Genomic DNA, 144,179 nt, shown 5'->3' on the forward strand with positions numbered 1-144,179 from the left:
TTTATAGTCCAATGGAGAGCAAAGTGATACAAATTTATGTAGTTGTTGTCAACATTAGAGAGAAAGACAATTTTGAAAGACTTTAACATTCTACTCTATGCACTGATAAACCACCAGTTCAAAAGACAAAAGATGGAACATACCATTCTCTGCCTGCCATTAAAATGCAGAAAGAGGGATATGTTTTTAGACATAACCAATATAAGAATTTATCTTGCTAAACTATGTATGTTTGCAACAAGGGTTTCCTTTTTCTTTTTCCCTTGTTTAAAAAGTTGTCCAGGGGCAGCTAGGTGCACAGTGGATGGAGTACCAGCCCTGGAGTCAGGAGTACTTGAGTTCAAATATGGCCTCAGACACTTAACACTTACTAGCTGTGTGACCCTGGGCAAGTCACTTAACCTCAGTTGCCTCACTTAAAAAAAAAAAAAGTTGTCCATTTGAGTGAAAGGTACAGTGGGAGAAACATAAATGTTTATAAGAAATAAATACATTGGAGAGGGGGAAGGAGCGGAGGGAGGGAGAAAAATTTGAAACTAGAAATCTTATAAAAACAAATGTTGAAAATTATCTCTACATGTAACTAGAAAATAATAAAATACTTTTATTATTTAAAAAAAGAAAAAATATATTTTAATAAAGAAAAAATGCTTAATTATTTTTTTTAATTTTAAAAGAAAGAACCAAAAAGATGGACTTTCAAAGGAGACTGATGATATTGGCTAGCTATCTTATTTATAGGACTGAATGAATATGTTTTATCCACTATATAACTTTGAGTGAGTTTGTTATTTTATTGTGAGGTCTCTGGGTTTTCATGGAATCGACTGGTTCTAGGGCGTGTCAGTGATGTCATTGTGCATGATTTATACTCTGTGGTCTGGGAATGTATCCCTCTGAATTATAGTCATGGGGATATCTTCCTTTAATGATCCCCCAAGGACGGGTATGTTTTCAGAAGTCTGCATATGAATTCCTCAGTTTTTGCCTCCATATTTGTATGTCTGTCCCTTGGACATGTAATGATTGGAATGAGGCCACCTGCTGGAGAGCTACTGTAGGAAAGCTCAGCCATGAGGAGAAGGCACCTGAGGGCAAGCCATGTGGCTTTTCTTTGGCGTCAGGAAGTGACGTTTGCTTGTGGGAGGAAGAGGGGGCGAGGCTGGCACTCTTGCTCTCTTCCATTAGGACTCTGGTGGAGAGTGGAGCTAGAAATGCACTCTCCCATTGATAGATAGAAGAATCTAGGCCTTTCTCTCTCTTCACCAAATTCTTATTCTCCTTCATAAATGCTTAAAAGTCTAAACTCTTGCTAAAGCTTATAATTTATTGGTGACCACTTATTAGATATTTTAGACAGTATAGCTAGAATTTTAGCCCCTTACAGACAGTTTACATTTACAGCCATTGTTTCTTTTTGTATACATATGCATTTGCCTATCCATCACAGTGTTTATGTGAGTACTGGGCTCTTGATTTTTGGTGAATCTGGTCATTTTGGTGGAGCTATGAAATCTGAGTGCCCCTGTGTGTCTACTCAAAGGAGGGCCCATTGAACAGCATTCAGAACCTGATGCAGCATAGGACTTACCCTGGAGATGGCAAGGTTTTTGTTTGTTTTTATAATGGAAATGATGAGGCTAAATATGCCATTGGGAAACTTCAGTTGACACAGTTACTCTGGTCCCTTGCTAAAGTAAGTGCTTGATAAGAGGTTCCTAGTTGATCCCTATTGTCCTTATCAGCAGAAGCTGTGTCAAAGATGTTTGGCAAAAAAAAGGAGCCCTATTCAGTAGGCCTGAAAGAAAAGAAAAGAAAAGAAAACTTCACTTCTGTCAGTACATTTCAAAATACGTTGCTGAAAACTCTGAGAACTCTTTGCCTTCGGCTTCTGGCAGGGGAAGGGAGAAGAGACTTGAATGCATTCTCAGCTCCATCACTCCTATAACATTTCAGCACTAGAGCAGGTATAATAACTAAAATTCATAAGTTTATGGAGTGTTTTTTCTTAAGTTCAAGACCATTTTAGTAACTGAATTTATGCAGCCCTGAATCTTGGAACATTTATTAGTGAGATACTTTTTCCTATCTATGACTAATGAGTTCTATAATAGTTTCCATGCTGGTACAATAATCTAAAATTTATGTCTTTTGGAGAATCACTCCTGGGGATATAGAAAGGGAGTTGTACAGCCATGTGGGAAAATAGGCTGCTCGAATTAATTTTGTACATGTGTAGTTATTTGATTATGAAAAATGTTATGCAGTTTTGGCATAATTCTAAAAAATTAAAAATATTGAAGTTTTTTAAGTGACTTTGTAACATGAAAACATTGTATCTGGTATTCAGTTTAGAAAAAGCAAAGCATACTTTCTCTCTACCTAATTGAGAAATAAACACCCTCTGTAATAATTTCTTGCTTTGTATTAAATTAACCTTAAAAAAAGGTGTTTGTTTTTTTTTAATTCTATGTTCAGGGGCAAACCAAGTCAGATTGGAAAAATGGAGCTGGGTCAAGCTTCCAGTGCTGGGACTGGGCATGTGAGTGGTTGTTATACTACCAGCCTGGGAGAGAGGGAGATCTAGTCTTAATAAATAAATAAGGGCTAAGTAATTAAATAAATAGTGATAGAAAAATTTTAAAGTCTTATTTTGAGGGAATATGGAAAATTTCAGATGCCATCCAAAACTAATTCACTTTCAAAATTAGCAAAATTCAATTAGTCATATTATGTATTGTAAAGAATTAATTGTTATTTGAGGTTTTTATGACCCCATCTTTTGGCTAGAATTTTTTTTAAAAAACCTCGGTGCTTGCACTGGCCTTTGGGGCTCCGCAAACCGCATGGTGCTCCACCCACTGGTTGTAGCTGTCGCCATGGCACTGGCACCTCACATCATCACCACTTGCCATGGGCCTGGCAAAATTATAATGATTGGAAGCCCAGTAAGGGCAGTCATGTGACTGTCAGAGTGGCCAGCCAATTGGTTGAGGGCTGTGTTGTGGTCAGCCTGGGGTCTGCTGGGAAGAAAGGAGGTTTTTCTGCCATTCTAGCTAGAAGCTGGAAGGCAACAGCACACTGCTGTGTGTTCTCAGGTGATTCCTGGGTGGTGGTGGTGTTCAGGTTGTATAATTTCCCTTTCCCCATTTTATTTCCTTTCCCTTGATCCTACTGATCCTATTTGTGTTTTTTTAAGTTCATTCTTGTTAAATAAATCCTGTTCTGTTTTGAGGGAGGCTATCTGTCCCCTTCCTTGTCCCAATATTGCGGCGAGCTGCTTAGCTAACACTCCCCAATTAAAAATTGGTCCCCATAGTATCATGTGATATATGAATATTTGTACAAAAATATATTTCAAAGAATGATATAATTCGATATACCAAAACTCCAGAATAATATACTAAGAGATACTGATGTACTCTAATTATATGTTAAATACTGTATTTGAAATCTGTAAAGTGCTCAAGAAACATTCATTAATTTCTGTCTCTCTAAAGGAGACGGAAGGCGAATGCTTTACACTTACTCTACTCAGACAGCTAGGTGAACCAGTGGATACAGCACTGGACCTGGAATCCAGAAGACTTGATTTCAAATCCTGCTTCAGATGCTTACTAACTGTATGACCCTGGGTAAGTCACTTAACCCCTATGTGTATCAGTTTCCCCATCTATAAAATGGGTCTTATAATAGCACAGCAAACACTCCCAGGGTTGTTGTGAGGATAAAATGAGATATTTGTAAAATCCTTTGCAAACCTTATTACTCATCAAGTAAATAGTCTTGATTGGTTGCAGTAGTTAAGTGGGTCAGCTTGAATAAGAAGAGAGGGTGCTCGCCCCCTGGGAAATCCCCCTGATGCAGGCTAGGACTGACTCACACTGGTCCTCTGGTGTCTCAGATCTGATATTGGAATGAAATATTGAACACGTCTAAGTCATTCAGTAGTCAACATAAGGAGGTTCACTTTGCCAAAGGATAGAAAAAATACTCAGCAAGGATACAGAACTCTGTTTGAGTAGATCTGGGTTCCCCTCAAGTTCATATGACATGGTACCTGCCTACTAGGAAGGGTCTTGATTCCGTAAGGATGAGCCTTTCTATGCCTTTAGGTGACCTGGAAGCCATGTCTGTACCTCCAAGGCTACCAGGAAACTGCATTAACAGTAGTGTGGCAGTGGTGGTTATTCACTTCGTCTGACTCTTCATGACCCTGTGGACTGTCTATGGAGTTTTCTTGACATAGATACTGGAGTGGTTTGCCATTTCTTTTTCCAGTGGATTAAGGCAAACAGAAATTAAGTGACTTGCCCAGGGTCACACAGCTAATAAGTATCTAAGGCCAGATTTGAACTCAGATCTTCCAGGCCCAGCACTCTTTTGAGCCACCTAGCTGCCAGTAGTAGTAGAAGCTTGAGTTTTAGTCCCTTGGGACAATTGAATCTTGGGGGCAACTTCCTTGTGTTTTAGGGAATAGCTAGCTTACCCTTCAAGGCAGAAGTTGGGTGGAGAGGAAGGAGTAATAGAATCTTATGGATATTAACCATTGACTCATGGCCTATTCTCCACCACCCCCCCCAAATATTTGGCCCATCCAAGTGACATAAAACCTGACATTCCCAACAAAAGCACAGAAGCAGGAGAGTACAGCATGTTCAGAGGACAGAATGTAGTCTAATTTGCTTGAAACACAGAGTGCATAAAGGGAAATATGACATAAGACTAGAAGAAAGCTCAAAGGCCACCCAATTTAACCCTCTCATTTTACAGATGAAGAAACTGAGGCCCAGGGACCTCACAGGTCCTTATCATATATGTATATGCCTCTATAGGATACATGGCTATAGATACTTTTGTGGGACTATTTATACATATTTATTCCACATGCATGCAAGACATTATTGTTCTTTGACCTACCATAACTGCTGCTTCCCATACCTTTTTCCCTCAGAGTTAAAACTGTAGAGAACGACTAAGGGAAATTACCTGTTGTGACCTACAAAGTTGATTCAATTCACTAGTTGTGAAACAGCCTCTCTGGCTTTTCCCCTATGTTTGCTGCTCCGTCTGTCTCATAGTGGGCCATAACATGTCTGACCAGTTGTGAATATAGTTCAATTAACTGAAATGTAATAGTGAATTATTAATGCCTTTTTTATTTTAAAGGCACGATCCCTTGAAGTTCTGTGCTCTGAGTTAAAAAGAATATTTATAAGAGAAACTCTAGAAGCCCCCAGGAAACTGAAAAATGTTGCTTTAATGCCCACTGGATTTGGCAATCACTCTTGCTACTAAGGAATATGTAGCTCAAAGTATTTGGAAGATAATTGCTCTTTTTGCCACAGCCTTAATGATAGTCATTTCTGGCATGTGAATTCCTACGTTGCTTGTTTTAGAGTTAATGATCTTTCTGAATTCTCATTCGGACTGCCCTAGAAACCCTATTTTTATGTTAGCACCTTAGGGAACATGACAGAAAAGAAATATGGGATCATTTGTTTGTGATATTCTGTTTCTGACAATCTTCAACAGTCTCTTTCTCTGAGGGTGAGCCTCATATTTTCAAAAAGAATGAAAAAGTGAGCTGAAGTTCTGAATGTTGTATTTAAAGAGTAATGCTTTTGAATCAATTGTTAGTGCTTCCTTCAAACCATCCTCCAAATTATTTTTGTATATATATTCTTTTCTTTATCTGTTTACATATTGTTCCCACTGATTAGAATGTAAGCTCCATGAAGAAAAAGAAATTAAAGGAATTAGAATAGGTAATGAGGGGGGCAGCTAGGTGGCACAGTGGATAAAGCACCAGCCCTGGATTCAGGAGGACCTGAATTCAAATCTGGCCTTAAACACTTGATACTCACTAGCTGTGTGACCCTGGGCAAGTCACTTAACCCCCATTCCCCCCCCCCAAAAAAAGAATAAGTAATGAGGAAACAAAACTATCACTCTTTGCAGATGATATGTTATACTTAGAAAATCCTAAAGAATCAACTAAAAAGCTACTTGAAATTATTAACAACCTCAGCAAAGTTACAGGATACAAAATAAACTCACATAAATCATCAGCATATCTATATGTTATCAAAAAAGTCCAGCAACAACAGATAGAAAGAGAAATTCCATTTAAAATAACTGTGGACAATATAAAATACTTGGGAGTCTACCTGCCAAGACAAACCCAGGAACTATATGACCAGAACTATAAAACACTTTTCACACAAATAAAGTCAGATATAAATAATTGGAAAAATATTAATTGTTCACAGGTAGGCAGAGTCAATTTAATAAAAATGACAATCCTACCTAAGGTAATTTATTTACTTAGTGCTATACCGATCAAACCATCAGAAATATTTTATAGAACTAGAAAAGATAATAACAAAATTCATCTAGAAAAACAAAAGCTCAAGGATATCACAGGAATCAATGAAAAACAATACGAAAGAAGGTGATCTAGCAGTACCAGATCTCAAACTGTATTATAAAATGGTAATTGTCAAAACAATCTGGTACTGGCTAAAAAATAGAGAGGTGGATCAGTGGAATAGAATAGGTACAAATAACACTATAGTAAATTACTATAGTAGTAGTAGTAGTAGTAGTAGCAGGCCTCCATCATTGCTGACGACCATGGATCAGCACCTTGAAGAGCCACAGGCCACAGTGTGGCTGTGCAGTCCAATACGGGAGCCACCATCCAGCGGGAGCTCTTGAGTGACTTATAACCGGTAACTGCCACATCCTGTGTTGTATCTACCCCATGAGGAGTAGCTGGAGTGTCCTCTCCAGGGCGCTGGCCTGGGCGGATCAAACAAGGTATTGCCCATGCAGCACATTTTCCCTCTCTTCGACATTGGTGGATCCAAAGGAGAGATAGAGCCAATACAGTTTGGCACCAGTGCCGCCCAGGAGTTGCCAGAGGGATGTGATGTCCAACATCCAACTGCCTAAGGGACTCCAACTCCTGATTTTTCCTCGGGGTTAACTCCAGAAGCCTTTCCCATATATGGGTATAGCTACAAGGCAGCGGAGGTTTAAAATCAGGGTCTCCTTCCCCTAGGCAGGTTGCCTGCCAAGGCTAATGAGCCCCACCTGCCCGAAGCGACTTGTTTTTAAGGCACCAATGATTCACCTTCGCCCCTTCTCCTGTTAGTGGAAACAGTTCCGCCACGAGAAGGCCAGGAGTTGGGCTTCGGTTGTCAGAGGCTATTTGAGATACACGCTATTGGAGCATTTTATAGAGAGTGGGAGCTTATCCTCACTCCCACACCGGCATGACAAACCTTTGGAACCAAATAGTAATCTAGTATCCCAAAGATCCAAGCTTTTGGAACAAAAACTCATTATTTGACAAAAAATGCTGGGAAAACTGGAAAACACTATGACAGAAACTAGGTATAGACCAATATCTCACACTGTATGCTAAAATAAGGTCAAAATGGGTACATGATTTACACATAAAGGATAATACTATAAGCAAATTAAGAGTGCATGGAATCATTTATCTGTCAGATTTATGGCCAGAGGAAGAATTTAAGACCAAAGAAGATCTAGAGAGCAAAACAAAATGCAAAATTAAAAAGATTTTGCCCAAACAAAAATAACATAACCAAGATTACAAGGGAAGAAGAAAACTGGGAAAGAATTTTTGAAACAAGTATCTCTGATAAAGGCCTCATTTCTCAATTATATAGAGAATTGAGTCAAATTTATAAAAATACAAGTCATTCCCCAATTGATAACTGATCAAAGGATATGAACAGGCAGTTTTCAGACAAAGAAATCAAAGCTATCATATGAAAAAATGCTCTAGATAACTATTGATCAGAGAAATACAAATTAAAACAATTCTGAGGTATCACTTCACACCTATCAGAGCAGCAAATGTAACAAAAATAGGAAAATATTGGACGTTGGAGGGGATGTGGGAAAGTTGGGATGCTAATCCACTATTGGAGTTGTGAAAAGATCCAACCATTATGGAGAGAAATTTGGAACTATGCCCAAAGGGTTACAGAACTGTGCATACCCTTTGATCCAGCAATACTACTGCTAGGTTTATATCCCAGAGACATTCCTCAAAAGAGAAAAAGACCCATTTGTACAAAAATATTTATAGCAGCTCTTTCTGTGGTGGCCAGAATCATGTTTTTGCCTTTCTTTATATCCCTAGCACTTAGCTCAATGATTGAGCACATAGTAAGCACCTAAAAAATGTTTGTTGACTTCATACCTGACTGCCTGAACATTTAATAAATACTTGTGAATTTAATTGAATAAATTGTAGATGTATAGTTGTAGATTGTTAGAGCTGGAAGGAACTTTAAGGAATATTTAATCATAACTTCTCCAAAACAAAAAAAAATTTAAAAAGCAAAAAACAAAAAAAATCATAACTTCTCATTTTACATATGGCTGGAGGGAGTTGGTCATTCACTCCTCTCCTCCCCCATAGTCTATTGATATAATTATAGGAAGCAAGGCAACTGAGGTAATGAGGTATTAACATGTTAAAGAGGTATGTCTATGCCCTTTACTAAGTTTGAAGAAGTTTTCCAAATGGAGTTAAAAGGGCAGTTTGCCCTTGATTAGCCAAAGACTGATCATGTCCTTAGTGGTTTTTAGAAAGCTATGCTTGGGGCGGCTAGGTGGCGCAGTGGATAGAGCACCGGCCCTGGAGTCAGGAGTACCTGAGCTCAAATCCGGCCTCAGACACTTAACACTTACTAGCCGTGTGACCCTGGGCAAGTCACTTAACCCCAATTGCCTCGCTAAAAAAAAAAAAAAAAAAAAAAAAAAAAGAAAGCTATGCTTGTCATCTCTCAGGAGAGTTGCCAACAGTTGAGACAGAAGAGCTTTGTAGAGAATGCTGGCTTCCAAAGAGCTGAAGTAAGGAAGAAGATTTATCTTCTCTACTATATTCCTCACCCCCATAAACCATTGTATCTTACAAAAGAGATACTTGAGAAACAGGATATACCACATCCAGCAGGGAGCAGAAATAGTCCAGGTAGAGAGTAGCTTCAAGGAGTGTGGCACTGGGCAGCCTAGAGAAGAGCTAACTCTTTTTTTTTTTTTTTTTTGCAGGGCAACGGGGGTTAAGTGATTTGCCCAGGGTGATACAGCTAGTAAGTGTCAAATGTCTGAGGCTGGATTTGAACTCAGGCACTCCTGAATCTAGGGCCAGTGCTTTATCCACTGCGCCACCTAGCTGCCCCCTAGAAGAGCTAACTCTTGAGAGAGGATCAGTCTTTGCTTTTACCCTTGCTCCTCAACCAGAAAACAGTGGGTAGGGGACAGGAGGGAAATTAAAGTCTCTTTCCTCTCCTTCTCCATCAGCCATACAACTGAACTATTTGCTCTGCAGAAGACATCATGGCAAACTCTGGAATAGGAGAGATAGAGAGATAGTCAGAGAAGGAAGGGCCTTGAAAGAATAATCAGTGGAAGAGCCTTTGTGTGACCTTTGGAAGCTGCAAAGTGAGCCAATTATGGATTCAAATGAAAATAAAACCTAGAAATATATGACTATAGGAAAAGAAAATGAAATTTTAATAGAGTGTTTAAAAATAGTTTTGCGTCTAAAAAGTACTGTTTCATTTTACTTTTATTTTCCATGGGGATATCTGCAGTACCCACAATGGAGGTTTTTTTTTGGGGGGGGCAGGGCAGTGAGGGTTAAATGACTCACCCAGGGTCATACAGCTAGTAAGTGTCAAGTGTCTGAGGCCAGATTTGAACTCAGGTCCTCCTGAATCCAGGGCCAGTGCTTTATCCACTGTGCCACGTAGCTGCCCCCAATACGCACTATGTTAATAACATTTTATCCATCTTAGTTCATCTTCAATAGAATGTAAGGTCCTTAAGGGTAGGAATTGTTTTGTCTTTATATCTCTAATGCCTACCTCAGTGTTTTGCACATAGAAGGCACTTTAAAAGTGACTTCTGGATTGAATTGAATTGTATAGAAAGGTTTTTTTCTGCTTCAGCAATATGCTGAGTGAATTTTAACTATATAGAGCTTTATAGAATTAAAGTAAGAAAATAAAGTTATATGTAACTATCTTTTAATGTTAGGTTCAGGCAGGCTATAGCATACACATTACTAAGGATAACTTGTACATGAAAAGGCATAAGAGATCATCGAGGACATATACTATAATGAAAAGAGGTAGATTTGCAGCAAGAGCAAAGTCTAACTATAGATATACAGCCTGAAAGTTGCACTGTCAATCTTTTAAACAAATACCCACAAATATTAAAGGAGCCAGAGGAAACTCTCCAGAATGATAGATTGGATTCACTAGAGAGGATTTGTGAAAAGACATGGGTGAGAATACCACATATGAATAGCATGCAATCTGCATAGATTGAAGGAGTATTCACATTAGGTAGACTGTGCATAAATTGATGTGCAAAAGTATCATTAGGAGGTCCATTGTGAACAATAATCATGTAATATTTTTGCATTGTTTTAAGTACCAACAGAATTTCCACTTAGATAACTATTTGTTCAATCAAGGTTTCCTTTCCTATCTTTTTAGACAGCTTTATTTAAGGGAAGTTTCTTTGAAAGGCTATTTACTCTTTTAGTTTTATTAAATGTTCACAAAGGAACAAAAATTTGAGTGCTTGAATTGACCAGGAGCATAGAAAAAGATTCTGAATATTATAATATCTCTGAAGCAGTGGGCTTTGTGAAATCATGATCACCTGTGATCTTCCTTTACAATAAAGGCTTTTTAAAAGTCTAATCAAAGCACAAGAAAGAAAGATGATATTGTAAGTTGGGCTATTCAATTATGGATCAGTTCTGGACTTTTTTTCTCTCTCTGATCTTGCTTCCTTAGAATAGAACTGCTTCTTATTTTTCTCAGGTCTTCATATAGACTACTTATTTAAATATTCCCTTTGAGGGGTCTTTTCTTTCCTCTCTACTTGGCTACTTTATTGTCCCTTAACTATGATATGGGGAGAAAGCACGTGGGTCCTTAGGATTTCTCTGTAAAGAATTACACTCTCGCCCAAGTGCTATTTAGGAATAAAAGAACAGGTTTATTGGGGTACAAGAGAAACTGGCCAGGAGGAAGGTTTTAGAGAAAAAAATGCTTTCCTCCCCAACTAGCTTGGGGAGCACCCTTTTATAGGGCTAAGATGGCGTGAGTAAAAATGTCCCTTATTGGGTGATGGGTTGGGGGTCATCTGGTGGTGGGCTGGACTAGTTTGATGATCGGTCCTTAGCAATGTGGTGATGGGTGTTAACTCCATCCTGGTGGGTCCCAGCAGTCTGCTGGTGGGCAGTTCCTGGGTCTTCTCCTGGTGTAGTCATGCCCAACAGGATTACCTCATCCAGGTGGTGTGGAGGGCTGGAATGTAGGGTGGTGGTCCTGGAGTTTGCTCAGTTCCATCCAGTGCTGCTTATCTCTTTTGAGTGTGTATGTCCTTGGTTGAGCTCAAGGAGAGGCCTACTTGATTTCAAGGGAAAACTCCTGGGGTTTCAAGGAAAAAATTCCTTGACCTCCCCTGATAACTTCTGGGGTAACTGGGGCCCATAATCCTGCCATAACAACTATATGAAGTTATCCCTTTCAGATTACATTTTAGATCTTTTTAACCACCCTTGTATCCACACTGAATGCTAACACAAGCCAATTAATGGTTGGTTTTTCATCCTATAATTTCCAGAAATAAGACTGAAATTTTTTTTTTTTTGGCGGGGCGGTGGGGGTTAAGTGACTTGCCCAGGGTCACACAGCTAGTAAGTGTCAAGTGTCTGAGGCTGGATTTGAACTCAGATCCTCCTGAATCCAGGGCTGGTGCTTTATCCACTGTGCCACCTAGCTGCCCCCTGAAAAAATATTTAAAAAAAAAGATCTCTGAATACAATTATTTGAGTGCATTCCAATGTGTTTAACTATAAATAATATAATGATTGGAATGATACTACCTGTTGGAGACTTACTGTAGGAAAGTTCTACCATGAGGAGAAGGCCTCTGAGGGCAAGGCCATGTGGTTTTTCTTTGGCGTCAGGAAGTGACATTTGCTCATGGGTACTGTCTATCAAGGCTACCAGCCAATCAACTGGAGGAGCCTCCCATTTCTGGGAGGAACACACATGAAGTAGGAAGCAGACTCTGGTGGAGGAGTTCCTGCTCTTTTGGTTCCTGACCTGGCCATGGTGGAGGCGAGACTCCAGAGGACTTCACAGGGGAGTGGAGGAAAGTTAGGATTGCCAGGTTGTAGGAATTCTGTTCTCAATCTTTTTCTTTCTCTTACTATCTTTCAATAAACCCTTAACAACCTAAACTTGTTTATCAGTGATTTTAGTCAGTTTCCCCCCAAAACTGGGGGGACAGATTAGAACCTACATTTAAAAATTTAAATTACACAATTAGTATACTTCTTACTGCTGTGGTATTCGTCTTTCTTCCAGAATATACAACTCTAATCCAAATATAGTTGTTATTAGTCCCAAGCTAGGAATTCAAAATAAGGGTACATGCCCCTTCTGCCCACTAAACCTGAATCTGTATAGCCGACAGCTAAAGCACTTTCCATATTACCTTTTTTTTGTTTGTTTGTTTGTTTGTTGGTTTTTTTAGTGAGGCAATTGGGGTTAAGTGACTTTCCCAGGGTCACACAACTAGTAAGTGTTAAGTGTCTGAGGCCGGATTTGAACTCAGGTACTCCTGACTCCAGGGCCGGCACTCTATCCACTGCGCCATCTAGCTGCCCCTCCATATTACCTTTTAATCTGTTCCTTATACCTTATTCCTTGGAGAAATTCTGACTAGTACCTTTAACTCTAGAACAATTCACTTATTTAACAAGCCTGTAATATACCAGGTACTTTGCTAGGAGTACAAAGAAAAAACCAAAAAATTGCCCGTCCTCTAGGAACTTAGGTCTTATATAATTATCTCCCAAAAGCAGGTGTGTAAATATTGGAGCTGCTCTGGTTGTTTCAAAAATCAGAGCTAAAGCTACATTAGATACAATTAAAATCACAAAACTAGTCCTAATAAGAAAGAAGGGAGGAGGAGATACACAAAAAGATATTTATTTGTTTACATGGGGAACTCATGGCTGAGTTCATGATAAAAACCATATATAAAAGCAGTAATGAAGAACTTATAATTGATGAAGAATATGAAAGAGTGGCAGGTCTTCTGGTAAGAATAGTGTGAGGAAGACAAAAAAATAAAACAAGCTGGAACTGACGATAAATGCAAAGAACAAAAAGAAAAGGATTTCTTAAAGCTGTATTGGAGCAAGAAGAAGGAAAAAAGAAGAGAACACCACTACCTAGTTTACTTGGAAAGATGATTATGTATGACAGAAGATAATTTATGCGTTCAAAGGATTAAGGCAGGGCTCATGCTCAAGGAATTAGTCTAAAAGTAATCTATTAATAGTATTAAAAATAGCATAATGAGTACAATGAGCACACATAGCAATTTACCTTGTAGTTGCCTAGTTTTCTAATCACATTCTGACTCTGGTATGGGTAGCAGCAGCACCCATAATGTCCAACGAAGAGCTAACCAACTCCCAGCCCTGCACAATGGACACAAATGGCTCCATGATACCCCTAATGGGTACATTTCTTTAAACTTATATGAAAATAACCTACTCAGGTTATGGCCCATTATGAAGAAAAACCAATGAATTTATAAATATTCCAATTAAGAAAGTTAATTATAAGCATATACAGCTAGGCAGGTATAATTTATTTGGTGCATAGTGGTTATACCTATGTATCACTTTGGTTTTTTTTTTTATGTTTGCTAATATGTTTTCCCCTCCCCTTCCAATTTGGGCAAGAATTAGTAAGGGAACAAACTTGACTAGCCTGTGTCAGAGATAGAAGGTAGAACTACTCAGTCCATATTTTCTTTTTTTTCTCTACTAAGAAGAATGGCAGAAGAAAAATGGCCAGAAGTGAAGTAAGATGCTAAGAAAAAGCTTAGATACTTTTCTTTTCTTTTTCTTTTTCTTTTTTTGGTGAGGCAATTGGGGTTAAGTGACTTGCCCAGGGTCACACAGCTAGTAAGTGTTAAGTGTCTGAGGCCGGATTTGAACTCAGGTACTCCTGAATTCAGGGCCGGTGCTCTATCTACTACACCACCTAGCTGCCCCTTAGATACTTTTAATATGCCTGAGTTAGAGTTACTTAGCCTAGATTACTATATCCCATGATCCTGAAAAAATGCCCATATGTGATTTATTAAGCCACTGTCAGTGATCTTTGGAAAATCATGCATATGGGAGAAGCACATTAGTATTGGTATATTATTTAAACCAAAGCTTCTTAAACTGTGGGTCACAACACCATATGGGATTGCATGACTGAAAGTGAGAGTCACAAAAAATTAGGTAATAGTAAAAAGTTATGTATACCTATTTTATATAACTGTATACCCAGGGTCACGTAAAAATTTCCTGAGTAAAAAGGAGTCATGAGTGGAAAAAGTTTGAGAAGCCCTGCTTTAAGCTATAGGCCAGTGACCTTGATGTCAATTGCTGACAGTATTTTAGAATACATTTTTAACCTGCAGCCCAGAGTCAAAGCTCTGGGTTCACACAGACTAGTATCAAAGCTAGAAGCATCCTACACAATTCTCTTTGACTCAGGACCCATGCAGAGTATTCCTTGGACACATCAGAGTGATTTGTGTTTGCCTCTTCAAGGAACATTAGAAACACAAACTCTTTATTTTGTTGACATTGTTCATTTCCTTGATCATTTATCTCCACCCTCTGACAACCAACTTATTTTTCCAACCTTATTTCACTATATGCCCCATGTTTCATCCCAGCTGGATTACTATAATATATAAAATCTGTTCTAGATAAAGCTCTTGGACTTCATCAGATAATCTTTTCCTGCCTTTGTTACCACCTCACTCTCATTCTGTTTTCTGTTGCCTCTGTGCCTGGAACATTCTCCTTCTTATCTCTACTTACTGGAATTTTTCTTTTCTCTCAATACCTATCTCAAATTCAGCTTCTTCAAATCGTTCTTGATCATCTGAAAATAGATTCTATTTCCTTAATTTTTCTATTACTTTATCTATATCCTTTTTCACATTATTCTTTGTATCATTCTTATTTGTATATTTGTCTTAACGGCATCTCACTCCCAAACTCATTAGATAGCAAGGTCCTTGAAGGCAGGCACCGTTTTTTTTCATCTTTCTATCCCCATTAACTTAGTTGAATACCTTGCATGTAATACTTTTTTTTTAATTGAACTGAAAGACATTGAAGGGATTCACCCAGAAGGGAACCATGAAACTGAGGGGACTCAAAATGGTATTAGAAGATGTGTTAAAAGAACTCAAGGTGATTAACCTAGAAAAATAAAGATTTAGGGGAAGTAAAGTCAAAGGGCATAAGATGTCTTAAAATATTTGAAGGACCATCATATAGAATGGGGATTAGGCTTGCTTCAGCCCTATAGCAGAGAGAATTTGTAGAAGAGTTTATAAGTTTATAAGATTGGGTAAATCAATTCACTTTTGTGAGGCTTTAGCTACTCAGGAATTAGACTGCATGATTTCTTTCTTTCTTTTCTTTCTTTCTTTTTTTTTTTTTGCAGGGAAATGGGGGTTAAGTGACTTGCCCAGGGTCACATAGCTAGTAAGAGTCAAGTTTCTGAGGCCGGATGTGAACTCAGGTCCTCCTGAATCCAGGACTGGTGCTTTATCCACTGCACCATCTAGCTGCCCCCTAGACTACAACATTTTCTTCTGAATCTATTTCCTTTGCACTTCTTTTCCCTGAGTATCTTCATAAGTTTATAGCAGCCAGCCTTTCAGGTCACAGAGTCAATGTCACTCATGAACTGAAAATTGGGCTATTCGGGTTAACAACTGCCAAAACTTACCTTGGTCATGGTTGGTTTAGTAGCAATAAGCAAATCGTCAAATAGCTTTTATTTTGATAAACTTGGATGTATTCTGGTCTCAAAATGATAAAGAAACTGATACCCTAAGAATATAAATATACTACCCTGTTAATATTTAATATTTTAATAAAAGGAGTCTTAAAATATTAATCTCATTTCCTTTGTTCACAAATTTACATCACAGGAATCCCAAGGGCAAGAAAAACCAACACTTGAGAAGTTTTGCTTTAGAACTCAGGTCTATAATAGTTTCTGTAAAACAGTGGTCAGTAAACTAGAAAGTCATCTTTTCTGCTTGACTCAGTCCACTCCCCACTTTCTTCTCCCTCATTACTGAATATTATTTTTTTCCTCTTTTTCCATAGACATAACATGTTTCTATCATATGAAAATCCTGGAAGGGAAATTTATTTCTTTGCTTGTCTTTTAAGTAGATTGGAATTATGCCTATACGGGGCAGCTAGGTGGCGCAGTGGATAAAGCACCGGCCCTGGATTCAGGAGGACCTGAGTTTAACTGACCTCAGACACTTGACACTAACTGTGTGACCTTGGGCAAGTCACTTAATCCTTATTGCCCCCCCCCCCTCAAAAAAGGAATTATGCCTATAAACCCTACTTAAAATTGGTCATGTAGGAAAAGTTTATTTTCAGGACTCCCAGCGCTTCTTTTTCTTAACTCCTTTTCTTTAACACTGGGGCGTTCCAATGGCAACTCACATTACCCTATTCTTCAAACTTTTCTCTTCATCCTTTCTGTCATCATACTTGTACTCAATCATCATATCATCTGTCTTGTAACCTATTCCCTAGAAATCCTTATCTTTTATAAATAATGTGGGTGCTGTTCGATTTTTCAAATTAAATAATTCTAGGCTGGTGTATTACACTCTGGGGTGTACATACTGCGTTGATATGATGAAAGATTGAATTTGAAATCAAAAGAGGACTTGGGATTCAAATCCCAGCTTTACCACTTATATTTATTGCCTCTGCAACCCTAGCATTTTGGTTTGGGGTGTGTGTGTGTGTGTGTGTGTGTGTGTGTGTGTGTGTGTGTGTGTGTGTGTGTGTGTGCATGCTCACATTTTTTTTGTGCTTCAGTTTCCTCATCTGTAAAATGAAGGGGTTGAATTAGATAATCTCTGAGCCCTCTTCTAATTCTTAAATCCTATAATGTCCTAAATGCAGTTAAAATGTCTATCTCCAGGGCAGCTAGTTAGCATTGTGGAAGGGCAGCTAGGTGGCACAGTGGATAAAGCACTGGTCCTGCATTCAAGAGAACCTGAATTCAAATCCAGCCTCAGACACTTGACATTTATTAGCTGCGTGACCCTGGGCACATCACTTTAACCCCAATTGCCTCACCAAAAAAAAAAAATGGGGGTAGCTAGGTGGCTTAGTGGATACAACACCAGCCCAGGATTCAGGAGGACCTGAGTTCAAATGCAGCCTCACACACTTTACACTTACTAGTTGTGTGACCCCAGGCAAGTCATTTAACCTCAATTGCCTCAACAACAACAACAACAACAACAACAACAACAAAAGTATGTCTCCAAAAAGCCCCTTAGTCAATCAATAAGCATTTATTAAGTGACTACTATGTGATACTTAGTGCCAGGCACTGTGCTAGGCATTGGGGATACAAAGAAATTATCCCAGCCTTTAAGAAGTATACATTCAATCAGGGAATACAAATATGCATAGATATATTACAAAATTGAACATACAGTAATTGGGGGAGGACAAAAAAGGTAGTTGGTATCAGAAAAGGCTAAATGTGGAAGGTAGCATTTCAATTTAGTTTTAAAGGAAGCAAAGGATTCTAAGAGGCAAAAATGAAGGAGTATGTTCCAGGCATGGGGACAGCCAACACAAAGGGAGGGAGATGGAGATTAGAGAGGGAGATAGATAGCATCTGGTGGTACAATGGCTAAAGCACTAGGATTGGAGTTAGGACATCCTGAGTTCAAATCTGGTCTCAGATACTTGCTGGCTTTGTGACCCTGGGCAAGTCACTTAACCTCTTTTCCCTAAGTTTCCTCAACTGCAAAGTAGAAATAATAATAGCACATACTGCACAGGGTTGTTGGTGGTGGTCCTTCATTCTTTTTTTTTTTTTTTTTGTGGGGCAATGGGGGTTAAGTGACTTGTCCAGGGTCACTCAGCTAGTAAGTGTCAAGTGTCTGAGGCTGGGTTTGAACTCAAGTCCTCCTGAATCCAGGGCCAGTGCTTTATCCACTGTGCCACCTAGCTGCTCCTGGTCCTTCATTCTTGAAAAAGACCGTGACATTGGGTGAAGGAGGGCTATGCAAAGTCACCAACCCCACTCTCTCCTCCAGAGCCATCTGGTTTCAGTGGCAAGATATATATCAGAACGACTGGAGATGGCCCCAGATGTTTAAAGCAATTGGGTTTAAGTGACTTGCCTAGGGTCACCCAGCTGGTAAGTGTCTGTCACTGAGGTGAGATTTGAACTCAGGTCCTCCCAACTCCAGGGCCAGTGCTCTATCCACTGCGCCACCTAACTGCCACAGGGTTGTTGTAAGCATCAGATGAAATAATATTTGTAAAAGTGCTTAGCACATAGTAGGTGCTTTAAAAATGTTTATTCCTTTCCCCACCACCACCCACCACCTTCTTTCTTAGAATGACACAATGGTGAGAATTTCAGGCAGGCTGTTGAGAGATTTGCAGTCATACAGACTTCTCATATAAATTTACATAGTTCACTAACAACTTTACTCCTTCCCACAAATGAGAAATATATAATCAATCTCATAATGCCCAATTTTATTTATAGGAGTACAGGAAAACTGTCTTTGAACTTGTGAAGGGCAGTTATTTGGAAGAGGTCCTTCTTCTGCTTGGCACCAAAAAGCAGAACTAGAGTAAGTAGGTGGAAATTGTAGAAAGGCAAATTTTCCTTTTAATGACAGGAAATAAATGAATGGATGAATAAATGAATGAATGAATAAAATAAAATAACGTAACAATTAAAATGATTCTAGTAATCAAAGTAGAATGGATTGCACCACTTACTAGGAATGTATTAAAGGGAATTTCTATTGAGATTTGGGGTTGGACCAGATGCCCTCTAAGGTAATTTACAACTTAAAATTTGGGGGATTTAAGGCTCTTGTAAGTGTAACCCTCAAGCAAGCCACATAAGGACCATATATATCTATGTAGCCACATGTTTTATATATATATAATATATATGTTATATATATATGTGTGTATATATATATAAAACATGTGGCTGCATAGATATATGTGTTTAAAAGTAATTTATTTTTCTGTTAAAAGAACTGAGCTCCAGCTATGTAGGGTCATTAGATTTTTATTACTTTATTAAAAAAATAAGAAATCATTTCACCTGTTTAATTTGTACCAAAGAAGTCTTGAATATGGAAGTTAAACTTTAATGAAAACTCTGGTGGTACATTGGGATCTATAATCATTAGAACTCAGCAATGTGCTGTAGGCTAGAATATTAAAATATTTAAGCCAGCAAATGAAGATCCTTCTAATATGGTTTGACTAAAATGCTGAAACTTTAAAACTGTTGCCAAATTTCTTAAAACAATTTAGAACTTTTTCAGATGGAAAGACATTTTTACTTTACGGATAATTCTCACAATAATTTAAAATAATGTCTTTTAGTGAATGAGCAATATTAGATATATGAGGTTTTTTTGTTTTTTTTTTTAAAGGTTAGTTTATTTATCTTTTTCCCCCCTTTGGTGAGGCAATTGGGGTTAAGTGACTTGCCCAGGGTCACACAGCTAGTAAGTGTCAAGTGTCTGAGGCCGGATTTGAACTCAGGTCCTCCTGATTCCAGGGCTGGTGCTCTATCCACTGCACTACCCAGCTGCCCCAAATATATGTTTTTAAGTCTATATACATATATTTTTAAAATTCTATGCTCCTTAAACTCAGTTGAAATGAAGAGATGGGAATGGTTTCCCATAGGACTGAAATATCCATTTTAATATTAATCAAAATCCCTGGAAATAAATTGTATTTATAGCTGAATGAGAAGCCAAAATTGTATATATGAAAGGAAATAGTTATTGAAATTTAGAGCTCAGAGTTTTTATTTTTATTCTCCTCTTCATTCTGTATTCCTTTCTTTTCCTTGTTCAAAACCATTTTTCTGTGCCCTTATTTTCTACCCTAGTCTCCTTCTTAGGCTTCTTTCCTTATCTCATTGCTCTCCCAGTTGCTCTAGACACGGCTTGAGCTGGGAGACAAAGGATTAAGAAACAAGAGATGAATGGCCCAGATGTTTTGCAGAGTGTGATGCTATTTTCTTCCTGACCAGTACCTAAGTGGCTTAGAATCAAGTTACCTTTTCTGTTGACTTTGCATTGTAGCTCCAATAGCTGTGACTTCTTGTCTTGTTCTAACAATAAGCTCCCTGATATCCCAAACTCTTCTCCTCTGTCCTTTTCACATGGCTTCCAAAGAATTTTTCTTAAAGCACAAATCTGACCATAATACGCACTCGGTAAACTCCAGGGGCTTCCTATTCCTTCTGTGATCAACCATAAACTCCTCTTCTTGGCAATTTAAAGCCCTTGCCGTCTGAGCTCCAGCCTCTCTTTGCAGCCTTGTTATGCACGACTTACTGCCTTTTACACACATCATGGTCCAGCCAGGCTAGCCATCTTACTTTTCCTCCTAGCCAGTACTCCATCACCTATCTCCATGCCTTTGCAATGGTTCTTCTCTATGCCTGGAGTGTACTTCTTCCTCACCTCTGCCTTTCATAATCCCTACTTTCTGTCAAAGTTCAGCTTAAACAGCACCATCTACAGAAAGCCTTTCTGGGTTCCCCTGCAGCTGATACCTTCATAGATTTAATATATGCCTAGACTTCCTTCCTTCCTTCCTTCCTTCCTTCCTTCCTTCCTTCCTTCCTTCCTTCCTTCCTTCCTTCCTTCCTTCCTTCCTTCCTTCCTTCCTTCCTTCCTTCCTTCCTTCCTTCCTTCCCTCCCTCCCTCCCTCCCTCCTTCCTTCCTTCCTTCCAATAACCTTTTGACTGGTGTCTCTGACTCAAATCTCTGCTCTCACCAATCCACCTTCCACACAGCTGCCAAAATGAAATTCCTAAAGCCTAGTTCTAAAGTACAAAGTTACTCCCCTATTCACTGAAATACAGCAGTTCCCTTTTTTTTTTCCCCAGGGCAATGAGGGTTAAGTGACTTGCCCAGGGCCACACAGCTAGTAAGTTTCAAGTGTTTGAGTCTGGATTTGAACTCAGGTCCTCCTGAATCCAAGGCCAGTGCTTTATCCACTGCGCCACCTAGTTGCTCCAGCAGTTCCCTTTTAACTCTAGGAGCAGATATAAACTCCTCTGGCATTTAAAGTCTTTCACGCTTTGGCCCTTCCTGTCTTTCCAGTGTTCTTAAACATTGCTCCGGTCCAAGCACTCTGCAGTCCAGCTACATTTGCTTCTTCCCTTGGATGACTATATACGTCTCTATCTGGGGCTGTCTCAGTCCGTACTCCCACTGGATGCAGTGTCTCCTCCAGGTGGAGTAGTTCCTCTTTAGAGGTAGATGGTTGCCGGGGGAGGCAAAGAAAAGAGAGATTACCTCCCCTCTCCCTAGGATTCTCCTTCACAAGCAGTTCAGGGCTGGTAAGGGCTTCAGCTCTCAACATCCAACTGCTACAATCTGCTGCAGTTTAGGGTTTAGCTATTTAAAGCCCTTGGAGACCAGGCTAATTTGTTTGCTCTGGTAATTGCTTTGTTCCCTTCTTGACTGATCACAGAGGTGTTACCATTTCATAAAGGGATCTGATCAGGCTATAGAAGTATTTTTATACTTAGTTTAATACCGCCTTAACACCTTGTGATTAAATTCTGGGTCTTCTGTGATTATTTCAACCGAGTTATACATTTTGCTTACTAGAGCTCATTGACAGCGAATGGATCATGTCACCAAATTCAGCTGAAAAATTATTTAGCAACAGACTATTCATAGGGCCCCGTTAAACTGCACTTTTGAAATCTAGCAATTGAATAGAAGAAGAGGGAGGCAATCAATTAAAATGAACTAGCTGGAGATGTCTTTTTTTTTTTTTTTTGTGAGTCAATTGGGGTTAAGTGACTTGCCCGGGATCACACAGCTAGTAAGTGATAAGTGTCTGAGGTCAGATTTGAACTCAGGTCCACCTGAATCCAGGGCCAGTGCTCTATCCACTGTGCCACCTAGCTACCCCTTGGAGATGAGTCTTAAGAAAGCCTTAATCTGGCCCTGGATTCAGGAAGACCTGAGTTCAAATCCGGCCGCAGACACTTGACACTTACTAGCTGTGTGACCCTAGGCAAGTCACTTAACCTTCATTGCCCCACCCCAAAATAAAGATTAATTAGAGATAAAGTTTAAACTTCAAGGAAAACAAATAAGATGATACTGTCTAAAAGTGAAATGGGCTACCTTGAGAGAGGTCTTCAAGCAGAGGTTGGATTAACCACTTGCTAGGTGTGGTAGGTCTGGAATTCTTTTTGTATATCAGTTGGACTAAATGGCTGCTGAGGTCCTTTGCAATTTTCAAATTATGTGACTCTATGGTAAAAGAGTAATGACTCAAAACAAAACCCAATTTAGAAATATAGCAAATAATTGCCTCAGGAAGTTCAATTTAAGATTTAAACCCTTTTAGCTTTCATCAGTCAATAAATCTTTATACCTATTTTGTATATTTGTGTATACATACATAAACATATATGTATATACATATACATCTCTATATATACATATACACATGTGTATATAAGTGCATGTGTATGTGTTATCCCAAAAGTCTTAGTGGAGTTTTAAGTTTTAGTAGCTTAAAATTATACTAGCACTTTGGGGGTATCACATATTATATGATAAATACATATATTACATAATACATATATACCTTATATAATATGAGTCTCATTTCTGGTGTGGTCAGAGGATCACATGATTTTGAGTAGGAAGTGTTCTTACATATCATGTATATCATATATATGGAAGAGTGAGGGACAGACAGTAACAGAGAAATGGAGATGAGAAAGGGAGAACAGCAAGCTACTGCAAGAAAGTTAGTGAAAGAGCTACATTTTGGCACTTATCCTAGAATACATTATCTTAGAAACCAATCTATAAAACCAACATTTGGAAGAGGGAAGGGCTCTTACTGTACCACAAAGAGATTGATAAAACATGTCCTAAATGAGATCTAATGTTGAAGGAATGGCATTCCTCAATCAGTTAATCAGCAAACGTTTACTAAGTGCCAACTATGTGCCAGCCACATAGATGCTGGGAATCCAAATGCAAGAATAAAATAATTCCTGCTCTCAAGGAGCTGAATTCTCATGTTTCACTAGAACCATATTTCTAGAAGCTTGTCAATGATTTGATTATAATAATCTTGTCTACCTAGAACTTTTTTTTAAAGAATCATTCCAACTACTATAATAGGAAAAGTAATTATTGTGGAAAATATCTTTTGCAACACTCTAGGTGGAGTTTAGGACAAAGAAACAAGAGTATTCCACCTTAAGAAAATCTGATAGATGAAATTTGCTTTTGCTTTGATAAATATAAATATAAACCATGGGTGACTATTTGCTTTACAAAATAATTCATTTAAAATAATTATTCAACAGGGCCATGATTGGAGTGAGACAAATGGAAGTTAGAAGGCTCTGACAGCACTTAGACTCCTTCACCCCTGTAGAAGAAAGAACTAGCTAACAAGTAAAATTAGAACAAATGACAACTTTCCTTCTGGTAGCCACTCCTGGCTGATTTCCTTCTTGCTCCAGTCCTGCCCTAAGGACTAGTGTCCCAAGGACTCTACCCAATTTCCACTCCCTAATGAATTTGTTTTTAAAAGGTGATTTGAGGGCAAATTTTTATGAAGACTGCTCTTTGTGCTAATGGATAGTTAGGGCTCTATTATTCACAAAACATTCCTTTAAGTGACAAGCTCCTTTAATCGATTTAATTTACTATTTTATTTCAAAACTTTGATTTATACTCACTTTTTATGGAATCATTGATATACTAGTTCTTATACTAGGTCATAATGGAAAAAACATTGGACTTAAATTGCCTATATTACAGGATTGTAATAAAGTTCTATAAAAATCTTAAAGAATGGTATAAATGTGAATTTTTATCATTGAAATTCTCATCCCATCAATCTGGCCCCGATATAACTTTTGAACTTTCCTGTGACTTCCCAACCCAAACCCTTCACTCTGGCCAAACTAATCTTTTCCCTACTCTCCTAAACGTGTCCAGCAATTTACAGAATCAGGAATTCATAGAGTTGGAAGGAACCTCAGTGGTCATATAATCTACTCCTTTCCTGAAAAATGAATTTGCTCTGCACCATACCAGGTAAGTGGTCATCCAGCCTTCAATTGAAGACTTTCAATAATGGAGAACCTGGGGTCTGAAGCAATGGCCCGTCACATTTTGCCTCCATGTCTACGATCACTCTGCTCCCTGTATGAAAAACACTGACACTGGGGAAGGTTTGAACAAATCCTGTAAATTCCCCCCTGGACCATTTCCCTCTCGCTGTGACACCAAGTGGATTGAGGTTATCAGAGAAGTATGAAATAGTGCTTCAGTCTGGGCAGCTAAGACCTACCTCCAAAGTACAGAATCTAAGCCCCAGCTCTGCAAACTGCTTGGGCAATTCACTCAACCTCTGTGAAATGATATCCAAGATACCTTCCTACTTTAAATCACATGATTCCATTGCCACCCTAGAAATGAGACTCCTATGTATGTTAGTATAAGTTGCATTTGTTGTTTTGTTCAGTCATTTCAGTTCTGTCTGGCTCTTCATGACCCTATTTGGGGTTTGGCAAAGGTACTGGAGTGGTTTGCCTTCTCCTCTCCGGCTCATATTACACATGAAGAAACAGAGGCAAACAGGGTTAAGTGACTTATCTAGGATCATACAGTTACTAAGTGTCTGAGGCCAGATTTGAACTCAGGAAGATGATCCAAACCTAACACTACTCCATTTACCTGCCTCTGTAAGTTGTATATGTGTGTGTACATATTATATCATATCTATACATAAATATATAAATCATGAGTATGATATATAGATGGAGGTTCATACAATAACAAAACAAACACCAAGTAGTTTACTCACTTTATTGGTCATAAATAAATAGGTAGTAAAATTGATAGGCAAGCATGATGTAGAAGATAGATTACAAGACATGAAGATTGGATAGGTGAGGTTGAACATTGTTTTGGACACTTAACTGTATGTTTATGGGCAGATCACTTAACATCTCAGAGCTTGTTTTCTCACCTGTAAAGTGGGAATAATAATACTTGCATTGACTACTTCAGAAGGTTGTTATGTTTACACACTTTAAAGTGATATACAAACAGGAGTCATCATGATTAAATCCTGCCTCTACCACTGAATATCTGTGTGACTTTGGGCAAGTCTTGGGAATTCATTTTCCTCATGAAGAACTCTGACCATGCCCCCACAGTTCAGCGTCACTCCACCCTGAATATCTCTCTTCCCAAAGAATACTTTACTTGGGGAAGAGAGGACAAGAAAGATTCTGGCCAACTTTGGTCAAATGAAATAACACAGGAAAGATTGCTCTGTCAACTGTAAAACACCCTGCAAACAAAGGGTATTGTTAGAGTAATGAGCATAATTAATATGAAAACCCCTAAAAGAAGAATGAGAATAGAATATGGTTTTTCCTTCCTCCCAGCTCCAGTTTCAGATGTTTGAAGGTTGTCACCAAGTCATAGAATGGGAAAAATGATTTTGAGAATCATAAACTAGTAGAGACAGAAAGGATTTTAAGAGTCATTGAATCTAGCTCCCTCTTTTTTACAGACAAGGAAATCGAGGCTCAAAGAGAATCAGTGACTTGCTCAAAGTCACACGTCCAGTTTGGGGTAGGACTGACACAAGAACTGAGCTCTCCTAATTACTAGTCAAGCCACTTAACCTTTGTCAGCCTCAATTTTCTCAATTGTAAAATTGTATATAATAACAGCTACTTCGGGGTTGTTGGGAGGAACAAATGAATTTGTTTCTTTCTATCAATCTATCAATCTATCTGTTTTTGCGGGGCAGTGAGGGTTAAGTGACTTGCCCAGGGTCACACAGCTAGTAAGTGTCAAGTGTCTGAGGCTGGATTTGAACTCAGGTCCTCCTGAATCCAGGGCTGGTGCTTTAACCACTGTGCCACCTAGCTGCCCATGAGTTACTGTTTATAAAGCACTTAGCACAGTGCTTGACGCCTAATAGATGCCTAATAAATATTTGTTCCCTCCCCTTTGAAATTAGTTACACCACCACATATGAACGATTGTAAGAATTGATTAAAATTTGTTCAACACTATTGGTTCCTTAGATAAACAGATTTACTTCAGTAATAAAGAAATAATAATAAAGGGCAGAAGGAATTTATAGTGAAATTACTGCAGATAGAAAGTGAACTGGCTTTCACAGGGATATTAGCCCTAGTCTAACAGAATACTGGAGCTAGCTCTTATTGGGAGAATGGATTGTTAAATTTTCATCTTGAGTATCTATACCTCAAAATTGGCAAATGCTACATAACAGGGTTCAATTTACTATTCTGTCAATTGTCCAGACTTAAGAAAGTTATGGAGAAAATGTTTATAGTACAGATAATGCTTAAAACAATATCATGAAAAAAAAACACAAAAAAATCATGCTTTTCAGAGAGTCAGTAGTTAAACATTTATCAGTGCAACTCTGCCTTAGACCCATATGGGAAGAAGGAAGGAAGTTAATAAGCATTTATTAAGCCCCTACTACATACCAGGCACTATGCTAAAATAATATGCTAAAATCATTTGATCCTCACAACTCTGTGCCATAGTTGCCAATATTATCCCCATTTTTACAGTTGAGGAAACAAGCATAGAGGGGTTAAGTGACTTGCCTAGTGTCACTGGGAAATGAGTGGTGGGGGTCCTTAGGTATTCCTCTTTAAAGAATTACAACTCTAACACACAATCCAATTAGAATAAAATGGTCTTTTATTTGGGCACTGGAGAAAGTGACCAAGAGGGATGTCAAAGACTTCACCTGGAGGAGAGGAGATGGCTTAGAGACCTCTTTTTCCTCGAATGGAAAAAAGGCCAAAGCCTGATTATAGAAAGTTCCCTTTGGGGGTGGGGAAAGGCTTGATTGAGGGGTAGTGGTTCTGGCTTCTGGAGGTATCTTTGTCCAGGGTGGCCACTTATTTCCCCTTACTTCTTAGGTGTGTCTGGCCTTGAGATCTGAGTTAGGCCAGACCCATATCACTAGGGTCACATATCTATTAAGTGTCTGGGACTGTATTTTATTTCCAGCCTTCCTAACTCCAGGACCAGTTCTGTGCTACCTAAATATGGGTTTAGCTTTCATTCAATTCAAGAAGCACTTATAAAGGTCCTTTGCTACTCAGGCAGCTAAGAACCTTCCAAAAATACCAGAGCACTGGATTTGTACTCAGATAACCTGGGTCAAAAGCTCAGCTCTGCTATTGACCACCTGTTTGAACTTAAGCAATTCATTCTAGGTCTCAGTTTCCTCATCTCTAAAATAAAGGAGTTTAGTTACATGATTTTTAAGATCTCTTCCAATTCTAAACAATATTATCCAATGATTATAGCACTGAGCACTGGAAATTATAAAAGGTAGACATGAGGAGCAGCTAAGTGGCACAGTGGATAGGACACCGGGCCTAGAGTCAGGAAGACCTGAGTTCAAATCCAGCCTCAGACTTTTACTGACTATGTGATCCTAGACAAGTAACTTTTACCCCTTTTGCTTCTCTTTCCTCATCTGTAAAATGAGCTAAAGAAAGAAATGGCAAACCACTCCAGCATCTTTACCAAGAAAACCCCAAATGGAGGTCACAAAGAGTCAGACACAACTGAACAACAACAAAGATATGCCTCCTCTCTTACTTTTCTCTGATCTTTTCCTCAGCTGTAGTACAGATGGCAAAATCAGGAAAGAGGAAAAAAACTCCATGTATCTAAGATGGCTTTATTATCATTGTTATTAATTTTTATTTAATTTTTATTTTTATTATTACTCATATTTTTCCATATCCCTGTAGAATGTTAGAATCTGAAAGAACTTTAGACACTAACTAGTGCAATCCCATTATTTTGGAGACAATGAAAACCTCAGACCAAGAGATATGAAATGACTTATCCAAAGTAATTTGCCTAGTTAATGGCAAAACTAGGACTGAAGGCCTTCTGACTCCCATGTCCTTTCTCTTATATCACACTACTTTCTTAGCTCAGCTATTTTCTATTTATTTAAATCAGGAGTTCTTAACATGGCATCCATTGACCCAGGGCTTATGAACTAGGATTGGGGGGAAATATACCTTTATTTCATTAATTTTGATTTCTTTCATGATCCTATGCATTTTGTTTTATGCGTTTAGAGGCATTATTCTGAGAAGGGATCCATAAACATCACCAGACTGCTAAAGGGGTCCAAGACACACACAAAATTAAAAGCCTCTGACCTAAACAGATCAACTGAAAGGTAATGTTGCAAAAAGCTATCAAATAGCTCAAAATATTCAATTTCAACAGTAGCAGATAGATGCCAAATAAGCTTTTGTCTCTCCCACATTATTTGATATTCTGAATGAGAGCATTAGCTAGCTGGATTATGTTTGCTTATTTGACAATTTCTTCTTAAGTGCTTGCATTACATGAATTGTTTTTGCTCCTCTTCTCATCGCCCATCTCTGACAGATTTCCTTTATAGTTCACATTTTCCATGCAGCTAAAATGATAGATTTCTTTTCTTTTTTTTTTTTAGTGAGGCAATTGGGGTTAAGTGACTTGCCCAGGGTCACACAGCTATTAAGTGTTAAGTGTCTGAGGCCAGATTTGAACTCAGGTACTCCTGAATCAGGATTTAATGTATTGTTTTGTTGATTATTTAGACTTAAGAATGTGTTAATAATACAGATTAAGACAAGTATATATACATTTTTTTTTCAGAAAGCCTGGTTGTTAAACATTTATCATAACATCTGCATCTTCCATGATACTAATCATGGTTGGAGGTTTAGTAATTAACCCAAGATTATACAGCCAGTAGGATTTGAACCCAGGTCTTCCTGAATCTAAGGCTGGCTCTTCAACTATTAGACCATGCTGCTCTCTTTGAAAAGATAAAAGAGATAAAATATGAAGTGTTTATTACTTCTCTACAGGTGATCACATCCAAGGTACTAGTGATTAATCAATCAATCGATAAGTATTTTTTAAGCACTGTGCTAAGTGCTAGGGATACAAAGAATGGTAAAGACAGTCCCTATTTTCAAGGAGTTCACAGCCTATTGGGGGAGGCAGCATGATAATAACTATATACAAATAAGCTACATCCAGGATAAATTGGAAATAATCCATAGTCAGAAGACACTAACATTAAGGGGGATCAGGAAAGGCTTTTCACAAAAGGTAGGATTTTAACTGAGACTTGAAGGCGGGGACAGCTAGGTGGCGCAGTGGTTAAAGCACCGGCTCTGGATTCAGGAGGACCTGAGTTCAAATCCGGCCTCAGACACTTGACACTCACTAGCTGTGTGACCCTGGGCAAGTCACTTAACCCTCATGGACCTGCCAAAAGAGAGAGAGAGAGAGACTTGAAGGAAGCCCAGGAATCTAGGAAGCAGAGATGAGGAGGGATTGTATCTCGGGCATGGCGAATAGCCAGCAAAAATCCCAGGAGTCAGAATATGGAAGAATAGCAAGGAGGCCAGTTTCACTGTATCACAGAGACTTGAAGGAGGAATAAGGTATAAGAAGACTAGAAAGTTAGGAGGGGGCAAGGTTGCAAAAGGCTTTGGATACTAAACAGAAGATTTTCTATTTGATCCTGAAGGTGAAAGAAAGCCATTGGAGTTGTTTTGAATAGGGATGGGGTAGGAGGGGCGACATGGTCAGATCTGTGTCTTAGAATGACTGATTTGCAGTACAGCAGAGGAGAAACTCGAATGGGGAGATACTTGAGGTAGGAGACCAAGCAGCACGCGATTACAATAATCCATGGATGAGGTGATGAGGACCTGCACTAGATTGGTGACAGTATCAGAGGAGAGCAGGAAGTGGTTATGAGAAATGTTACAAAGGGGGAAGTCAACAGGCCCAGGCAACAGATTGGATATAAGGGATAAAAGGGAGTGAGGATGGAAGAATGACATCTAGTTTTCGCAACTGGGTACTGGGGGACTGGAATGATGGTGGCACCCTTATCAGTAACAGGGTAATTTGGAAGGGGAAAAGCTTGGGGCATGATGGGGAATTGGGGGCGGGAGAATAAAATGAGTTCGGCTTTAGACATGTTGATTTTAAAATGCCAATGGGACATCCAGTTTGATATGCTTAAAAGGCCATTGGTGATATAAGTGGGGAGGTTAGAAGAGAGGCTAGGGCTGATAAATTGATCAAAGATTTATTAGCATAGAGAAACCAATAGGAGCTGGTAAAAAGGAATATACAGTTCAATATTTATTAAGTATTGTGATTTGAAAATTTTGCACTATCATTATTCATCTTATATCCAATCAATAAGCATTTATTAAGCACCTACATATCCTTAATTAGATGCATACCATAACACATCTCTGTGATGGGGTAGCATTTCTACCAATTTTCTGACAAAAAGGCATAAAGAAGCTAATTTTATTGGCCAGAGTCTTAGAGTAAGTTAATCTATCTCTGGACTCAGTATGGCAGTTTATAGTCTAGACTTAATAGTTTCTAACCACTGAGGTTCCTTTCCCCAGCTGAAATATTTTATATATATATGTGTGTGTGTGTGTGTGTGTGTGTTTATACACACACACGCATATATATATATATATATATATATCCATATATGTAATCCTGTCAACACTAAATTTAGCCACTTCTCTTGGATCTTTCTTTTCTAAAGGATCACATCTTTCTTTTTTTTTTTGCTTTTCCCTGATGTTTCTAGTATCAGCATAATATCCTATGATCCTCTTAACACATACATGTATATGGAAACACACATGTATGTGTTGTGGTATTTACATATGCATGTGTGTATGTTGTGTTTAATATATTAAGGATGTATATGTGCATATTGTGTATACATACATATTTCCATATACATATGTGTGTTGAGGATCATAGGATATTATGCTGATACTAGAAACATCAGGGAGAAGCAAAAAAAAAATGATGTGATCCTTTAGAAAAGAAATATCCAAGAGAAGTGGTTAAATTTGGTGTTGAAGGGATTATTTATATGCAAGGAAATTAGTGCAACTGAACTACTGTCAGAAATATTCAGGGAACTAATTATACTTTATTATATCAGATTTTAAATCTGTGTTCTTACCCCTAACTCACCACATTACTGATAATGGCTTGCCCCGTCATTATTGACATGTTTATATTCTAGATAAATTCTAATATTAGCACATGTAACATTGTCCTTTTCCATAGTTAGGTCATGTCTACCTAATCAAATTGTTAAAAGACCAAGATGGTCAATTCCTTGTTAAAGTCATTTGAACATGGTCACATCTGTCCATCACCACAAAGAGTCCCTGGTTCCTATGAAAGTTGATGAGGGCAGTTAGAGCAATGGGAGTTCTCCAGATGAAGAAAACTAGATAAAGTTGAAGAGTATGGCCTAGCCATATAAGAAAGAATTTTAAAAACTCAGATGTTTCTGCATATAAGAAAGTATGGTAAAGCTGGCATATACTGCCCCGGCACCAAACTCTCAACTCCTAGACCCCAAATTGTAAACCTTTTTGGATTTACTTGGTTTTGATTGTGGTTTTAGCCAGGTTTCAGTTTGAGATTCTGCTGTTGTCCCTGCCCGTTTTATTTCCATCTATCAATCAGTAAGCATATATGCTACATGCCAGACACTGGACTAGATGCTGGAGACACAAAGACAAAAGTGAAATAACCCCTATCGCCAAAGAAGTTGACATTTTCCTTGACAGAGTTAAGTACATTAGGTTGTGAACTGTCCATTAGATTGTGGGCTCTGAATGCAAAGATTATCTTTTTGTTGTCTCCATTACTTAGCACATATATATATACACATGTATATATACATATACATATACATATATATATACATATATATATATATGTCTGGCACATAGTAATTACTTAATAAATGTATTTTGACTGTACAGTACAATGTACAATGTGAATATACAATTCAAGGTTATTATGAATTGGGTGTTAGGAAGTACTAGCAGTTATGAGAAAATTCCATGATTTATTTTATGTCTGCTATGGAAACTGGCTTCTGTTTCAGATAGATGTGGCTTCTGTCCCTTTCAGTTTGAAGACCAGGTTTCCCTGATGAGGGGAGGAGGGGGAAAGGCCATTTACACCTCTATGTATTTATATTATAGTTCGACCAGACCCATGCCTTTCCCCTTCCATCTGAGTAGTCCAATAAGGGTTGGCAGTGGGGCTGGCACTGGATTTGGATTCAGGAGGAACCAAGTTTAGATCCCCACCTCTGAAATGTACGGCCCATGTTGACAAATCAATAACTCTCTCTAGGCCTCAGCTTCATCATTTGTAAAATGGGAATAACGCCTACAGCTCACGGCGCTTCTGTGATGTTCAGATATGATAATGCATGAAAAGCACTTTGTAAACCATAAAGTATCACATCAATATTTGCTATTACTATTGCTAATCTAGTACATTATTTAAAAGGAAGAATGTTTAGGCTTTCTAACACAATTGCTCCTCAAGATGCTTGTGCTCGGGGTAGAAATAATCCCATAGAAGTCATTTTCAAGTTTAATATGCACAGATAATTAGTTTCAGTTACAGTGATTCTAATTTTAAGTATATAAAAAAAAGTTCCATGACATTTTGCATATTTTAAGAATCAGATGACAGTTCCGGTATCTGGATTTTCAGTATTTCCAGTTAAAGAAACTATGAGTAAGTACATTGGATTCTCACTAATATATATAATATTATACCCAGATCCCACATTTAGGCTCATCTTATAGGTGGAAGTGTCTTAAGATGATATCCTGGGGCAGCTAAGTGGCGTAGTGGATAAAGCACCAGCCCTGGATTCAGAAGGACCTGAGTTCAAATCCGGCCTCAGACACTTGACACTTACTAGCTGTGTGACCCTGGGCAAGTCACTTAATCCCAATTGCCCTACAAAAACAAAACAATTAAAAAAAAAAAAAGAGGAGATCTTTCTGCTACTTCAATAATTAAACTTTCTTAAATAAGATGCTCGTACAACATTTCATGCCATAGCAAAATTTTATGGCAATAAACTGTTTTATTTATTAACATGGGGGAGAGGAATGGGAAATACCGCCCTGACTCAGGTAAAAAACTGAGCCAAAACATCCGTTGCTAGACTGTCATGTTTAATTCTACAACATGATGCTGGGATCTCCTTGAAAAGGTCTCATTAGTTCTCCCTTCACTTTCATGTGGGCCCTAAAACAAGAGAGAGGTCAGATAGTTAACCTATATCTCTAATTTATGACCCATTTAAAAATGTTTCAATTACTACAGTTAGGTGGCACAGCTGCTAAACTGCTGGACCTAGAGTCAGGAAAACCTGAGTTCAAATGAGGCCTCAGTAGATACTTACTAGCTGTATGATTCTGACAGTCATTTAACCTCTGTCTTCCTCATTTTCCTCATTTGTGAAATGAGCATAAGAATAACACCTAGCTCCCAGGGTTGTTGAGAAGATAAAATGAGTTTGTATTTGCTAAGTGCTTTGCAGACCTTAAAGTGCTATCTTTTATGATGTGTTTATCACCATTTCCCTCCAAAGTTTTGACATTTGTGCTGTGTGTGTGTGTGTTCATGGTCCAGTTATAATAACAATATTATTCCATTTATATAGATTCTAAAGATTTATAAAGCCCTCCCTCATGACACCCTACAAAACTGTTTGAAAAAGAAGTGGTTGGCAGCTAGGTGGCACAGTGGATAAAGCACTGGCCCTGAATTCAGGAAGACCTGAGTTCAAATCCAGCCTCAGACACTTGACACTTACTAGCTGTGTGACCTTGGACAAGTCACTTAATCTTCATTGCCCCCCCCAAAAAAAACCAGAAATCCATCTCCCTCCCTCACTCCCTTTCTGAAAAAGTAAGTGGTATCCCAAAGAGCCAACATAGTCTAATTACGAACAGGTCTTGCCAGAGTAACTCTATTTCCTTTTGTCGCAGGATTTCTAGAGTGGTAGATCAGGGAGATGATATTGATATAGTTCAGCTGGATTTTAGGAAAGGATTTGATTCTTTCTTTCTTGCTACTGTTATTGGGAAATGAAGAGGTGTGGGTTGGAAGATAGTACAATCAGCTGGATTTAGAACTGGTAGAGTGGCCAGACCTAACTAAAGAGTTGTCACTAATAGTTTAGCATCATCTGGGAAGGACATCATCAGTCAAGTGCCTGACAGATCTGTGCAATTTCACATTTTTAGCACTGTCTTGGATGGAGGCACAAATGGCACATTCATCAAACTGACAAAAGACTGAAAAGTAACATGTTAAGTGAGAATCTGGATCCTGAAAAATCTCAGCAGGCCTAGACTAAATGGACTGAATCTAGTAAGATGAAATCTATTAGAGTTAAAGTTAAAGTCTTCAAAAACTGAACTTCACAAGTACAAGATTAGGGAGGTGTATATAGCTAGTCAATGGCTCATCTGAAATAGATCTGGAAATTTTAGTGGACTGCCAGCTTAATATGAGCCAGAGTGATATAGGAGTCAAAAAAAAACAACCGAATGGGGCCTTATGCTTCCCATAGAGATTGTGTCCAAGACTAAGGAGATGTTAGTCCTTCTGTAGTCTGCCCTGGACAGACTATCATTGGGAGCACCATGTTCATTTCCAGCACCATATATTGGGAAGGCCATTGATAAGCTGGGGAGTATCTAGAAGAGAAAGACCAGGATAATGGCCGACTTCAAAAGCATGCCATATGAGGATTAGTTGATGTCAACTATAGGTATTTAGCCTGGAGAAGAGAAAACTTAGGGGGACAAGATAATAAATGTATTTCTTCAAGTCTTCAAAGGGCCATCTTGTAGAAAATGGATTAGATTTATTCTACTTGGCCCCTGAAGGCAGAATGGGAGCATTACATAGAAATTGCAAGTTTATAGCAATTGCAAATTGATATAAAGAGAAACTTCCTTACGGAACAGTCCAAAAGTAGACGAGCTAGTCTTTTTTTTTTTTTTTTTAAAGCAGGGCAATGAGGGTTAAGTGACTTACCGAGGGTCACACACCTAGTAAGTGTTAAGTGTCTGAGGCCAGATTTGAACTCAGGTCCTCCTGAATCCAGGACTGGTGCTTTATCCACTGCGCTACCTAGCTGCCCAACGAGGTAATCTTATGAAATAGTAGGTTCCCCCATCAATCAATGGAGGTTAGATAACTTCTTTGTCCTGAATGTTGCAGAGAGGATTCCATTTCAGGTATAGGTTTGACTGGATGGTGTCTGAGGTCCCTCCCACCTCTGAGATACTATTATTCTGTGAAGGTTAAATAGCAAATTCTCCTAATTTTACAGATGAAGCACAAAGAGCTTCAGTAAGCTAGTAAATGTCAGAGATACATTTCAAACGTGGAACTTTTTTGTCCAAACTCATTGCTTTCACTAAACTACACTCCCTCTTCAGGCTTCCTCCCAGATATAGGCTTTTCTAGGGAAGAAAAATGTCACAGTACAACGGATTAAAGGAATATCTGAAATGAAGAAGAAATTTCTTGATATATTCAACCACAGGGGAAAGGAAAAAATAATTAATAGCACACATTTATCTGAACTTTATTAGGTCTTTTATCTGACATAAAATATTGACACTCATAATGTGATTAAATACTATATCATTTATTTAACATAATTAAAGAATCATACTCCTCAAGAGGTATTTCACATTTATTAACATAATAATATAAAATTCTTTTGGTATAAGTCCTCCATAGCAACAACAACCAAAAAAAAATTATACAGAAGTAGCATTGTCTTCAGGTCCTTTTTCACCAAGATTAATGCTACCTGTCACAACAGATTGTTCTCGGACAGAAATCTTTTCAGGCTGCATTTTTTTGCAGAATGGAATATGTCCACAGAAATACATATATATCCAGGGATTGGCACAACTGTTTAGATTCCCAAGGAGCATGATGATGGTGAATATTCCTCCTATAATGAGGCAAACAGCAATACATGTGTAAAAATAGACAAGTAGGGGATACCGAAAAGAACCTCAGTTTTGAACACCAATACCTGTTCTTGTTTACCAGTCTTCACTATTGATAAAATAACAATTGGCCCTTTGGGGGAATTCTAAGAAAAATCAATAGGTTAAGCTTTCCAAATTTCAGTACTAAATTTTATGTAATGTGAGGAGCTAGTTATTTATTCAGTGAAGAATATCCTCGTTTGGCCACTTTAATGTTTCAATTAATAATGAGGTTCACTTTTAGTTTTGCTGGTTGTTGACAACTGTTAGTCATGAGAACAAACCCACAAATCTGAAATTGTTTTAGAAAGAAATTTGTTGTGTTATTTGGTAGGGAGAGAGCTGAGAAGAAGGCTTGACTCCCTCTTCAGTTGTTGTGAGGTTACATTATTTAGAGTCCAGACAAGGTCATGAGACAGTTGGCTGATTGGCCTCATGTAAGTAATAGGTAGTCTCCAGGAGAAGGGAAGTTTGAGAAGTAGATTGGCAGGTAGTCAATATAATCTGGGGAACCCAAAACACAGCCTTTGAGTAGGCTCAAAATAAGAACGGAGTGGGCCTCAAACAAGCACTGGGTGGGAACCAAACATTCCTTACAGCCATCTGGCCTCCCTGGTGTCTATGAGGACAGCCTGACCTCTAGAGTAAGCTTTTGGATTAGACAATTTTCTAGCCACGTTAAGATAAGTTCAACAATGTTAAAAACAAAAGATTAAATGGTAAATATTTTCTCCACATAACTTAGGACCTGAGTTCAAATACCAGCCCTGAGAGTGAATACTTGCGTAAATTTGCACCAATGATTAAATTTCTTTGGGTCCAATAACCCATCTAAAAAATGAGAGGGTTTAACTACAGAAACTCTAAGATCTCTTTTAGTGCTAAATCTGATACTATGATCCTAAATTGATTTACTGTAGAACAGGGATCTTTAACTTAGGATCTATGAACTTGATTTATGCTTTTAATATTTTAATAACTATTTCAGTATAATTGTTTTTCATAATCCCATGCATTCTGTTTTATGCATTTTGAAATATTATTGTGAGAAAGGGTACACAGGCTTCTCCATATTGTCAAAAGGGTCCATGACATGAAAAAGTTTATGAACCCTTACTAAGGATTAATTCTTAGAACCAAAAGATGACTCAACCTTAGAACTTGCCAGAATGCATACTACTACTTTTCTCTAATTACTAATTAATATAGCATCTGTCCATTTGGCGTACCAACTAAAGAAGTCATGCACAGATTGAATTTCTCAAGAGCAACAACTCATTTATTAAATGCCTGATGCTATAAGATGTATTGTCTCATGTATCTCTTAAGTAGCAGTTTACATAGTCAATTTTATTTTTCTTTCAAAGTGCAAAATATTCATAATTATTACAAACTGATGAGACAAACTGGCAATAGTTTGAAAGCTTTAACATATACAAATGAATTTTAAATGTTTAATATAACAAAAGTAATTTTTATCCACAATGATTAACCAAAAACAGATCAGTGTTCTTTGTTTAAAACAAAATGGAATGGTGTTTAATGAAAAAAACAGATTCTTGGCATAGCTAGTTAATGGTCAGTGCCCATAAAAGGACACCGTGGCCACATAATGCAAAAATCATTAGTTTAACATAATGAGCTTTAACTGGAGCAATTTTATTATGTTCTCAAATTTATGAAAAAGACTTTATTATCAAATTTATTAATAAGACAAATGATTTTTTCCCAAAGTGATGGAATTAAGTATCGTAGTTTGAACAAATCAGTGTCAGCATGAATTAGAGTTAAAAGCAAAGTAAATTATCTTTCTTACCTTCTGTAACAGTGCTGGGATGCCACACAGACCACATCTGCACTGTGAAGAAAGGTGCCCAGCACAGAATATAAGCAACGATTGTCACTGCTGTCATTTTCACAGTCTTGATCATTGCCTTTGAAATACTATTAATGCTGCTTGCTTGAGATGGCACGATTTGCTTCTGCCTTCTGATTTCCAGCTTGCTGTGTTTTTCTGCATTTCTGTTCCTTTGGATGATCCTACAGATCTTACCCTGACATATCATTAAAATCAACATAGGAATGAAGAAAATAGCTACAAAAATCCAGGTTACATAGGCCCTGGGCCCCCAGGGTTGGATGAATTCAGCCCAGCATTCAAAAACCCCAGGAGCTATTTCAGCCTTGGAAAAGACGAATACTTGGGGAAGACTGAAGATCAGGGCTACTAACCAGCTGATACCAACTGAGGCATTCCAGAGAGACATTTCCTTCTGGAATGTGACCCCAGGGTTACAGATGGCTTGGCACCGATCTATGGTCATCACCACTATCATGTAAGTGGAAGCAAACATACCTACCAATTGTAAATATTTGATGGCTTTGCATAAGACATCTGGCCCTATGAAGACATCTGTGATATCCCAGATTAGTTGGGGAAGTATTTGGAAAAATGCTGCTACCAGGTCTGCTAGGCTGAGGTGAAGCATGGATATGCACATTCGAGGTAGCTTCTTTCTTTTCCTCCACAGTATCAGGATGAGACAAAAATTCCCCAACGATGCCATTATAAATACTATCGCCAACACAGCAATCTCCAGGTGAGCTAAATGCTCGTTTCTCTCTGGTCTTCTGAGGGATTCAGACTTATTTATCAAGCTCAAGAGTCCATGATGAAAGGGACTTTCACCTTGATGGGTGTTATCTTGAAGAGGAAATGAAAAATTTTTCATTGTGAAGCAATATCTAGTCTCAGTAAACCTTACTTGAGTCTCAAGAGAATTGGAGTAACCTTTCCAGTAAATAGACTAAGAATGGCTCAGGTTTCAGAATACCCTCAAATAAATTTCTTCATGAATGAATGGATCCAAAGCAGAGGACTTAGCCACTGACTGATTCTGTCTAACAGACTATAAAAATGGCTTTTTATTGGCTTAATATGCATCCTTATGTAACTTGTAAAGCATTCTGTGGGTTGCTGATGTTTTTAACCAATGGGAAGGTAAGCAACACAAGAGGGAGGAACAAAAAAATAAGAATACTGTTAAATTTAATCAGTTCTCTTGTTTGGTTTTTTTGTTTGTTTAATCAATATCCTTTGTCACAAATGATTTTTGGCAAAACCTTCCAAATCAGTTTGATTTTTGGAGAAGCCTTTCACTAATGAATGTCACATAAATCAAGATAATACAATGCAGACATGGCTATTAAGCTATGCTGTGGCAGATTGTTTAACCTTACCTTTTTTGTTCCCCTTGGTACAGTCAGTACACCTTTCCAGGGACAGAAAACAGTGTGAGTAGCTACAATTACTGATCTCTTTCCCTCTTAAGGATCTTTTACTTAAAAAAAAAAAGTACCACTGTATCTTCCATTAACAGTTCATCTTGGCACATTATTGATTCAGTTATAAATAACTGAATCAAATCAGTATAATGCATTTTCTAAAAGGAAGCCCTTTGTATTTAAGCTTTAGAGTGAACCTGTCAAAATTTCCATGTCAAAAGGAATGTGGAGGCAGCTAAGTGTCAAAGTAGATATAGCACCAGCCATGGATTCAGGAGGAACTGAGTTCAAATCCAGCCTCAGATACTTGACATTTACTAGCTGTGTGACTTTGGACAAGTCACTTAATCATTCCCCGCCAAAAAAAAAAAAAGAATGTAAACTATATATGGAGCCTAAAGCCTTGCATTAAAACACTCTCTCACACACACACACACACACACACACACACACACACACACACACACACACACACACACAAAGCTTTCTAGCCACCTCCTCACAATGTTGCTTATACTCCAACCTTCATCCTCTTTCCCAAAAATCTTGGACTCTGCCCCAGAGACCCTAGGTCCTTATAGGTGAGCTTTAAATGTATCTTGCCCCAAAGCAGGCCTCAATATCACTTCCTGAGGAATAGACAGGAGGCATCATGTACCAGGTAAATCAAACTAGCACCAGCACCTTCATCACCATCTACCCGCAGACCCTGATGGAGACATTCCAGGAACCTGTGCCCAAGAGCCTTGGGAATAACAATGCTTGAGCCCAGTGGCCTCTAGCCCATCATCTTGGGAAGCAGCCCCTATAGAGATGCAGCCCAGCACTCCTACAGGTGCTACAAGCACAGCTACTAAAGACAAAGAAAAGAAAGTTCTTGTCACCAAAGTCCTTGACATTGCCAAATGGTTCGACATCAGAAACTGATGGGATTTTATCAGTGGAAATGGAATTTAAGAAGAAGCTTTACCATCTGATTGGCTGCTGCATCCTAAGGACCACAGAGCTTTCCATGAGACTTGGAGCTGAAACCTTCGCTGTGTCTTATTTCCCCTATGAGAAAGGCAGGCACTGTCTTACCTTTCTATTTGTATCCTCAGTATTTAGCACAGTTCTTTGCACACTGTAAGCACTTGATAAATGCTTCATTCATTCATTTATTCATATCCATACAGTGTCCTCTCCTTCTGCTTTCCAGTTCCCTTTTATGGGTGGCCTTCCCCAATTAGAGTGTAAGCCCCTTGAGGGCAGGGACTGTTGTACTTGCTTGCTTTTGTATGCTCAGCATTTAGCACAGAGTCTGACACAAAGTGCTTAATAAATGCTCTATCTCTATCCATCTGTCTGTCGTCCCTGTGTGTGTTTATGTCTTTCTCACTGTCTCTTTGTCTCTCTTACTATGATCTTTTTCACTCTTTGTTTTTCTCTCTTACTTTCTTTCTCCCTTTTCTCTCCCTTTATGTCTCACTTTTTCCTCTCACTTTTTTCTCTCACTCTCTTCTCTCACTTTCTCTCTCACTCTTTGTGTCTGTCTCTCTCTTTCACTGTCTGTCTCATTCTCTCTCTCAGTTTTTTCTTTGTCATTTTTTCTTTTTCTCTCTTTTTCTTTGTCTCTCACTCTCAGTCCCTGTCTTTACCTCTATCTGTCTCTCTCCCCACAAAAAAAAAAAAGTGTCCTTCTGACATGGGACTGAGGATAAATCAGAAGAAATTTCTCCTGTGAGAAGCAAAACCAAAGCTGACCAGATAACAGGACAGACTTACCGAGGAATCAAGGGACTTTTAAAGTTTAGATTGACCAACTAGATATCAGGACAGACATACCTAAGAAGTGAGGTGAGATGAAATTCTATAGCAAGAAAGTCAATTAGGTGTGGCTACTACCTGACCAGAGCCAGGAGACAGAGATAATCCCAAACATCAGGACCATCATTAAAAAAAAAAATCCCCCTTGACGCTCAGGAATATGACAAGTATCCAAGCTTTCCCCACCCCACCCCACCCCAAAAGGGGACACTTTCCAGATTTCAAGTGGACACCCCATCTATCCTCTATAAAATCTTTTGTCTCCCCTCTGTTCTAGGAGGATAATGTTTCTAAGCTCTCCTCCCCAAGGGGTGAACTCTTTGACTTCCCACTTGGTAACTTTCCTAGTGCCAAATAAAAGACTATTGTTATTCTAATTGGATTTGTGTGAGAGTGTAATTCTTTACTGAGGAATACTTAAGGATCACCACTCTCCCCCCCTCCCCAACACATGACACTTCCAAACATAGTTCAGATGCCACCACAGACCTTTTTATTTGTTTGTTTGTTTTTTGTTTTTTGTTTTTTGGGGTGAGGCAATTGGGGTTAAGTGACTTGCCCAGGGTCACACAGCTAGTACATGTCAAGGCTGGATTTGAACTCAGGTCCTCCCGAATCCAGGGCCAGTGCTCTACCCACTGTGCCGTCTAGCTGCCCCAGACCTTTTCTTATTCTTCCCAACTATAAAGCACTGGAATCTTGCATATGTTACAGATGCCAACAAATAAAGATGAAAAAAGAAATAGGATCCTATTTCCTTCAAGTATAAGGAATGGAATGAGGAAAGGCAGATAAATGGAAGAATATAGGGTATGTAAAGGGGAAAACAAGTAATATAGTTTGGCTAGAGTGAAGGGTATTTGGGAAATGGAGTGAGATAAGACTGGAAAGGTAGAGCAAACCCTGGTTCTAGAAGGCTTTACATGCTGGACCAGTGAGTCATAAACTTTTTGGTCTAAGGATTCCTTTACACTCTTAAAAACTGGAGACTCCCCAAAGAGCTTTTGTTTATGTGGGTTATATTTATTGATATTTACCATGTTAGAAATTAAAATATTCTATTATGAAAAACATTTTATTATAAAAATAATTTTGACCTTGTAGGAGACTCCCTTAAAGGGTCTCAGGTGCCTTCAGGAGTCCCTGGACCAAATTTTGAGAACTGCTTTGCTAGACTAAGTAGTTTGGATTTATTTAGAAAACAATAGGTAGGGGACAGCTAGGTGGCACAGTGGATAAAGCACTGGCCCTGGATTCAGGAGGACCTGAGTTCAAATCTAACCTCAGACACTTGACACTTACTAGCTGTGTAACCCTGGGTAAGTCCCTTAACCCTCATTGCCCTGCAAAACCAAAAGCAAAACAAACAAACAAAAAGAGAAAGCAATAGGGAATGCCCAAAGGGCTATAAAATTGTCTATACCCTTTGATCCAATAATACCACTCCTAGGCTTATATCCCAAAGACATCCAAAAAAGAGAGGAAAGGACTTATTTGCCCCAAAATATGTCTAGCATCTCTTTTGTGTGGTGGCTAAGAATCAGAAATCAAAGGGATACCCATCAATTGGGGAATGGCTTAACAAACTGTGGTATATGATTGTAATGGAATATTAATGTGCTATAAGAAATGACAAGCAGGGGGCAGTTAGGTGGCACAGTGGATAGAGAACCAGCCCTGGAATCAGGAGGACCTGACTTCAAATACGGCCTCAGACATTTGACACTTACTAGCTGTGTGTCCCTTGGCAAGTCACTTAACCCCAATTGCCTCACCAAAAAGAAAGGAAGGAAGGAAGGAAGGAAGGAAGGAAGGAAGGAAGGAAGGAAGGAAGGAAGGAAGGAAGGAAGGAAGGAAGGAAGGAAGGAAGGAAGGAAGGAAGGAAGGAAGGAAGGAAGGAAGGAAGGGAGGAAAGAAAGAAGGAAGAGAAAGAAACAAAAAAACAAAGAAAGAAACAAAGAGAAAAGAAGGAAAGAAAGAAATGACAAGCAGGATGATTTCAGAAAGACCTGAAAAGGCATATCAACTGATGTAGAGAGAAGTTAATAGAACCTGGAGAACATTATACACAGTAACAGCAATATTGTTTGATGAAGAACTGTGAATGACTTAACTATTCTCAGCAACACAATGATCCAAGACAATCCCAAAGGACTAATGATGAAGCTATCTGCCTCCAGAGAAAGAACTGATATTGACTGAACACAGACTGAAAAGTCTGTGTTCAATCAATATCAGTACTTTCTTTGGAGGTGGATAGTATGTTTCATCATTAGACCTTTGGGATTGGATCATTGGATCATAAGCCCCTGTCTTACCCACTTGGATGGGAACTCTAGCCCACGAACATGTCATTTAAAGTTGTGGAATGAAAAGGGCAGATGGGAGCTAAGAGGTTGAACTTAAACCAAGCCCTGTTGAGATTTGTGTTGTGTTTAGTGCACTGCCTTGCCCTTCTCTTCCCATACTGAAGATCAAGATGTGACTGAGAGGAACTGTTGTGATTGATATAAGCACTAGTTCCATAATCCCCCAATAAGTCACTATACTGATCTGACTTTATAAACCGGTTATTTAATAAAACAGCTTAAAAAAACAATTGAAAGGGCTGACTTTTGCAACACAGCAGCAATAATATAGTCACTGCTGGAACTAGGTCAAGCTTCGGTTTAGAGATTGAGTATATTTTGTACTAATTTATATAATCTCTCAGAAAATAGAAGTAAGAATACAGAGGATGTGGAGGGGAGTACATTTCCCTCACTTATGGTGTTGTGAAGCTTTCCTGCATGTAGGCTAACAAAAATGATTTACATATTTGCTGATATTTTGGGAGATAATCCTATTGCTCTTCTAGCTCCCCTAGGTGCCTGGGATCTAATGAAGAGTAATACATCAAGAAGGCTAATCATGGAGCCACACTGAAACAAGCAAGAAAAAGCATGGACTGCATACCTTTCCTTCTTGGCAAGATGTTGGGCACTGATGTACAGTGCCCTGCCTGGCAGTCCCTTTCACCTTTCCTACACAGGCAATATTGGACATGTATTGGAGTTCTAGAACTTTTATCTAATTATCCCCATTTTATAGGTGAGGAAATTGAGGAATATAGAGATTAGATGAATTGTCCAGGATCCCATAGCTAGTAAATGTCTGTGAAAGAATTCAAACCTAGGTCTGTCTGATTCCAAGTCTTTAACCACTACAAACCACGCTGTTGTTAGCCAAAGGTTACAAACAAGTATAGAACGTATACGGAACTGAGAAAAGACCTGCTTTTCTGAGGTAGAGGAGTAATGGAGGTTAACGCTGGATACAGATTGTGGAAGGATACTGTGGAAAATGAAGGTAATGCAAAACCACAAAGATCAAATATTAAAAAAATAAAATAAAATAAACAAGACAATAAAAAGAGGCTATTGCAAAAATAGCAGTGGAAATAGAATGGAAGATCATGGAAGGACTGAGGAGAAGGATGGATTGATAGGATTTGATGACAGATTAAATAAGAGTTAAAAGGGCTAGCTAGAGTTGTGATTGTGATGTAAAATGGGGTTGCATTTTATAAATTGTCTTCTTGAAGAAAAATACCGCAATCAAGAGTATTTCACTAAAAAGCCTTTTTGAAGAATGAATTATCATTTACTAAGGAAATTCTCTATTGAGCCTTTTTTTTTTTCTGGGAAGAAGTAGCAGCTTCATAAAAAAGATTAAGATGGCAGATTAAAGGAAATTGCTAAAACCTGAAAGAAATAATAAAACTTATTCAAATATTTTAATGAAGTTACCCAAGTAAATTATCTTCTCTTTAGTAATAGAACTTATACTTTAAAGATGATCAGTGTAAGTGAAATGATCTTAAAGAAAACGTTTTGGTTTTGTCTGTGTGTGTGTGTGTGTGTGTGTGTGTGTGTATTGCATTTTATTTTGTTTTTCTGCCACACAAGGCAATTAATTTGGATTTTACCTATCTTTGATTCAACAGCAATATCTGTATATATGAATGTATGTATGTATATACACATATATGTGCCTGTGTGTGTGTGTGGGGAAAGATAGATATAGATGTATATATAAATATATCTTTGTTTTTTGGATAAGTTGTTTTCCCTTATGTTTATTAGTATAGATGAGAGTCAGGCTTCTTCCAGTCCCATTTAGAGATCTTGTGGTAATATCTGTTCCCTAAGGTCTATTCCAGCTCTAAATTCTATTATCTTATAAGACATCTCTAGCTTTCCTGAGGCTAGTAAAGCTCTGATGAGAAGAGGCTTCTTTATTTTAGCTTAAAATTCTGACTCTGTAGGAATCTTGGACTCATCCTGTGTATGGTCTAAGTTGTAATAGTGAAGGGTAACCAGGCTTCTGTAAGCTGAGTATTCACAGCTGCCCTAACTGTGAACAATTACTGCCATTTCCTATCCCCACCTGCCTTCTTCCCCACCTCCCTCCACAGGGCAGCTATGGGGCATCTAGGTGGCATAGTGATTAGAGCACTGGCCTTGAAGCTGGGAGGACATAAGTTCAAATCTGACACTAGCTATGTGACCCTGGGAAAGTCACTTAACCCCAATTGCCTTAAACATTTGGGGCCATCTCCAGTTATCCTAATAATATATCTTGCCACTGGAACCAGAGGAGGAAGTGAGGCTGGTGACTTTGCATAGCCCTTCCTCATTTCAGTTCAATTTACTGCAAGTCAGGACATCTGTCATGGTCTTCTTTGAGAAAGAAGGACAAATGCCACCTACCTCCATATACGTATTGTCCTGACTTCTAATTATTTCATGGTGGTGAAAGTAGCTGGCAAACTGGACCCCAGGTGGTTGCTGAGAAAAATAGAAGGAACATATATTGGTAATACTTGGACTGGATTACAACATGAGAACAAAAGAGATGGATTAGAACAGGGATTCTCAAAGGGTGGTCTTGGGAGTGAGACCCTCTTAGGAGGTCTGAGACATCAAAACTAGTTTTATGATAATACTGAGATGTTTTGATTTCCAATATCACAAATATCAATAGCCATAACTCACATATACAAAAGCTCTTTGGGGATGGCTGTTGATGGCATAATTTTTATGCCTCGATAATTTTTAAAAGTGTAAAGAAGGTCCTAAAACCAAAAAGTTTGTTCTTAGAGAACAACTAGATTAGAAAATGAGAACTGTGTGAGTATAGGCCAGAAGCATCTCTGAATAGAGAACTAAGAAGCCACTTTTGTGCTCAGAGTGAGATCAGTTGATCAATTAACAAGTATTTATTAAGCACCTACTATGTGCCAGGCACTGTGCTAACCAGTGGAGTTGTGAGTCAGAGAGAGGAGTGAATCAGGGTTTTTGGTTTTTTTGTTGTTGTTTGTTTGTTTTTTTCTTTTGGGGCAATGAGGGTTAAGTGACTTGCCCAAGGTCACACAGCTAGTAAGTGTCAAGTGTCTGAGGCCGGATTTGAAACTCGGGACCTCCTGAATCCAGGGCCAGTGCTTTATCCACTGCACCACCTAGCTGCCCCCATGAATCAGGTTTGAATCAGAATGGGGCAAAATCCAAGTATAAATATTTGGCCAAATAAGCTTTGAACAGTATGTAAGGGTCCCCTCTCCTCCTATCCACAGGAGGCTCTCTCTCTCTCTCTCTCTCTCTCTCTCTCTCTCTCTCTCTCTCTCTCTCTCTCTCTCTCTCTCTCTCTCTGTCTGTCTCTGTCTCTGTCTCTGTCTCAGCCTGGGATGCTGAAGGAGGCAGCCATGGGTCCCCCCTCGCTCTCCTCTCTATCTAGGTAATTTAGGCTTCTGAACTCTAATCCAGAGCCATGTGCTTTCTCTTTACTAACATTTAATATGACTAATAAATGCTTAATGCCAATAAATAAACAGACAAACAAATAAATAAATAAATGCTTGGCCAGTAGTGTGTATATTTCAATCCCCCAAATATGGACTTCTGAGGGAGTTAGAAATGTGGAGAGAGTAAGTACTAGGAGTAGGTGAAGGGTAGCACTCTGCTGATAGTTGGAGCCGGCAGATTATAGATGTGCCAAGTCTGAGTGCCAACTACCCACAAAGTGAATCAGCATTCTGGTAGGTAGTGATAGAAGATAGGGAATTGACAAATTTTATATTTGACTAGTACAGTTCTGAGGCTCCCCAAATCCACACATGGTAGTATGTCTGGTTCCTTTATATCTCCATCCATATATACATGGTCTTGCATGTATATAATAACATGGGAGAGGTAGAGAATATCTCCCAATATATGCCCAGGTTCTACACTGTGATGTAGCATGGTCCCAGATGTTTGTCAAAGCCTCATGGGTATACCATTCAGTGTAAGTAAAGGTTGCTTACATCTTGTGGCATGCTTTTAGTTTCCTTGGTCTTTGCATGGCTGTTCTCTCCTGTGTGCTACCATATAACAACCACCCACAGTGTTGATTTCAGTTATGAAAACAATGCCATCAACAGTCACTAAAAGGAAAGGATTGTGATTTGCAACAAGACCACAAAAATGACAATGGGCAAGACTATTCTGGGTACTGGGGAGACAAAGAAGAAAAAGATACATAGCTCTTGCCATCAGGGAATTAATACTCTAATGGAGGGGAATAATATGTCTACGAATATTTTTTTTTTTTGGCAGGGGCAATGGGGGTTAAGTGACTTGCCCAGAGTCACACAGCTAGTAAGTGTCAAGTGTCTGAGGACAGATTTGAACTCGGGTACTCCTGAATCCAGGACCAGTGCTTTATCCACTGCGCCACCTAGCTGCCCCTCTACAAATAAATATAACGCAAAGAAGACTATGTTAAAGACAACAGAGGGGTCCAAAGTCTTTTTTTTTTTTTTTAGTGAGGTAATTGGGGTTAAGTGACTTGCCCAGGGTCACGCAGCTAGTAAGTGTTAAGTGTCTGAGGCCGGATCAGACAAAGTCTTTTGAGAAAAATTTAGGAGGGAGATATTACCTTCATTTGATGGTATCAAGTAGGCTTCATAGAGGTGGTTGCAATTAAGCTTTACCTTGAAGTAAAACAGAGGTCTTAATAGGTGGAGATGAGGAGGAAGTAAATTCCAAGCACCAGGGATGACTCCTGTAACTAGTGTTAGGCACTGGAGATGGAGATACTAAGACAAGGCAGAGATAAGGAAGGAGTGCCTTTCAGACTAAGGAAGAGATTATATGAGCACCCATAATAAGGAAAATAGAATGCTGAATTTGTCTTGAATCTAAAGGAGGGTAATATGAAATAATGCTGGAGGGGGTTGGATTGCATGTTGTCTAAATTCCAGATCTATGTTCTAAATCTAAATCTAAATCTAGATCTAGATTGAAATCTGTGATCCTATGATTCTGTGAAAGCTAAGTTGGAGCCAAGGTTTTGTGTTGTTTTTTTTTTTTGGGGGGGGGCTTAAATACCAGGCTGAGGAGTTGTCTATTTTATCCTAGAATCAATAAACTAAAAAACTAAACAACTGAAACTGTGTGCTAATAGACTTCAGCATTTTAAAAACTGGATGATCTCATTCCCATTCTTCTAGAAACTCTGCTGAAGGATTCCCAAAATACCTGCATGGGGGGCAGCTAGGTGGCGCAGTGGATAAAGCACTGGCCCTGGATTCAGGAGTACCTGAGTTCAAATCCGGCCTCAGACACTTGACACTTACTAGCTGTGTGACCCTGGGCAAGTCACTTAACCCTCATTGCCTGCAAAAAAAAAAAAAAAGACAAAATACCTGCATGTATCTATTTAGTTTGGGTTTAAAAAGTAATTGTATATAAGGTAAAACTTACTGTTGTATTATGCAATACAGATGAGAACTGGGGAAGGTACTTAAATATTACCATAAAATTGCCATAAAGAAACTATTATTGAGATAAAGCATGGAATCTCTTCCTTCAGATGTTGACTAAGTAGTTATGCTGAACATAATTTATTTTCAGAATTATCTGTACTAGTATAGCTATAGGGACTTAATTTTAATGATGGTTTTCTCAGCAGATTTGCCTCAGGAAATCACAGATAGTATGGAAATATTCTCGTTAGTTTAGAAAAAAAAAAAGGAGCTCGATCCCAGAAAGCAGTGCTGAGTTCAAAGAACTTAAAAGGAATGTTATATTATTATAGTCACTCCAATCTTAAAAGATTTTTAATAAATTTTGCATATAAAACTCAACTGTTTTAAGCAACACAAGATGATTTGCTTCAAAAAGCAAATACTATCTGCCGCTTTTGGCTGCCATCTAGTGTTAGAATGTAAAATCCATTTTCCTTGCCAAATGAAGATTCAACAAACGTTGACCAAGCATCTACAAACTGTACGTCTCTAAGCTTTGTGCTGATAAAGATACAAAAATATGTAAGATGCAGTACCTGCACTTAAGGAGCTTATGGCTGTGCAGGGAAGAAAAGAGTTAGATGAATGAATGAGAGAGGGCGAAAGAGAGGAGGAGAGAGAGATTCCATAGGTGGGAGCAGGCATGGGCAAAAAGGAGAAAAGGTTCAGGAAAAACTTCTTTTATTTAAAATTTAAAAAATTTTTATTTTCAATTTCAAATTCTCTCCCTCTACCCCTTCCCCACTCACCAAGACAAGAAATATAATACACATTAAATATATGGGTCATGCACAACTTTTCCACGTTAATCATGTTGCAAAAAGCAAGAAACATAACTAAATAATCATAGTAATTAACATTTATACAGTATCTACTATATGCCAGGCACTGTGTCGAGTGCTTTATAATTATTATTTAATTAGAGCTTCACAACAATTCTGAAAGTAGGTTCTATTCCCCTTTTACAGATGAGGAAATTGAGGCAAAAATAATATATACTGTATTCCACAGGAGAAAATTTGTATCAATTCCGAAGAGATGGGGAGTAGAAATTTTTTTTTATTGAAAGTGACACTAATTATCCTAGAAGCAAAATCGAGTTTTGAGCTTTGAAGTGGATTGTCACTGAAAGGGGTTCTGAGACTATGTATATGGAGCTTAATTTTAAATATGGAATGACAGTAAACAAACAATTATTTAGTGTTCACTATGTACCAGTTAATGTGCTAAGTGCTGAAAATTTTTTAAAAGGCAAAAAACAATCTCTGCCCTCAGAGAGCATACAATCTAACAGGGAGATAACATGTAAATAGCTGGGTACAGGAATCTACTGACAATTGAAATGGTGCCTACCAGAGATAGGTAGCAACGTTAGTTAACTATGAGTTCCACATGGACAATGAGGCAGAGATAACTGACATAAACTGTAGATTTCATTTCCTATAAGTCATGGCATGAGACTAAAACCATTTTGATACCCAGGGAAAGGGTTAAGGTGATCTGAAACACTCAGGGAGCTTTGTTGTTGTTCGGTTGTGTCTGAATCTTCGTGACCCTATTTGGGGTTTTTTTGGCAAAGATGCTAGGCCTCTTCCAGCTCATTTTACAGATGAGGAAACTGAGGCAAACAGAGTGAAGTAATTTGTCTAGGGTCACACAGCTAATAAGCATCTGAGGCCAGATTTGAACTCTTCCTGACTCCATGCCCAGCACTCTATCCACTGCTGCTACCTAGATGCCCAGGTTGCTAATCTCTATCAAATGAAAGTGAAGCTGACTCAGCATCACAGAGTACACCAATTATGGATACTTGCTTTGTTGCATTGAACCAATATCCTTACTTTCATTAGAACTTGGATAGAGCATGATGGAAAGTTACCAGAATTGATAGGTCAGTAAGTCAGGGTGTGACATTCAAAAACTTCCTCTAGAGGGCACTCTGTTCTTGAAGAGAATGGAAAATTCTCTTTTTAAAGCAATGCAATGGAATTCCAGACTAATCCCAGAAGTAGAATCAAGAAGCAGTTAGTGCTTCCCAAAGCATTTTGTTTGTAATAGCCATAAAAGTAGTGCATGATGATTTTGTATGCTTGGGTTAAGATAAAACCCCAGAGAAGATATGAAGCCGAATCTATGAAGATTCTTTACAAGTAGATTTGTGCCTGTGTTTAAAGGAAAGTACTATGAACTCATATTGCATACATATGAGTACCACTAAGCCACGGAAACTTCTGTGTATACATTTTTCTTTTTATCCTTTTAAGGTGATCTGAAGAATATCCCATGGTGGTACCAAACCAGTTCATCTGGAATACAAGGGTTTACCCAACAAAAAACCTATGCTTCTATGGTTGCTAAAGGGTTATAGAAGTATTTCTGCATATCTGTCTTCCCTGCCAGGACCCACTCTTACCAAGGAAAGAGAATTTTTTAGGCAACTACCTAAGGGAGTGTTGATTTAAGAAGGAATTAAGGGGCAGCTAGATGGCGCAGTGGATAAAGCACCGGCCCTGGATTCAGGAGTACCTGAGTTCAAATCCGGCCTCAGACACTTTACACTTACTAGCTGTGTGACCCTGGGCAAGTCACTTAACCCTCATTGCCCCACAAAAAAAAAAAAAAGAAAAAGAAAAAAGAAGGAATTAAGAAGCCTAGAACAACACAGAACAGAAACAGCTCAGTCTCCCTCCACAACACCCCCCTCCCCCAGCATCTTCCACCCCTTCAGGCCCATTTCTCAGAGCTGGGGTAAAAGAGAGATAAGCAGCAGAAAGCAAGTCTCACCTGTGTCACTAATTCAGCCAAAGAAATCACTGAAAAAAGCACGATTTTAAAGATTCAGGCATCCAATCAAAGGAACTACCCCCACCCACATGTTTGGGGAGGGCTCCAAATTAAGAATGGGTATGCTCTGAAGCCACTTATTGCCCACTGGAGAGTCTGTCAGATTCCCTGCCCAAGTAGGAAGAAGGATGGAGAGTTAGCTAAGTAGTCTTCAAGAATAAGATACTACCCACCAGATGAAAGTAAATGAACTAAAACAGGTTGTGAAAATCTAAATAGTAACTTTAATGAGAACACTACTCACTGGAGGGTCAGGAAGTCACTCAAGTATATGCTGACCCTAAAGTCACTTTGTACTTAAGATAAAAGAGCAGGCTGAACTAAGAGACTACACCTTTCCTGCCTAATACTACAACTGTGGAAAGCCAAAGGTAACTGAAGCTATTTATAGTGACTAGAATAGTGATAACCAGCTTGGTCCCTCCACCAGCCCAGGATGGGGATTCTGGGGAAGTAGGTGTAGAGACATCAAGTATGTAGATATAACAACAGGTAAAGGTAGAAATGCCTGGATAAATCAGCCAAGTGGCAAAACTAATGTATGATATGAAGGTGCTATGGGGTAGAGGGGAAGCTACCTGCATAGCTTAACAATGCTCACTTTTAGAGTTCGTGTAATGTGTGCAGTTTATGTAACTTCAATTTATGATGTAAGGTATTAATATTGGTATGGTAGCTAGGTAGTGCAATGAAGCTGGAGAAGGAAATGGCAAACCACTCCAGTATCTTTGCCAAGAAAACCCCAAATGGGGTCATGAAGAGTTGGACACAACTGAACAACAATTGTATTCTTGTGATTATATTCATTGTTATATATGTTGTTTTTATTAATGCTATTCATTCATGAGACACTCATATAATTCTATATATTATATATTGCATTAAACTTATATTGCTGCTCTATTCAATGCTATCACCTATTATAAGGATTTTTAACCTGTAATCTATGAACTTGTTTAAAAAAATACTTTGATAACTGAATTTCAATTTAATTGCTTTCCTTTGTAGTTCTATGTATTTTATTTTATGCATTTAAAAACATTATATTGAGAAAGGGTTCATAGGCTTCACAAGACTGCTAATGGATCCAAAGCACAAAAAAAGGTAAAGAGCCCTTGGCCTAATGTTTTATTTATGTGTAATAGAGATGTAGCAGTGGGGTAGAATGCTAATTGATTAACAGCTCTTGGTCCCAGAATTCTCACTGTTTACAAGAACCAAACAGTTGATTATTGTTGTTGTTGTTCACTTTTTTCAGTGGTGTCCAACTTTTCATGACCCCATTTGGGGTTTTCTTGGCAAAAATACTGGAATGGTTTGCCATTTCCTTCTGTTGCTCATTTTACAGATAAGGAAACTGAGATAAACAAGGTTAAGTGACTTGCCCAGGGTCACATAACTAGTAAGTATCCAAGACCAGATTTGAACTCAGGAAAATAAGTCTTCCTCACTCCAAGCTTGGCACTCTATCCACTGCCCTATCTAGCTGCCCTACCAGACAGTTATGAATTTATAAGATTATATATGCAAAGCAATATCAGAAATAATAATTTCATTTCCAGCTCATTAGTATTTCAAATCACCTATATTCCTGTCTTTCTAAAGTGTTCAAGTGATTTCATGCTTGAGCTCCCCGATTATCCATGTAACTGAGAAGAGCTATATGAGGATTGGATATATTAACTAATACACAGTGAGTGGCTTGACATACCAACAATCCTTTACAGTGACCAAGAGTAAACCCAGCTGGAAGGTCATACTGTTATGGGAATGCAGTGGGACCCCAAGAAACCTAAGATCCTACCCCCCCAAGGAATCCTAGAACTCTCCCAGGGGAGGGATAGCTCTGTCTCCCACCTTAGGAGTGGGTGTTGCAGACCATGACACCATGACCCTGGTACACTGATAAGCAATACCAAGGTCTGCAAGATGATATGCAAGATATGGATGTGTGCTGCATATCTTACTGATGCCCCATTATTCCCAAATCCCCTCCCTGTTGCATTTCCCTCCTAGTTCTTTGTAATGCCCTTCCCATTTCACCTTGGTGATGTGTTCTCCAGCTATATATCCCTCTCTCCTAATAAATCTCTTTTTGTTTTACAAGATTCACGATGAGCCTCCAATTCTTTGGGTGTGTTAGCCCCTCCCCCCACCCCATCCAGGTTGTAAGTCCCCCCCAAACAATACCAGCTTTGAAGCAGACCCTGAGCTATTTGGTAGTTTATGGACCTTCAAGAGACTTCTACATCTTCAAAGACTTTTCTGCCTGTAGGTTATGAGACTCTTGGACACGTACTGTTTTATGGTTTTGGGAGACAACCTTAACCCCCCAAACTTTGGTTTTGGGGCTCTTAGTGTTATGGAGAAATAGTGTGGGTCCTTAGTGTGGGAATTTATTGTGATTTGGGGACCCTGCCTTTGGGCTGAGATTAAAAAGCCTTAGGCCCTCAGGGTTTTTCTCTGTGTGAGAGGGACTGGTGTCCCTCCCCCTCGGCTTCAGCGGCCAAGCTGAGAAGCCCCGTGAGCCTTAGGGGATGTCAGATGGCTGGGGAAGCCACAGCTCCCTCCGCCCTGAGGGAAGCTGCCCGGGAGATCCCAGGCTAGTCCTGCCAGGCCCTGGGCGCAACATACGGAGGTCCTGGGCGCGCAGCAAGGGGCATGGCCCCTCAAGCCCTGGGTGTGGTGTGCACCGCTCACTTGAGCCCCCTGGCCGTGTCACTAGCCAGCAAATTAGCTTGGCATGTGTGTATGAGTGTGTGTGGGGGGGGGGGTGCAGGGAGCCTGAGGTTTGAGGGGAGAGAAAGGAGATATATAGCCTGGGAGGTAGAGGTGGGGGGTCGGTGAGAGCAGAGATGTTGGGGGTTCTCAACAGGACAGAATTAGGGGCTTTTCAGGGGTCATTGCTATGGTAGTGAGAGAGAAGTTAAAGAGTGAAGTAGGTGGTTGTAGTACAGAGAGGGGTTGGAGAAAGAGCTCAAGAAGGAGGTAGAGACAGAGGGTAGAGACGCTGAAGGAGGTGGGTGGGAAGAAGAAGTGCTTGGGGGGTCGTCGCGACAAAAGGAGACGGTGGCTACAGTAAAGAAAGGGGGTTCACAATAGGACGGAGTAAAGGGCTTTTCAGGGGTCACTACGGTGCAGAGAGGGAAGTTAGAAAGAAAGGGGGAACTCTAGAAGAAGGTTGGTTAGTAGGGAGACGCAGGAGGACACTAAGAAAGTTCCAGGTGTGGCAAACAGGAAGCGCTAGTGGCAGGAGAGATAGTTAAAAGATAAAGTGGAGAGTTCCTTGGCAGAAAAGCTGACAGGTTGTATTTTACTTTTGTTATCTTTGTTTCTACATTTAAAGTTTATTCACCTAAATAAACCCATCTTTGATTATTTAATTAAAAGAGGCATCTTAATCCTTTTTTCCTTATCAGTCTGAGAGGCAGTGGGGGAAGGAGTTCATTTATCCCTAACAGACCTGGTTTAAGAAATTAATAGCAGTCAGATAGCCAGCCAGTCAAAGGTCCACAGATTAGGCCCCCCCCCCCAGTTAGTAAAAATATTCTTACATTAGGATTTCCTCTGTAAAGAATTACATAAAAGAACAGTTTTATTTGGTACAAGAGAAACTGGCCGGGAGGATATCAGGGCCTTTTATAGGGCCTAGATAACGTGACCACAAGAGTGAGGGTGAAATATCCCTTATTGGGTGGTGGGTTGGAAGCAGTCTGGTGAGGGGCAGTTGTTCTGTCCCCTCCTTCCATTTAGGCAGCAGCCAGGCCTAATAGGGTTATCTCCTCAAAGGGTGGGGATAGAATGAAGAGTGGTGGTCCTGGAGTTATCTCACTCCAGATCCCGTGCTGCTTATCTCTTTAGGTGTGTCTGTCCTTTGGTTTAGTTTCAAGGAGAAGGTTCCTTGATTTCCCCCAGAAAACTTTTGAGGTACCCTGGCCAATAACATTAGGAATATCCTCTTTTTAGATATCAAGCCTTGAATTGTGGACTGCTTATCACCAAGAACATCTTCTGATTTGTGTATCAAAGGTCCACAGCTCTGCCACCTGGAATTCCTCCCTCCCTTCTCTTCTTGGGGGTGGGGTTCACTGACACTCTCCTTTCTAAGTCCACCTTTCTCCCCAAATTCCTTACCTTGCTTTGTTTAAAAGGTATATAAACTCTTCCCATCAATTACCTAGCATCCTGTTTAACACTGGCTGGACAGTACCCATGCGCATTTTTTTTCCTTCCTTGTTTAATAAGAACCTTTAATTTCACAGATGTCGTCTTCCTCTGGTTTTCTGCCTTTTAGAGAAAAGGGGGATTCAGTTCTTGTTTTTTGTTTTTGTTTTTGTTTTTGTTTTTGTTTTTGTTTTTGTGGGGCAATGGGAGTTAAGTGACTTGCCCAGGGTCACACAGCTAGTAAGTGTCAAGTGTCTAAGGCCAGATTTGAACTCAGGTCCTCCTGAATCCAGGGCCGGTGCTCTATCCACTGGGCTACCTAGCTGCCCCCGATTCAGTTCTAAAGAACTGGCCTTTGTGTTCTCTAGGCATCTTCCCCCTTTGGGAGAGAGATCTAAATTCCCTTTAAGAGAGTGTCTGGGGGGCAGCTAGGTGGTGCAGTGGTTAAAGCACCAGCCCTGGATTCAGAAGTACCTGAGTTCAAATCTGACCTCAGACACTTGACACTTACTAGCTGTGTGACCCTGGGCAAGTCACTTAACCCCCATAGCCTGCAAAAAAAAAAAAAAAAAAAAAGAGAGTGTCTGCCTCAGTTTACATCACTAATGGCAAAAGAGAAAAAAAATGTCAATGGATGTGGGGAACTGATGAAAAAGAGTGGGGAAAACAGCTTTATGGGTTGCTATTTCTTCTAGCTGACATGGGGCTTAGGATGAATCAGAAGAAGTGTCTCCTGTTGATGGAGGATGGAATTTAGGGTTAAATTGATCATGAGTCATTCCAAAAGAATTACAAGACTCAGTGATTCAGTTTCCCAAGTTTTATTGCAATACTGTGAATGAACACAGGGAGAGAACCAGAAAAGTGGAAAGGTATCTCTTGAATAGGGAAAGGAAAGACAGTTATATTTATAGTATGAATAAATTGATTATCAGTCTCATTATAATACTCTCCACCTTAGGGAGGTACAGGGGAGGATTTAACTTAATTTGGATTTCCTGGGGTCCTAAGCCAACCCCTGAGGCGGGTACCTTTTTCCATGGAGGTGTGTTTTGGGGGTTTTACAGGTGAATCTGGGGACAAATCTGGCCTTTTCTGTGCATGTCACTTTTTGATTCCATGGCTAGTTTCAAAATATCTTCATTTATCATTTATTTCCAGTTTGAATTTCTATGCCTTGTCAGTGTATCACTGTTCTCTATGACCTGCCTCTTTATGTTCTTGTTATGGGTGCTGATTTATGTGGGTAACAGAAAACCTAGGCCCTGACTTGTATTAATGAAGACTCAAGTCTTAAGTTATCCATTAACTGTGGTCTGAATCCCTTTTAGAGCTCAAATTTAAAGTAGAGCTTGGGTCTTAGGTTTTCCTCTTAACCCCTTTTTTTGCCTCCTACATCACTGAGAAGCAAAACCAAAGATGACCAGATAACAGGACAGACATATGGAGGAATCAAGGGGTTATTAAAGTTTAGATTGACCAAGTAGATATCAGGACAAACACACCTAAGAAATAAGGGGAGATAAAATTCTATAGCAGGAAAGTCTCAATTAGGCTTGACTACTACCTGACTGGAGCTAGGAGACAAGAGAGAACCACAGAGGTCAGGCCATCATTTAAAAAAAAAACCTGAGGACTTTCAGGAATGTGTCTAGCATCCAGACTTTCCCCAACCCACTTTCCATTTTTAAGTGGACACCCCATCCATCCTCTATAAAAGCTTTTGCCATCCTTCTCTGTTGGGGAGGAGGAGATTTCTAAGCCACCTTCTCCCCCAGGGATAAAGTCTCTGACTTCTGTCTCCAATTTATCTAGCACCAAATAAAAGACCACTGAATTAATTGGACTGTGTGTGAGAGCATAATTCTTTACTGAGGAATACCTAAGGACCCCCACCTTTTCTCTGTAACATAGTTTTCTGTAAATAATACTGTTTAAGGCTTTAATCTGGAGCTATTTCGAGGAGATGATGATTATTGTTATTTAGCTTTGGGTATATGGAAAATCTCCTTGGCCTGAGATGTACATTTCAAAGGTGTGTCCATTATTGAACATGGAGATTGCTAAGATTTCTCTCTCTCGGTATTTTTATAGCACTTTTAACAAGTCCGATCCTGGGGTGTGCTTGAGCCAACTCCAAAAGGAGCTCATTGGTAAATTTTCAGTGTGAGAATGTGCACCTCAGAATTTAGCAAAAGCTACAAAGGAAGGCTTGATTTATTGTTTTGTTGGTTTTCTAGATTTAAGAAACTTATTTTTAAAAGGCTAATGATACAGATTAAACTTTAAAGTGTGTCAAGGGTACATTGTTTTTTCTTTCAGAGAGCTGGTTATTAAATATTTGTCAACAGACATCCCCTGCCTGATAGGCCTTACTAAAGGAATCCTGACAAAAATCTCTCACCTGCTTGCCTGGGGCACCTAAACCTCAGAAGCAGCCAAACCAGTTTTTTTTTGGTAATAGCTAATTCTTATTCATAATTGCACTCCTGGGAGAAGTGCTGTATTTTTGACTGTGTTTTCCTTGCACAAAGCAGAAAAAACATGTTTTCCCCACCTTCATGGATCAGGGATTACCTGGGGGGCAATGCCATAATCCCACTGACAAAGTAAATTACTTTCCCTCTGAACCTTTTTATTAATTTAATGGTTTTTCTCTGTCCTAGATTTTTTTCCATTGTCCTTTTGCACTCTAGATGAATTGGCCAAATCTTTGTGGCCCCTTGCCAAGGATGAAGATTACCTCCTCTCTTGGGATTTAGGCAACCCCACATTAGTAACCAGCATTTTTCCAGGCAGTGAGGCTGGAGAGCTAGCCTCCTAGTCAGGAAAGATTGGGTTTAAGTTCTACCTCTGATGCATAATGGCTGTGTGACCCTAGGCAAGTTGCTTAACCTGTCTATGCTCCAGGCAATTACCTAAAACTATAATTTGAGGAGAAGTATCTGACTTGAATTTGGTAGAGGAAGTTTCCTCACCTTTCCTTACTGGAGAATTTTTGCTAATGAAATTGTCATGGGGGAAATAGGTGGTGGGGGTCCTTAAGTATTCCTCTTTAAAGAATTATGCCCTTTCACACCCAATTCAATTAGAATAAAAGTCTTTTATTTTGAGTGTTTAGGGAAAGTGACCCAGAGAGAGAGGGGAGATGTCACCGCAAAACTGGGTCTGAAAATATTCCTCTTTCAGAAGTCTAAACTTCAACTCCCAGGGAGGAAGAGATTTATGGCATGTTCCTCAGTCAGCACATAGAGGTATGGCTGAGAGAAGAAGTCTAAACTTCAACTCCCTGAACAAAGGAGAGGGTGATAGTGGGGTTTGCTTCTGCCAACTGTGGCAAGCAACGCGGATTTATATGGAACCTTACATGATATCAACAAGGAGTTTGGGTGGTCATTCATATGATATGGCATGATATTTATTATTGTGTCTAGATCACACATGTGCCTGATCCAAGGACCTTGTGGGAAGTATCCATGTTTGTTATAATCTCTGACTCCTCTTTACCTCTACCATTAGTAACACTATATTTCATCACAGAACTGTTCCCATTATAAGGATAGAATACCATTCTTGTGGAGATGGACACTCTCCAAAATGTCTTTCCATTATTATTCTTAAGAGTCTTGATCTTGTATTCCTCTTTAGGAATTTCATTGTTAATTTTTTCTAGGTCTATAATGTAATTCTTTGGGGAGTCTGATTGGTACAACACTGAATAAGCAAGTTAATTTAGATAGTACTATCATTTTGATTATATTGACTGTACTCACCCATGAACAATTAATGTTTTCCCAATTATTTAGGTCTGCCTTGATTTCTGAAAGAAGCATTGCACTGTCAAATTTATATGGTCCTAGGGTGAATCTTGATAAATACACATCTGAATATTTTATAGCAATTTTAAAAAATTGGCATTTCTCTTTCTACCACTTCCTGTAGGATTTTATTGACTATATGTGGGAATGCTGATGAATTATATAGATTTATCTTCTATCTTGCAACATTGCTAAAGCTAATATTTCAATTCATTTTTTAGTTGACTCAAGGGTTCTCTAAGTATACCATCATATCATCTGCAAAAAAGTTAGTTTTACCTGTGCTTATTCTTTCATTTTCCCTCTTATTAACTATAGCTACCATTTCTTTCATTCTGTCAAATAATATTGGTGATAATAGATATTATTTAAAATGCCTCTAATTTTTCTCCATTATGCATGTTTGCTCTTGGATTTAGAAAAATACTATTCACTATATTAAGGAGAGGTCCATTTATTCAATCAATGAATAAACATTAAATGTCTACTGCGTGACAGGCACTGCAGATACAAAAAGCGCCACAAGGCAGTCCCTGACCTCAAGGAGCTCACAAAACAAATACCAAGCCTATAGATAGGATACATAAGAAATATGGAATCAGGTAATACCTGTAAAAGATGGTATTTTAGGTGAAACTTAAAAGGAGCCAGGGATGCCAGTAGGCAGAGATGAGAAGAGCATTCCATGCATATTCCTGTGATTTCTAGAATTTTTAGCAGGAATGAATGTTGAATTTTGTCAAAAGCCTTTTCAGCATCTATTGATATAATCATGTGGTTTTTATTTATATCATTAACATAGTTAGTTAAATTTATAGTCTTTCTAATGTTGAATAAATAGGATTCTATATAATATTTCCAGTATGTTGTTGTGGCCTATTTGCTAATATTTCACTTAAAATTTTTGCAATGTTCATCAGGGGTATTTTTCTTTCTCTGCTTTGTCTCTTTCTGGTTAATCAAGACTCTATCTGTAACATAGAAAGATTGGGAGGGTACCTTCTTTTCTTATTATTGCAAACAGTTTATGTAATATTCAAATTGTTTTTTAAATGTTTCATGGAATTTACTTTTAAATCAATCTTATCTTGGGAGTTCACTTATAGTTTATTGAAATTTTTATGATAGTGGGTTATGTAAATAGTCTGTTTCTTTTTTGTTAATCTGATATTTTATATTTCTGTTAAGTATTCATCTATTTCTCTAAGTTATGTTTTGACTAGGCAAAAAGAATTTTCAATAACATTCTTTTTCCTCTTCAATTGTTGCAAATCCTCTTTGAACCATCTGGTATTCTCCTTTAAAAAAAATCAGTTTAGCTATTTATTAGGCTTTTTAAAAAACCTGTATAAAAATAAGCTTTATTTATTAATTCAATAGAAGGATGATGGATGTTAATTGACCTGGGACATTAGGTTAACATTGGGAAGAACGCCCCAGAATGGGGACTTGAGACTAAGGCATTAGAGAAGACACCTTTCAAGCCCGTGGGGTATCCATATTATCCTGAAGGGGAGATGTGTCTGACTCATTAGTATGGGAGTTTGGATGATGATCTCCAGAACATAAGAGCTATCTGATAAATTAGAGAAATGAAATATACACTTTTAATAAATACTAATATAGAAATCCTAACAAAACAAGAAGTAGAAATGATCATCGAAGATAAAATGGACAATTTTGATTACATAAAACTGAAAAGCTTTTGCATAACCAAAATTCATGCTGTAAGAATTAGGAAGGAAATAGTTGACTGGCAAAAATATCTTTGCAGGAAATTTATCTGATAATGGTTTGATATACAACATATATAGGGACATGATATACATATATGAGGACAAAGAGTCATTCTTTAATAGATAAATGGACAAAGGATATGAATAGGCAGTTTTCAAATGAAGAAAAGCCATTTTGGGATGGCTGTGGGAAGACAGGAACACTAATTCATTGTTGGTGGAGATGTGAACTGGTCCAACTAAACTCACTAAAAATAAAGTAACCAAACTGTGCATACCCTTCGAATCACTGATACCACTACTAGGCATCTATATCAAAGAGTCCTAATTTGCATTCTTCTTATGTGCAGGTTTATGATGTCCACAAAGTCGTAGTGCACTTTAAAGCTTTAATTGCTTAAATTGTTAAGTTAAATTTAATAGTTTTAACAGCTAAAAACCACACTAAGACTTCTGGAACACCCTCTATGTTAACCCTATAAGGAACAGGTATATCAATTGACACAAAAAATATATATAATTTTTACTTCGAAATAAAAATTTCCACCCTATCTCTATTTTCTTTGCCTTGTGAATGGAAAAAAAAAACGCACTGCATCAATTGACACTTGGTTCTTCTAAATTCCATTGAATATCTATTTCCAAATCCAAGACAAAGCAGTTCAGCCCCGGAGAAGTTAGGCTCCTGGCTCTACACGGAAGAACAGAGATCCTGATTATTTGAGAACAGTTTATTCATAGATCATTGGGAAGTCACAGCTTGCTTGTTTCTTCTTTGAGATCATATTGTTGAATCAATCGATCTTCGTAAGGGCTTCATGTGCCAGGCACTGCACTAAGCCCTGGGGATGTAAAAGACAGTCCCTGCCTTCAAACGGCTCACAATCTAATGGGGAGAAGGGGGAGCAGCATGTAAACAAATATAGAATATATAAAGCAGGTAACATACAGGATAAATAGGACTCAATTAACGGAGGGAAGGAACAAGAATTAAGAGGGGCTGGGGAAGGTTTCCTATAGATGGTGGGATTTTAGTTGGGTCACAGCGGAGGAGGGAGAACACCCCAAGCACTTATTCTTATACACTTGGTTTCAATTCCTCACGTATTTTAGAAGCCAGATTTTTATCAGACTTTCCCCCAGTCCGTTCCTTTACTCTTCATACTGGATGCACTGGTTTTTGTTATTTTTATGTATTAAAGTCTGTCAGAGCAGAACTGCTGACCTCTTCGTGCCTCAGTTTCCCGAGCTATAAAATGACGTGGGGTTGGACGAGACGCACTCCAGGTCTACGAGCCTGAGCTCTCTTCGGGCCTGACCAGCCGGTTAAAACAGTTTCCATAAACAGAGGAAAGGTCGCTCTCCGCCCTTGAAAACTGGCACGGGCACCGCGGGCCGGCCGAGCCGAGGAGGGCGGACACTTCAGGACGGGGGCAGTTTCAGGGCGCTCTTAGCTCCACCACCCACGGCCGTCACGCGCATCAGGCCGCCGGGAGCGCATCTCCCTCCCTCCCACCTCGCGCCACACGCACTCCGCCCCCACGGCACGCAGAGAGTTCAGGAGCCGGGATGGGGAGGAAGTGAAAACCAGAAACCGAAGGGCCAGTCTCACGTTGCGGCCCGCTGATTGGCTGAGTCGGGCTACCGCCGCCTTTACTTCACTTCCTTAGGGCTTGCGGGGGCGGGGCGACGGGGTGCTCGAGCCGCTCAGGTTTGGGCGGCTTGTTTGTGTTGGTTACTCAGCTGATCCGGGTGGTGCGTTTGGGGTCGGGCCCTGGGCTTGGGCTGACGTCAGCGGTCTGACGGGTCGAGGGCGAGATGAGAGACTGAGCTGCCTTCGGTCTGCAGCCCGGTAAGTGGGCCCAGGCGTCCAGCCTGCGGCAGGCCCTCCCCTTCCCTCGCTGCTCAGGGACCATTTATCTGCTAGCTTTGAGTCTGCCGTGACGGCGCTTCCGCCCCTGAGGATCCGCAAGGACCTCTGGGTCGGCCGGACACTTGGAGTGGTCCGGAGGCCCCCTTCCCTTTCCTTACTCGCCCGCCACCGAGTGTCGTGTTTGGGTTTTGTTCTCTCCACCCACTCCTTCCCCTCTTTCGGACCCTCTTTCTACCCTTTTCTGAGCCCTGACAAATCTCGAGGTGTTCCCAGGGGTGCAAGTTTTCATTCTTCCTGAGCCAACGCCTTTATTCTGGTGGTGTATGCACTTCTCAGGGTGGGGGTGGGGGATGGGGGGGTGTTTCCGTCCCCAGAGTCCCTTCCATACCTTTCCTCAACTCCCACTCCCAGCCGTTCGAGTAAGCTCTACTTCTTGCTTTTTTGTGTGTGTAAATGGTTGTGCTAGTTGTAGGATTTTCTATTTTTAATATGTTTGTGCAGTTTTAAAGCTTTAAGAGCTTAAAATACCACTAACATTTTTATGACACTGCATATAGTATATATATGTATATGTGTGTATATACTTGTGTGTGTATATATACATAGAGAGAACACACGAGCGCTTTTTAGATCTATAGCCCTCTATGTAGATCTATAGAAAATTCTATAGAGGAGCTCGAAGGGCAGGGGATGGGGGGGGGGAGTTGGAGAGAAAGACAGACTAAAAGAGACAGAGAGGGAATGAGAATCAGTTGTTGCTGCAAGTAACCTAGTTTCGAAATAGAATGATGGCATTAAACCAAAGAAAGAAGGGACTTCCAGGAAAAAAAAAAACCCCAAACAACTTAATGAAGAGAATAGGTTTGCAGAAGAGCAGAGGGTAGAACATGATGTTATCATTACTTAGTGGTTCTTAAAATAGTATATGTTTTGTTTTCAGTTATTTTCTAGTTCGTTGGTGCACACGAGGAGAAAGATAATCGAGTATAAAAACAAATATAACTTGCGACCTGTAGGAAGAAGACAAGCTAATTAACCTCTCTGGGCCTCAGTTTTCTCATTTTTTCCCTTTTTTTCCCCTTTATTTTTATTTTTTGCGGGGCAGTGAGGGTTAAGTGACTTGCCCAGGGTCACACAGCTAGTGTCAAGTGTCTGAGGCTGGATTTGAACTCAGGCCCTCCTGAATGGGCCGGTGTTTTAACCACTGCGCCACCTAGCTGCCCCCGTTTTTTTTTTCTCTCTCTTTTTTTGTTTTGTTTTGTTTTTTGGCGGGGCAATGAGGGTTAAGAGACTTGCCAAGGGTCACACAGCTAGTAAGTGTCAAGTATCTGAGGCCGGATTTGAACTCAGGTCCTCCTGAATCCAGGGCGGGTGCTTTATCCACTGTGCCATCTAGCTGCCCCTAGTTTTCTCATTTTTAAAAAGAAATAATTGGAACAGATCGCATCTAAGAACCCTTCCAGCTCTGAATCTGTGATCATATGAACCTATGGAAGTTCATAATTTTTCTCTATTACTGTTATACTAAAAATTCTTTAAAAGTATATGAAGAGGGGGAAGCTAGGTGGCACAGTGGATTAAGCACCGGCCCTGGATTCAGGAGGACCTGAGTTCAAATCTTGCCTCAGACACTTGACACTTACTAGCTGTTTGACCTTGGGCAAGTCACTTAACCCCCATTGCCCAGCAAAAAAAAAAAAAGTATATGAAGAACTGAGATATAATGAAGCCTTTATTTTCTCATGGCACTTGATTTACACCTTTTCTAATCTTGTGGTTTCTTGTTTTTGAAAACAAACTATTATATTTGCAATATGTGTATTTATGTGTTTATATTTGTGGTAATCTTTGTCTTAAGAATCTCAAGATTATAAAGCACTGGCCTTGGATTCAGGAGGACCTGAGTTCAAATGCGGCCTCAGACACTTGACACTTACTAGCTGTGTGACCCTGGGCAAGTCATTTAACCCCCATTGGCCCCCCCTCCTCCCCCCCAAAAAAAAGAATCTCAAGATTTAAAACTGGAAGGGACCTCAGAGTTTACTTATCTAGTCAAACCTCTTCATTTCATACATGTGGAAACTTCTCTGGATTACAGAGAAATTCTGTTAAGCCCAAGGTCAGAAAAGAAATAAGTGGGGGCAGCTAGGTGGCACAGTGGGTAAAGCACTGGCCCTGGATTCGGGAGGACCTGAGTTCAAATCCAGTTTCAGACAGTTGATACTTACTAGCTGTGTGACCCTGGGAAAGTCACTTAACCCTCATTGCCCCTCAAAAAAAAAAAAGAAAAGAAAGAGAAGTAACAGTTTGGAACCCAAGTTCCCTGATTCCAAATGTAGTGCTCTTTCTACTGAAACATGCTTCTTCTTACCCTAAATACTTTAAAAATCATTATAGTTGTTTGAAATGCCAGGTTAAAAACCCTGTAGATTACTGCTTTTTCTTCAGCAAAGTTAAATGGAATTGTGAATTTCAGTAGAAGCTAGAGCCTAATGCACATGCTTTCACATATTAAAAACGATACAACTCGGGGCAGCTAGGTGGGGCAGTGCATAAAGCACCTGCCCTGGATTCAGGAGGACCTGAGTTCAAATCCCCCCCCCCCACACTTGACAGTTACTAGCTACGTGACCCTAGGCAAGTCACAACCCCCATTGCCCCACAAAATAAATAAACAAAAAACCTGATACAACTGACATAACATGCACTTTGAGTTCTTTTTCTGGGATTGCAAGAAAATTTATGCTGATCCATTTATATTTTAGCTTAAGACAGCACAACTTTTTGGTGGTAGTCAGGGTACAAAGGGTAAACCTGGATATGAAGCAGAATAGAATTCCATGGCCAACATAAGTGGAACCTTTCCAGTATAGGCCCTTTCTTTAGTACTCAAAGTCCTCTCCTTTCATTGATTTTATTTACTTATTCCATGAAGGGCCCCTAGATGGTGCAGTGGATAGTATTCTGGGCCTGGAGTCAGGAAGACTACTTCCTGAGCTCAATGCAGCCTCAGATACTCATTTAGTTGTGTAAGCCTGGATAAGTCACTTCACCTTGTTTGTTTCAGTTTCTTCATCTGTAAAATGAACTACAGAAGGCAATGGCAAACCACTCCAGTATTTTTGCCTAGAAAGCCCCAAATAGGATCACCAAGACTCAGACACAACTGAACAACAGTCCTTCAATTTTCCTACTTTTGTTTTGTTTTTAGTGAGGCAATTGGGTTTGTGACTTGGCCAAGGTCACACAGCTAGTTAAGTGTTAAGTGTCTGAGGCTGGATTTGAACTCAGGTACTCCTGACTCCAGGGCCAGTGCTCTATCTACTGCGCCACCTATCTGCCCCCCTACTTTTGTTTTTAACACTGCTTTTTCTCAGTTTTCTTGCCTATGACTTTATTCTTTCTCCCTTTGCATTCCTCTTCCTGTGGATTCATTGTTCTCCAACCTTCTTTATGTCTATGTTTGTTCCCTTGGTAAGTTGATGACTATCATTATTTCTTTGTGAATGAGACCCAGATGTATATACCTAGCCCTTATCTCTCACTCTTTGCTTTATATGATACTGACTACATGTCTACTTCTTTTTCTTCTCTATTTATATGGCAGTTTATGTTATATGAAACACATTCCTCATAATACCCTTATGAATTAGTAGGTTGAAAAATACATTTTCATATTAGTGGGTCCAAAATTAAACATAATTTTTCTTTCCGTCTCTCAGACTTCTTCTTCTTCTTCTTTTTTTTTAAAGTGAGGCAGTTGGGGTTAAGTGACTTGCCCAGGGTCACACAGCTAGTAAGTGTTAAGTGTCTGAGGCCGGATTTGAACTCAGGTACTCCTGACTCCAGGGCCGGTGCTCTATCCACTGCGCCACCTAGCTGCCCCCATCTCAGATTTCTTTTTCTAACTCTATCATCTCCAACAGTGGTAACAAAATTCTTTCACTATTCCTGACTAGACACCTTGGAATTATCTTCAATTTACATCACTCTTTTATCCTCTGTATACAGCCGCAAAGTGTTTTTTCAGACTAACTCTGGATAATCCCTTTCTTTTTCATGCCATTGGAATACTTTATTAAAGGGGTAGTTTATGAGCATTTAAGAAAGGAAGTAATGATCAGTTAAAGCATTTGGCAGAGGCTCTTGTGGTATCCTTGTGGATAAGATGGAGAGATGTAGTCTAGATAGCAACAATATTGGAGTGGAAAGAGTATACTACTCTCTGAAGTCAGAGGACCTGGGTTCAAATCTTATCTCTGAAACATTATTGTGTAACCTTGAAGCAGACTTTTAATCTCCCTGTTCCTTATTTTCCTCCTCTGAAGTCCCTTCCATTTCAAAAGCTCTTATATATGATCCAGCGATTTAGAATTGGTTGATTGTACAGAAAATACCCTCTATCTTGCCTACATAAGCCCTATACCTTCTTCATGACCTAGCTTCAAAATACCTATGAAACTTTCTCTAATTTGTCTAGGTGATACTGATCTGTTTTCTGAACTTCCCATACAACTACAGTGTTTGCTATACAATTTAGTACTTAATTCTTTAAGGGTTTCATATATGTTAGTGTTATCTACCTAATGAAATTCTAAACAAGAACGCATGTCTTGCATTTCCTCTGTAAAACCCACACCACTATGAGGCATATGGTAGTGGATCAATAAGTAATGGTTTTCATTACCACGTTTAGTCAGAGAGCTAAAATGATTCAAGCTTTGCAATCCTGGCTTCAGATTGTTTTGCCTTCTTCCATTTCTCTTTTCCAATTCTTACAAATCATGGGGAGAGGGCATTGTTGAACAGATCTAAATAAGTAAGTTATACATAAGTTTTTTAAATGTTTAATAAACTAACGATAAGCTTCTTTTTGAAAACAATTCAAAAACCTAGAAAGGATTTTTCCTCAATTGTCTAGATATTTTAGTTCGTCCCTATTATTCATTAAGCATTGGATACAAAAATATAAGATAAAAGTTCTACTATTAAAAAGTTTGCATTGTAGTTAAAGGGGTATAACTATCATGTTAGATAGCAACATCCATTTATATATTAAATATGTGGGCTAGGAGAATTGAGCTATTAAAAAGCTCCCTGAATTTTTTTCCATCTAGTCAAACTTGTACTGATCCTTACAGTTCCTTTATTTCCACTGGGTACTGTACTGACTGGTTGATTCATTGCTATAAGCTAAAAATAAAAGGCTACGTGAGCCACAATAAAAATTCCTTATTATCTGTTTCCTTGAGACAGATCGCCTGAGTTTAATTCAATTATTATTTTTTTAATGTTCCCATTTAAAAATTTTTAACTTAGATTTTTTTTTTTTGCCATTTCAGGTACGACTGAATTGTGGCATTTTTTAAGTGAAGCATTCAAGAATGAAGTGAAAGAAAGTCATAACATATGGGAAATAAAAACCTCTTAAGTAATGTCCATTCATTTGGCTTTAGATATATATATTTATCTCCTTAGCAATGCAAGAAGCCTTTGTGGAAAACAGAGAAGCAAGCAACTATATCCCTTGTGCACACCTAAATATTATTGGAAGATAAGCTACAGCAATCAGCAGAGAAGCTTTCATACAAGCAAAACAAGATATAAATGTCCCAAAAGTCACACATTTGTTTGTAGTAAACATTACTGTAATCCACACAACCATGATTTACACGTTGGAGTTTTAAAACTTAGCACTTCTGCACCCAGGGGTCTAACTAAAGTAAGCATTCATATGTCCCGTATTAAAAACACCTTGGACTCTGTTTCAAAAGCTGTTTTTGGCAATCAGAATGAAATGTTTTCACGTTTCTCTAGATTCAAACCAGGAATATTGAGGAAAAAATCAGAAGATGGCGTATTAAACCAGAAAAGTGTTAAACATGCTTCTGGCACCAACATTCTGAATGATTCCAGTGGTAATAAAACAGAAAAGAGCCCTTTTCCAGAAGGCAAAATCTCAGACCCTTCTTTGGAAAGCCCAACCAAGATCGACCCAGTTTTAGAGAAAGGTCTAGAAGATAGTAAACAGAACATTTATTATACAAACTCTATAATCACAAAATTTGAGGAATCATTATACTTTTTATCAAGTCATATAAATTCATACTTTACAAATATGACTGAAAGAAATGAAAATAACCGTGTGCAGCAAGATACAGAGATAAAAGTGGGAAAGGATGAAGCTGGAATCAAACAGGATCCTTCTAAGGAAGCAGTTCAACTTAAAGAGAAGGGGACAGATTCACAGTTTCTTTCAACTACTGTAGCTCACCCTGAGGAGCTTGCTGGGACATCTGATACTCTTCCAGCTTCTGTTAAACAGAGCTTTGCCAACTTTCTTGCACGACCTACTGACAGTGTACAGGCACTTGTGGGTGGTTACATTGTCGGACTTGTACCCAAATTAAAAGCGGATTCAAAACATAATTCAGAAGAATTTCAAGGGGGCGATCCAGCTGAAGAGGCTCGCAGAAAAGAAAAACATGATGAAGAGAAAAGACGCATATCCCTTCAGCGAGAAAAGGCAAGGCTTCCTTATAATTAGATTTAATTTTATTGATATTTGTCAAATTTGGGGTTTTCCCCATTTTCCTGGTTTTTCTTAAAATTTAATATTTTTTTATCTTGCCAGAGTTATTTATTTCTCTTTCTATATATTTTATAGATTATTGAAAGGGTGAGTATAGATAACAGAACCCGGGCTTTAGTTCAAGCATTAAGAAGAACGACTGATCATAGACTCTGTATTACCAGGGTCGAAGAAATAACTTTTCATCTTCTAGCATTTCCTGAAGCAAAAGCACTAGCTGTCAAGGTGAGTTGTATTTCGTTTGTTGTTTGTTGTTGTTTTTTTTTAAATTATAAACTTAAATAGAGGTTCTCATTTTTTTGGATTTTTTTTTCCTCTTTGCTTTTCTTATCTACTTTAAGTACTATATATTAACTGCAAAGTTTTTCTATACATCCTAATAAATGTTGCCCTATTGGTACTAAGTTAGCTTTACATCTAAAAACTGGAAGGTTTTTCTTGACATATATTGGTTAGCTTACCTAGTACCTATTATTTTATTTCTTTAGTACATTAAAAAAATATTATAAACTTAACAAAATTATTAAATAAACATACAAAATGAGAGGCAAAATGAAAGCCTCATCCTTTCCTAACTTTTTTTTTTTGGTGAGGCATTTGGGGTTAAGTGACTTGCCCAGGGTTACACAGCTAGTGAGTGTCAAGTGTCTGAAGCCAGATTTGAACTCAGGTCCTCCTGAATCCAGGACCGGTGCTTTATCCTCTGTGCTACCTACCTGCCCCTCCTAATTTTTTTTTGTTTGTTTGTTTTGCGGGGCAATGGGGGTTAAGTGACTTGCCCAGGGTCACACAGCTAGTAAGTGTCAAGTGTCTGAGGCCGGATTTGAACTCAGGTACTCCTGAATCCAGGGCCGGTGCTTTATCCACTCCACCACCGAGCCACCCCCCCTCCTAATGTTTTTAATAAGGCAAATACCAAAAGAATTAACAACTAGATAAAATGTTTTTGTTCTATGTCCTTTTCCTTGTCTGTCCAAAATTCTGCCACCTTTGGGTCTAGTTACCTTCCTTATTTATTTTATTCTCAGTGTGTGTACAGTTCTGGTTCTTCAGATTTACTTTTTATCACCTTCATTAAATTTTCCATATTTCCTTATTTCTTATTTGTAATTTTTTTTGTGGTAGCATAATATTGTTCCATTAGTATACCCATAATTTATTTAGCTATTTGTCTCTTGTTTAGAGTATAATTTGTTTCTAGTTCTTTTCCTCTTACATGTAGAACTGCTATGTATCTTCTATAGATAAATACTTCAATTCTATTTTGGGGATAAAGACCTAGCAATGAAATCACTGAGTCAAACTGTTTTGAGTGGTCTGTGGTTCCATCAACACTGTCTTAGAGTGCCTGTCTCCCCACAACCCTGTGAACATTGGATTTTAATTTTTTCTAGTGGGTATGAAGGAGTTTGATTATCTTTTCATGTGGCTAGTGATGGTTTATATTTCCTCCCTCACAAATTGTGTTCTTTGATCATTGCTCCATTGTGTGGGGTGGGAGATAGGTGTTAGATTATTAGTCTGTAGATATGCTGTCAGCTTTTTTTCCTTAATAAAAAAAATCTGTTTTTTGTATTATAAATCTATTACTTTCAATTCCTGTACTTAATTTAGAAGTAAAATTGGCCAAAAAATTTGCTTCACTGAATGATCTCAATATAGGCGGAACTTAATAAATGTTCAATTTGTTGTTGACATTGCTAGTTTTCTTCCAATGCCTGGTTGTTGTTTTTTGGTTTGTTTTTTTAATATTTGAGTCAAAGTTTAATATTGTACAGTGGTGGAACGTGATTTTATTCCTATTTTAATTACTGATTCATTTTGTAATCTTGAGTAATACTTTTTCTTTGCTTTGGTTTTCTCAACTGTAAAATAGGAATAATGTGGATTAGCCTTCTGTATAAAGCTTTACATATATACAGAATATTACAGTTGAATCTTTTTATCACAGACTTCACTGAGTGAAGAGAGCTTGTCTTTATATTCTTTAACTTATACCCCAATTCATAGTATTGTCTAGTATTCAACCAGTCAATCATTAGCCATTTACTAAGCACTTATGATCAGTCAGGTGTTATGTTAAGTCCTGGGGATACAAAGACAAAAGCTAAACAGTTCCTGCCCTTAGGAACTTACATTCTAAAGGGGAAGGTAACATATACACACATAGGTACATTCCACACACATATAAAGCAGAAAGAAAGGTAATCTTGAATGGGAAGGCACTAGTAGCTTGGGAGACTAAGAAAGGATTTCTCTCTGGAAGGTGGTGCTTTAGCGATTCTTGAAGAAAATGAGGGATGCCAAGAGGTAAAGGTGTAGGGGAAAGCATTCCGGTCCTGGGGAACAGCCAGTAATTAAACTCAGAGATGGGACATGGAGCATTGTATATAAGGAATATAAAGTATACTATTGTGGCTGATTGTAGAATGCATGGAGAGGAGTAATGTGTAAGGAGCCTGGAGAGGTAGGTAGATGCCAGGCTGTAAAGAACTTTAAATAACAAAGAGAAGAGTTAGTGTTTGATCCTAGAAGTAGTAGGAAGCCATTGGAGTTGAGTAGGTGGGATGTGATGACCCAGTTAGATCTGAAGCTTATAAAAATGACTTTGGAGGCTTCATGGAGTATTGAGTGCTATGGGAAGAGGCTTAAAGTACAGAGACCAAATAGGAGGCTAGTTCCCAAACTCCACCCAGCTGGGAAAATGGGCTTTGGGTTGTTACTGCTGGTCTTACTCTGGTGGAGTTACTTAGCTTCCCTCTCTGGGGTTTTTGATCTTTCCAATGTTTCTTCATTTAGTGGTCTGGGGAGGCTACTGTATTCCTTCTACTGACTCTTCATGACCCCTTTTGAGGGTTTTCTTGGCAAAGATATTGTAGTGGTTTGCCATTTCCTTCTCCAACTCATTTTACAGATGAGAAACTGAGGCAGGCAGAGGTAAGTGACTTTCCTGGGGTCACACAGTTAACAAGTTTGAGGCTAGATTCGGACTTATGAAGATGAGTCTTCCTGACTTCAGGCTCAGCATTCTATCCACTGTACCACCTAGCTGCCTTTTTACCAGTGGTATCAAATTCAGATAGAAATGGAGGCCACTAAACTGTGCATAAAGATCCTGAAAGATGCATTTTTACTAGAAAACCACACATGAACATTATCTATTTTATTGTATTTTTACTTATTTTGTTAAATAGTTTACAGCTACATTTTAATCTGGTTTGGGCCCCATCTGGGAGTGTTGTAGGCCCCTCTGGGTTTTGAAACCTCTGCTATACACAGTTTTATTTAGGCATCCTAGAATGTAAACTTGAATTACTGAATAGCAATGAAAAAAGATTTCAGGATCTTGAATCCCAAAGTGAATTTGAACTTCTGAACAGTGTTCCTTCCTACATTTTGCTTTTCTGAGACTTTCTTAATTCGTTAATGTAACTTTTTTCATTTGATCTGACCTATCACAAATTTTATTATTAAGTATGCTAGACTCTTACAAACATAGGTCTTATAGTTTTATTTCTACATTTAAAAGCAATTAACATTTTTTCCCAAATATCAGTATGAAGCCATATTTGTCATTCTTCCTCTCATTGAATATTGCAAAAAAGCTAGTTAAATGTAAGTTTCTTGTGGGCAAGGACTATTTTTTACTTTTTTCTTCACTTGGCAGTGTGCATAGTAGGAACTTTACACATGCCTATTGAATCAAACAGATAATGTCCTGTTAAGTGTTTGTTATAATTCTTGTGGGAAGATTTTACACAATCTATTTTAGTTGCCTGCATTTTCTCTAGCTTACAAAGAAAAGTTTTTATTTGAGATTAATGTGAGTTTTATAAAAACATGTAATACAATTTCTAAACAAAATATTGTCAGAAGATTCTTGAAAACATGATATAAACTTTTCCTTCTCTACAGGAAAAACTTATTCCATACTTACTACGACTAAGACAAGTTAAGGATGAAGCTCTTCAAGCTACTATTAGGGAAAATTTGGCTTTAGTTGGCTATACAGATCCAGTGAAAGGAAGAGGAATTCGTATTCTCACAATTGATGGTGGAGGAATAAGGTAGGACTGGGGAAAATTTGATGCTTTAGCTTAGAGCTCAGCTTGACTTCATGGAAGTATAACTACCTGATTCTTTAGTTAGAAAATCAAATATGATTGCATTATCTTGTTACAAAATCAAATTTAGGTTTGTGATTTTTACTAAAATAATTTTTTTGTAAAAGAAACTGATTTTTGCTTAAATTCTTCATTTCTTATTTTAAAAGATACTTTGGTAGAAAACCAAAGTTTATTTTGTAACACAGGTGGGATGGGTCACCCAGATTTTTTTTAAAAAAATCTTAATAGTATTTTATTTTTATCCAGTTACATGTAAAGATAATTTTCAACATTTGTTTTAATAACATTTTGAGTTCCACATTTTTCTCCCTCCCTTCCTTTCCCCCTCCCCAAGGCAGAAAGAAATCTGATATAGGCTATATATGTACAATCACATTAAACACATTTTTGCATTAGTAATGTTTGAAAGAAGAATCAGAACAAAAGGGAAAAACCTCAAAAAAGAAAACAAAAACAAAAAAAATGTAGAAATAGTATGGTTCAGTCTGCATTCAGATTCCACAGTTCTTTTTTCTGGATGTGGAGAGCATTTTCCATCATCAGGCCTTAGGAATTGTCTTGGATCTTTCTGTTGCTGAAGACCTAAATCTATCATAGTTGATCATTGTACAACATCCACATTCTTTCTGTTGGAACCTCACACCTCTCACATGGGCATGTGCTGCCTAATTCTTTGAGTTGTCTTACTCACTCCATCCTGCCCTTACACTAGCTGATCTAGGTTCCTCTAGATAACCACATGGTTATCTTCAGATTCTCTCAGGGTCCTATGAGTAACCCTCTTGTGGAGAAATATACTCATCTAACCCACCATTCTAGCTTGCTAGGTAGTTGGTGTAGTGGATAGAATGTTGGACTTGGAATCAGGAAAACACATTTAAATCCTACCTTACTATCTTTGTAAATTTGGGCAAGTCACTTGACCTCTCAATTTCACTTTTTTCTTTTGTAAACTGGGTATATTAATACATATTTCAGGGTAGCTGTGAGGATCAAATGGGATAACATATAAAGTGCTTTGTAAACATTAAAATACTATATAAATGAGAGCTAGTTTTATTAATGATGATGATGATTTTTCTCAATGTGTTTCCATTTACACAAACAAGTCATTCATCAAGATGACACCTTTAGATCATAAATAAGATATTTCACGTAGCAATAAGTTTTAAAAATTCATTGATTCTCATAATAATGTTAACTAGCATTTAAGTACTTTAAGCAATATAACAAGCAAGTACACAAATAATAAGTAAGTCCACACATAAACCTGGGTAGCAATCATAAACTCATTGACAGTGGTGCCTGGACAAACACAAGGAACCTGGAAGGTTAGACACATGAGAGAAGAAAACTTTCATGGGTTTAAGGTAACTTATAGCTCCTGACCACAGGCTTCACTGTTATTGATCCATTCAGGAACAACTACACTACATGAAACTACTGTTCTGCTCACTGCTTTGTCTTTTAACTCTCACTGCTCTTTAACTGGGTAAATCCTCCTTTCTTTTATACTGGAATATGCATTTATAAGTTCTTTCACATCACAAGCTTCTTTAAAAGAGGTTTAGAAAGTATTACACCATGTAGAGCAGCCTACATAAACCTTCACTTGCCAGGTTGCTTTGTTCCATGAGAACGGGGTTCAGGTTGATTCTCTGAGCAAGGCAAAATTAGCCTAGCCAATTCTTATACAGCAAAGCAGTAACACCACCTCTTTCCTTTGTGCTTTTCTGTCTCAAACCAGAGGTGGCAGAAAAGGGCAACATAAATTCTGACAAGTTTCACCACTCTAGCTTTTGACACTCGAAAGTCAATACTTGAAACATCTGACTTCCTTCAGCCAATCAGAAATCACGAAATTGAACCCATCTTTCAACTGACTGCTTCTTGCTTCCCTTGGTTATCTTTTCACATTCATAGCTCTGATGGGACTGCTTTTGATTTTCTAATTCCAAGCAATTAATCCCTTTTCTATCAGATTCTTCAATCTTAAGCTTTAGTCTCTTCTATATTCTAATACCCTAAATCAGAACCTCCTGACTCTCATTGACTTCCCCTTTGAAACAGTCCTTTTAAAATCATATCACAGTCTGCAAATATCCATGATTCCTAACTTTTACCCTCAGAAGTAGTAAAATAGTTATATACAAAGGAGCCAAGCTATCATGCTCTGTGGGTCTAAAGGCCTCATTTGGTCCAATACTTTGTATTTTTTTTTTAGTGAGGCAATTGGGGTTAAGTGACTTGCCCAGGGTCACACAGCTAGTAAGTGTTAAGTGTCTGAGGCCGGATTTGAATTCAGGTACTCCTGACTCCAGGGCTGGTACTCTATCCAATGCGCCATCTAGCTGCCCCCTAATACTTTGTATTCTTAAACCATTCCTTCAAACTTTGATAGTTTTCCATACAGAAAAGTTCTTTTTCTGTCCCTTCAAATTTTCAAACTGTTCACATGCAAGCAAGGCATCATCGATATCTTTCATAAAGTGACTTAAGTCTTTATTTGACAGCTATTTTTTGTTTGTCTGAAACCTTTCAAATTCCTCCTGAAAACTGTTTCTTCATTCACTTATTTTTAGCAATTTTAATAGTCCCTTTCCTGCTTATTTCCAGCATCAAAATGTTCATTTAAGAGGAGCAATATCTTACACACTTTAATAAAAGTACTTTTTCTGCCCTTTCCCGAACTAAACTGTTCCATATGAAAAGAGCCTTAAGGACCCTTAAAGAACCTAAAGTACTCATTAGCCCTTATTATTCAGATTTTCTTTGTAACATTTTATATTATATATGAATCTATCAAACATAAGAATCTCAATGTTCTTGAAAATCTCTTAACATTGTGTAGCATATTTGTTCCATTTTAATCATTCACATCAGTCAAGTAATGAGTACCTAATGTGTGTAGCCCTATATTAGGTGCTATGGAAGATACAGAAGCTTCTTGAAGATATTTTCAGACATACACTAACACATGAGTAACAATGGTAAGCAATCAGGATTATTAAAGTTTGGAATTGTATAGTACAGAGTAATTACTTAAAGTTATTATTGTAGGGGCGTATTGGAGAGGGAGATCAGTAAGGGCTGAACTTGTCAGGGAAGACTTCCTGGACTCCAAGGGATGAGTAAGATTTATATATAAATGGAGGAGAAAGGATAGAGGATATTATGGTAAAGAAGAACACTATGAGTAAATTCATAGATGTTTGAATTTTAGGGTTATTAAGTGTTCATGTGTTTTTAGAATAAGTGAGGACATTGACCTGACTGGAGAACAGAATTATATGTTCTAAAGTCTTAGGAAATAAGGTTGTGTAAGTAGGATGAGACTTGTGAAATGGAATGTTCTGAAGTCTTAAGCAGGAGTTTGAACTTAATGTGGTTGGAAATAGGGAATCATTGAAGGAATGACAAACAAAAGGAATGGCATTTTGAAAGATTTACTTAAATTAGATTGTGTGGGGACCAATTTTTTTTTTTTATGGGGCAATGGGGTTAAGTGACTTGCCGAGGGTCACACAGCTAGTAAGTGTCAAGTGTCTGAGGCCGGATTTCAACTCAGGAACTCCTGAATCCAAGGCCAGTGCTTTATCCACTGCGCCACCTAGCCACCCCGGGACCAATTTTTAATTGGGGAGTGTTAGCTAAGCAGCTCTCCGCAATATTGGGGCAAGGAAGGAGACCAGCAGCCTCCCTCAAAACAGAACAGGATTTATTTAACAAGAATGAACTTAAAAAAAAAAACACAACACACACACACACACACACACACACAAACAGGATCAGTAGGATCAAGGGAAAGGAAATAAAATGGGGAAAGGGAAATTATACAACCTGAATAACACCACCACCCAGGAATCAGCTGAGAATACACAGCAGCTTGCTGTCGCCTTCTAGCTTCCAGCTAGAAAGGCGAATCTCCTCCCTTCTCCCACCAGCCCCCAGACAGCCCCCAGCCAATTGGCTGGCCGCTCTGACAGTCACATGACTGCCCTCACTAGGTTTCCAATCATCATAATTTTGCCAGGCCCATGTAGGTGTTGGCGAGTGGTGATGACGTGAGGTGCCAGCGCCATGGCGATGGCTACAACCAGTGGGTGGAGCACCATGCCTCTCTTCTAGACATACACACACACACATCCATACAGACACACACCTGATCACTTATTCATTATCAGAGAGTAGTTCTGGTCCTGAATTAAAATAAATATTCCCCCCCAAAAGAAAAAAATATATTCCCTACATTAGAAGGTAATTGGCTTAACTATTAAGCTTCATTATTGGTTCTGATGCCATGTGCCTGTGACTTTACTCCTCTGGATCCTGAGCTCTTATTGCACAGACTATTCATCCTACGTTCATGATCTTTGTTCTACAAACCTTCTGATTGGAGAACCATTACTCTTGTCTCCTGTTCTAGATTCCTAATTCTTACTGCTTGTTTTCCTGGATTTAACTATTTGTCTTCCTGTATCTTCAGTATCTACTTATTCTTTCTTACCTTAACTTTTTTTTTAATTTAATTTTTTCTCTCAAGTTACATGTAAAAACAAATTTTAACATCAATTTTAAAAAAATTTGTGTTCCAAATTATCTTTTTCCCTCCCTCCCCACACTGCTTTAAGAACTCAAGCAATTCAATATAAATTATATATGTGTAGTCATGCAAAACATGTCCACATTAGTCAGGTTGTGAAAGAAAACAGAAAAACTTGAGAAAAAGGAACTAACAAAAAAAATTCTACTTCAATATGTATTCAGATACCATCAGTTCTTTCTGTGTAGATGGATCACATTTTTCATAAGTCCTTCAGAGTTGTCTTGGATCATTTTATTGCTGAAAATAACTAAGTCATTGACAGCAGATCATCTTACAATATTGTTGTTATTATTTATATAGTACATCTTACTTTATATCAGCTCATATATGTCTTTCCAGGTTTTTCTGATAGCATCCTGTTCATCATTTCTTATAGCACAATTGTGTTCCATCATAATCTCATCCCACTATTTGTTCAGCCATTCCCCAATTTCAAATTCATTTTTTTTTTTATCTCTTTTAGGATACCAACCTAGTAGTGGTATTGTTAGGTCAAAGAGTATGCATGGTTTTATAGCCCTTTGCCATAGTTCCAAATTACTCTTCACAATGTTTGAATCAGTTTACAACTCTAACAAGAGTGTATTAATGTCTTATTTCCCCCATATCCCCTACAACATTTGTCATTTTCTTCTGTTGTCCTATTATCCAATCCAGTAGGTGTGAGATAGTACCCAGAATTGTTTTAACCTGAATATCTCCAATCAATAGCAATTTAGAGCATTTTTTTTTTCATATGGCTATAGGTGGCTTTGATTATTTCATCTGAAAACTTCATGTCTTTTGGTAATCTATCAATTGGGAAATGGCTCTTATTTTAACAAATTTGACTCAGTTCTCTATGTGTTTGAGAAAAGTCCTATCAGACAAACTTGCTTCAAATTTTTTCACAGTTACTATTGCTAACTGTATTTCCCTCCATTCCATTCCCTCCTCTTGATATATACTCTATTTTCTATCTGCGTTCACCCTATCCCTCCTCAAAAGTGTTTTGCTTCTGACTTCCCCCTTCCCCTCCTAGTTTCCTGCAGGGTAAGATAGATTACTATACCCAATTTAGTGTGTATGTTATTCCCTCATTGAGTCAGTTCTGATGAGAATAAGACTTACTCACTCCCCCTCACCTCCCCTATTTTCCCCTCCACTTCATAAGCTTTTTTTGCTTCTTCTATGTGAGATACTTTACTCCATTCCACCTCTCCCTTTCCCTTTCTCCCAGTGCATTCCTCTCTCACCCCTTAATTTTTTTTAAGATATTATCCCTTCATATTTAACTCACACTTGTACCCTCTGTTTAAATATACTTCATTCATCTGCCCTAATAATGAGAAAGTTCTTATGAGTTACAAGTATCATCTTCTCATGTAGGAATGTAAATAGTTTAATCTTTTAATATTCCTTATGATTTCCTTTTCCTGTTTACCTTTTTATGCTTCTCTAGGGTCTTGTATTTGAAAATCAAATTTTCTATTCAGCTCAGGTCTTTTCATCAAGAATGCCTGAAAATCCTCTCTTTCATTGAATTCCCATTTTTCCCCCTGAAACATTATATTCAGTTTTGCTGGGTAGATGACTCTTGGTTGTAATCCCAGTTCCTTTGCCCTCTGGAATATCATATTCCAAGCCCTCCAATCCTTTAATGTAGAAGCTGCTAGATCTTGTCTTATCCTGACTTTGGCTCCACAATACTTGAATTGTTTCTTTCTGGCTGTTTGCAATATTTTCTCCTTGATCTGGGAGCTCTGGAATTTGATCTTCCTTGTCACCATAGAAACTTTCCAGGGTCAGCATTCTCCTGTTTGCTCATTTTCCTACCCTATTTCTTGACTTTTAACTCCTTCTTAAAGTAGGGCACTGCTTCGAGGGCCTACTGTCCCAAACTTCAATGGTACAATCTAAAGAGAGGCACGTTCACCACTCCCCTGGTCTGTGCTCTGATCTGCGAGCAACCACAGGCCTGCTTGCCCTTCAACCTGGAACAGAATCCTGTTTCACTGTGACTGCAAGCTCTGGTGTGCCTGCGCCTTCCCCTGCCTGGTCCGCCACTCAAGACTACTTCCGGGATCTGAGCATGGGCAAAACCACAGAGTCCCACCTCAGTGCCAGCAGAGACCCCTGTAATCTACCCCTGGCCAGCCACTCGATCCCCTCATTGTTGGTGGGCTGAATTCTAGAAGCAGTCACTGCCGCTGCTGATTCTGAGGCTCCCGAGGTCTTTGCTCCACTCTCCCCCTGGTATAACAGACCTTTCCTGCCAACCTTCTGAGCCATCTTTGACTGGAAAATGATCTCACCCCATTTTTTTGTGGGCTCTGCTGCTCCAGGAATTGTCTCATGGCATTATTTGAAGGTATTTGGAGGGGTCTTGGGAAGAGCTTAGGGAAGTCACTGCCTTTTCTCTGCCATCTTGGCTCTTCCGAAATTTCTTATGAACTCTCTTCTTTATACTTGGTCAAATTCTCTTTCCGGTCACCTGATTTATGGTACTTAGTAATTTCGCTTCTATCTAGGTAAAGTTCTGGTTCTGGCCTCATCCTGGCCTGCTGCTGCTCAAATCTTGATATAATAAAAGATAAATTGGAATTATGAGGAGACCCAAACAAAATATTATTTCAGTAATCCAAACAAGAGGTGGTAGGATTATGGACCCAGACACTGAATGCTAACTGTGTAGTAAGTTTTCTTACAAATTTAATGATTAAAAATTGAATTATTTTAATAGCTTTTATGAGATTTAAAAAGGAATAACTTGTTACAAATGCTAAATTACATATCTTTAAAATGTACTTCTGCTAATTTACATATTAATATGTCACAATTACCATTTTAGAGTAAAATGGAAGTGTATTTTCAGGAAACTTGAATTGGAAGACACAAATTCTGTGGAGTTTTTATTCAGTTTAAGTCCTTTTTCCATAAAGCAAACATTTTAAATTCTGTCTTTCTCCAAACTTTGTTTCAGAGGTGTGGTTGCTCTTCAGACTCTTCGAAAAATAGTTGAACTTACACAACAGCCAGTTCATCAACTTTTCGATTATATTTGTGGTGTAAGCACAGGTAATTGATACTGCAAATGATATGCGCCATTAACCTTTTTAATGAAAATAATAAAATACATAGTTTTTGAAGGGAAATCTATTTGATAACTGCTGTTTTCTCAACTTTGTTAAGAATTAATTGTTATTTGAGGTTTTCATGATCCCATATTTTGGCTAGAATTTAAAAAACCCGTACTGGCCTGGCGTACTGGCCTGGGGCTCAGGCGCAGCACCTCTGCAAACAGCATGGTGCTCCACCCACTGGTTGTCGATGTCGCCATGGCACTGACACCTCACATCATCACCATTCGCCAACGCCTACATGGGCCTGGCAAAATTATAATGACTGGAAGCCCAGTGAGGGCAGTCATGTGACTGTCAGTCAGGGCTGCCAGTCAATTGGCTTGGGGCTGTGTGTGGCCAGCCTGGGGTCTGCTGGGAAGAAGAAGGGAGGAGATTCGCCATTGTAACTTGAAGCTAGAAGGCGACAGGATGCAGCCATGTGTGTTCTCAGCTGATTCCTGGGCAGTGGTGTTTAGTCAGGTTGTATCATTTCCCTTCCCCCATTTTATTTCCTTTCCCGTAATTCTACTGATTTTGCTTGTGTTTTTTAAGTTCGTTCTTTTTTTTTTTTTTAATTAATTAATTAATTAAAAAAATTTTTTATATATATATAAGGTATTTTATTTTTTCCGTTACATGTAAAGATAATTCTCAACTTTTGTTTATACAAGCTTTACAATTTCAGATTTTTCTCCCTCCCTCCCCCCTCCCCTAGACAGCAGGTAATCTGATATAGGTTATATCTATATATCTATATACATATACATATATATATATATTTATACACACATATATATATACACATAATAACATTAATCCTATTTCTGCATTAATCCTGTTATAAGAGAAAAAATCAGAGCAATGATGAAAAACCTCAAAATAGAAAAAGAAACAACAGCACCAAAAACAAAAGAAATAGTATGGTTCATTCAGCATCTATACTCCACAGTTCTTTTTTTTTTTTTTCTTGGATTTAGAGATCCTCTTCTATCATGAGTTCCCTGGAACTCTTCTGTACCATTGCATTGGTGAGAAGAATATAGTCTATCACAGTAGATCAACACTCAATGTTGATGATACTGTGTACAGTGTTCTTCTGGTTCTGCTCATCTCACTCATCATCAGCTCACGCAAGACCCTCCAGGTTTCTCTGAACTCCTCCTGCTCATCATTTCTTACAGCACAATAGTATTCCATTGTATTCATATACCACAACTTGTCCAGCCATTCCCCAATTGATGGGCACCCCCTCAACTTCCAATTCCTTGCTACCACGTAAAGAGCAGCTATAAATATTTTTGTACATATGGATCCCTTTCCCCTTTCCATGATTTCTTTGGGAAAAAGATAAGTTCGTTCTTATTAATAAATCCTGTTCTGTTTTGAGGGAGGCTGTCAGTCTCCTTCCTTACCCCAATATTTTGGTGAGCCACATAGCTAACACTCTGCAATTAAAAATTGGTCCCTATAACTTTCAGGTTTAAAATATAAATATTGCTGGTTTGCAGAGAATAAATCTTTCAAATATTGAATGTTATTGAAATATGATGTAAATATTTGAATCTTTTATACAATTTTAGAAATATTTTGTTTCAGTATAAAATAGGAGTTTATATTGTGCTATATTCACTTCCTAAAAAAAAAAAGTAAGGCACTGTGATTAAAAAACAAACCATTTGGTTGCAATAGAGGCTGGTTCAAATCAAAGTGGTGCATATTGAGTAGAATTAATCTGTTAATTGAGGGTAGCATTAAGGAATTGTGAATAACCTGAAAAGAACAGATAATCCAAAAGCATATTTTTCTTCTGTGAGCATTACATAATTCACTTGATAGCCAGTTTACCTTTTTAATTATGTTTTTAAAATACTGATAATAAAAATGGGCTTAAATGCAAAGTTGAATAACTGCAAAAAATACTAGTTATAGTATAGGATTTAATTTTATAACCATCTCTTGCTTATTTTCAGATTAAGATTGCCTTGTAGCTAAACCACACAAATGTGAAACTTGGATTCTCTCCCCCAATCTATTATATTTTTCAGGGTTCCATTCCTTACTTTCCTTGATTTACATTGCTACAATATTCTAATTTATTTTTTTTAAATACTGGCAAAATGACAGTTTATATCAGAGTTCTTTTAAAATACTTAAGTATATTTGGAAATACCATCAAACATATCAACATTATATAAATAGGAAATTAGAGGTAAATAAGAATCATTCAAAAGTACCTTGTGTGTTCTGTTAGGGATTGTTTCTCATACAATGAGGACAGAACTTGCAGTCAAGATCCAAATTGAGAATGGAAGGTTTTGCTTTGGGGTTGTGGGGAATACATTTTAGTAGTCATACATCTTGCTTACAGTTTTTAAGTTTCAGTTGGATAGGATCAGTTGGTTTTGTTTTTGTTTTAATTCCTCATGTAGGGAATGTTCTTACTGTTGAATAGTTTTATGATTCACTTCTATTCTTTACTGTGTAGGCAGCTAGGTAGCACCATGGATAGGACACAGAACCTAGAGTCAGGAAGACTTGAGTTAAAATTTGACTTCAGACACTTACTAGCTTTATGATCCTGGGAAGTCATATAATCTCTGTCTGCCTCAGTTTTCTCATTTTTAAAATAGGGCTAGTAATAGCACCCACCTCCCAGAATTGTTGTGACCAAATGAAATATTATTTGTAAACTGCTAAGGATAGTGCCTGGCACATAGTAGACATGATATAAATGTTAGCTATTGTTGTTGTTATTATTACTGACCTCTTTCTCTTTTCCATTTCCTTTGCCCTGCTCTTATCCTTTTCCTTGTTTTCTTTATCCCTAGCTCTATCAGTGATACCAACAGACATTGTTTAATCTCACAGGGCTGGTTAGATCTATCACCTTTGTTAAGTACCTTATTTTTGGATTTGATACTTCCACCATACTCTTTCTTGGTGAGAGCAAATGTTAAGTATGGTGTTCAGTTCTGTGTTGCATATTTTAGTAATAAAGGTCACAGATTAAAGGGAGGCCATTCAGAAAAGGGGCATTAGGATTAGTGAAGGCCTTCATATCATGCTGAAAGGTCATTATTTTTAGCCTGGAGATGGAATGATTTGGTTGAAAGGAAGGAAAGGTTGTATGTGTGATAGCTTTCTTCAGGTACCTGAGTGGCTTTCACATGAAATAGGGTCCTAGGGGGCAGAACTAAGAGTAACTGGTAGGAGTTGCAAAGGAACAACTTTGGGTTTGATGTAAGGAAAACTTGCCCTACGTCCTATTAGATTCAGCTTAATGGTCTAACTTTTTTGTATCCTTTAATGTGTTTACTGGCTTTTCTAGTTTTTTGATCTATAAATTTATAGATTAAATTATAAATTTTATATTATATATATAAATTATAAATTTATAATTAAAATTATAAAATCTATAAATTTGATAAGCATGCCTGATATACTTTTATCCAGGTAATTTATTAAAATGTTAAACAGCAGGAAGCCAAATTATAAATCCTTAGGGCACTCTGTCAGAGCCCTCTTTCCAGGTTGATGTCTAAGCATTCATGGCTGCTCTTCATGTCTAACCATTCAAGCAGCTTCAGATCTACCTATCGTGTAGTGCACATCTCCATCTTTCCTTCAAGAATAACATGTGAGATTTTAGTACTTTGCTAAAATCTAGGTCAACTTATATGAATAATTTCCTTGATCTAGCAGTCTTGTAGTTCTAGGAAATGAGGTTAGTCTGGCATGCTTGTTTCTTGAGGAAGTCATTCAGGCTCTTTGTGATTACTGCTTCCTTTTCTAATTGTTTACTAACCATTCCTTTAATAAGGCTTCTTTAGATTTTTCCAGGAGCTCCTTTATAACTATAGTTTGTCAATTCCATTTTCTTCCCATTTTTGAAAACTGAAACATTTTTATTCTTTTCTGTCCTGTGGCTCTTCTCTTATACATTGTGGTTTTTGAGAGATACTTGACACTGGCTCAGCAATCAGAGAGCCAGCAGTGTTTTTTAGTATCCTAAGATGTAATTCATCTGCATGTAATTCCTCATGCTCATCGAAGCCATCCAGGTGCTCTTTCCTACTCCCTCCGTTTTTGTGGGGATTGGAGGGAAGAGGTTTAGGCTCAGTCTAATTTAACACACACTAGGTGGCAGTATTTGTAAATTAGCTTTTAAAATATGTATGTATGTATGTACCTATAAAATTTCCCCGCACTAGTTAAAATGAATAATGAGTTGGTAGGTTTTCAGATGACATATTCAGCTATCAAAGGTATGTTGTCACTTGAGTCTTGTAAAGCTGTCTATTGCAGTAAATTTGCCATGTGTCACTTAATGGAAAATAGGAACTCTGTATAGTTTCTTCTGTTTTAATTAAAACTTGGTTCATTTTTTTTCTTGAAAAATTCACAAATTCTATATATTGACACTCTTTGTTCTAGGTGCCATATTGGCTTTCATGTTGGGATTATTTCATTTGCATCTGGATGAATGTGAGGAACTTTATCGAAAGTTAGGAACGGATGTATTTACCCAGAATCTTCTTGTTGGAACAGTCAAAATGGGGTGGAACCATGCATTTTATAACAGTGAAACCTGGGAAAGAATACTAAAGTAAGTTGCCATTTCCATATGTCATTTTAGGCAGTTTTTATTTGAAGTGCTCAGAGAGGACTGATATGTTTGTCATCTTTCAGAAAAGTTGATTTTGACTGGCTCTTAATGTAGTGATAGAATATCTTCAGAGAAAATTGTGTTTTGGTAAACTGATTTTAGTTTATGATTATATAATTATAATCTACAGAATGTCACATAATTCTCACTGTGTTCCTGATGAATATAGTTTGAATCATTTGCAATGATTTTTCATTTTTAAGTAATATTTAAAACCATTAGAAATTACTTTTAGAATTTGCTCATGATGATTTTTATTTAATAGATGGTAGTATATACATGGTTTTAAAAATGATGTTGATGTAGCTTTCCTAAAAAGTTATGGAGTGTGTAAAAGCAATATAAAACTGTTTCTAGAAGAAAAATTAGTTTGTTTTTTTCTTTGCCCTATAACTGCAAAAATTAGACTTTTTTTCCTATAAGATTTGCTAATGCAATATTTGTATTATACATAGTTTAACATTGCTAGTAGTCAGTTTCCTTTAAAATAATTATAGGTCACATATTGTAACACATTAAAGTTTTTTAAAGTTTTCCTTACAACACCCTTGTAAAGTTATATAGTGGACAGAGCCTCATCCTTATTTTCCGGATAATAAACACTATCATTCAGAGAAACAAAATAATTTGCCTGGGCTAATATGATTTATAAGTGGCAGAACCAGCATGCAGACTTAGGTCTCACAAAGTGAAAATCACTGCCTTAAAATTTAAAAAGAAAAAAAAACCTCTTTGAAGGTTTCCTATTTAGAACTTTTAAAAATTGATTATGATTTCATACTACTTGGAATTGGGGGTAGGTCCACTTTAAAGCCTACTATGTTAGGATTAATCTTAGCTGCCATGTTTTCTCATCCTAGTCAAATACTAAAAATAAGCAAGCCTGGAAATAAAAACTAGAAAGACAGGTATTAAGGAATATACTGGGGATAATAAGCTGCTTTACATAAAAAGCAGCAAAGAAAGTAAAACTTTGGGTTAATTTCTTTAACCCATTAGGAATGAAGCAAAGTGGACTAAAATGTTTACCTAACTCTTCATTATACTGGTTTGTGGATTTAATTATTTTGAGTTGATAGTGAAACCTAATTGTTAAATATACAGCTGATAGACTTTTATATAATAAATTCTGTATAGTATAGAAGTTGTAAGGTTTGCAAAGCATTTACATATATTATCTCATTTGATGCTCATAACAGGGTTTGTGAAATAGATACAGAATTATCATCCTTGTTTTTACAGATGAGGAAACTAAGGCTGAAAGTGACTATGCTAATGGTTACACAACTAGTAGAGTGTCAAAGATAGAATCTGAACCCAGGTCTTTCCTGAGCTCAGTCCAGCTGTTCTCATTTTACCTCACTGCCTTCATTAATTATACTGTCCAAATGAGGATATTTAATTCAATGGAATTTTACACAGCACTAAGACAAATACTTTCAAAGCCTTTTACTGATTAAGTCATATTTTTCTTAGAAAGCAATTACTCCAGCACCATTAAGAGATGAGCTGAGCTGAAGCATGCCACTTAACTACCTCAGATTTGCATACTGAAGAAGCCAGAGAAAGGGAGTTCCCTCTTAAAAGAATGTCCAATTTATTACTGATCACAAAGCCCTAACCTAATGAACTCCAGGGCATGGTGCCAAGTGCAGTATAAGTGAACTCAGGTCCTTTTCAAGGTTTCTTTTATATTAGAGGCTTGGAAAAAATACCAAAACAGTACATAGATTATTCAGATGTACACTGGAACTAAAATATATTAATATACAGTACAAAGTTTTGTGCCCAATTCTTTGGTCTTTTAAAAAAAATTACTTTTGAAATTTGCTACTAATAAATTGGTAACTTCCCCCTGCCCTCCAAGTTCCTATTCATTTATTTTATCTTCCAAAGCCTTTGTTTTCCTGAAATTTAACCAAGTGGCTCACATTTCTGTAATGTAAGATAGTATTAAATGTGACAGAAGGCAGATTTTAAAACTAAGCTCAATTAATTGAAAAGGTACTTTTGTTTAACAGCTTCTCTTGATTATTCAACTAATAGGTTGAATGTTCAACTAATATTCAACTAATACTCAGTGCCTTTTATGTACTGGACTATGGAGATCCTTAAGTGAAATAGCTTTTTTTTTTTAAGCAGCTCAACATTCATCCTCCCTCTAGACAAAAATATTTGGGGCATGAAAAACTGTTTGATTTATGTTAATCATTAATTTTGAGCTCCATGAAGAGAAATAGTTATAGTTTTTGTTATCTCGCCATCTTTTTTAGTCACAGCCATATTTTTTAGGAAATGCTTGTTCATATATTGATAGTTTAAAAAATGTAATCACTTCTAAAATGTGTTTTAAAATAGGTTTTTATATCACCTACATTTCTAAACTGTAATCACTTGGATGTAATTTACTATTTCTTAATTTATAAAGGGATAGAATGGGATCTGATCTAATGATTGAAACAGCAAGAAATCCCAAGTCTCCTAAGGTAAGTGTAGAGTCATATGACTGTGAAACTACAGGAAAATATTTTATTATTTCTAAGTACTTTTTAAAAGGAAGAAATAACAGAGCTCTTGAGAAGAACATTTTATTTTGATTCCTAGTTCTAACCATGGTTTATAAATGCCTGCTTTTTGTTTTTTTGTGTGTGAGGCAATTGGGGTTAAGTGACTTGCCCCCCTCCCCCCCAAATACATATTATAAAGTGGTAAACTTTTTGGTGGGTTGGAGTGGTATAATAGAAAAAGCATTATATTGCAAGCCAATCCCAGTTCCTTTTTTGGTAGATCAAGGAGTTGCAATACATATAATTTACCTAAATTTTAACAAAATATTTGAATTCTTTCACTTTTGATTATGATTCATTATTGATTGATTGCCTTATCTCTAATTGATTTTCTGGCCCACTCACTGAAGAAACTTTTCCAAACCTTTGCATCTCTCCTCAAACTTCCCATAGCTGCCCCTCTCAGCTGAGAACTTTGTCTTATATTTCACTGAAAAAATTGAAGGCATTTACCAAGAGCTCTATCTTCTCATCTCATGTGACTTAAATGACTTTTTGCTATCTCCTCCTTCATCTGTCTCACATGAAGAAGTGGCTTTCCTCCTTGCCAAGACAGACACCTCTATGTACACAACTGATCCCAATGCCAGCCTTTCTTCTCCGGCAGATTGCTTCTTCTGTCATCTCCAATCTTTTATTTATTGCCCATCTTTTGCTATGTACTGGCTGCTTTCCTACTGCTTTCAAATATGCCTGTGTCTCCCCTGTCTTCAGAAAACCCTCACTCGATCCAGTCATCTCTACTGGTTATATTGTCTCATCTTTCTCTTCCCTTTCTTGGCTAAACTTTATAATCAGTGCGTCAGCTTCCTTTGCTCACACTCTCTTAACTCTAGTCTAGCTTCTGCCATCATCATCATGAAACTGCTTTTTCCAAAGTTACCAGTGATTTTTTTTTAATTGCCAAATCTGATGGCCTTTCTCAGTCCTATTTCTTCTTACTTCTTTGCAGCATTTTGACACTGTCAGCAACCCCTTTCTCCTTGCTAATTTTTCTCACTAGGATTTTGTTACACTGCTTTCTCCTGATGTTCCTCCCATCTATCTTAGTCTTTTTAGCTGAATTTTCAACAGGGTCATGCCTATTAATCATAGGTGTCCCCATAGGCTTTCACACTAGAACCTCTTCTTTTCTTCTTCTATACTATTTCATTTATTGATTTCAACAGCTTCCATGTATTCAGAGAACATCTCTATGCAAATGATTGCCAGATATATTTATGTAACCCAAAACTCTCTGCTGACTTTGTCTCACATTTCTAGCTGCTTATTGGATATTTCAAATTAGGTATCTTTTAGATATCTTAAACTCAGAATGTCCAAAACTGAACTCATTATCTATTAGGCACTTATGTTTGAATGATTGATTTCCCCTCAAACCCTCCCCTGTTCCTAACTTCCCTTTTACTGTTGAGGGGATCACCATCCTCCTAGTCAGTCAGGCTCACAATGTAGGTGTTATCCTCACCCCCTCACTCTCACTCCCTCCCCACATATACAGTTTTTTGTCAAATCTTGTTTTCAGTACTGTAACATCTCTCATATATACCATCTCTCTTCTAACACTGCCACCACACCCTGTTGTAGGCTCTCGTCACTTGACATCTAGACTATTACAGTAGCCTTCTGGTTGGTCTCTGCCTCTGTATCTCCCCTGCCCTAGTCCATCTTCCATTCAGCTGTCAAATGGATCTTCCTGATGAGCATATCTGATCACGTCACTACCCAATTAAGTAAATTCCAGTGATTGCCTGTCACCTCCAAGATCAAATATAAAATCTTCTATATGACTTTTAAAGCTCTTTATAACCTGATGCATTCCTATACCTCTCCATTCTTTTTATGCCTCGCTCACCCCTTCTCTCCTCTCACCCTGCCCATCTAGTCTATAATATAGTGATACAAGCCTTGATACTTTCATCTCCTTATACCAAGCATTTTTACTTGCTGTCCCATTCCTGAAACTCTCTTCTTCTTTATCTTAATTCCTGACTCTCCTGGCCTTCTTCAAGTCTCAGGTAAAGTCCTAACTTCTGAAACACTTTTCTATTCCTCCTTAATCATAATGCCTTCCTTTTAAGTTTATCTCCAGTTGATCCTGTCTATATTTTGTTTGTACTTAAGGTGTTTTGTTTTATTCCATTAGACTGAGTTCTTTAAGATCAGGACAGTTCTTTGCTTTTACTTCCCCAGCATTTAAGCACAGTTCTTCATACATATTATATGCTTAATAAACGCTTGTTTTTACTTTGAGGTGGGAAGTATATGTGGTAGATGATAGTACAGGTGGGTGACTTTGGAGCAAGCTGAATGACTCAGATTTCCATGTGGAAAGATGACTTCAGGAAAGCATCTTGACCCTATGCTAACACTTTTATTAATGACTTGAATAAAGCTCTAGATAACATATTTATCAAATTAGACAATGACAAAAAACTGGGGGGAACAGCTAACATAAAGTCAACATCCAGAAAGATCTTGGAAAATTAGAATGTTAAGCCAAATCTAACAAGGTAAAATTTAATAAAAAAAACCCTTAGACTTCAATTTACAAAATTTTACAAACATCAGTTGTAGGGAAAAAGAGAGACTAAATAGTTGATCTGAAAAATTTGGGGGACTATAAGGTTTATATGATTCAGCAAAGATATGGTGGCCAGAAAAGCTAATATGATCTTAGATCATTTAAGAGAGGCATCATGACATAATGGAGAGAACACTGGTCTCAGCCAGGAAAACCTGAGTTCAAGTCCCACCTATCATTTAATTGTGTGACTCGGCAAGACACTTAAACTCTCAGTACTCTAGACAGCTAAGACTAGAGACTTAGAAGATGCTTACTTGCGTTATTAGAGGGAGTCTCCTTATTTGAGGAATATAAAGTAACATCATACAATAGTACAATAGTAATAAAAATCACAGGTGTGGTTCATATCCCAATCTCTGTTGCATCAAGAATGAGGGAGGTATGAAGTACTGTTGTACTCTGCCTTAGTAACATCACATCTGAATTTTTTTTATAGTTTTTTCCCAATTACATGTAAAAACAATTTTTAACACTGATTTTTAAAAATCTTTGAGTTCCTATGTTTTTCCCTCTCCTCCTCCTTTTCCCCTTCCCCAAAATAGCAAACAATTCAGTATAGGTTATATATGTGTAGTCATGCAAAACATATTTCCTTTGATATTAATTTTGTTGTGAAATTAAACAGGCCAAAAAAAAAAACCCCAAGAAGAATAAACTGCGTCAATCTGTATTCAGACTCCATCAGTCTGGAGGTGGATAGCATTTTTCATAAGTCCTTTGGAATTATCTTGGATCATTGTATTGATGAGAAAGAATAGCTAAGTCATTCACAGTTGATCATTGTACAGTATTGCTGTTACTTTGTATGATGTTCTGGTTCTGCTCACTTTTCTTTGCAATGGTTCATGTAAATCTGTCCAGTTATTTCTGAGAGCATTCTGCTCATTTTTTAATAGCACAGTAGTATTCCATCATAATCATATACCCTAACTTATTCAATCATTCCCCAATTGCTGGGCATCCCCATAATTTTCAATTCTTAGACACTACAAAAAAGGGCTGCTAGAAATATTTTTATACATATATGTCCTTTTCCCTTTTTTTATGATATCTTTGGGATACAGACCTAGTAGTGGTAATGCTGGCATAAAGGATATATGCATGGTTTTATGACCTTTTTGTGCATAGTTCCAAATTGCTCTCTAAAATGGTTGGATCAGTTCACAATTCTACCAACAGTGCTTTAGTGTCCCAATTTTTCCACATCTACTCCAACATTTGTCATTTTCTTTTTCTTTCATATTAGCCAGTCTCATAGGTGTGAGGTAGCACCTCTGAGTTGTTTTAATTTTCATTTCTCTAACCAATGATTTGGAGCATTTTTCATGTGACTGTAGAAAGCTTTGATTTCTTCATCTGAAAACTACCTATTCATATCCTTTGATCATTAATCAGTTGGGAAATGTTTTATATTCTTATAAATTTCACTCCATTCTCTATATATTTGAGAAATAAGGCTTTTACCAGAGAAACTTGCTGTAAAATTTTTTCATAGTTATGATTTTTGTGTATGTCCTTTCATCTTGTTTTCCCCAGCTAAGTTTCTCTCTCTTTCTTTCCTTTCCCCCTGTCCCTCCCCCCGAAATATTATGCTTCTGACCACTGCCTTCTCCAATCTGTCCTCCCTTCTATCAGCTCCCTCTCCCCCTTTCTTTTCTCCCCTTCCTCTCCTACTTCCATGTAGGGTAAGATAGAAATCTATTCTGTTTTACCCTCTGGATCTAAGATACTAGGGCAATTTTCCTTCATAATTTCTTGAAATATAGCGTTTAGGCCTTTTCTTTAATCATACCTTTCAGGTAGTTCAGTCATTTTTAAATTATCTCTCCTCAATCTATTTTTCAGATCGGTTGTCTTTCCAAGGAAGTATAACATATTTTTCTATTTAAAAATTTTTTTTCAGTTTTGTTTTCTTGTTTCTTGATGTCTCATGAAGTCATTCCATTTGCCCAATTATAATTTTTAAGGAATTAATTTTCTTCAGTGAACTTTTGTGCCTCCTTTTCCATTTGGCCAATCTGCTTTTTAAAGAGTTCTTTTCTTCAGTGAATTTTTGTACCTCTTTTTCCATTTAGTCAATTCTGTTTTTTAAGGATTTGTTCTCTTCATTTTGTGCTTCTTTTACCCTTTGACCTGTTCTGTTTTTTTAAGGCATTACTTTCTTCAGTATTTTTTGTGCCTCTTTCACTAAGCCATTGACTTTTTCTTGATTTTTTTTGCATCACTCTCATTTCTTTATCCAATTTTTCTTCTACTTCTCTTTTTTGATTTTCAAAATCCTTTTTGAGCTGTTCTAGGAATTCTTTTTTTTTAGGGGTGGGGGGCTGAGACCAATTCACATTTTTCTTTGAGGCTTTGGATATAGTTGTTTTGACTTTATTTTCTTCTGACTTTGTGGTGAGTTTTTTTTGTGTTTTTTTTTTTTGTGTTTTTTTTTTAGTGAGGCAATTGGGGTTAAGTGACTTGCCCAGCGTCACACAGCTAGTAAGTGTTAAGTGTCTGAGGCCTGATTTGAACTCAGGTACTCCTGACTCCAGGGCCAGTGCTCTATCCACTGCGCCACCTAGCTGCCCCTGAGTTTGTGTTTTGATCTTCATTGTAACAGTAGTACCTTTCTATGGCCAGGTTCTTTTTTGTTGTTCATTTTCCCAGCCCATTTCCTGACTTTTAACTTTATGTTAAAGTTGGGCTCTGCTCCCAGCCTAGAGGGGGCACTGTCCCAAGCTCCAGGGTTTTGGTGCTGCCGTTTTTAGAGCTAGTTCTGGGGATCTGTAAGTTTTTCTTCTAGGTTGGTATGATCTAAGGAGACGTATAGTCACTGCTCTCCTGGCCTGTGCTCTGGTCTGTGAATGACCACACGCACTCTTTTCTTCTCTGGAATTGTGATAAGGGTCCCAGCTCTCCTTGCAACTGCACACTCTGGTGTGTTAGCGCTCTGCCTTAGCCTCAGACTGTAATCTAGAGCCAGGTATGGGCAATGCAACAGAGTCCTGCACCCAGTGCCAGCAAAGGGTTCCCTGTAATCTAGTTGTCTGACCCCCTTACTCTCTGTGGGCTGAGAGCTCTGGAAACCACCACTGCTGATTCAGTCACTCTTACCAATTCAGTCATCCCAAGGCCTGCTGCAGGCTTGCTGGGGCCTTTCTTGCTGACTTTCTAAATTGTCTTAGGCTGAAAAATTGTTTCACCGTGTCCTTTTGTTAGTTCTGCTGCTCTAGAATTAGTTTTGAAATATTATTAAAGTTGCATGGAGGGGAATTTGGAGGAGCCTAGGCAAGTCCTTGCCTTTCCTTTGCCATCTTAAGCATCTGAATTTTCTTGAGTTATAAGTACCACGTGTTAGGGCATTGAGAAGCTGGAAAGAACCTGTAGGAGGGCAACTAGGATGGTGAAGGATCTCGATAGCATGTCCATTGAGGAAGAGTCCAAGGAGCTATAAATACTTTACCTAGAGAAAGGAAGATTTATGAATGATAGGATAGTTACCTTTAGATATTTGCAGGATTCCTTTTTGGGAGAGGCATAGACATGAATGGGTAGAAGTTGCAGAGAGAAAGAGAGATTGAGATTTACACTTGGTTGAAGTCAAAACTGTCAAGATCTATCAGATAAAGGGAATTTGCTTCTCAGAGAGTTAGGGAGTTCCTCCTCACTGTTGGTCATAAGGTAAAGCTAAATAATCTCTCATCAGTTATGCTGTACAAGGGATTCTTGTTTAGATATGTACTAGATTAAATGGGCTCTGATGTCCAACTCTGAGATACTAGGACGTTGTCATTTTGAAAATGGAGATTCTCAGTTCAAAAGTTGAGCTTTTAAAAAAAAAGCTAGGAGTAGCAGAGGAAAGGAATGTCCAAAAAAATAGGCCTAGTGCTTATTTCATTTATAAAGTCTAGGTCACAAGTTGTGGGTTTATAGAGAGAAGATGCCAGGAAGTTATTTCAATTAGAGATAATTTCTTATCACCAGCCAAACTTTTGTTTTTGTATAGCCTTTTTTTTTTTTTGGGATGGGACAATGGGGGTTAAGTGACTTACCTAGGGTCACACAGCTAGTAAGTGTCAAGTGTCTGAGGCTGGATTTGAACTCAGGTCCTCCTGAATCCAGGGCCAGTGCTTTATCTACTGTGCCACCTAGTTGTCCCCTTGTATAGACATTTGATTAGAGGCAAACAATGTAGATTGTTTTTTTATAAGGCCTTCCCCTGTATAAAAGAAAGCCAGACTTTTTGGATTCACAATTAGTAAAAGGAGTACTGCTTTGAAATATTCTTTTAGAAGCAGGTTTGGGTTTTTTTTGTTGTTGTTGTTGTTGGGTTTTTTTTGTTTGGGGGGCGGGGTTGTTTTGTTTTTGGTGAGGCAATTGGGCTTAAGTGACTTGCTCAGGGCCACACAGCTAGTATCAAGTGTCTTAGGCCAGATTTGAACTTGGGTCCTTCTGAATCCAGGGCCAGTGCTCTATCCACTGCGCCACCTAGCTGCCCCAAGCAGGTTAGGTTTTAATTTGATTCATCAAGTCTTTTTCACCAAGTTCATCTTATAACCAATGACACACAAGTAGTAGTTTGTGAAAAGCAAGTAAGAATTTGGAAAAGATATCTGTAACTATATTGCAGATAATTAGCACATCTTAAATAGTTTTTAAAATGTTTTACCAACTTAATTTAAAACTTTCTGTCATAATTCCACATTTCTAAAATCCAGTGTTATTAGTCACACTTTTCCTTTTCTTTTAAAATTACCATTTATATACCATATTCCTAATGAATGTAGTCATAAAGAAATGATTTTATGTGTGGCAGTTTGGTGTCAAAGATCATAGAATAAGGACTACTTTGTAAAATGTATTATGAGTGTAGTTATACTCCCTTTTAAAAATCAGTTATGCACTGATTTTTTTTTTTTTTTTGGTGAGGCAGTTGGGGTTAAGTGACTTGCCTGGGGTCACACAGCTAGTAAGTGTTAAGTGTCTGAGGCCGGATTTGAACTCAGGTACTCCTGACTCCAGGGCCGGTGCTTTATCCACTGTGCCACCTAGCTGCCCCTATGCACTGATTTTTAAAAGGTGTTTATTACTAATAACTATGAATTATTACTTAAAAGTTTTAGAAATGTATACTAATATGTCTTTCTTAACCATTTTCATATGGGTAGAATGACTCTTCCTTCTATGTTTCATAAAGTCACTTTTAGTTAAGGAATAAATACATAAGAAAAATTTTAAAAAAGTCACTTTCTCAGAATTACTATTTTAATTTTCTATATAGTAGCATATGTTCAATAAAAATCAAGAGTTTTCTGTTTTATAAAGTTAATTCCAAAAAAGAAATATGTTTATTTCAGTCCCTAGACATACAGAGTCGTTGGATAGGTCTTGTAATAGTTATTTTTCTTTTTAAATTTTTAATAGGTGGCAGCAGTAAGTACTCTTGTAAACAGAGGAGTAACACCAAAAGCATTTGTGTTCAGAAACTATGGTCACTTTCCTGGAGTCACTTCACACTATTTGGGAGGATGTCATCACAAAATATGGCAAGCTATTCGAGCATCATCTGCTGCACCTGGTTACTTTGCAGAATATGTATTAGGAACTGACCTTCATCAAGTAAGTTTTAACTTAAATAATTGTACATGTTAATATTAAAAACTAAAAGAATTGCTGGATTTAAATCCAAAATATTGGGGAAGGAGATGGAGGAGAGTGACTATAGCCTTCATAGGGCTTTATAAAGTTTTTTATAAGACTATGCAGTGACCAAGTAACTAAAACATTCATTCATTTTAATAAGCCTATGAGTTTCACCCATTATTTTATTTATAACTGATTCATGCCCAACAGTTTAAAAAAAAAAGATGAAAAAATATTAGGTGATGATCAGTGTTTGTAGATGGGTATTTTGACTTTATAGAGGGGTAAAGAATTATAGTGAACTCAGTTTCTTGACATTCTGGACTGATATTGGGCACACAGTGGATGCATAATTGTTGATTTTTGATTGATTAATTGGAACTCCTTGTTCTCTTTGTTTCAGTAAACAGACTTCAAGGGTGTTTAATTCAATTTAATAAGCCTGTAAGTTTAAACACCAAATAATTTGTTATCTGTAATTTAAGGTTGAATGGTCACATAAAAGGAAGAATGCTGTTAGAAATATACTTCTTTTTAGTAGTCTTACTCTATACCATAAAAAGCTCCTTCTTTTTATGATTTATTCCCTTTGTAACAAGCATACTAATATCTCATTGTAGAAAATTATGGTAATACTAGTAAAGTATTTGAACTTGCTGATGTTTCAAAAGAACTCTGTTTTCTAAAAACAACTTTTTTTCTCTAGAAGATTGTAGAAATGTTTTTTGAATTCAAAGTAGCTTTAAATGAGGGCTCATATGTAACTGAAGTGTTCTTTTCTTGCTTCTATAGAATTCGAAAGCAGTCCAAAAGAAAACTGATTAATATTAAGCCATGTTAATATATGCCACCTTTGCCAATTCTTGTTTTTAACTCTGATAATATTTAAGAAACAGCATCATTCTAGCTAAATTTCTGCATATTCTTCTCATCTCTCAAAGTAGTTTATTTCCACATCTAAAGATACCTTTAAAAGGTATCATCTGAGAAAGATACTTTCTGTAGTTCATATCTCTGTCTTATTGAGACTGATATGCTCCTTTTAGTTAGAGAACTAAATGACATTCCATTTATCTCTGCAGCGTACCTCAATCATTTCTTAGTTTAGTGAATTGGTCATTGTTGAATTAATGAAAGTTACTTCCCTTTCTCCCTCTTCTCTTCTTTCCTCCACCTCCTCCATGGGGAACATTAGTTCTACAATGCATTTATTTCTAGCATGGAGTTTTTTTTGTTGAGAATACTTAAAATAGCCTTTTCACTTAAATACATAATAATAAGTAGTTTACAGTTTCATTGGTCATAGTATTTGTGGAATATCAGAGTTATATAACCCATTTGTTTGGAAAGAGGCATATCATTAAGTAGCACTCCTTAAAACTTATCAAAAGGGGGCAGCTAGGTGGTGCAGTGGATAAAGAACCAGCCCTGAATTCAGGAGCACCTGAGTTCAAATCTGGCCTCAGATACTTGACACATACTAGCTGTATGACCCTGGGCAAGTCACTTAACACCCATTGCCCTGCAAAAAAAACAAAAACAAAAACAAAAAACTTATCAAAAGAAATTGTTTTATCTATATTATGCTTAGTCATTTTTACTCAACCTTAACTTAAGAGACTAGGTCCTTTAATGCTCATTATATATAATGCACTCAGATAGTCTTGGATTTATACTGTTTAAAATACCTTAACTTAAGAGACTAGGGTCTTTAATGCTCATTATATATAATGTTCAAATAGTCTTGGATTTGTACTATTTAAAATATGCCAAGTGTTTATAGCATTTTTTAAAGTTGCAAGTTTCTATGGGATAATTTTTTACAGTTAGCGTCTTTTATTAGCATGAGGTTTTTTGTTATTTTTTGGCAGGGCAGTGAAAGTTAAGTGACTTGCTCAGGGTCACACAGCTAGTAAGTGTCAAGTATCTGAGGCTGGATTTGAACTCAGGCCCTCCTGAGTCCAGGGCCAGTGCTTTATCCACTGCAACACCTAGTTGCCCCGCATTAGCTTGAGTTTTAAAAGAAAGATAAATATCTGCATAACATTGGTTGGGATTAAATGTGTTAGATTGTTTTGCTTATGAAAATGTATACCACCAAATCTTGCATTTTTTTTTTTTGACTATTCCAACCTTGCCGGGGCAGGACGGGAGGGAGTTGGGGGTGGGAGCAGGGGAGTCTTGTTATGGTCTTTCAAATTAAATCATTCACATAATGTGTCACTCCTTGTGGACTACATTTCTCAAATGTTTGTAATACTAGAAGAAAGAATATTATTTGGATTAATTCTTAAAACCTTTAATAGTTTGGGGACAATACATATATTAATCTTAAAATGAAAGTTTACTAAATATCAAAATATACATAAGTTCATTCATAATTCTTTGAGTTATGAAATTTAAAATATGATGTTCCTATCATCTGGTTTTACTTATTCTAAACTGTTTATGAAAGTCTAGGATGATGAGAAATTGCTTCTAAGAGCATTTACTCCAAGATAAACAACATTGACTGATTCAATAAACTAAGAAATAATTGGGGTACACTGCAGTGTATATCTTGTAGTCTATTTTGGTAACCTATGTTTGAATTTAATTACCCTTAAATAAAGAATTTATCTATTTAATTTCATTGTATCACAGAATCATGGCATTTTGGAATCGGAGGGCTAGAACAAACCTTACAGATCATTTGGTCCAGTTTCCTCATTCTACAGTTAAAAAATGCATAGCAAAATAGGAGAGCGAGGACTAGAACCTAACTAAATCCACCTAACCTCAGCCCAGTTTCACCTCTAGTTTAACTACTCCTTTAGAAAACATCTAATGATTTTTCAGTGATCAACCTGTCTTATGATCACTAGTTTCTTGCTTTAATATCCTAAGTACCGGTTTTAGGGTTTCATTTCCCACTTGACCATTTTTGTGAATTTAGTCATAACCCTGGAAATCCAAAGTCTGTTCTGAGGTTAATTAGATGAAGATGAAGTTTTCATATGATTATTAAATATGCAAAATACATTTAGTTGAGGACAAATAAGTGACTTAAAAATTTAAGCACTTAACTGGATTCTATTCCATATTAATATGTAGAACATATTATAATGGAGAAAGATTGGCATAATTTATGAGGAATCTTATAATTGTTACTTGGATATTTTTCCTCTTCATATGCACTTTCCTACCTTCTACAGTTTGAAGAGACAATATGTATGAATTTTATTTTTCGACTTAATTTGTCTCCAAATTTAATTTTGGGGGGGGGCAGTTGGGGTTAAGTGACTTGCCCAGGGCCACACAGCTAGTAAGTATTAAGTGTCTGAGGCCGGATTTGAACTCAGGTCCTCCTGACTCCAGGGCCCGTGCTCTATCCACTGCGCCACCTAGCTGCCCCCTCCAAATTTAATTTGAAAATTTAGTAATTACACTTCACTACATTTAGAAATCTATAGCAACTTGATTGTTCCAAATAAAAAGAAGAGTGTTTAAGCATTGTTCATATTTCTTCAGTTGTTCTTACCAAGAAGCTTCATCAAGTTAAACATTATGTTCATGACTGTCATCAAAAGCTGAATCTTGAGAAGTTTTCTTGTTTCTTCTAGGTAGGACCTCCAAATAGAAGCAATTTTCCTATATAAAATCCTAAGCCAGCCCCCAATTTTAACTACTAAAATGGAATAAATTATACAAGTAAAACATGGATTTAAATATGATTGCCAGCCCTCTTTTCAAATTTAGAGGGAAAATGCTTTGGGTTTTAGGGAAAAGATTCCTTGCTGGTGATTAAACATAAAGTTAGATATGCATAAAATAATTACTACATGAAGCATTTTCTATATGGAAAGTAGTAAATGTAATTTCTTTTATTTTGATTTATACTGACCCCAGTCATCCTTTATCCTGTGTGTATTATAAACTCTTGCATATATCCAGAACATAACAAAGAACTTCCCAAGATTTGTAAAACTTGACAACTTATGTTTACTTGTTATAATACCCATGAGCACAAATGGCACCAACAGGATTATTAATTGATAAGAAAGGAAAAGGAAGCAGATTCTAAGCAATACTACCCATCCCCCCCCTTTTTCATAACCAAAAAAATTCATACCCATTCACTTTTTTTCTGGTGGGACAATGAGGGTTAAGTGACTTGCCCAGGATCACACAGCTAGTAAGTGTCAAGTGTGTAAGGGCCTAAAATTGTAGCTGTGTTGTCTAGAATCTAATGAGTGGTCGCCTTAAATTAGAAGCTTTTAGCAAGAGTTTAGCCTTTTAAGTATTTGTTAAAGTGCATTAGAAGTTAGTGAAGAGAGAGAGATTGAGAATAGATTCCTTATAGCATGGGAAATCCTAGTTTAGATCTGTTTGGTATAGCCAGAGAGAAAAAAACCTTCCTTTCCTAGCAGCACATGTGAAGTCCCTCACCATGCTAAAGTCCAGAAATGAAAGGACCTTGCTCCTAAGCGGCTTCTCCCAGAAGCCTACTGTGAAACTGGAAATAGGGCCATCCATACACATAGCTCCAAGCTAATTGGCTGGTAACACTGATTGACAGGACTCATGGGTGGCAGACATCACTTTCTGACACTGATCTGACCTTCAAAACCCCAGAAAAGTCACTTCTGGACAATCTACGCAAAAAAGTCCCTTAAAAAATTAAACAGTAAAATATTATGCCATTATTTTTAATAGATTTCAAACTATAACCATTTTCTAGTTACTTCAAAGTTTTTAAAGCTGTGGGGTTTGGAAACTAGCTTTTTATATTGGGCTTACTAAAATTAATGCTACTAAGAATTTAAACAACTATCATGGTACTTCTAACTTCCATACAAAGATCACTTCTGCTTTACATACTTCGCATCCAATTTGTATGTTAGGTCACTGACAGTAATGGTGGCAGATCATACCCAAATTGACATTTGACATATATCAATTCAAATATTACCTCATTTGCATGTACTATCTTAAATAATAGTTGAGCTACATTCACTGTCAGTTGGAACAAATTCTCAGTGTTAGTCTTGTTTATGTTGACTTTGATATGAACTTCCTTCTTACTTGATATAAAATGAATGTTTTAATGTAGAATTATGCTGGGAAATGTCCATTAATTTTATCACCATTACCTGCCCTCTAGCTCCCCCCTCAAGCAGTGAGAGGCTATTTGGAAATCTCTGCTCTAGGGCATGTTAGTGAAACAAATATTGGGAGTGTAGGTGTCAGTTTTATCACTGCAGCTGATTATAAAGAAGGACTTCAAAAAAGAAAGGCAAGATGATTGAAAATATTTAATTAAGAAGATATATATGTCTAAGAATAGATTTTGGATTTCTAGACCCAAGTTTAAAATAAAGAATTTGGGCCAGTGATGGAGTGTTCCTAAGAAGAGTATAATATAAAATCCATTTGCCCAGAATGTTGCAAAGCTAATTATAAGAACTTTAAATTAAAAATGAGGGAAGTGAAAAATCTGCCTTTTTCTGGTCCCCTAGCTAGGTACTACATAGAGAATAACTATAGTGTAGGAAGACTAGCATTTGAAATACACAGAAATTCACCAGAAATAAAATTCAATATTAATAAAACTGATGTCCTTAGATTTTGATAGACAAATGAATAAAACAGAGAAAAGAAATAACATTAATGAGAAATCCTAATATAAGAAAGCAGATTTGATCTTGATATTACAGAATTTCTGGGATGACATCCATGATTGGAATATAATTATAAAAGACCATATATTATTCAGAGGGAAAAAGGATAAGAGGAGCAGGTTGGCGGAGCAGTGTTGTATATTATAAAGATAGTGCATAGTTGAGAACATTTGGGTCAAGATCGCTAGATGAAGAAACAGAAGGGATATCATCATCAGAAAATACTACAGATTATCTGGACAGGAGAACACAATAGATTTGAATATTAAAATAGATAACAAACCTAGCACTGAAATACATAATAGTTATGTTAGATTTTAGTTAACTGGACAGTCACTAGAATGTCCTACAGCTTATGATGATTCTTGACTTGTAACGATTCCTTCTAAAGAAGAATAGATAAATCAAGGAAAAGGGGTATCAGAGAATGAGGCTGGGACCATTGTGTAGGGTAGATAGAATGATAACAAGGGACAAAAGAAAGAAGATGGAGTGTCTTTGATCTCATTTTTCTTCTTTTCTCTGCTGAGGAGAGCCAACTTTGGACTAAAAAGGACAGAACAAAAATGATTAATAAAGAGCTGAAACCCAGGATAAACAGGAAGACCTATAACACTTGGTTTTCTTTCTTGTATTCAAGTAACCAGGCCCAGATGAAGTACATCCTAGGGTACTGAATGAATTAATGAATTAATGAATGTAATTGCTGATCTTTTAACAATTATTGGGTATATGCCACAGTACCAGAGTAGGACAAATGTCTAGATTTTCAGAAAAGGGAAGAGAATAGAATTTGCAAATCATAGGCCACTACACTTGGTTTTGATTCCCTGGAAAATTCTAAAATGGGTTATTAAAAGGGAGCTTAGTGTCTCTCTAAAAACAGAAGTAGTGATCCTAAAGAGCCAGCATAGATTTAAGTACAGGCCAAGGCAACCTAAATTTGTTTACTTTTTTAACAGGATTACCAGGCAGTCAGATTTAAGGAATCTATAGCTATAATTTGCTTTGATTTTTAGCAAAACATTTGACAAGATCTCTCATACTATTCTTGTGGAAAGCTAAAGAGATGTGGAATTGATAGTAATACAGTTAGGTAGCCAAATGGCCAAATCCAGAGAATAGTAATTGGTTTAATGTCAACTTGGATTGTGATCTCTGGTAGATTACCTCAGGGATCTATTTAAATTAAAATGCTATTTATATTTTTATCAATGACTTAAAGACATAAATGTTTTCAATATTCTTAGATGACATGCTGCTAGGTGAGGCTAGCTAATATTAGGTGACAGAAGCAAGATCCAAAAAGGTCTCAATGGGCTAGAAGCCAAATTTAATAAAATGGCAGTTATTTATTTTTTTAAATAGAGGTGTAGCTAGACCACATTTCTTCTGGGGAAAAAAAAAGGATCTTCAGGTTTTAATGGACTACAAACTCTATGAGTCAGCAGTGAAAAGGAAACCCAAAAAGCTGATATCTTAAGCTGCATTGTGAGGCATAGTGCCCAGCATTAGGGGCATGATATTTTTACTATACTTTGTCCTGCAGGTCAGACCACATCTGGAGTCTGTGTTCACTTCTGGCTGCTGCACGTTAAGAAAGTCATTGATAAGCTAATTGATAAGTCACTTAAACCCAAGTGACTAAATGTTAATAAAGATAAATGTAAGTGCAAAAGTGGGGTACTCAAAATTTGTGGCTACAGAAAGTGAAGCCCTAATTTTAATATTGACTTTTTGATACGTAGCAGTGGCGGTCTATGCAATGCTTTCTCCTCCTGTTTGATTTTTGTACATTTCCTTCCATAAATTCTCCATAGAAGGTTTACCCCATGCCCTGGAGTCCCTTCTTTTCTTTTAATATTTCTGCAGCTTTCAGGTTGTTCATCTCTTATTTCTAGCTATGTGATCAACCCAATTGATCATATTGATTCACCCAATTAAAATTGAGAGTTCTGGAAAAATAGCATAATACTATGATTGATTACATACTTTAGATACCCTCAATGATTTGACCTTTTCAGAATAGTAGCCTTTAACATAGATGTTGAGGTATCACCTTTGACAGTGAGCCATCATATAAGTAGATTTTGGGCATGCCTTTTTATGAAAATTCTTGATGTTTTTGTTTTTAGTTTTGATAATATTTAACTTTTTTGCAGTGTGTTCTCTGAGGCTTAAAGAAGCTTTTAATAAATAGCTTATGTGTATGATAACACCAAGCCATACTGATGGCCACAGAGATAGCTGTGAGAAAGATAGCCCTGCAATAGGACTTAGATAACCTGGGTCTGCTGCTAACTGTGAGGCCTTTGAATCCTTCTAGGTCTCTGTAAAATAAAAATTGAACCAAGTAATCCCCTCCTGCCATAGGCAAAGGTCTATGACTTAGAAATACAAATGTCATCTTTCAATGTTTTATGATGGATTTGGCTAACAAGTCTTTGTTCCCCTCACTTCCTCCCTCCCCCCATTCTGATTCATTTTGACTGCAGAGATGGCCTTTATTCATTTATTTTTTACATTCTTTTAATGGAATTAACAGTCTTTTAAAATATATGGCTTTTAAAATACTAACACTGACAAATTTTGTGCATTCAATGTAGCTTTAATAATTTGTATTTGAAAATAGTAGTATGGTCTGGGAAGTATATGACTTTAAGTGTTTTCATATGATGCTTATTGCAAATTTATTTTTCAATGTCATCCCAATCTCTAACTGAAGATGGGTGAATGAATCAGAGCATTTCTTCCAAGATTAATAACCATCTGGAAAGAGTTTGATAGTCTAAAAAAGTCAAGATCTATTAACCCTGTGTGATTATTAATTCTTAGGAAATGCTATGATAACTATTGATGTAATCAACTAAATATATATTAAGAGTAATTATTAATAACAATAGCTTACATTTCAAGGAAATCTTTCTGAATTTTTAGCATAAATCATGTCCTCCAGGTTAATAATATACATCAGTTATCCATTGTAGCACTGTATAACATGCCACTTTTTATTTTATTTTAGTTTTTGCAGGGCAGTGAGGGTTAAGTAACTTGCCCAGGGTCACACAGCTAGTAAGGATCAAGTGTCTGAGACTGGATTTGAACTCAGTTCCTCCTGAATTCAGGACCAGTGCTTTATCCACTGCGCCACCTAGCTGCCCTCTGACACTTTTAAGGGAAAAAATAGTGAATCTTTAATCAATTTTTCAAGTTAATTTCATATTTTCATTCTTTAAAAATATTCTCTTTGAAAAATATTATTTTAATTGAATTTTTTTTCTGAGTCTAGATGTGATCTAGGTTTAAAAAGTGTTTTCTAATAAAGGGCATCTTCAGGGAACTTCTTTTATTTGGGAAAAATGCATCACTTCACATTAACTAATAAAATTTTATTATACATGTTACATATTTTGATTTTTCTGAATTACTGCTATTTTACTGTTAGAAGCTAGAAAATCTAGTGGAAAAAGATAGTCTCTAAAAAATAAACATTTTAAATAGTAATGATTCTTAATCTCTGAAATGTATCCAATGCCCTCTTTGTTAGTCATTAAAGTTTGGAGCTGAAAGCATGTTTTATTTGAAATTATTTTTATGATTCTAAGTTACAGAAAACTTGTTGGTTGGCATTGAGGAGGGGGTAGTTTCCTCTTGGGGAAGTCACTATACCATTGAAAGCAGAGCCCTAGACCAAAAGAAAACATTGAATTCCTTTATAGGTAAATGTAATTTAAATTTGGTTCTGGAGTTCTCCTTAAGTAGATAGTTAACTTTATCTTCTCACTTTTTTTCCTCTTTTGTAAAATAGTTCACTTTTCCACTAGGAATGATTTCAGTGCCTATTGTCTTAATTTTGAGCATAAAAAGACATGGCTAGCTACTAATATGAAAACATGTATTCTTAGTTGATGCTAAAATCATGAGAAGTAGGAAGGGAAATAGAAAACCTGAAAGGGGTATACGAACTAAATTACAAATTAAAAGGTCTTCCCTCATCAATAGTGTAACTTTTCTTGGGCGTCACTGATAGATTTCCCCAACCAGTGTACCAGCACACGGTCCTTTCTTTTGTAGAATTTACCCCATTTGCATCAATAATAGAGAGCTATCTGGGCTTTTTGCTATCTACTACAGATGGGAGGCCTCTGAGGTGAACCAATGTTTAAGACTTGGGAGTAGAGCTATAAGACCTGTCCTGAGAATCCCTATGGCTGAAACCCTGCCTAGAGTTTCACTTGCCAGCAGCTAGCTAGGATGGTTATATTCCATTGATTTTTATCTTGCCCCTATTTAGACAGTTTGCATCTTTTGACTTGATGCTAAAGTTATTAACATGAGTGTTAAAATACAGGATTGATGAAGGTGGTAAAAGCAGAAGCATGGCAGAAAAGAATAATTTTGAGAAAGGAGCATGAAACTACATATTCTTGGAGCTAGAAAGGATAGCTGATCTCTTACAACCCTACCTTTTTACAAACGATACTTAAGGGGGCAGTTAGGTGGCTCACTGGATAGAGCACCAGCCCTGGATTTGGGAGGACCTGAGTTCAAATCCAGCCTCAGATACTTGACACCTACTAGCTGTGTGACCCTGTGCGAGTCACTTCACCCTCATTGCCCTGCAAAAACAGCAAAACAAAACAAATGAGACTTAAGACCTCAAGAGGTAAAGTCACTTCCCCAAAGATATATAACAAGTTAATTTCAGAGTTAAAAGTAGTTTTTCTAATTTCTAGTCCTATTCTCATTCCTTTACTCTACTTCCTAAAGTAGACCTCTAAGGAACTGTTTTAGAGATGAGGAAATTCCAGTCTAATGAGTTTTAAGTGACTTGCTGAGTGTCATATCGCTAATTAGAGACAGAACTGGAACTAAAGTTCAAGTCATGTTACACCATGTCATGTGCATGTCCCTCTGGGGTACATTGTCTTTTAATCACATGTATTAGAAATCAGGGGGCTGTTAAGGGCTAAAATTCTAGCTAGTCTGTCTAAAATATTTAATGAGTGGTCGCCAATAAATTATAAGCTTTAGCAAGAGTTAGACTTTTAAGCATTTATTAAGGAGAATAAGAATTTGGTAAAGAGAGAGAGAAAGGCCTAGATTCCTATCTATTAAAGGGAGAGCGCATTTCTAGCTCCCTTCTCCGCCAGAGTCCAGAGGAAAGAGAGCCCGAGACTCCGCGCCAGTCTCTTCCTTCCTCCTCCCACTAGTCCGCGTCACTTCCTGATACCAAAGACAAGACTCCTGGTCTTGCCCTCAAAGACCTTCGCTTCATGGGCAGAACTCTTCTACAGTTAGTATCCAGCAGGTGGCGTTATTCCAATCGTTACAGTCCCCCCTGTTGTTCCTCAAGAAACAAAATGTTTCCTTGACGGAACAGTAAAAAGAATATAATAACTATTGATAACTAATAATATGTGAACAACAATATAGAAAAGGAAGAGAGGAAAGTTTTGTTCAGAGGGGCGATTTTTTTTTTTTTTGTCCTCATGAACCGACGCTTTGACATTAGTCTTGCAAAGGGAGGGCCTCTGCAGAGAATACATGTTACAGATGGTGTATATTATAACAGAAAGAGAAAAAAAAACAACAAAAACAACAAATCAAAACTGTTCATTTAAAGTCTCTGAAAGTCTTTTCTCAGATGTCTTCTAGGTGTAGTCGTGGAATGGAAGTCTTTTCAGGGGTTGATGTGTGGATGCTGGTAATCAGCCAGGAAAATTTCCTACAAAATTGAGCTTAACACAACTTTAAAATAGCTTTGTCAATAATCAAATCAAACAATGAAAGTTCTCAAAAACATGTCTAAGGGAATTCAGAATCTTAGTTGTTACACATGAAACATATAATAAAACAAAAATTGAACCATTCTTTAAAATTATAATATTACTATAGTCCCCCCCTTATGGAGGGTAATTGAGAAGACAATTGCTGCGATATTAATTATTAAAAATAATTTTTTATCTTTGTTTCATCACTTTTTGCATCATCTGCCTAATTATCCTCATGCCATTATGAGAAATTAAAAAATCTAATATAATTGGTAACAGGTGTCAAGGCCAAATTCAACACTGTATTTATCATGACACCTGAGATAATTATGGGGGTTACCATAAAAGAACAGAAAAATGATGGGATATGAGCATTCCCACACTTGAGCAATATATACTGCCCATGCAGTATGCCAGGTTTAAAATAGGTGGATGGAATATATGTCCATGCCACCGAACATATTGGAGGAAACTGAGTCAGACTTAATCAGATGCATGGGATTGAGATGTCCATGGCATCAGGCATATAGGAGGGAGCATAGAAGCCAGGTGTAGAAGTGAGATGGGTGGGATGAATACTTCCAGCCATCTGTACAATATTGTGGGGAAAAAGAGAATAAAATATTAAACCAAGAGAATCCAACCTCAACATTTGTCAAAAGCCGTTCCCTCGGCCATACCTTGACTTCATGCATGTCTCCCCTCATGTGACAGTTCAGTGTCTGCTCTTGCATGTATTCCTCTTGTGATTGGATGGCATCTTGGCCAACTGGCATCTGATAACTCAGAATAAAGGCAATTAATGTCTTAAATGATAAGTTCCCATAATCCAAGTCTCATATGGATTTAAAATTGAGGATAATAAATGATTGCAAAAAATGTGAATACATCTTGACTCAAAATATAATATATAATTATGCAACAATTTCAAATAATACCCTTTTTTTTACCTAGTATACAATTACTTTTGTGAAAAATCAGAACATACTTAAATACAAGTTAAAGCACAACAGAATCTCAAAGAACTTTTTTTTTGAAAAAAGAAAACTTTTACAAATGTTCCCCTCTTTTTTTTTTTTTTTGAATATGCTTATCAAAAATAATACTTCTTTACACTTGCCATGGCAACCAATTTGCCAGGGAAATGCTTCAAAGAGTTTGATCAAATAATCAGTTGAGAAAAAATAACAAAAACAAACAACTCAGAATATGGGAGCACAATACTCCTAGAATTAACATTGTATTATGAAATCAAAACCATCTTGCAATGTTTCAAAATTAGATAGACAAATGAATAGAAGAAAATACACATGGAACAATAAAAGACAATGAAATTCAAACTAAGGAAGTCTAAATGAATGTGAACTTAATATTAATAAGAGTATTATAAAATATAAACTTGATCACATGACTATAAAAAGCTTTTACAAATATTCTCCTTGTTTTAAAAACTAAGTATAAGACACAATCTCAAAAGCATGAAAATCTCTATGAAAATAAACCCATACCATTAATTTCAAAATGTATATGTAATAGCATAGAAATCCTATGTAACCTCTGAACTGATACTATTAATAATCTGAGTGAATTTAGAACACTTTTGATTCCGATATCTAAAATCCCCAATACTCATATCAATACCTTGCTGCTTACTTCTACATTTCTGTAAAATATATACCCTTCCATGGCAAAAGAAGCGGAGTCTTGAACTATGTTGATTGTCATTCTTATTCAGCTTAAGTTTTTCTTCTTTAACCCCTCTATATTGTCTGTCAGTCTTTTCACCATACAAATGCTTTATAAGATTACTAATTAAAGACAAAAGCAGGTTAGCAAAATTATGAACAAAACAAGCATATCTGGAATTTAAAGAGTTTTCTAAGATTGTCTCAAAAGCACAGCCAGGCCTGGGAAGGGCTGAGCCTGAAGCTGCAAATGCAGGTAGAAAAAGTTGAGCATGCGCATCAGATCTCTGGACTTCCCAGGCAGGGGAAGCAATGGGCTTGGCCATAGGAGGAGTAGAGGGTGGGGTCTGGAGAGGAGGGGAGGGACCAGAGCAATTTGAATCAGACTTGATTTTGAACTCAGGCCTGGATTCCTCTTCCCCCACTTTGCCTCCAGGTGCTAGGGGATTAAAAGCTTCTAGAGGGTGGGTCATTGCCTCCAGGCATGCAAAATTAGAGCAACAATTAGTGTTAGAACTGGGAAAAGCTGCGGGAATCTCTTCAGGTTTCTCTGAAAAAGCATGGTTTGGGAGAGGGAGAGATATTTCCTTGTGTGAGTAAGTTGCTGGCTCTTTTAACAAAAATAAAAAGAAAAATAGAAAATCCACAAAAACAAAGCATTAACATGATCTTATCTCCCATTTGTCTGGTTAAACAGACCAAAATCAAAAATAGGATAATTAGGGAGTTTAAAAGGTCCATTCGAAAAAATTCAAAGGAAAAACACAGCCAGTACACCAGTACTTAGCAGTTAAAGGGAGAGGGAGGGGAAATTTCTTACCCAACCAGAAGATCAGAAGACTGAGGGTTAGCTTTCCTCTTCGTGGTCAGCCATCTGTTAAGGGCTAAAATTCTAGCTAGTCTGTCTAAAATATTTAATGAGTGGTCGCCAATAAATTATAAGCTTTAGCAAGAGTTAGACTTTTAAGCATTTATTAAGGAGAATAAGAATTTGGTAAAGAGAGAGAGAAAGGCCTAGATTCCTATCTATTAAAGGGAGAGCGCATTTCTAGCTCCCTTCTCCGCCAGAGTCCAGAGGAAAGAGAGCCCGAGACTCCGCGCCAGTCTCTTCCTTCCTCCTCCCACTAGTCCGCGTCACTTCCTGATACCAAAGACAAGACTCCTGGTCTTGCCCTCAAAGACCTTCGCTTCATGGGCAGAACTCTTCTACAGTTAGTATCCAGCAGGTGGCGTTATTCCAATCGTTACAGGGCCTCCAGTCTAGATGCATTTTTAGCCACTAAAATTGTTTGTCTTTATCTTAGCCATGTCATACTCATTCTCTTGGTCTTTTTTAGCCAGTAAAAATGATGATTTAGATGGGAGGATACATGAGATAAGTGAAAGCATTCAGTTTTTTGGAGGGGGAAACTACCCCCTCAATGCCAACCAACAAGTTTTCATATAGAACCAAAGTAGCATGATTTCAATAAGCGTATGGTATTCTGGTTGAAGTATGCCTCCTGTCTTTCTAATAGCATTTAATAAATAACTTGGAATATTTTCATTTTAAGTTTTGGAATATTGTCAGCACAGAAATTTGGGAATAAAGGAAGAGGAACACTTTTGAAGAAAGGATGTTCTGAACTTGCCTATTGAGAAAATCTTTCTTCAGAATTCTTGACTTACCTGTGTGCTGTCTCAGGCTGTGCCACTTTCTTGCTTGCAGGAAAGTAAAGTTTACTGAAATTCATGGAATTGTACTGTGTATAATTGAAATCTCAAAAAATTAACATTCCCAGCAAAATGACACATCAAGCAATGTAACATGGGGCTGAAAGCAGGCACATACATACATACATACATACACACACACATTCACATACACACACACATACACAAACACATATACAAACACAGAGAAATAAAAGAACTTCTGTATAGAAAATAATAGAAAAGAACCTGCCTGGTGGAAGTAGGAAAAAATCTAGTAAAATGAGGGGGTTTGAAGGAAGAAGTAGTTTTTAAAAGCAGAAGGGAATATCTGAAAGGAAAACATAGAAGAATAGTTATAAGCTCACAAGGAAATGTGGAAATTTATTTTGATTTGGGGACCCTACCTTTGGGCTGAGATTAGAAAGCCTTAGGCCCTCAGGGTCTCTTCTGTGTGGGAGGTGCTGGTGCCCCTCCCCCTCTGCTTCAGCTGAGCCAAAAAGCCCTGTGGGTTATACAAGACGCCAGGTCAGACAGCTGGGGGAGGGAGCCCCAGCTCCCTCCACCCCGAGTGGATCTATCCAAGAGAACCCGGGCTCATCCAGGCTGGGCTCTGGCATAGCCCATGAGGAGGTCCCAGGCACGAAGCAGGGGCATGGCCCCCTGGAGTCCTGGGTGTGGTACTCATGAGACACTTGAGCGTGTTCTTCCCCCCCACCCCCCCACCAGCTGCAGCCCTGGCTGATGGATTAGCTTGGTGTGTATGGGGGAGCAAAAAGCCCCGAGATTTGGGTGAAGAGAAGTAAGATATATATAGACCTGGGAGTTAGACAGCAGGAAGAGGCCGAAGGACAAGATTAAGGAGGACACTGGAGCACTAGGAGAACAGAAGGAGAGGTCGGTGAGAGAGAGAAACACGGGTTCAGAGGTGGCAGTAAGGAGAGGAAAGTTAGAAGCAGGGGGATAGACAAAGTGAAAGGGGCTCAGAGTTAGAATAAAGGACCTGAGTAGTGAAAGTGGAACATACCCTAAGGCAAGAGGCAGCTACAGCCCTTATTGTATTAAAAAAGTTCCAGGCACAAAAGGTGGGAAAAGAGGAAGGAACACAGTCAGGTTGTACATTTTATTTCCCTGTATTCATAATTTTAAGTTGTATCTTATAAATAAACTCTGCTTTGATTATTTAGTTAAGAGGCTTCTTAATCCTTTGCTTATCAATTTTGGGAGTGGAGCAGTGTGGTGGAACTTTATAAATGACCCATGCTAAGTTAATAGCAGTCAGATAGCCAGTCAGTCAAAAGTCCCCAGATTAGGCCCCCAAATTAGGCAAGTTAGCCAATATATTTTTACAGAAAGATGTGAAATAATGTGATGGTGAAAAGAGGCAGGTTAGAGAGATTCTTGAAAGTATGAGTTCTTTCTCCTTGTTGCCCAAATAAACAGTACAAATCATATAGAAAGGTGGGTACAGGTTCACAAAGCGATGGGTACACCTGAAGGATAACACTTATCGATTTATTTAAATAATAAAGGACGTGGCCAGAACATGAGAGATGATTATCCTGCTGTGGACTGTCCTGGTAAGAACACATCTGGATGAGCGTATTGCATTCTGGGTGCTCCATTTTAAGAGAGACATTGGTAGAGAGTGCCTTAGAAAGAATGTCCAGGATGGTCAAAGAACTTGGGTTCATATCCTTCAAAGTTGAAGAAACCGGGAATGTTTAGTATTAGACTTGTTATCTTTGGCCGGACAGGATATGATTAGAGGTAGAAGTTGCAGAGATAGAGATTTCATCTGGATGTAGGGAAAGCATTTAGAACTTCCTAAAGGGGAACAAATTACCATTTATGAGCAAAAAGCTAGTAGATGGCCATGTGAGCGATGTGAGTTCAAAGGGATATCTGTGCCTCAGTCTCCTCATCTATAAAATGGGAATAACTGTCTTACAGCATGGTTTTTGAGGATGAGATAACATGTATAGTGCTTTGCAAGCCTTAAAGCATTCTATAAGGACTAGTTATTTTTATTACATAAACCTTGAGTGATCTCTTCCCTAGATACTTCCTAATATTATGCCTCTTTTTAATATAGCCTAAAATCACAGTAGTTTTATTAGCTGTCATGTCAAACTGGTGATTCATATTTAGTTTGTGATCCATTCAAACCTCAATTTCTTCAGATGAATCATTTTTTAGCTACCCCTCTTCTATCTCATGAAGTTATTTTTTTTTTTTAATTCAAGTGTTGGACTTGACATTTGTTTCATCTTATTAGATTTGGCTCATTGCTCTATCCTGTCTGTAATTAAGAGAAATTGGTTTGGATCCTGACTGCCATGTACTAGCTGTGTGACAATGATCAAATTCCCCATTGTTTTTTGTCTTCAGTTCCCTCTTTGGTAAAAGGGGCAAGATTTCACTAGATGAGTGATTTGTTCTACAAGTTTTTGAATTTATGAATCAATCTGCAAACATTTACATGGTGGGCAGTGGGACCACAAAGATAAAATGAAGCAGTACTACAGCATTCTTTCAGTGCATGATATCTCTTTCCTTACCTCTTTCCATATTTGTGTGGTGTAATGGACTAAGATTTGGCTTCAGAGTTGAGTCACCTTGGGTTCAAGTCCCAATGATACTATATTGACCATTTGACTCCAAGAAAGTTATGTAACTTCTTAATGTTCCTAGGCAATTTAAAAAAACTATTAAGTCACAGAACTGTATCAACTCCAATGGCTCCTTATCACCTTCAGGAGTCTAGATGAAATCCTCTTTTTGGCTTTTAGAGACCTTCATAACCTGGCTCTTACCAATTGTCTTACATCTTACTTGAGCCCCTGGCTGTTCCAGCTTCCAAACCCGGGGATTTTCATTGGCTATCCTCCATACCTCAAGTATTCTCCATCTCTTCCTGTCCCTGGCTTCAAATCCCAGCTAAATTCCCACCTTCTACAGCAAGCCTTTCCTAATTCTCCCTTAATTCTTGTACCTTCCCTCTGTTGATTCGTTCCATTTTATCTTGTATGTAGCTTGTTTGTACGTAGTTGTTTACATATCTCCCCTATTAGACTGTGAGCACCTTGAAAGCAAATACTATTGTGGTTTTTGTTTTGTTTTTTTCACCCCTTACATTGTATCCCTAGGGCTTGGCAGAGTGCCTGGCACATAGTAGGTGATTAATGAATGCTTGTTGACTGACTGATTTAGTGGAATTCAGATTAATGGGGTTTTGCTGTCTTTACCAAGCCCATTGAGATAAATGCTTTATATAAGGAGTTCATTCAAGAAATTGTAAAAGTTTGTATTGGTTTATTCACCAGAAAGCTCTCTTAGGCCAATGAATTTATAGGTCTAGCCAAAAAGAAAAAAGGGGAAAAAACCACCATAAACATATATTTAATGTTGTCTTTTTCTATTCAAGTTTCAATTCTTAATAAGTAATTTAAAATGAAATGCTTTTGCCTACTTGTGATTTGTTATACAGCATTAGACATGATAAATTGAAAATATGCAATTAATAAAATTTAAAATCATTTAGAAACAGTTTTATGAGGACAAATTTGCTTTATTTGTTAGGACAACTGTACTTTTCTGTTAGACTTCTGTAGAATCTAAAATAGTCATTAAAAATGTGCCTTTAAAAAGTAATTCTTTTCATTTCACTAGTTTGGACAAAATATTGAAAGTGTTCCAAGATGAGTTCAAAGGGCTTTTGTAAATAAGAAATGAAGGCTTACTAAGAAACTTACTCATCAGGCCAGTAAATTTTCACATCACTTATCTTTCCATTGCATCTGTAGTGTTTGAAAAAGAAGAGCAGCCAACAGAGAAATTCTCTTTAGATATAATTATGTTAAATACTTTTCCCTTAAAAACATGATACTTCTTAGGTTCCATCTGGTTTAGCAGGCTGTTCTGAATCTTATTTCAGAATATATATAAAAGACATTTTTATTTTAATGGTTTTTTTATTATATCACTTGTAAATAAATTTTATTTTCTCAACATGTTTTGTTTCAAATTATTAACTTTCAGGATGGAGGTTTGCTTCTGAATAATCCTTCAGCTTTAGCAATGCATGAGTGTAAGTGTCTTTGGCCAGATACCCCATTACAATGTATAGTATCCTTGGGCACTGGGCGTTACGAAGGTGATGTGAGGAACAATTTAACATCGACAAGTCTGAGAAGTAAACTGTCAACTGTTATCAGCAGTGCTACTGATACAGAAGGTTAGTGCTTATAGTTTTCTGTGCTTGTTTTGCTCATGTCCTGATTCTGATACACACTAGCTGTATGATCATAGGTAAGTCAATTTCTCAGTGACCCAAATAATTTTCTAGTTTATAAGCTACAAACAAGTTACCCATCTACATAAGTGGAGGAAGTTTCTCTATGAAGAGTTCCCCAAGCTGATGATGTCACAAGCCTCACACAAAAAAAAATCCAACTAAAATATAACAGAAAGTACAAAGGGAAGGGGGGGCGCATAGGAGAAGTCAAAGAGCTTGAGGGATATTTGAAGAGGAAAACCATGACTAGTAACAAGACTCTCTGACCTGGGCCCTTCTACTTTTTCTTTCCACGACCTAATTCCTGGCTGGGGATTTACCCACACATCTCTGTATCCAGCCCTAGTCTTTTTCCTGTTCTTCAGTCCCACATCATCAGCTGCCTAATGAACATCTCAAACTGGATGTCTTAAAGGCATTTCAAGCTCAAACAATTCATTATCCCCCTGCCTCTGTCAAACTCCCCCTTCTTCCAAACATTTCTATTTAGGTCAGATTGACCTGAATTCTTCCAGTCCCCCAAGTTCATAACCTCAATATTATCCTCAGTTTTGCATATCTAATACATCTTTCTCAATTGCCTTCTATTCTCTTTTTTTTTTCTTTCAATTTTTTTTGGGGGGGGGCAGGGGGGGTTAAGTGACTTGCCCAGGGTCTCACAGCTAGTAAGTGTCAAGTGTCTGAGGCCATATTTGAACTCAGGTACTCCTGAATCTACGGCCGGTGCTTTATCCACTGCGCCACCTAGCCGCCCCCTATTTTTTTTTTCCTTCTATTCTCTATTCACATAACCACCATCTTAAGTTAAGGCCTTCATCACTTCTCACAGAATTGCAATGGCCAGCTAATTGTTCATCCCATCTCACATCTCTCCCCACTCTCATTCTGCATATAGCTTCCCAAGTAATTATCCTTAAATGCAGATCTGACTTTGTCACTCCCACTCTCAGTAAATTCTAGGATCTCCTTTTACCTCTAGGATCAAATGTAAATTTCTCTGTTTCGCTTTTAAAGCCCATGACAACCTTTCCCCCAATCTGGTCTTTTCTCTTCTGATCATACATAGCACTTTATATCCCATCTCTTTGTTTTTGTACTGGCCAGCTCCCTTGCCCAGAATGCCCTCTTTCACTGCTACCTTATGTAATTCCTCCAGCTTCTAGACTGATGAAGCCTTTCCTGGTGTCCCCAGCTGCTAATGCCATCCCTCACTACTTTTAATTAAACACTTTTATTTTATAGTGTACATATACTTGCATATTAGGCATGTTTCCATATCTGTTGTGATGTACCACTCAGAGTTGGAAGGTGGATTCACTTTCTTTAATAAAAACATATTTGGTAAACCCCAGGTAAAAGCATTCCAAAAGATAGTAAAAGAATACTGCATGGAAATAAATGCAGTTCGCAAGGAAGTTTACTGGGGTCTTAGGCTGTTTGTGAGTCTTAGAGCTCTCTGTGGTCCAGATCAGTTAACTCTGGGACAGAGTTAAGCCAGACTCCCAGCTTTACCCTTGGCTCAAAATAGCCTTGGTTGTTATGTACTCGAGCACTACCTGCCACCCCTCTCCCAGTGTCACTAGTGTTGTGGTCCACAGCTACTAACATAGGTATGTGTTGTCTCACCTAACAGACAGTATAAGCTCCTGGAGAGTAGGGATTATTTCATTCTTTGTATCTCTAGTGCCGCAGCACAGTGCCTGGCACATAGTAGGCACTTAACAAATATTTTGTTGATTGATTGACATCTGAGAGAATCAGGGAAGGTTTCAAGGTAAGGATGGGGGCGTTGCTCAGGGGCAGTGAGGGTCAGCAGTTGAGCTGAGATTTTCAGAAAGATGAGAATTCTGAGGTAGGTAGGAATGCATTCTGGGTATGAGGGACAGGTTGTACAAATGCCTGGTAATTTAATAATGTGATATAGCAAACTGGAATTAAATTTTACGAATTTCCAATTTGTAGCCTACCTCATTTTATCACATTATTCTTTGCCCCCCTAAATTCATCTTATGCATAATTCAAAGTAGTTACCGTTTTAAAAAAAAATAGTCCTTTCTAATGGTATTTATTATAATTAGATTCTTTTTTTTACTACATTGGTGATTAAATATGAATGGTGAAGTAAGCAGAACTTTATAGATCAAAAAGTAAAGGTAAAATTATATCATCATTTAGAAGGTTTCATTTTTAACTTGTCTTTTTGTTTTTAAACAGAAGTCCATGTAATGCTTGATGGCTTTTTACCTCCTGACACTTACTTTAGAATCAACCCCGTAATGCGTGAAAACATACCTCTGGATGAAAGTCGAAATGAAAAGCTTGACTTCTTACAGTTGGAAGGAATTCGGTATTTAGAGCGAAATGAAGAAAAAATGAAAAAGCTTGTAAAAATATTAACCCAAGAAAAAACAACTCTACAGAAAATTAATGATTGGCTAAAATTGAAATCAGATATGTATGAAGGTCTTCCATTTATATCTAAATTGTGAAAAAAAAATTGCATGCACCATCCTAAGTGTGAAATCTATTCTAAAAGAGCTATCCAATTCTATGAAAAATTGATGCATATAGGTATACAAAATAATTTTATGACATTTGTTAGTTGTAGAATATGCTGGGGGAAAAAAAACCGTCCAGACCAGCATGAACAGTTCAGGGTGTTTGGTCCAGAATTTATATTGGAATTAGGTTTTTATGATGTTAATAATTATTTGAGCTTTAAGAACTTACCTGTTGTACCACTTGGTTTTAGTAAACATGGTGGTGTTTTTGTTTTTGTGTAGTTTTAACATGTATTAATATTTGTGCCAAACAAGACACTGGAAATTATTAGAAGGCTGTATTTTTGCTTTAAGGTACCATAATCATGTTGAATTTATTTGAACGTTATGTTGTGTTGGGTTTTTTTTAGTGGAAAATCAAAATTTTTCCTAAGAATCTATTCTAGTATGTTTTTACATTTCAGTTTAATAATCTCTTAATGGATGTATGAAAACAGGTGTTTGCTTCTGTTAGAGTCTTTTCACAAAAAATAAAATAGCTTTAAATAAATAATTTAATCTCATAAAATTTACTTATACCATCAAAGAGTTTGGCTCAAGAAATATATCACCAATTTACTGGTGTTTTTCTGAGATTTCAAAATACTGTATGCTATCTTTTCTGTATCAGCTCTAGCTTTTTCCTTCATTGTTTGAGAATCCTTTGAATTCATTGAAGAAAATATTCCTATCAAAATAACAAAATAAATTCCTGAAGTAATCTGCTCCAGAAAGACTAATGTTATTTTTTCAATGTTAACCATGTTCAAATGTTTCATATGAGTACAGCCAACTGAATGTTTTAAAGAAAGAAACAATTCACATCAGTTATTAAGTGAATAGCACTTTTAAAATGTGCAAAGTTTACATGTATTTTCTCCAAAAAACCTCAAAACAGCCCCTTGAGATGGCCAGTATATGGTATCATCTTCATTTTAGAGATTAAGAAATTGGATCTCAGAGATATTGTGAATGACGATTAGTGATTGTCAGAGGTAGGATTTGACCCAGGTCCAGATTTTACCAGGGAATGATATAGCTGACTGAAATTTAAGACATCTTTATTGTTAATCAAAAACATCTCTGTTTTTCTCTTTCTCAAAATTTGTCATGGAAACTTAACATTGGTTTGGAAAGCATGCCCCAGGGAAAATTCAGGGAGGATAACTTGATTGTTCTACATAGCTGCATGTGGAGCCCCAGGCTACTTCCTGTTTCACAGGTGTTTAATTTAGATTGCAGGACCAGTTTCACAGTACCACGAGAATAATCTGAAGCAAAGCAAAACCTAACACTTTCAGAGTAAACAGCACTTAACTATTGGTGGTATGTACTTCCTTTGGCCAGGGTCCACATCTTTCACTTTCCTACTAAACTAGTGTGTGTTTTGAGAGGGAGGTTTCAGCTCAGTACAACCAGGAGCTTGTTAATTGTAGCTGATTTAATTTCCAGACAACTCTGAATCTAATAAGTTCTTTATCACCATCCTACTTAAGGCAGAGACTGGAAAATTTCTTGTCAGCCATGCTTCAAGGAGAATGAGAGAAAAATGGTTCTAAATTATCAACATAAACTGCTTTTAGGGAAATAATTCAAGTATTTATGTACCAAGGTACCTATGAAATAGAGAACTGTTGAAGTTCAAGGCAATAATGCCATGTTCAATGAATGTTAGTATGCGATGATGGTATTATTTTTTAGTTAAAGCACTTATCTTCCCTACTAGAATTTTCACTCTCCTCTCCCAAACAGGTGTAAATTTTATATATATATATATATATATATATTTTAATTGATTATTTTCCCCTGAAAAATGTGCTTCTCCTTCCAACTCCACTGTGTTGATGACCTTCTTCCTGTGATGTTTAATTTAATTATTTTATTAATAAGGCCAACAGGTTATTAATAAAAGGATGGTCATTTGGATGTCTCTCTTAGATGAAAAGACCCCTTAGTGGCAGTAGGGTCATAGTTTATATGCCCTTTGAAGAGAAGGTATTCCTGAGGTGTGACAATGAACTCAGATTGCTTAACACAAGACAGGTGTGGGTTATATTAAAATGAAGGCCTTGGGGTAAGTGACTTTGACTGGTCAAAGAAATATCAATTTCCATATCACCTATCTTGATAATAGGGAGAAATCAATACTTCCCCAGACCTGTCTGAACAAACACAGTGAGCATGAATACACCAATAGCCTAAACTTAGAATTTCTTCTACTGTTTGATTAGATCTTGGCCTGGGTAAATCTATAAGATGTTTCCCACACTATTTGGTTTCTGGATGAGAAAGTAGAAAAGGGGGAAAGCCCTGATACAACACAATAATTATTAAATATAAGAGAAATAATGATTTTTCACACTCCCAAGTGCCTACCTAAAACCTCAGTCATCTTTGGGAGCAGCATGGTACTGTGGAAAGAGTACTGACTAGAGTCAGAGAATTTGTCTCTGATGTTTAGAACCTGTGTGAACCTGGGTAAGTCACTTAGCTTCCCTGTGCCTCAGTTTCCTTATCTGTAAAAAGGAAGGCATTAAACCAGATGGTATCTAAGGTCCCTTTCAGCTCTAGATGTGTGGTCCTATGACTTCCTAGTCCCTCACTTGGAACCCCCCATCCAATTTGGCAGAAGGCCCTCTCGATTCTCCTTTCACATCTCTTGCATCTGTCCATTTCTCTCTGCTACCAGTTCAGTTCCTCATCACCGGGTTCCTGTTTTATGTACCTACAATCTTCCCTTTCTCTAATCCATCTTTCACATAGCTATGTCTTAAGGCATAGGACTGACCATGTCATTTCCCGCCTTGCCTAATTGCCCAACAAAAGAATTCCAATTTCTTGCCCTGGCATTTTATGGTTCTCATCAATATGACTCCAGCCTACATTTTTAACCTTCCATCAGGTAATCCATATTCCAGCCTGATCCCATCTCATCTCATTGCATCATCAGGAGGCTTAAAATGCACTATTTTCTCATTGCTGCTTGTGAAATCTTCTTTCATGACTGAGCTTAAGTGCCTTCTCTGTGATGTACCTTCCTGAAAATGTCCTCTCCTTTGTAAGATTTTCCTACAGCACCTTTGCCTAGTTTTCTTTCCTTGTCTCTATCACACTACCTTAGATTTATTTTATGTGTATGAATACTTAGCTCCTCCAGTGGCCAAGAAGATACTGACGGAGTCCGTCATTTTTTTCACCTTTATATTAATCACAGTGATTTATACATAGCATGTACTTAATAAATTTTGAATTGAATTCTATTCATTGCATAATTATTTACATAAAAAAGATAGAAATTGCTTGACACTATAGCTAAAGACATTGGAATTACTAGAGAGAAAAGAACAATGACTTTGAATCACTTGTATTTAGTGAGGTGTATTCTTTTTTCCAGTGCAATGATTTCCATTTTCCTAGTAGCACTGTGTTGTAGTGAAGAAAGCTGGGCACCTCAAAGTACCCTGGATTCTGGTACTGATTCTAGCTAGGCTTCAACAGAGTTGAGTGGGGGAATGGAGCCAAGATGGCAGAAGAAAGGCAGTGACTTCCCTGAGCTCTCCCCAAGACCCCTCCATTTGAATAATTCCACAACACAATTCCTGGAGCAGCAGAACCCTCAGAAGGACAGGGTGAAATAATTTCCAAGCCAAAGACATCTTAGAAGGTCTGCAGGAAGGGTCTGTTGTACTGGAGGGAAAATGGAGCACAGTTCCATGCAGGCCATGCTGGTGGAGACCCAACTCCAGCCTAAGCCATGCCAGTGAACCAGGCTTTGGGAGCCTGTGAATCAGCTGCAGCTGTAGCTGCTTCTGGAATTCAGCACACAGACAATGAGGGGGTTGTGCAATTAGCCAGGGGGAGATTACAGGAATCTCTTTACTGGTGCTGAGACAGGACTCTGTTGTTTTGCCTTTGCTGAGATCTGAGTTGCAGTCTAGGGTGGTGGCCCATGCAGGGGAGGAGTGCAGGGACACTGGGACTTGGAGCCACAGTAGAGCAGGGTTTTGCTCTGGCTCCCAGGGTGAAGAAGTAGGCCTGTGGCTGCTTGCAGGCCTGGGCACAGGCCAGGGGAGTGGTAAACGTGCCTCTTCTTAAATCGTACCACCTTGGAGGAACTAGGGACTTATAAATTCCTAGAAGTATTTCAGAGAACAGCTGCTCAAACCCCCTGAAGCTTGAGACAGTGTGCCCTCCATCCTGGAAGCAGTGTCCCACTCTAACAAAGAGTTAAAAGTCAAGAAATAGGCTGGGAAAATGAGCAAACAGAAAAAAATGCTGACCCTAGAAAGCTTCTATGGTTATAAGGAAGATCAAAATACACTCCTAGAAGAAAATAACAAAGTCAAAGTGCCTACATCCAAAGCTTCCAAGAAAAATGTGAATTGGTCTTAGGCCATAAAAGCACTCAAAAAGGACTTTGAAGATAAAGTAAGGGGGCAGCTAGGTGGCGCAGTGGATAGAGCACCGGCCCTGGAGTCAGGAGTACCTGAGTTCAAATCCGGCCTCAGACACTTAACACTAGCTGTGTGACCCTGGGAAAGTCACTAAACCCCAATTGCCTCACTAAAAAAAAAAAAAAAAAGTAAGAGAGGTAGAGAAAAAAATGGAAAGAGAATTGAGAGCAATGCAAGAAAATCATGAAAGAAAAAATCATCAGCTTGCAAAGCCAAATTAGTCAAATGGAAAAGGAGATACAAAAGCTTTTTGAAGAAAATAATTGCTTAAGAATTAGGATTGAGCAAATGGAAGCTAATATTACTTTATGAGAAATCAAGGCACAATAAAGCAGAACCAAAAGAATGAAAAAATAGAAGGCAATATGAAATATCTCCTTAAAGAAACAACTGACCTGGAAAATGGATCCAGGAGAGATAATTTGAAAATTATTGGACTACTTGAAAATCATAATTTAAAAAAAGAGCCTAGACATCATCTTCCAAGAAATTGTCAGGGAAAATTGCCCTGACATTCTAGAAGCAGAAAGTAAAATAAAAATTGAAATAATCCATTGAGAACCTCCTGAAAGAAATCCCAAAATGAAAACTTCTGGAAACATTATAGCCAAATTCCAGAGCTGCCAGGTCAAGGAGAAAATATTGCAAGCAACCAGAAAGAAAATTCAAGTATTGTGGAGCCAAAGTAAGGATAACACGAGATTTTGCAGCTTCTACATTAAAGGATTGGAGGGCTTGGAATATGACATTCTGGAGGGCAAAGGAACAGGGATTACAACCAAGAATCACCTATCCAGCAAAACTGATTATAATCTTTCAGGGGGAAAATGGAATTCAGTGAAAGAGAGGACTTTTAGGCATTCTTGATGAAAAGACCTGAGCTAAATAGAAAATTTGACTTTCAAATACAAGACCCTAGTGAAGCATAAAAAGGTAAACAGGAAAAAGAAGTCATAAGGAGTATTAAAAGGTTAAACTCTTTACTTTCCTACATGGGAAGGTGATAATTGTAACTCATAAGAACTTTCTCATTATTAGGGCAGCTGAATGGAGTATATTTAGAGAGAAGGCACAAGTGTGAGTTGAATATGAAGGGATGATATCTTTAAAAAAATAAAAGGGGTGAGAGGAATGAACTGGGAGAAAGGGAAAGGGAGAGGTGGAATGGAGTAAAGTATCACATAAAAGAAGCAAGAAAAAGTTTATGGAGTGGAGGGGAAGATGGGGGAGGTATTGGGAAGTGAATGAGTCTTATTCTCATCAGTATTGGCCCAAAGAAAGAATAACATATACGCTCAATATATCCCTGTGGGGAAGTAGAAGGGATAAGGGGGGAGGGGTGAAAGAAGGGAAGGCGTATTGGGGGAGGGGGCAGTAAGAAGCAAAACACTTTTGAGAAGGCATAGGATGAAAGAAGATAGAAAATAGAGTAAATGTCTAGGGGAGGGAATAGGATGGAGGGAAACAGTAATAGTAGCTGAAAAATTGAAGCAAGTTTGTCTGACAGGCCTCATTTCTCAAACACATAGAGAACTGAGTCAAATTTGTTAAAATAAGAGCCATTCCCCAATTGATAGATGATCAAAAAAATGAAGTTTTCAGATGAAATAATCAAAGTTACCTATGGCTATATGAAAAAAAAAGATTGGAGATATTCAGGTCAAAACAATTCTGGGTACTACCTCATACCTATTGGATTAGATAATAGGACAGCAGAGGAAAATGGCAATTATTGTAGGGGATATGGGGGAAATAAGACATTAATACACTCTTGGTAGAGTTGTAAACTGATTCAAACATTCTAAAGAGCAATTTGGAACTATGACCAAAGAACTATAAAACCATGTATAATTTTGACCTAATAATACCACTTCCAGGTTGGTATCCAAAGAGATAAAAAAAAACTCAAAAAAGTTGAATTCGAAATTAGGGAGATGCCCATCAATTGGGGAATGGCTGAACAAATTGTAGGATGAGATTATGATGGAACACTATTGTGCTATAAGAAATGATGAGCAGGATGCTATCAGAAAAACCTGGAAAGACATACATGAGCTGACACAAAGTGAAATGTATGGTATACAAAATAACAACAATATTGTAAGATGATCTGCTGTGAATGACTTTGTTATTTTCAGCAATAAAATGATCCAAGACAACTCAAAAGGATTTATGAAAAATATAATCCATTTACAGAGAAATAACTGATGGTATCTGAAAACCAATTAAACCATAATTTTTATTTCCTTTTTCTAAGTTTTGTTTTTGTTTGTTTTCTTTCACAACCTGACTAATGTCGAATTGTTTTGTATGACTACACATGTATAACTTACAATGAATTGCTTGAGTTCTTGAGAGGGATGGGGAGGGAGGGAGGAAGAGAATTTAGAACACAAAGTTTTGAAAACTGATATTAAAATTTGTTTTTACATGTAATTAAAAAATAAAATTCTAAATAGGAATCTAAAAAAAATAAAGTATCTTTCACACAGCAAAACAACAACAAAAAACAAACCAAAAAAACCACCCCACAACAAAAAACTTAGTTGAGTGACTTTGAAAAAGTCACTTAAACTTTTTAGGCCTCAATTTCTTAATCAACAAAATAAAAAGAAAAGTGTTGGTCTGGTTCTAAAATGCCTATAACATGGTGATATGGTAAACAAATTCTGCAAAGTAGAAGCGGAGGTGGAACTATGATGTCTTAAATTTGTCATACACAAAAACAAATTACAGATGAGTTTTCATCTATGAGAAGCAGAGAAGTATAAAGCTAAGCTGGGAAAATGAGTTTTGTGATAAAATTTGTGAAAATGCATTAAGAATAAAATCATTTGTGATGCTCAAAAAAATGAAGGGGTACATATTTCAGAATTCTTAAATTATTCATTGATATGCTAGCTTGACAATCCTGTTCTTTATATACAGGGGCTATTCTCTCTGGTTAATAAAATGTTAAATACACTACCACAGAAATGTCCCGAGATGGCAGTGAGCTTGAGTAAATTACATAGTCCTGCACTTTCTCATTCGTTTTTGTCCTGGTAAAATCAGGTCAAAATGAAATCAAGGGCATCCTTGAAGGGAAAAAGAAGTTACAATAAGGCAGCCTAGCCTGAAGGGTATGAAAGGAGAAGGGCATTAGAAATAGTTCCTTCCACTCAATGACACCACAGAAAGAGGTTATGAGCTTATTTTAAGAACCTTACCCCATAGATTTTTAAAAGAACCTAACCCCAACCAATCTCATTAAAGTGTGAAAACAGGAATTGTATTCATTTTAAAATATGAATAATGACTACTCAGAAATAAAGGGCATTTTTTTTTGTCAAATTAAAGTTAAAACATACTTGATTTTTAAGCTAAATTTTACCTTAAAAATACAAACTTAAAAATGAGATATGTGACACCAAGTTTTTACCATCTACACCAAACATATACTATGATAGTTGATATTTTTTATCTTTAATCAAATAATGAGGTACCTTAAGCTGACCAAAACAGATTCAAGTCTATTCATCTTTGAGATCTAGAGCTTAAAATGTCCTACCTACCACCAGCTCAAAATTAGCTTGATATAATATAGTAGCAGAGACTAATTTGAATGAGTTTAGTTCTTGTGTAAGATGTCTGGATTTTATCATCAGGAAAATAAGGTCTTGTGGCAATCTCTTATAAAGCTCACAAAATAATGTAGTAATTTGGTTTTATGGCATCTACCACTCCTGTTTTTCATGACTATCTTGGGTTTGACAGTGACCTCATCTTCAACTGGGATCCTTTTTTTGCACGAAATTTCCAATATTCTAGGTTTTATAAAGCTTTACTCCCCTCCACAAAGGTGTTAACTTTTGAAATAATGCACACACACACACACACACACACACACACAAACACTTGTTTACTTGAAGTGTGTGCATGTACTACAATGAGATTAAAACTGTGTATTGTAACAGTATTTTTACTTACTGTGTCAATTTCACTTAACTCCTTCAAGTTTAATAGATGTCACATCAAAACAGATGTCACTAATGACCAATTTTAAGAATGTCATTTAACTGGTAAAAAATAATAATAATAAATTATTAGTCTCTGAAGAGATACAAAATGTTGAACTGGATTGTGTTTTATCAAAATAATGTATTACAATGGAATTTGTTCATAGTGTCCATAGTCAGTTGTGTTTTCACCAAGTATAGTGACCATATTTCCATTAAGTGGGGACATATTTTTGCTAAGCAACATAGAACAAGGCCAAAATTAAAGAAATTTGGATATAATTATTAAATGTTTCAAGGAAACTTGCACATGTTTTTCTAATATGAGTTCATATTTTTAGAAAATATCAATAATTTAGAAATAAGCCTTTCTCAAAATGGCAGCTTTTTCATTACCACTTCTGAATGGTTTGGCCTTTGATTGAATACAGAATGTGAACCAGTTATTCCATTATATCTGTTATGGCAAAATTTTTCTTCTTGTTTACAGCTTTAATAGATATCACTGGATTAAAATTTGACTTTGTAGAATACCATAATCCATGAGATTTGGACAGTTGATTCCTTAGATCTGAGGCAGATTCTGAATCTATCAAAAATGCTGGGTCAGTATAATTGCTGTATCAATAGGGGCAAGGAAATGGCAGTAAAAGCAAAATTCTGTGTCCTTTGATGGGCTATATTCTAATGTCTAGGACTCTTCATGTTAATTAGACCAAAAACTATTCATTCCCTATTTGTAGGAAATATGCTCAGTCATATTTATGTGATAAGGACCTTTAGATTAGAGGTGTTCAAATACACAGGGTGTTCTGCAGTACTCCCTAGTGAATATCCTGCTATTCCTAACCAAATTAAAATGTAACTGGGAAGTATTTAACAAAATAAGTAAATAAAATAATAAAATAAAATTTAAAATTTAATGAAATACATAAAAATACAATTTTTGTTGTTGAGTAGTTTCAATCCTGGCTGACTGGCAAAGATATTGGAATGGTTTGCCATTTCCTTCTGCAGCTCATTTTACAGATAAGGAAACTGAGTCGAACAAGGTTAAGGGACTTACCCAGGGTCACAGAGCTTGTAAGTGTCCGAGGCCAGATTTGAACTCACAAGGATTTATCTTCCTGACTCCAGGCCCAATACTCTATCACAATGTACCACCTAACAGCCCCAAGAGGAAAAAAAAATCCACACACAATAGGACATAGATAAGTGATAAGGTGAGGGTGGTTGTTGTTGTTGTTTAGAATATTCATTTTTGGACATGTTGAATTTGAAATGCCTATGAAACACATAGTCTTAAATGTCTAATAATGATGCAGAATTGGAGCTCAGGAGAGAAACTAAGGTTGAATATAGACATCTGGGTGTTAAGGGCTAAAATTCTAGCTAAACTGTCTAAAATATCTAATGAGTGGTCGCCAATAAATTATAAGCTTTAGCAAGAGTTAGACTTTTAAGCATTTATTAAGGAGAATAAGAATTTGGTAAAGAGAGAGAGAAAGGCCTAGATTCCTATCTATTAAAGGGAGAGCACATTTCTAGCTCCCTTCTCCACCAGAGTCCAGAGGAAAGAGCCCGAGAGTGAGCGCCCGTCTCTTCCTTCCTCCTCCCACTCCCTGCGTCACTTCCTCCCACCAAAGAAAAGACTCCTGGTCTTGCCCTCAAAGACCTTCGCTTCATGGGCAGAACTCTTCTACAGTAAGTATCCAGCAGGTGGCATTATTCCAATCGTTACAGTCCCCCCTGTTGTTCCTCAAGAAACAAAATGTTTCCTTGACGGAACAGTAAAAAGAATATAATAACTATTGCTAACTAATAATATGTGAACAACAATATAGAAAAGGAAGAGAGGAAAGTTTTGTCCAGAGGGGCGATTTTTTGTCCTCATGAACCGACGCTTTGACATTGGTCTTGCAAAGGGAGGGCCTCCGCAGAGAATACATGTTACAGATGGTGTATATTATAACAGAAAGAGAAAAGAGAAAAACAACAACAACAACAACAACAACAAAACAAAACTGTTCATTTAAAGTCTCTGAAAGTCTTTTCTCAGATGTCCTCTAGGTGTAGTCGTGGAATGGAAGTCTTTTCAGGGGTTGATGTGTGGATACTGGTAATCAGCCAGGAAATTTCCTACAAAATTGAGCTTAACACAACTTTAAAATAGCTTTGTCAATAATCAAATCAAACAATGAAAGTTCTCAAAAACATGTCTAAGGGAATTCATAATCTTAGTTGTTACACATGAAACATATAATAAAACAAAAATTGAAACATTCTTTAAAATTATAATATTACTATAGTCCCCCTTATGGAGGGTAATTGAGAAGACAATTGCTGCAATATTAATTATTAAAAATAATTTTTATCTTTGTTTCATCACTTTTTGCATCATCTGCCTAATTATCCTCATGCCATTATGAGAAATTAAAAAATCTAATATAATTGGTAACAGGTGTCAAGGTCAAATTCAACACTGTATTTATCATGACACCTGAGATAATTATGGGGGTTACCATAAAAGAACAGAGAAATGATGGGATATGAGCATTCCCACACTTGAGCAATATGTACTGCCCATACAGTATGCCAGGCTTAAAATAGGTGGATGGAATATATGTCCATGCCACCGAACATATTGGAGGAAACTGAGTCAGACTTAATCAGATGCATGGGATTGAGATGTCCATGGCATCAGGCATATAGGAGGGAGCATAGAAGCCAGGTATAGAAGTGAGATGGGTGGGATGAATACTTCCAGCCATCTGTACAATATTGTGGGGAAAAATAAAATAAAATATTAAACCAAGAGAATCCAACCTCAACATTTGTCAAAAGCCGTTCCCTTGGCCATACCTTAACTTCGTGCATGTCTCCCCTCATGTAACAGTTCAATGTCTGCTCTTTGCATGTATTCCTCTTGTGATTGGATGGCATCTTGGCCAACTGGCATCTGATAACTCAGAATAAAGGCAATTAATGTCTTAAATGATAAGTTCCCATAATCCAAGTCTCATATGGATTTAAAAATTGAGGATAATAAATGATTGCAAAAAATGTGAATACATCTTGACTCAGAATATAATATATAATTATGCAACAATTTCAAATAATACCTTTTTTTTTACTTAGTATGCAATTTTTTTTGAAAAATCATAACATTTAAATATAAGTTAAATCACAACACAATCTCAAAGAAAACTTTTACAAATGTTCCCCTCTTTTTTTTTTTTTTGGAATATGCTTATCAAAAATAATACTTCTAGAATCAATTTACACTTGCCATGGCAACCAATTTGCCAGGGAAATGCTTTAAAGAGTTTGATCAAATAATCAGTTGAGGAAAAAAATAACAAAAACAAACAACTCAGATTATGGGAGCACAATACTCCTAGAATTAACATTGTATTATGAAATCAAAACCATCTTGCAATTTTTCAAAATTAGATAGATAAACGAATAGAAGAAAATACACATGGAACAATAAAAGACAATGAAATTCAAACTAAGGAAGTCTAAATGAATGTGAACTTAATAAGAATATTATAAAATATAAACTTGATCACATGACTATTGTAAAAGCTTAAGTATAAAACACAATCTCAAAAGCATGAAACTCTCTATGAAAATAAACCCATACCATTAATTTCAAAATGTATATGTAATAGCATAGAAATCCTATGTAACCTCTGAACTGATACTATTACTCTGAGTGAATTCAGAACATTTTTGATTCCGATATCTAAAATCCCCAATACTCATATCAATACCTTGCTGCTTACTTCTACATTTCTGTAAAATATATACCCTTCCATGGCAAAAGAAGCGGAGTCTTGAACTATGGTGATGATTGTCATTCTCATTCAGCTTAAGTTTTTCTTCTTTAACCCCTCTATATTGTCTGTCAGTCTTTTCACCATACAAATGCTTTATAAGATTACTAATTAAAGACAAAAGCAGGTTAGCAAAATTATGAACAAAACGAGCATATCTGGAATTTAAAGAGTTTTCTAAGATTGTCTCAGAAGCACAGCCAGGCTGGGGAAGGGCTGAGCCTAAAGCTGCAAATGCAGGTAGAGAAAGCTGCACATGCGCATCAGATCTCTGGACTTCCCAGGCAGGGGAAGCAATGGGCTTGGCCATGGGAGGAGTAGAGGGTGGGGTCTGGAGAGGAGGGGAGGGACCAGCACAATTTGAATCAGACTTGATTTTGAACTCAGGCCTGGATTCCTCTTCCCCCACTTTGCCTCCAGGTGCTAGGGGATTAAAAGCTTCTAGAGGGTGGGTCATTGCCTCCAGGCATGCAAAATTAGAGCAACAATTAGTGTTAGAATTGGGAAAAGCTGCAGGAATCTCTTCAGGTTTCTCTGAAAAAGCATGGTTGGGAGAGGGAGAGATATTTTCTTATGTGAGTAAGTTGCTGGCTCTTTTAACAAAAATAAAAATAAAAATAGAAAATCCACAAAAACAAAACATTAACATGATCTTATCTCCCATTTGTCTGGTTAAACAGACTAAAATCAAAAATAGGGTAATTAGGGAGTTTAAAAGGTCCATTCGAAAAAATTTAAAGGGAAAACACAGCCAGTGTGCCAGTACTTAGCAGTTAAAGGGAGAGGGAGGGGAAATTTCTTACCCAACCAGAAGATCAGAAGAAGACTGAGGTTTAGCTTTCCTCTTCGTGGTTGCCATCTGTTAAGGGCTAAAATTCTAGCTAAACTGTCTAAAATATCTAATGAGTGGTCGCCAATAAATTATAAGCTTTAGCAAGAGTTAGACTTTTAAGCATTTATTAAGGAGAATAAGAATTTGGTAAAGAGAGAGAGAAAGGCCTAGATTCCTATCTATTAAAGGGAGAGCACATTTCTAGCTCCCTTCTCCACCAGAGTCCAGAGGAAAGAGCCCGAGAGTGAGCGCCCGTCTCTTCCTTCCTCCTCCCACTCCCTGCGTCACTTCCTCCCGCCAAAGAAAAGACTCCTGGTCTTGCCCTCAAAGACCTTCGCTTCATGGGCAGAACTCTTCTACAGTAAGTATCCAGCAGGTGGCATTATTCCAATCGTTACATGGGGATAACCATCATAGAAGGCAATTGAATCCATGGGAGCTGATAAGATCCCCTAGTGATATAGTGTAGAAAGAAAAGAAGACAGAAGAAGACATTGTTATCCCCTGGATGAAGATCCAGCCATGCCAGCTGAGGAATAATCAGGGAGGAAGAGAACCAAGAGAGAGCAATGTCATAAAACCTATAGAGAAAAGAATATCCAGGAGATGTTCAGCAGCATCAAATGTTGCGAAAGGTTCAAGAAGGATGAAGATTGAGAAAAGGTTATTGGATGTGACAATTAAGAGCTCAATGGTCACTTTGCAGGAAGTAGTTTTAAATGAATGATAATGTTGGAAGTCAGGTTGCAAAGGGTTTAGAAGGGAGTAAAAGAAGAGTAAGTAGAGGCACTGATGAATGGAAATGGCTTTTTCTAGGAGTTTACCTAAAAGGAAAAGAGATAAAAGATGAAGGATATAAGATGAAAACTATTGGAGATGTTAAGATCTAGTGGGGGTGGGGGTTAAGGATAGATGACACATGAACATCTTTTCAGTCAGCAGATGAGGAACCAGTAAATAGAGACTGAAGATTATAGAGAGAAGATAACAGTGGGAGCAATTTTTGGGAAGGGAGTGGGATCAAGGGTGCATGTAAAGTGCTTGCCCTTTGTAAAGAGAAGAGCCATTTCTTCATCAAAGACTTCAGTGAAGAAAGAGAGAAGAACAGGAGAAGAGATGATGGAATTTTTCATTTTTTCCAGTGAGAAAGGTGAGGTTCATAATTCCATTTTCTCCTGCTTTTTTTTAACAAACTGATTGATAGGAGGGCAGCTAGGTGGCACAGTGGATAGAGCACCGGCCCTGGAGTCAGGAGTACCTGAGTTCAAATCCTGCCTCAGACACTTAACGCTTACTAGCTGTGTGACCCTGGGCAAGTCACTTAACCCCAACTGCCTCACTAAAACAAAACAAAACAAAACAAAACAAAACAAAAGAAAACAAAAAAACTGATTGATAGAGTAGAGAACCACTTGACATAAAGGGAACCCCTACAAACAACCAATAATTTTATTGACTTATGGATTCAGGAGAACTCTATACACAGTAACAGCAACATTGTGTGGTGACCAACTGTGATAGACTTAGCTCCTCTCAGCAATACAATGATCCAAGACAATTCCAAATGTAAGAAAATAATGGGCTTATGGGCTTTGCTAACTCCCAAAGGCCCCAGCTGGGATTGATTTGAATTGATTTGATTGAGTGATACTGATTGACTGCTGATTAACTCACTTAAAGTTAACTTGATTAAAACCACACCTGCCTGATTTCTAAGAGAGAGTGTTCTCAGAGGCTGTGGACTATGACATCTCATGGGACCACCCTCAAGTCCAGTGAACCAATGGATTTGGGTGATGCTAGCCAATTAGCTTGAAGCAGGGTAGAAGGATGGCCTCTTCTCCAGAAGCAGAGGAAGTTTGGATGGGCAGTTTGGTGCTGAAACAGGCTCGTGAAAGGATGGGAGAAAAACCAGGCCAGGTTGAACTCTTATCTCTCCTCTAGGGTAGATAGGTTTCTTAACTTTCTGAACTCCACGTGTTCTCTTTAATAAATGCTTAATGCCCCCAAACTGGTGTTAAAGCTTCTAATTTATAAGTAAACCCTAGCTAGTTTTTCCTACACAGGGGACAAGAATAAGGCGACCATGCATGTAGTTTTACTTGTCACACAAAGGACTCATGATGGAAAAAGATCTCCACATCCAGAAAAAGAACTGTGGAATCTGAATGTAGATTAAATCATACCACTTTTATTTTTTCTTTTGTTATTTTTTTTTCTTTTTTGCGGTTCTCCCTTTTGTTCTGATTCTTCTTTCACAGCATGACTAATGCAGAAATATGTTTAATGTGATTGTTCATGTTAACCTACATCAGATTGCTTGCTGTCTTGGGGAGGGGGGAGGAAAGGGAGGGAGAAAAATTTAGAATTCAAAATTTTATAAAAACGAATGTTAAAAACTATCTTTACATGTAATGTGAAAAAAATACTATTAAAGAAAAAACATCCATATTTTTAAAGCAAAAGGCAGTATCATATGAGGGGATTAAAGCAAGAAACCACTAACCTGTATTGCAATAGAGTACATATGATAAAAATTACACACATTTCACTGTGCTGGGCCCCACTGACGCCAATACTAATATAAGTAGTCTTTTCTCAAATAGTAATCAAAGGGGAAAAGGAACATCAATGGTAACGTGATACCATAGCAATGGGCACATTCAATGAGGAAATATAGGCCTTCTATATATTTCCGTAAAATCTAGTTCATTGAATTTGTGCCTTCTTGTATAATAATCTGTTATTATTTCTTTTCTTTTCTTTCTTTTTTTTTGCAGGGTGATGAGGGTAAGTGACTTGCCCAAGGTCACACAGCTAGTAAGTATCAAGTATCTGAAGCTGTATTTGAACAGCTGGTGCTTTATCCACTGCGCCACCCAGCTGCCCAAGTTATTATTAAATTAAGATGAAAACCATTCATTGGAGACAGTAGGATGTACCTAGATGTGCCCTGTATGTGAATCCTTGACCTAATTGATATATGTCCTCCTTTGCCTCCCTCCTAAAACTGGCTTCCTCTCCAGTTACTAGGACAACCTTTGTGGCATTGCTCTCCTGCTCTTCCTTCTCTTCTGTCCCCAAATCCAGCCCAAGGGTTACCATACTCTCAAGTCCAAAATGATGGTGATTCAACACCTCATTTATAGAGGCCCAAAATTATATACATATACAAGAAATTGTCTCCTACCCTTTCAAAAATATTGAGAACTAAAAGAAAATATCACGAATTGCAGGAAGATCTAAATTTTGAAAAATAAATGAGGGAGATGGTATTTGTTATACTTTATTGTCAATGATGTTGATAAGGCAAGCACTGGATAAAATTGGCAGTATGGTTTTTCCTCATCTGAGGGAAGCAAGAAAGTTTTCTCAAGTTATTTTAACTTCCTTCTCTAAGGCATAGCCAACCAGATATATTCAATTATCTTAAGGCTTCTATCATCTCATTGTCATTGCTGTATGACAACTACAAGTGGGTAAAGCATGCAGAAAATAGCCAATTAATTGATCAATAAGAATTTACTTAGTTTCTACTAAGTGCTAGGCACTGTATGTAATAAGAAGTGAGGATACAAATCGCTTACTACCCTTCACAGCAAAGGGAGATCTTGGAATCATAGATTCATAATTTTAGTTCTGGAAAAAAGCTTAAAGATAATTTATCACAAGTCCTTTATTTTACAGATGAGAAAACTGAGGCCCAAAGTTCTTTTCAATCATCAATCAATAAGAAATTATTAAGTATAATGTGTCAGGCACTGTGCTAAGTACTGGGGATATAAAAAGGGGCAAAAGGCAGTCCTTGTCCTCAAGGAGCTTACAATCTAATGGAGGAGACAACATACAAACAAATGTATACAAAACAAGCTATGTACAGGATAAAAAGGAGATCATTAACAGAAGGAACTGGAATTAAGAAGGAATTGGACTTAAGGTTTCCTGTAGAAGGTAAGATTTTAGTTCTTCCAAAATTCTTCTGAGAATGCCAATTGCAAGAACTTGATATGTCAGTAGTATAGATTTTTTAGAGTCTCATAGTGGAAGGTAAATTGTGGAAAATATCAATAAGGATTTTAAGCATAAGTAGTATATAACATTTTTGGTAAGTGTTGCCACCCCTTTTCATTTTATTTGTTTGCTTATTTGTTTTTGAGGCTGTCTCCCTATCTCATCCAGGCTGGAAATACAGTAGCCTTAGACCAGCCAATCCCACTGCTGATTATCACAGAAGCTTGACCTTTTCCATGTCCATTTCTGACCTGGGCCGGTTTGCCCTTCCGTAGGCATCTTGGTGCCTAATCCCTCCACTATAGGAGCTCACCATATTGGTTCTGGACTCTGTTCAGACACCTGATCAGCTTTAGCCCTCTGGCAACTCAGAACCCTTAAGCTTCAATGACCCACCAACCTCAGTCTCTCCAGTAAAAGGGATTACAGGTATGAACCATACTTAGCCTTTTTTCTGTTGTGTGCAATGTCTAGAAAATATGCAATTCTATAAAGAAATATGTATATTTAGGACAAGTACTAGCAAAAGTCAATATTAGTTGCTATATTTAGAAGTCTAAGGGGCAGCTAGGTGGCACAGTGGATAAAGCACTGGTCCTGGATTCAGGAGGACCTGAGTTCAAACTCAGCCTCAAACATTTGACACTTACTAGCTGTGTGACCCTGGGCAAGTCACTTAACCCTCATTGCCCCCCCCCCCACACACAAAAAGAAGTCTAATAGTCTGAATTTAATGGAAACTACAGTAGAACTCCTTAACAATGCTCTTAAATAGCTCCTCTGACAGTATAAGATAAGGCTTCTTTCATTTGGTTTTTATATTTCTGTTGCCTCACACAATGGTTGCTGCATAGTAAACATTTAGTAAATGTTTGCTGATTGTTTAATTGATGTGTTAGGAAGGAAGGAAACAAGTATTTATTGTGCCTATGATGTACCACTCACTGTGATAAACATTTTACAAATATCTCATCTTATCTTCACAACGACCCTGGCAGTAGGTGCTACTATTATCCTTATTCTACAGATAAGGAAACAGGCAAACTGAGGTTAAGTGACCTGCCCAGGCTCCTACAGCTAATAAAGGATAGACTCTAGTAAAAAACTTTATTTTGTGATATATAACCACAAACCATAAAAGTGTGATGTCACATAACCTATAAGAAAGGTACAAGCATTGTCCTAAACACCTGTAGGTGTTAAAATTAGCCTCAGGCTCCCCAAGCAGAGCTGCCCCACTCCCTCCGCTTCAGCTGTCGAGCTGAGAAGCCTGGTGATCCTTAGTGGGGCACCGGCCAGGAAAGCCCCAGCTCCCTTCGCCCTGATGGGATCTGCCCTGGAGATCCCAGGCTTGCCCTGCCGGCCCCTGGTGCGGCCCATGGGTGGTCCTGGGTGCGCAGCAGGGGGCATGGGACCCTTAAAACCTGGGTGTGGTATGCATGGCTCACTCGAGCCCCCTGGCCTCGGAGCTAGCACAGCCAGCGACTTAGCTTGGCATGTGTAGGTGGCCAGCCCAAGTTTCAACTAAGAGAGGAGGTTAATAAAAGGAGATATATTTCTCTTTGTATTCAATTCTGTTTGTTTCATATAAATAAACCCTGCTTTGATTATTTAATTAAAAAAGGTGTTTGCTTATCAATTTGGAAGAAGCGGTGTGGAGGAATTTTTAAACGGCCCTAACAGATTGGTTTAGGAAATTAATAGCAGTCAGATAGCCAGCCAGTCAAAAGTCCACAGATTAGGGCCCAGTTAGTTAAAATATTTTGACACACCAGAGTTACAGGATTCCATTATATAATCATAGGGTGAAAATGAATAGCAAAGCATATCTCAACTATTTTTTTGTGTGGAGGAACAATCTGTAAGTGTGTGTGTGTGTGTGTGTGTGTGTGTGTGTATGTGTGTATTTGTGCAGACTGGCAATTTTCTGTCTTGTCACCTTCTCTAATTTGGAGTTGGTCGTTTAAAGGACTGTAGAATTAACCTGAAGTGTCCCTAATTTTATAATGAGGCTAATCCTATCCTTTGTCCAGGAGCGGGTAAGATTTCCTCTCAGGAAGAGACAGATAAAAAGAAGACTCTGACAGAAGGATCATTGTTGAACACTGAGTTAGTTTATGGATTCCTTTTTGGAGCCATTAGAAAGAGACTAGGTTTTCCTCTGTGTGAGATAATTTGGCGTGATGTACAATTGAACTGAGCGTTCCTTCCAGCCCTACTTTTCTATGATGGCACATGTAGACCAGGTAACGAGAGGTAGCTTAGGCCTGAAAAAAACAATAGATTCAGAGTCAGGAGATCTGAAATTGAGCCCTGGCCCTGCAACTTTCAGCAAGATGACAGATGACTGTGGCCAGGTGAACTTAGTTTCTACATCTGTAAAATGGAGTTAATACCCCACCCACCTCAAAATATTGTGAAGAGAGGACTTGGTAAAATATCAAGCATGACAGAACTGTGAACTATTATGTGTTGCAGTGCAAAGGACATCCACTGTATCTGGAGTCAGAGGACCTGGAGCAAGTCACTTAATCATGCTGGGTCTCTGTTTCCTCATATGGAAAATTACGAGGTTGAACTAGATGACTTGGAAGTCCCCCTTCTAACTTTAAATCCAAGATGATATTATGATAATCATGTTCTAGACTGTAGTACTGGACGAGGAGTCATAAACCTCGGGTTCTAAAATACCAGCTTGGCCACCCTAACTGTGTGGCCCTGGCCAAGTAACTTAACCTTAGTTTACATATCTTTAAAATTCTCTCTAAGTTCCTATCTTCTTGTAAAATTTGATGATGGCAATTTATAACTCTAATTCGAGTCTTAATCAAAGAAGAAATTAGAATGGATGCTTGGTGAAAAAAGGGGGTACTAAATCCCCTCTTTCTGCTAAAATTATGTCTGGTCATTTTCTTGTTCATGTTTCATCATACCAACCCCCTCTAAATGTTACTAACAAATTTTACTGGTGGAATATTGGCTTCTATTATCCATTCAAATTGCAATAGTTAATTTAAAGGACTGTCCTTTTCACTTGTTATTTAAGGATTTATTGAAGAAATGGTAAAAACAAAAACAAAAACCCAAACCTCATGTTTTAGGCAACTAGGTTAATATAATAGATTGATGCTAAGGCAGGGGTCAGGAAGACCTGAATTCAGATCCAGCCCCAGACATTTACTAACTGTGTGACCCTGTAGAAGTCGTTTAAACTCTTAGTTTCCTCAACTGTAAAATGAAGATAATAACAGCACCTACTTCCCAGGGTTGCTGTAAGGATCCAATAAGGTAATATCTATAAGTCAGTCATTTTTTTTCCTAGTCATGTGTGACCTTTCATGACCCCATTTGGAATTTTCTTTACAAAGATACCAGAGTGGTTTGCCATTTCCTTCTCCAGCTTATTTTACAGATGAGGAACAAAGGCCAATAAGGTTAAGTGATTTTCCCAGGGTTACACAGGTAGTAAGTGTCTGAGGCCAGATTTGAAGTCAACAATATCAGCCTTCCTGATTCCAAGCCCAGTGCTCTATCCACTTAACTGCCTGAGCACTTAGCAAAACAACTGGCACACAGTTGGAACTTAATAAGTGCTTGTTTGCTTTCTCCCTTTTAAAACTCCTACAATTAGATAATTAAATTAGATTTAATGTTCATCCATGCCAATAGATGGAACCTGGTATAATTAATCAATTGCTTTTTTCATGTTTGAAACTTGTATACACTTAATTTTTATTGTATTTTTAAGAATCCCTGGTTGAAAAGCAATACTCACCTACCATATTCTCTAAATTCCCACAGCTTCCACCCTAATCCAGGCTCTCACTCATACTTGGATTGCTACAACAAATTCTTAACTGCCCTGCCTAATTTCTAACAGAAAACTGAAGTTGCCAAAACAGCATTTTTTCCTTCAAATCTGAATTCCCAAAGAATAATTTCATTCTTGATTAATATAAAATGAATGCAATAGGATAATCATGTCTAATGTTCCTAGTGTTAGTCTAACTACAGATGGAGCAAAACCAGTGATGTCCTTTCTCTTCTTTAAGATAATCTTTTTATAAGAATATGGTTGAATAGACATGGAAAATAATCCTTAACAACACAGCTTTGTTACTAAGCCTGAAGAGTTTATCAAGTCATATGTAGGTATTTTCTTGCCTTTCTCGTTCCTCTGCATGTTTTACAAAGCAAGAAAAATAAGAGTATATGTATTCTTGTTTACTTACATGGCTGGTGTTGCCATTTACTTGGTGTTAGTGACTACTTTTAAAGCTGCTCTCATTTCTAGGATTTTTTTCTTCCAGAATATACTTGGGCTTAATGGCTAAGGGGGTCACATGGGTAAAGAACCCGAGTGACATGGGGCAAGTCATTTTAACCCTATTGGGTCATAGTTTCCTTAGATGTAAAAGCATGGAGGTTGAACTAGATGATCTCTATCCTTCCTTCCAGCTCTCCCCCTTATGAAATATCTCTAAATTTAATAGAACTGGTTTGTGTTGCTATTAGGACTTTATTCCAATATCTCTACCCTAACTGAAGCTTGGACTCCAACCCTGGCTCTCCCTTCCACAATTCTGACCCTCTATCACTGATAGGTGTCTCACCTCTCTGGGAAGAAGGCTTCTATTCCACTGAAACTTCCTTCAATCTCCTCTAAGCGACATTTTCCCACCACTTCTAACACCCTTTTATGTGTTTTCTTCCCCAGCTAGAATTTAAGTTAAATGAGGATATAGACAGTCTTCTTTGCATCTGTTTTTATTCCCAAAACTTAACATAGTGCCTGGACATCTCTTATGGAAGGAAAACACAAAATAGTTCAATTTTTAGCTCCAATAAAGTTCTATTCCTCTGCTGCCTCATCACAGAATGGACATGATCATGGGTTTTCAAAGACTGTGCCTGGAGAGTATAAGCTCTGGAAAGGTCATATTCAGTCCAAATACTGCAAATGCCAGCCCAGCAGCAATCTACTGGAGCCTAAGGATTTGCCTAGTTAAGCTCAAAAAGGCTCATTACCCAGCAATGACTAAGAGGTGATCATTTCATTTTGGCCACAGCAAGTCATGAAATTGCAAAGGGGTTGCCACAATAATTTCTTTTTCTTTCTTTTTTTTTTTTACATATAAGGTATTTTATTTTTTCCATTACATGTAAAGATAGTTCTCAACTTTTGTTTATACAAGCTTTACAATTTCAGATTTTTCTCCCTCCCTCCCCTAGACAGCAGGTAATCTGATATAGGTTATATCTATATATCTATATATAGACATATATATATATATATACATACATAGACATATATATATATACACATAACATTAATACTATTTCTGCCTTAATCCTGTTACAAGAGAAAAAATCAGAGCAGTGATGCAAAACCTCAAAATAGAAAAAAAAAACCAACAGCACCCAAAACAAAAGAAATAGTATGGTTCAATCAGCATCTATACTCCACAGTTCTTTTTTTTTTCTTGGATTTGGAGATCCTCTTCTATCATGAGTTCCCTGGAACTCTTCTGTACCATTGCATTGGTGAGAAGAATATAGTCCATCACAGTAGGTCAACACTCAATGTTGATGATACTGTGTACAATGTTCTTCTGGTTCTGCTCATCTCACTCATCATCAGCTCACGTAAGACCCTCCAGGTTTCTCTGAACTCCTCCTGCTCATCATTTCTTACAGCACAATAGTATTCCATGCCACAATAATTTCTTAAACATTCATTGAATTGAATTTCTTTGGTAGGAGAATCAACACCAATCAAAACAATGGAACTCTTGAAATAGTAGAGCATACATCATCTCAGATCCATTCAGTGACCTTTAAAATGACTTGAAAAGCAAATAAAAATCCCAACATAAGGTTCCCCTCTAAGAGATGTTTTAGAATGATCTAGATACTCAGTTACTCAAATGGATCCATGATCTCCTTAATGAATATGCTTCCTCCAGTGATGCAGGTCACAATCCATCTGTGACTCCTTGTCCTTGTCCTTATTCTTCTATATTCTGTATAGGGGGAGCCCAATGAACTGGGGACCTTTCGCTCTTTCATGCTCATTTCTTTCTCTACATCCTTATGTATAACACGTGTATGGAATGTGAAACCAGGTTTCATTAAAATCAGGATATACCAACCACTGAATAAAAATTCAAATCCATTTTGGAAGAAAAATCTCTGCACCCCTTGTTCATTACTTATTCTTATCTCCCTTATTTGCCAAATTCAAGTACAACTGAGTAGCTAATTTCATCTGAATATTTTGGAGACCATCTATGCCATTTATTTTTTTAGATTAGAAGATTGGGGGGGGTTCACTTAAAACATTTTGTTCTCTTCTGGCAGAAGTTGACCACCATCCAAAATAGATTCAGAGGCCTACAGATGCTCCTAGAAATACTGTTTTATGTAGTTGGCCAAGCTTTTGATAAATGTGTACCAGAAGTCACACTGTTTACTTTGTTCATTATATTCTAACTTCTATACAAGTTGTACAAGTAGAAATACTGCATAACACTCCAAAAGGCTAATTAATAAGGATCATTCCTTTGATAAATATGCAGTGTAGACTCCATTGTTGACTTGTATTATAAAAAGAAATAATTTATGCCGACTCAATCTTACCTGTGATCAATGTAAGCTTTGTGTGTGTACTTGCAAATTTCCATTTAATGGAAGCTAAGTAGGTTCCATGGTGCAAAGATAAATGAATATACGTTCTCAAAGGAATTCTCTGTGAAATTCCCTAAAGGCGACTAGCCAACAAGCTGGAAATCTTAAAGACTTAGTAGTCATGAGGATTGTACAAAAAGCCTTCTTTTTCTGGAAGGCTATCAGGTACAGATGACTCATTTCTTTCCCAGTAGAGGAATAGCTCTATTAGTAAATCACCAATGGGAGACTACAAGATTGTGTAAGAATAACAGGTGCAGGAGTGCTTGCCTTCCAGCTTTCTACTAAGGGGTCTCAGCTCTGAACTCATGCATGCAGAAAAGGTTCAGTGCTGGAGGAGCCTGGCTCCTAAAGAGACAAGTCAAGGTGTTTTATTTTATTCTCTGGCCTTTCCTCAGTCTTTACTCCTCTTTACCTGCCTGCAGTCTTTGATATTGTTGATCACACTGTACTTGTTTGTCTCATCACTCTAGGGGTTTGTAATATTCCTGGTTCTCCACTTATCTTTTTGACTGGTCCTTCTTTGTCTTCTCTGCTGGATCTTCATCTAGGTTGTGTTTGCTAACCCACTGGTGTCCTCTAAAGCTTTGTAAAGCATCTTTTCTTCTTCCTCTATACTGTTTCTCTTGGAACACCTCAGTTCACATGGATTCAGTTGTCATTTATATCCAGGTGATTCTCAGGTCTGATTATTGAACCCCAAAATTTCTCCTGAATTCCAGTATCCCATCTCCTTTTGGACATATCAAACTAATTGTCCCGCTGATGTCAAGGTCAACATGTCCAAAACTGAACTTTCTCCCCAACCCCTCTCTTTTTAACTTTCCTATTACTGTTGAGGACATCACCATTCTCCCAGTCTCCCAGGTGTCATACTTAATTCTTCCCTCTCCTTAACCCTAGCCAATATGATGCTAGGTTCTGTTAATTCTACCTTTATAACATGACTTGTGTATTTTTACTTCTCTCCTCTAATTCTGCCACCACTCTTGTACAGGCCCTGATCACTCTACACCTGGATTATTGCAAAAGCTTCTGATTGGTCTTTCTGCCTCATGTTTCCCTCCACTCTAGTCTATACTCCATTCAGCTGACAGAGTGATTTTCCTAAAACTCATATCTGACCATAACAGCCCCATCGCCCATTCAACAAATTCCAATGGCTTCCTATTACTCCAGGATTAAATATAAACTACTCTGGCTTGTAAAACCATTTTAGAACCCAATCCCTTCCTATCTTTCCTGACATCTCCATAAGTTTCTA

General features: G+C 37.7%; 2 protein-coding genes across 5 annotated transcripts; one reads left to right on the plus strand and one right to left on the minus strand.

Annotated features, from left to right (window-relative positions):
• Positions 1–35,914: 35,914 nt before the first annotated feature.
• Positions 35,915–38,950, minus strand: LOC122727690 (mesotocin receptor-like). The gene is made up of 2 exons (XM_043965389.1): positions 38,035–38,950; positions 35,915–36,178 (listed from the first exon to the last, which is right to left on the minus strand). The coding sequence occupies exons 1-2, from the start codon at positions 38,948–38,950 to the stop codon at positions 35,979–35,981; spliced, it is 1,116 nt and encodes a 371-aa protein (XP_043821324.1). The 3' UTR covers positions 35,915–35,978.
• A 24,342-nt stretch (positions 38,951–63,292) lies between these two features.
• On the plus strand, positions 63,293–119,828 carry PNPLA8 (patatin like phospholipase domain containing 8). 4 transcript variants are annotated; one of them, XM_043966308.1, is made up of 10 exons: positions 63,293–63,551; positions 68,943–70,098; positions 70,240–70,389; positions 74,080–74,231; positions 81,860–81,954; positions 86,433–86,604; positions 89,093–89,150; positions 97,228–97,422; positions 116,299–116,494; positions 118,769–119,828. In XM_043966308.1, the coding sequence occupies exons 2-10, from the start codon at positions 69,007–69,009 to the stop codon at positions 119,041–119,043; spliced, it is 2,385 nt and encodes a 794-aa protein (XP_043822243.1). In that variant the 5' UTR covers positions 63,293–63,551; positions 68,943–69,006; the 3' UTR covers positions 119,044–119,828. The 4 variants fall into 4 exon arrangements, with proteins under 4 accessions (XP_043822243.1, XP_043822242.1, XP_043822241.1 ...); XM_043966307.1 differs by having other exon boundaries at positions 68,948–70,098; XM_043966306.1 differs by having other exon boundaries at positions 63,294–63,551; positions 68,915–70,098.
• Positions 119,829–144,179: the final 24,351 nt, after the last annotated feature.

The sequence above is a fragment of the Dromiciops gliroides genome, chromosome 5, assembly GCF_019393635.1.
Source record: "Dromiciops gliroides isolate mDroGli1 chromosome 5, mDroGli1.pri, whole genome shotgun sequence".
NCBI classification, from domain to species: Eukaryota; Metazoa; Chordata; class Mammalia; order Microbiotheria; family Microbiotheriidae; genus Dromiciops; species Dromiciops gliroides.

Coding starts and splice junctions, on each gene's coding strand:
- LOC122727690 (XM_043965389.1), bottom strand. CDS start 38,950: ATGAAAAATTTTTCATTTCCTCTTCAAGATAACACCCATCAAGGTGAA. Junction 36,179..38,034: donor TCCCAGCACTGTTACAGAAG/GTAAGAAAGATA, acceptor GCCTCATTATAG/GAGGAATATTCACCATCATC.
- PNPLA8 (XM_043966308.1), top strand. CDS start 69,007: ATGTCCATTCATTTGGCTTTAGATATATATATTTATCTCCTTAGCAAT. Junction 81,955..86,432: donor TATTTGTGGTGTAAGCACAG/GTAATTGATACT, acceptor TCTTTGTTCTAG/GTGCCATATTGGCTTTCATG. Junction 116,495..118,768: donor CAGTGCTACTGATACAGAAG/GTTAGTGCTTAT, acceptor GTTTTTAAACAG/AAGTCCATGTAATGCTTGAT.